General features: G+C 49.3%; 2 protein-coding genes across 3 annotated transcripts in view; both read right to left on the reverse strand.

Annotated features, from left to right (window-relative positions):
- Positions 1-40543: 40543 nt before the first annotated feature.
- LOC138303499 (zinc finger protein 75A-like) lies at positions 40544-97274 on the reverse strand. 2 transcript variants are annotated; one of them, XM_069242679.1, is made up of 7 exons: positions 97085-97274; positions 76821-76947; positions 75625-75717; positions 72466-72579; positions 70462-70563; positions 68631-68726; positions 40544-43674 (listed from the first exon to the last, which is right to left on the reverse strand). In XM_069242679.1, exons 1-7 carry the CDS (start codon positions 97106-97108, stop codon positions 42986-42988), a joined length of 1245 nt encoding a protein of 414 aa, XP_069098780.1. In that variant the 5' UTR covers positions 97109-97274; the 3' UTR covers positions 40544-42985. The 2 variants fall into 2 exon arrangements, with proteins under 2 accessions (XP_069098780.1, XP_069098779.1); XM_069242678.1 differs by having other exon boundaries at positions 40544-43677.
- Positions 97275-143818: 46544 nt separating this feature from the next.
- The window catches only part of LOC138303496 (zinc finger protein 84-like), a 21701-nt gene continuing 21340 nt past the window's right edge, over positions 143819-144179 (reverse strand). Inside the window, exon 2 of the mRNA XM_069242675.1 lies at positions 143819-144179. This exon is cut by the window's right edge and continues 5839 nt beyond it. The gene's annotated coding sequence lies outside the window, so the exon portion shown is untranslated.

Consider the following 144179-nt stretch of genomic DNA (forward strand, 5'->3'; position numbering starts at 1 on the left):
GCTTTTTGGTGCCTGCGGTTGCAGGGGGAAGATTCCGTCGACCCACGGGAGATTTCTTCGGAGCTTCTGGTGCAGAGAGGAGGCAGACTACCCCCACAGCATGCACAAACAGGAAAACAGTTGAGAAGGCGGCAGGATCAGCGTTACAGAGTTGCAGTAGTCGTCTTAGCTACTTTGTTGCAGTTTTGCAGGCTTCCAGCGCGGTCAGCAGTCGATTCCTTATCAGAAGGTGAAGAGAGAGATTCAGAGGAACTCGGATGAGCTCTTGCATTCGTTATCTAAAGTTTCCCCAGAGACAGAGACCCTAAATAGCCAGAAAAGAGGGTTTGGCTACCTAGGAGAGAGGATAGGCTACTAACACCTGAAGGAGCCTATCAGCAGGAGTCTCTGACGTCACCTGGTGGCACTGGCCATTCAGAGCAGTCCAGTGTGCCAGCAGCACCTCTGTTTCCAAGATGGCAGAGGTCTGGAGCACACTGGAGGAGCTCTGAACACCTCCCAGGGGAGGTGCAGGTCAGGGGAGTGGTCACTCCCCTTTCCTTTGTCCAGTTTCGCGCCAGAGCAAGGGCTAAGGGGTCCCTGAACCGGTGTAGACTGGCTTATGCAGAATTGGGCACATCTGTGCCCAAGAAAGCATTTCCAGAGGCTGGGGGAGGCTACTCCTCCCCTGCCTTCACACCATTTTCCAAAGGGAGAGGGTGTAACACCCTCTCTCAGAGGAAGTCCTTTGTTCTGCCATCCTGGGACAAGCCTGGCTTGACCCCAGGGGGGAAGAAACCTGTCTGAGGGGTTGGCAGCAGCAGCAGCTGCAGTGAAACCCCAGGAAAGGCAGTTTGGCAGTACCAAGGTCTGTGCTACAGACCACTGGGATCATCGAATTGTGCCAACAATGCCAGGATGGCATAGAGGGGGCAATTCCATGATCTTAGACATGTTACATGGCCATATTCGGAGTTACCATTGTGAAGCTACATATAGGTATTGACCTATATGTAGTGCACGCGTGTAATGGTGTCCCCGCACTCACAAAGTTCAGGGAATTGGCTCTGAACAATGTGGGGGCACCTTGGCTAGTGCCAGGGTGCCCTCACACTAAGTAACTTTGCACCTAACCTTTACCAGGTAAAGGTTAGACATATAGGTGACTTATAAGTTACTTAAGTGCAGTGTAAAATGGCTGTGAAATAACGTGGACGTTATTTCACTCAGGCTGCAGTGGCAGGCCTGTGTAAGAATTGTCAGAGCTCCCTATGGGTGGCAAAAGAAATGCTGCAGCCCATAGGGATCTCCTGGAACCCCAATACCCTGGGTACCTCAGTACCATATACTAGGGAATTATAAGGGTGTTCCAGTAAGCCAATGTAAATTGGTAAAATTGGTCACTAGCCTGTTAGTGACAATTTAGAAAGAAATGAGAGAGCATAACCACTGAGGTTCTGATTAGCAGAGCCTCAGTGAGACAGTTAGTCACTACACAGGTAACACATTCAGGCACACTTATGAGCACTGGGGCACTGGTGAACAGGGTCCCAAGTGACACATACAACTAAAACAACATATATACAGTGAAAAATGGGGGTAACATGCCAGGCAAGATGGTACTTTCCTACACAACCCCCCCCCAAACGAAGGACAATAAGACTAGCCATGACCTGATGAGTCTTCATTGTCTAAGTGGAAATATCTGGAGAGTCCATCTGCATTGGAGTGGCTACTCCCAGGTCTATGATCCACTGTATAGTCCATTCCCTGTAGGGATATGGACCACCTCAACAATTTAGGATTTTCACCTTTCATTTGTTTTAGCCAAAGTAGAGGTTTGTGGTCTGTCTGAACAATGAAGTGAGTGCCAAACAGGTATGGCCTTAACTTCTTCAGAGCCCAGACCACAGCAAAGGCCTCCCTCTCTATGGCAGACCAACGCTTTTCTCTAGGGGTCAACCTCCTACTAATAAAAGCAACAGGTTGATCCTGGCCCTCAGAATTAAGTTGTGATAGGACTGCTCCTACTCCTAATTCAGATGCATCAGTTTGGACATAGAATTTTTTAGAGTAACAAGGGCTTTTCAGGACAGGTGCAGAGCACATGGCCTGCTTCAGCTCCTCAAAAGCTTTCTGACAGTTTGCTGTCCATAATACCTTTTTAGGCATCTTCTTGGAAGTGAGGTCATTAAGAGGGGCTGCAATGGAGCCATAGTTCTTAATGAACCTCCTGTAATACCCAGTGAGGCCTAGGAAGGCTCTTACCTGGGTCTGTGTAGTAGGGGGAACCCAATCAATAATTGTCTGGATTTTCCCCTGTAGTGGTGCAATCTGTTCTCCACCAACAAGGTGTCCCAGATAAACCACCTTACCCTGCCCTATCTGGCACTTTGAAGCCTTGATAGTGAGGCCTGCCTTTTGCAGGGCCTCTAAAACTTTCCATAGGTGGACCAGGTGATCATCCCAGCTGGAGCTAAAGACAGCTATATCGTCCAAATATGCTGCACTGAAAGCCTCCAGCCCTTGCAGGACTGTGTTCACCAACCTCTGAAAAGTGGCAGGTGCATTTTTCAAACCAAAAGGCATTACAGTAAACTGGTAATGTCCTCCAATGGTTGAAAATGCAGTCTTAGGTTTAGCATCTTCTGACAATTTGATCTGCCAATACCCTGCAGTCAAGTCAAAAGTGCTTAGATACTTGGCAGATGCCAGTGTATCTATGAGCTCATCTGCCCTGGGTAAAGGGTGTGCATCAGTTTTGGTTACCAAGTTGAGACCTCTATAGTCTACACAAAACCACATTTCCTTCTTTCCATCTTTGGAATGGGGTTTTGGTACAAGTACCACAGGAGAAGCCCATGGACTTTCAGAGTGCTCAACCACTCCTAGTTCCAACATTTTCTGGACCTCTTGCTTTATGCAGTCCCTGACATGGTCAGGCTGCCTATAGATCTTACTCTTGACAGGCAAGCTGTCTCCAGTATCTATAGTGTGCTCACACCAAGAAGTGGTACCTGGCACAGTAGAGAAGAGTTCAGAGAATTGATTTAGGAGATTTATGCAATTATCTTTCTGCTCAGCAGTAAGATCAATCAGCCAAAACTACACCTTCCACAAGAGCATCTTGTTCTGTGGAAGAGAAGAGATCAGGTAGAGGATCACTGTCTTCTTCCTGTCCCTCATCAGTTGCCATGAGCAGGGTGAGATCAGCCCTGTCATAGTAGGGTTTCAGGCGGTTTACATGCAGCACCCTAAGGGGACTCCTTGCAGTGCCTAAGTCAACCAAATAGGTGACTTCACCCTTTTTCTCAACAATTGTGTGGGGACCACTCCATTTATCTTGGAGTGCTCTTGGGGCCACATGCTCCAAGACCCACACTTTCTGCCCTGGTTGGTACTGAACCAAAACAGCCTTCTGATCATGCCATTGCTTCTGGAGCTCTTGGCTGGCCTGAAGGTTTTTACTGGCCTTTTTCATGTACTCAGCCATCCTTGATCTGAGGCCAAGTACATAATCCACAATATCCTGCTTAGGAGCTTTTAAAGGTTGTTCCCAACCCTCCTTTACAAGTGTGAGTGGACCCCTAACAGGGTGTCCAAAAAGAAGTTCAAAGGGGCTGAAGCCCACTCCTTTCTGGGGTACCTCCCTGTAGGCAAAAAGGAGGCATGGTAGAAGGATATCCCATCTCCTGCGGAGTTTTTCAGGGAGACCCATAATCATGCCTTTGAGAGTTTTGTTAAATCTCTCTACCAGTCCATCTGTTTGTGGATGATAGGGTGTAGTGAATTTATAAGTTACACCACACTCCTTCCACATGGCCTTTAAGTATGCAGACATGAAATTGCTTCCCCTGTCTGATACTACTTCCTTTGGGAAGCCCACCCTGGAAAATATTCCCAGGAGGGCCTTTGCCACTGCAGGAGCTGTAGTGGTCCTTAAAGGAATAGCTTCAGGATACCTTGTGGCATGGTCCACTACCACCAAGATAAATCTATTGCCTGAAGCAGTAGGAGGGTCAAGGGGGCCAACTATGTCAACCCCTACCCTTTCAAAGGGAACCCCAACCACGGGCAGTGGAATAAGGGGTGCCTTCTGTCTTGCCACTGGCTTGACAGGTTTCACAGGACTTACAAAACTCTTTTGTGTCCTCAGACATCCTAGGCCAATGAAACAAGGGAACAAGCCTGTCCCAAGTTTTCATTTGTCCCAGGTGCCCAGCTAGGGGAATGTCGTGTGCCAGAGTTAAGAGGAACTTTCTGTACTCCTGAGGAATCACTAATCTCCTGGCAGCTCCAGGTTTAGGATCCCTATGCTCAGTGTACAAGAGGTTGTCCTCCCAGTAAACTCTGTGAGAGTCACTGACATCCCCATTAGCCTGTTTGACAGCTTGCTGTCTTAGACCCTCTAATGTGGGACAGGTTTGCTGTGCCACACTCAGCTCCTCTCTGGCAGGCCCCCCTTCACCAAAAAGCTCAGCAGTATCTGCTTCAAGCTCCTCTGGTGTAGGTTCTGCACAGGGAGGGAATTCTTCTTCCTCTGAAGTTGAATCCACTGTAGAGGGAGGGATAGTAGGAAGTGGTTTGCTTCTACTAGCCCTAGCTTTAGGGAGCACTTGGTCCATTGTTCCAGGATCCAAGCTTCCCTGTCCTTTTTGCTTTTTGGCCTGAGCCCTGGTTAAAGCAAAAATATGCCCTGGGATGCCCAGCATTGCTGCATGGGCCTCCAACTCCACATCTGACCAAGCTGATGTCTCCAAATCATTTCCTAGTAGACAGTCTACAGGTAAATCTGTGGCTACCACAACTTTCTTTGGACCAGTAACCCCCCCCCCCCCAGTTGAGATTAACAACAGCCATGGGGTGGCTAAGTGTGTTGTTGTGAGCATCGGTTACTTGGTACTGGTGACCAAGTAGGTGTTGTTCAGGGTGGACCAGTTTCTCTATGACCATAGTCACACTGGCTCCAGTGTCCCTGTAGGCCTGAACCTCAACACCATTTATTAGGGGTAGCTGTTTGTACTTATCCATATTAAGGGGACAAGCAACTAAGGTGGCTAAATCAATAGCCCCCTCAGAGACTAACACAGCCTCTGTGGCCTCCCTAACAAGGCCAACCCCAACTAAGTTACCAATAGTGAGCCCAGCTACTCCCTTGGATTGGCTATTAGTAGGTTTGCTCCCACCACCACTGCTATTAGTAGGGACACTAGGGGTAGCAGTAGGGGTTGTAGTGGTAGGAGGCTTGGTGCTTTTCTTTGGACAACTGGGATCTGTTGTCCAATGGCCTTTTATCTTACATAAATAGCACCATGGTTTCTTTTCCTTGTTCCGATTAAAAGAGGATTTGGGCCCACCAGAGTGTTTTTGTGGGCCTGATGAAGACTCATTTTTAGATTTGTCCCCACCCTTGTCAGAAGACTTACCATCCTTCTTTTTGTTGCCATCTTTGTCACCCCCTGTATGAACTTTTCTGTTCACCCTTGTTCTGACCCATTTGTCTGCCTTCTTTCCCAATTCTTGGGGAGAGGTCAGATCAGAGTCCACCAGGTACTGGTGCAACAAATCAGACACACAATTATTAAGAATATGCTCTCTCAGGATTAAGTTATACAGGCTGTCATAATCAGTAACTTTACTGCCATGTAACCACCCCTCCAAGGCCTTCACTGAATGGTCAATGAAATCAACCCAGTCTTGTGAAGACTCCTTTTTGGTCTCTCTGAACTTTATCCTGTATTGTTCAGTGGTTAAGCCATAACCATCCAGGAGTGCATTCTTAAGAACTTGGAAATTATTGGCATCATTTTCTTTCACAGTAAGGAGCCTATCCCTACCTTTTCCACTAAATGATAGCCATAGGATAGCAGCCCACTGCCTTTGAGGGACATCCTGTACAACACAGGACCTCTCAAGTGTAGCAAACCACTTGTTAGTGTCATCCCCCTCCTTATAAGGGGGAACTATCTTATGCAGATTCCTGGAATCATGCTCTTTTACAGGATGACTATGGGGAATACTGCTGCTGCCACCATGGGTTTCAAAACCCAACTTCTGTCTTTCCTTCTCTAGTTCAAAAGACTGTCTATCCAAATCCAGCTGTTGCTTTTTAAGCTTCAGTCTGGTTTGTTCCACCCTCAACTTATTGAGTTCCCTCTCTAACATTCTGTCATCAGGGTTGGTGGGAGGGACATTCCTAGATACAGAGGTATGATGGGAATGAACAGAAGGAGACCTGTCCCTTACAGAAGCCACCCTAACAGCTTGGCTAACAGAAACATCACTACCAGTATGGTGAGAATACATGCTTTTGCTATGATGTGAGACAACACTATTTGTATGGTGTGGCTCATCATCATTACCAACTATGCTAGACTGTCTAGTAATGGGCAGGCTAGGGAGTTTCTTCCCTGCATCTTTTCCTGGGGTAGTCCCTGGATCAGATTGGGAACCATTTGCTACTTTTTCAACAGATGTGGCCCCTATGGCCTTATCTTGTTCTCTAAGCATGTTAAGCAATAATTCCAAGGAAGGATTCTTCCCTACACTCAAACCTCTCTCTATGCAGAGACTCCTTGCTCCTTTCCAGCTAAGGTGATCATATGCAAGTTTGGACAGATCAACATTTTGGCCTGTGCCAGACATTTTTAGAGAGAGTTAAAGTGATAGAAAAAGAGAAAAAAGATTTCAGAACTTTTTGGAAAGACAGAAAAAAAAACTTTTTAAACTTTTAAGAACTTTTTGAAAGTTTAGAAGTACTTTTCAGCACTTAGAAAACAGTGAAAAGAGGAAATGCAAAACTTTTTAGCTATGTGTACACACACTGAACTTGTTTTGTATATTTTTCTCTTATGAAAAGTACAATGACAAGAGTGGTAAGTAGTCTCAAAGCACTTATCCCACCGCTGCACAACCAATGTAGGAGGCTGGACTGGCTTGTAGTGAGTACCAAGGGGTACTTACACCTTGCACCAGGCCCAGTTATCCCTTATTAGTGTATAGGGTGTCTAGCAGCTTAGGCTGATAGATAATGGTAGCTTAGCAGAGCAGCTTAGGCTGAACTAGGAGACGTGTGAAGCTACTACAGTACCACAAGTGTCACTTGCACAATATCATAAGAAAACACAATACACAGTTATACTAAAAATAAAGGTACTTTATTTTTATGACAATATGCCAAAGTATCTTAGAGTGTACCCTCAGTGAGAGGATAGGAAATATACACAAGATATATGTACACAGTACTAAAAATATGCAGTATAGTCTTAGAAAACAGTGCAAACAATGTATAGTTATAATAGGATGCAATGGGGACACATAGGGATAGGGGCAACACAAACCATATACTCCAAAAGTGGAATGCGAACCACGAATGGACCCCAAACCTATGTGACCTTGTAGAGGGTCGCTGGGACTATTAGAAAATAGTGAGAGTTAGAAAATTAGCCCTCCCCAAGACCCTGAAAAGTGAGTGCAAAGTGCACTGAAGTTCCCCCAAAGACAACGAAGTTGTGATAGAGGAATAATGCAGGAAAGACACAAACCAACAATGCAACAACTGTGGATTTCCAATCTAGGGTACCTGTGGAACAAGGGGACCAAGTCCAAAAGTCACAAGCAAGTCGGAGATGGGCATATGCCCAGGAAATGCCAGCTGTGGGTGCAAAGAAGCTTCTACTGGACAGAAGAAGCTGATGTTTCTGCAGGAACAAAAAGGGCTAGAGACTTCCCCTTTGGTGGACGGATCCCTCTCGCCGTGGAGAGTCGTGCAGAAGTGTTTTCCTGCCGAAAGAACGCCAACAAGCCTTGCTAGCTGCAAATCGTGTGGTTAGCGTTTTTGGACGCTGCTGTGGCCCAGGAGGGACCAGGAGGTCGCAAATTGGACCAGGAGAGAGAGGGGACGTCGAGCAAGACAAGGAGCCCTCTCAGGAGCAGGTAGCACCCGGAGAAGTGCCAGAAACAGGCACTACGAGGATGCGTGAAACGGTGCTCACCCGAAGTTACACAAAGGAGTCCCACGTCGCCGGAGACCAACTTAGAAAGTCGTGCAATGCAGGTTAGAGTGCCGTGGACCCAGGCTTGGCTGTGCAAAAAGGATTTCCGCCGGAAGTGCACAGAGGCCGGAGTAGCTGAAAAAGTCGCGGTTCCCAGCAATGCAGCCCAGCGAGGTGAGGCAAGGACTTACCTCCACCAAACTTGGACTGAAGAGTCACTGGACTGTGGGGGTCACTTGGACAGAGTTGCTGGATTCGAGGGACCTCGCTCGTCGTGCTGAGAGGAGACCCAAGGGACCGGTAATGCAGCTTTTTGGTGCCTGCGGTTGCAGGGGGAAGATTCCGTCGACCCACGGGAGATTTCTTCGGAGCTTCTGGTGCAGAGAGGAGGCAGACTACCCCCACAGCATGCACAAACAGGAAAACAGTCGAGAAGGCGGCAGGATCAGCGTTACAGAGTTGCAGTAGTCGTCTTAGCTACTTTGTTGCAGTTTTGCAGGCTTCCAGCGCGGTCAGCAGTCGATTCCTTATCAGAAGGTGAAGAGAGAGATGCAGAGGAACTCGGATGAGCTCTTGCATTCGTTATCTAAAGTTTCCCCAGAGACAGAGACCCTAAATAGCCAGAAAAGAGGGTTTGGCCACCTAGGAGAGAGGATAGGCTACTAACACCTGAAGGAGCCTATCAGCAGGAGTCTCTGACGTCACCTGGTGGCACTGGCCATTCAGAGCAGTCCAGTGTGCCAGCAGCACCTCTGTTTCCAAGATGGCAGAGGTCTGGAGCACACTGGAGGAGCTCTGAACACCTCCCAGGGGAGGTGCAGGTCAGGGGAGTGGTCACTCCCCTTTCCTTTGTCCAGTTTCGCGCCAGAGCAGGGGCTAAGGGGTCCCTGAACCGGTGTAGACTGGCTTATGCAGAATTGGGCACATCTGTGCCCAAGAAAGCATTTCCAGAGGCTGGGGGAGGCTACTCCTCCCCTGCCTTCACACCATTTTCCAAAGGGAGAGGGTGTAACACCCTCTCTCAGAGGAAGTCCTTTCTTCTGCCATCCTGGGAAAAGCCTGGCTTGACCCCAGGGGGGCAGAAACCTGTCTGAGGGGTTGGCAGCAGCAGCAGCTGCAGTGAAACCCCAGGAAAGGCAGTTTGGCAGTACCAAGGTCTGTGCTACAGACCACTGGGATCATCGAATTGTGCCAACAATGCCAGGATGGCATAGAGGGGGCAATTCCATGATCTTAGACATGTTACATGGCCATATTCGGAGTTACCATTGTGAAGCTACATATAGGTATTGACCTATATGTAGTGCACGCGTGTAATGGTGTCCCCGCACTCACAAAGTTCAGGGAATTGGCTCTGAACAATGTAGGGGCACCTTGGCTAGTGCCAGGGTGCCCTCACACTAAGTAACTTTGCACCTAACCTTTACCAGGTAAAGGTTAGACATATAGGTGACTTATAAGTTACTTAAGTGCAGTGTAAAATGGCTGTGAAATAACGTGGACGTTATTTCACTCAGGCTGCAGTGGCAGGCCTGTGTAAGAATTGTCAGAGCTCCCTATGGGTGGCAAAAGAAATGCTGCAGCCCATAGGGATCTCCTGGAACCCCAATACCCTGGGTACCCCAGTACCATATACTAGGGAATTATAAGGGTGTTCCAGTAAGCCAATGTAAATTGGTAAAATTGGTCACTAGCCTGTTAGTGACAATTTAGAAAGAAATGAGAGAGCATAACCACTGAGGTTCTGATTAGCAGAGCCTCAGTGAGACAGTTAGTCACTACACAGGTAACACATTCAGGCACACTTATGAGCACTGGGGCCCTGGTGAACAGGGTCCCAGTGACACATACAACTAAAACAACATATATACAGTGCAAAATGGGGGTAACATGCCAAGCAAGATGGTACTTTCCTACACCAGCCAAATAGAAATATTCTCACATCGAGAGAGAAGCCTCAGCCACCTGGTGTGAACATTTCATCTGTACTGGAATAGGTAAAACTTAAGGTTGTTCAGATCACAAGTCACCGATACATCTGTTTGAAGAGTCAACACACCTGACATCGCCCACACAACAAAACCGTGAATCATCAGTTGTAGAGTTACCGCTTCAAGGTGTCCAGTCAACCAGGGTGTGATCACCCAGCCAACTTCCTGGACCGTCACAGAGGAATATGGAAGGAATCACTAACAGTACTATAAGACTGGTGTCGCACACAAGCCTGATCCCAGACAACATTGTTCCAAGAAATGACTGAAGGCACTGATAGCTACCCTGCTTTCTGTCGGCCACCCAAGCAGCCAGCAAACACAAATAACCCTCTGTCCACCTCACCTTCATCACAGTCATTACAAAGTGATGTAATGTCATCTTGTGACAGTAACAAAAACAGGTTGATCCTCAACTGCTAGCCCCCCCCGCCCACACCCCACCTGGGTGCCATAAAGGGGACTGGCACCCCTGACTCCTCCTGTAAATCTCCAAGCCCTCGTCAAAGGAATGAAAGAAGGGTGGGTGGTATGTAATGAGTGTGACGTGGATGAGATGGGCTAAGGGTAATGAAGGTTACCGGTAAGTAACCAGGACATTACCCCTCCATCCCTAGTCCTCGTCATTACAAAGTGATGTATAATATAGCTCAAGTCCTGTCCTTTGACAAACGTAAACCCAAAGTTAACAAAGAACTTCATTAGAAAACAATAACCTATGCTCTAATGCATTTCAAAGTGCACAGATCACCAAAATATACTGCAGAGTTCCTTCCACACACCTGTCCCCAAACACAAATGCATATTATTCAGATGGTGATGCTTATCACAAGTATGCTGGTTGGCCAAGTGGCCGCCCTTCTTATCTCCTGAACTGAAGGAGCCTGTGACAGGCTGAACGGTATAAACCAGACGGAGATTGGGTAGTATGGTAAGTAAGGGTTTTTATTATATTCTTTCTTTGCCCAGGTGTTTCAAAAGAGTTCAGTTTGTTATGGCGTAACCCGATTAATTTCTCTTCTTCTAACTCTGTCATTCTTCTGCTTCTTGTCTCCTAGGTCAGTGGATTCTGAGAACTCGAGTGGCTCCAGGGAGGTACCGGCAAAAGAAACAGAAGAACACCACGGTAAGTATAAAGATATTTCTGGGGTTTTCTCTTTAGATAGGAAGCAGGGAAAGGGTAAGTAGGGGATAGAAAGAGAGTGCATTTACCCGTGCGCTGTATCCAAACAAAAATGCCTGTGATGCGGTTCGGTGACCCACGGTGCTCCCAGGTAGGTTAGGATAGACAGTCACTCTTCTCTTTAAAGAGTCTGTGCCCTTCCTTTACCCCTTTTCCCCTCTCACCCCTCCCCAGTTCCCTTCCTCGGTGGGTTTTTAAAGTTTCTTTCCCTTGTCCCTAGGAGGGACCGTACCTTTGTGAGCCACGACCCTCTGGGGTCGTGGCTGGGCTCTTTGGTCCTTGCCTCCGGCGCTCCTTCTTCTCTGGCCTCGTTCTCCACGTCTCCGCTGCTGTCTGCTCCTGGCTCCGTCGTCTCCTGCTGCCCTGCTCCGTCTCCTCGGTCCGTCTTCCTTTCGCCGTTCACTCCTCCTCTTCCTCCCTCAACGCGTCCCGAGTCTTTTTGACCTCCTGCGGTCCGGAAAGTCTCGAGCGTTTCACTGCAAACAGGGAAACGCGGTAGTGACGCTGCGAGCATTCCCATGGTAACATGGGAACGCGGATCTGCTGTGTCGGGTAAACCCGACACGGAGTCGACTGCCGCAGCCAGTGAAGTGATCGGGGTTGCCCGATCACATACCCCATCCCAAGAACGGTCCTGCTCGAGGACCAGAGTAGAGCAAGGAAACCTGGACAGGTAATCCGCAGGACCCTGTTGCGACCCAGGGACATGGCAGACCTGGAAGGAAAAAGGCTGTAGTTCAAGAAACCAGCGCAAAATCCTAGAGTTGGAATCCTTATGTGAGGCAAGCCAGGTAAGAGGAGCATGATCTGTATACAGTAGAAAAGGTCTACCCAGGAGATAATACTGCATTTAATGGCCAAACACTCTTTCTCAATGGTGGGGTAATGACATTCCCGGGGAAGAAGTTTCCTGCTGATAAACACAATTGGGTGATCCTTACCGTCCGGGTCAGGTTGCGCGAGCACCGCCCCAAGACCCACATTAGAAGCATCTGTGTACAGATGAAAAGGTCTAGAAAAATCAGGACATTGCAAAACCGGCTCCGAGGTAAGAGAGGATCTTAAACGTTCAAAACTAGTCCTTTGACTTTCTGAAAAAGGGGCCAACTTGTTTGGGTGATGTTTGGATAACAGATCAGTAAGGGGGGCCGCAATAGTGGAATAACCCGGTATAAATCTACGGTAGTAACCCACTAACCCAAGGAAAGAACGCAAATCTTTTTTTGTTTTTGGGAGTGGTGCGTTTTGAATTGCTTCAATCTTAGTCATTTGTGGTTGTAGTGTACCACTGCCTATCTCATAGCCGAGATATGATATGTCAGTCTTCCCTAACATGCGCTTCTTAGGATTAGCCGTCAACCCGGCCCCTGTCAGTGTGTTCAAAATTTGATTGAGATGGTGTAGATGGTCTAGCCAAGTGTTACTAAAAATGACGACATCATCGAGATAGGCTGCAGAGAATGAGTGGAAGGGTTTTAATAACCTATCCATTAACCTCTGAAAGGTTGCCGGGGCTCCGTGGAGACCAAAGGGCAGCACTGTGAATTGATAAAGACCGGATTGAGTAGAGAAGGCTGTTTTCTCTTTATCTTCGGGGAAAAGGGGAATCTGCCAATATCCTTTAGTGAGGTCCAATGTAGACATATATTTAGCTCTTCCTAGCTTCTCTAGGACGTCATCCACACGGGGAATAGGATAAGAGTCAAACATAGAGATTGCATTGAGTTGGTGGAAGTCAATACAAAAGCGAACTGTTCCGTCAGGTTTTGGGACCAGAACTACTGGAGAGCACCAGGGACTGACAGAGGGCTCAATTACTCCTAAGTGTATCATCTTTTCTATTTCTTCTTCTATGATATGTTTCCTAGCCTCGGGAATACGATAAGGCCGTAGTCGAATAGTTTGCCCTGGTGGTGTTCTTATTCGGTGATAGATCAGGGAAGTTCTGCCAGGTATGTCTGAAAAAACCCGTGGGTATTGGGTTAACAGGGAGTACAACTGATCCTTCTTTGACATTGTCAGAGAAGTGTTGATACAGGGCATAATTTCCTTTTGTTGATCCCCAAAGGGAAACATTTCTATCTCTACCTCCTTAATGGGAGATACAAGACGGCCCATTGCTACCGTCTCGCTAACCTCATCCTCTGCTTCCCATTTCTTGAGGAGATTCACATGGTAAATTTGTTTTTTTTGGGGGTTGACACTTAGTTCTATGAGATAGGTGACAGGGGAGATTGCTCTAATAACCCTATATGGCCCTTGCCATCTGGCTAACAATTTTTGTTCAGACGTGGGTCGCATGATCAAGACTTGATCATTAGGAAGAAATGTACGCAATTTACTTCCCCTATCATAATATTGTTTTTGAGTCTCTTGGGCCTTTTCCAGATGTTGTCGTACATTCTCCCATAATTCTTGTAAATGTGATTTAAGCTTTTGGACGTATTCTAACAATGGTCGTCCTTCCTCTTCCTCTTCTTCCTCCCAGGTCTCGACGGCCATATCTAAAAGGGAACGGGGTTGCCTTCCGAACACCAGTTCGAACGGGCTATGTCCTGTTGAGGACTGCTCGTGGGTTCGAATGGCATAGAGAACTAAGGGCAGTTTTTGGTCCCAATCCCTCCCCGTTTCGTCAACTATTTTCTTTAATAGTGTTTTAATAGTCCGGTTGTATCGTTCAACGAGCCCGTCTGTCTGTGGATGATACACTGAAGTTTTGATTTGGGTAATGCCGAGTACCCTGCATATCTGTTTCATGAGGTTGGACATGAAGGGCGTACCCTGGTCAGTGAGTATCTCTCGGGGAAACCCTGTCCGAGTGAATACTGTTATCAGTGCTTGTGCTACCGTTTTAGTCGTCATGCTGGCAAGGGGAATGGCTTCGGGGTACCTGGTTGCATAGTCTACGATAACCAGTATATAAGTGTGTCCCTTTGATGAGGGAAGTAAGGGTCCAATTAAATCCATTCCCACCCTACTAAACGGGATATCGATGATGGGAAGAGGTAGGAGGGGTGCTTTCCGGGGTCGGCCTGGTTCGGTGAGTTGACATCTAGGGCATTGCGAGCAATATTTCCTAATGTGGGCAAAAACCCCTGGCCAGTAGAACCTCCGGAGGAGATATTCCTCGTTTTTTTCTCTGCCGAAATGGCCTGCCGAAATGGCCCCCTCCCGGTTGATTGTGGGCTAGGAGGAGTACTTGGTCTCTATAGGTTTCTGGGACTACTAATTGGTGTTTGCGTTCCCCTGACCGGGTAGTGGTTACCCTATACAGAAGGTTTCGTTGTACAAAAAAATAGGGACCCACCTCGTCGGTTTCTTCAGTTTTTGCTGTTCTCCAGGCATGAGTGAGGGTAGGGTCCTCTCTCTGATGTTGGCGGAAACTGATGGGTGCTCTATAATTCTCTGCTATCACTCTTATGGGTTGACTGGTCTCTTTAACCTCTCGAAACTTCGCCTATCCGTCTCTTTTTTCCCAACGGGAAAGTTTCCTACGATATGGGGGACACTCAATGGGGCTATAAGAAAAAGGAGCCTCGGTCCACCATTCGAGGCTCTCCTTCTGAGTTTGGGTAACATTTAAGAGTTGTTGAAAATGCACGTAGTCTGTGCCAACAATACATTCTTCAATTAGTTGATCCATAACTCCCATGGGAAGCAAGTCTCTATATTCCCCCCACTCTAACTCTACTGTGGTAAGGGGGTATTGCTCCTTATCTCCATGTATACAGCAAATGGTAACTCTTTGGCTGGTGTTCTCATCCACTGGGTTTATTAGATCTTGTCGGATGACGGATTGACTACATCCAGAGTCTATGAGGGCAGAGAGGAGGTGACCATTGATTTTTAAAGTCTGTTTAAATTTGGTGTCCCCTTTCCCAGTACATAGGAACCTGCGTCGTGTGACTCCTATCTCCATTGGTTCCACCCCCTCTGTTTTCCTGGGGCACATGAGAGCTATATGTCCCCATTCTCCACAGTTAAAACATTGGGGTCCTGGTATTGGATGACCCTCCCCTGGTTTACGTGGAAATGGGTCTTCTACAGGATATCTCGGTGTGGGCTTTGCTGGAGGTGTGAGGGGTTTGAGGTTGGGCCGGGTTTGTAGTGATCTCACGTTAGTGGACCTGTGGTACGCACAGGCCAAGTCTATAGCCATGTCTGTATCTACATTTGGATGTTGTCTTATCCAATTTTTTGTACCGGTTGGTAAGGAATCCAAGTATTGTTCGAGGATGATTGTTTTGATAACATCGTCTCGGTTAGTTCCTATAGGTCCCAACCATTTGAGCGCCAAGTCCTTAACCCTAAAGTAGAAGGCTCGGGGTCCTCATTCTGTCCCCACTTGACTTTACGGAACTTTACTCTATAGTACTCGGTATCGTGGCCCACCCGTTCCAAAATGCTCTTTTTTATGTCCTCGTAGGACGTGGTACCGTCTGGATTGGCCGCTTGATAAGCTGCCTGTATAAGACCAGTGAGTAAAGTAGCAATGTATTGTCCCCATCTTTCTTCGGGCCATTGAGCTGAAGAAGCGACCCGTTCAAAGTTAGTAAAGAAAGAGTCCGGATCTTCCCCTTCCTGATATCGTTGTAGAACCGAACTGGGGACATTAGGGTGAACTTTACTGGCAGCTATGGTCTCAGATAATTTTTTCATTGCCGTTTCATGGACAAGCTGGTTGTTCGCCAAGATGGTGGCTTGGCTTTTTAGGGAGGACTGTAAGGCTTCCCTATCTTCTTTGGCCTCTCACTGGTGAGCTTCCCAGACCAGCTGTAAATGGCGCTGGCCTTCTGCCAGCTGTTTAATCATGTCCTCTAAGCTAGGACTTTCACTCATTGTTTATACCGTTCCTCAGCCGTTGCGGTTAAATCTCACTTCTGACACCACTGTGACAGGCTGAACGGTATAAACCAGACGGAGATTGGGTAGTATGGTAAGTAAGGGTTTTTATTATATTCTTTCTTTGCCCAGGTGTTTCAAAAGAGTTCAGTTTGTTATGGCGTAACCCGATTAATCTCTCTTCTTCTAACTCTGTCGTTCTTCTGCTTCTTGTCTCCTAGGTCAGTGGATTCTGAGGACTCGGGGTGGCTCCAGGGAGGTACCGGCAAAAGAAACAGAAGAACGCCACGGTAAGTATAAAGATATTTCTGGGGTTTTCTCTTTAGATAGGAAGCAGGAAAAGGGTAAGTAGGGGATAGAAAGAGAGTGCATTCACCCGTGCGCTGTATCCAAACAGAAATGCCTGTGATGTGGTTCGGTGACCCACGGTGCTCCCGGGTAGGTTAGGATAGACAGTCACTCTTCTCTTTAAAGAGTCTGTGCCCTTCCTTTACCCCTTTTCCCCTCTCACCCCTCCCCAGTTCCCTTCCCCGGTGGGTTTTTAAAGTTTCTTTCCCTTGTCCCTAGGAGGGACCGTACCTTTGTGAGCCACGACCCTCTGGGGTCGTGGCTGGGCTCTTTGGTCCTTGCCTCCGGCGCTCCTTCTTCTCTGGCCTCGTTCTCCACGTCTCCGCTGCTGTCTGCTCCTGGCTCCGTCGTCTCCTGCTGCCCTGCTCCGTCTCCTCAGTCCGTCTTCCTTTCGCCGTTCACTCCTCCTCTTCCTCCCTCGACGCGTCCCGAGTCTTTTTGACCTCCTGCGGTCCGGAAGGTCTCGAGCGTTTCCCTGGAAACAGGGAAACGCGGTAGTGACGCCGCGAGCGTTCCCATGGTAACATGGGAACGCGGATCTGCCGTGTCGGGTAAACCCGACACAGAGTCGACTGCCGCTGCCAGTGAAGTGATCGGGGTTGCCCGATCACAGAGCCATTCCCTGTGTGGATCTCCCTTAAACTGGAAGATCCCCAGGAGTCACTTGTAAGGCAGATTACCTGCGGAAGCCGTTAGCGTAAATCAGAAGAGCGTTAACATCCAGGTGCCATATTACGACTGCAACGCACTTTCCTTGTTTGCGCCACGTCCCAGCTTTCAAAAGGTGCGCCCTGCGCGAACAAGGAAAGTGCGCTGTTAGACCAGGCCCCACAGGGTCATCACCAAACTATTTGCCTTCCTCCTCCTATCTTTTCTGACCTATTGTTGGCTCTAGGACTCTGAGCACTTTATCACTGCTGATCAGTGCTAAAGTGCAGGTGCTCTCCCTTCTAAAGGTGGTATGATTTAATTTACCTGTAAGTTACCTTTGTACAGTGGTATCTCTATACCCAGAGCCTGTAAATTAAATGCTACTAGTGGGCCTGCAGCGCTGCTTGTGCCACCCACGGAAGTAGTCTTTCAAACCTGTCTCAGGCCTGCTAGTGCAGAGCATGCGTGTGCAGTTTTCTGCCACAGGGACCTGGCATCTAAATTTACTTGCCAGACCTGGAACTCGCCTTTTACTACATATAAGTCACCCTTAAGGTAGGCCCTAGCTAGCCCTATGGGCAGGGTGTTGTGTATGTAGAAGGCAGGACATGTGCCAGGTAGCGTGGCCTGTCCTGGTAGTGACAAACAGCCTAACTTGGTGTCTCACTGCTGTGAGTGCTGCCTTCTCATAAGACTGCATTGGAAATGCCCTGCCTTATGTCTGGGTGGTATTGTCTGATCTATGAGGGGTAGTGCAGGCATATTTGGTATGGTTGTAATGGAGGTGAGAAATGCTGCTTACAGGTGTAGGTGGATTTTTTATTACCATTATAGAAATTTCATTTTTAGAAAGTGGGCATTTCTCTGTGCTTATGACTCGGGACTTGCCAGGAACCACCTTTGGACTGCTGCTGTTGTGCTGATCTGTGACGTGCTGCGTAAGAGGAACCACCACTGCCTGCAACCCCTTGTGCTTCCCTGTTCCCCATTTTTGCTGTCTCCAGGGGCTGGGTGATGTGCCCTCAGTTCCCCTGTAACTCTTCTGTTCTCTCAGCGCTGGAGTGCGCTGCATTGAACTAATTATTTTTGCGCAATATGAGCGCTCTGCCATTCTGCTTTTCCCAGCATGAGGGACGTGCTTGAAGTATACCTGAGGAGCGCTTTACCTTGTGTGGTGAGCTCTGTGTGTGTGCCTGCCCTGGGCGCAGGGGGAGTGCCCTCCATGTCGCCGTGACCCAGACGGGCCTTGAGGAGGTGCCGGCCGAGGCAAAGGTGCCCCCGGGGCACCAGCAGGACCTGCTTCCTGGAAACATGAACTCCGCGGTCCGGGCCAGCATATTGCTTGCGCACCTTGTTGGGTGCAGTGGAGAAAGCCCCATAAATCTCCAAGCGTGGTGAAGCTCCTTGTGGGGACAAGAGGGCTGAGAGCAGAGCCAGGTAGGGCCTCGATCCAGGAGGCCCGGCCCACAGAGACCCCTGGCCTTAGTGTGTGATGCGTGGTCTCCCGAGACGCCAGGGAGCCGTGCGCCTTGTCGTACCTCGCCAGAAGGGAGGGAAGCCTCATTGGAGGCCCCCGCCCGGCTGAGAGTTAAGGAAACAAGGTGGCCCCCGAGTGAGGTCACCCGTCCCGTGTACTGCCTTCCACCTTATAGGAGAGTCGGAGCTCCTTGGTCAAACTGGGTGCTCATCGAATAGGTGCTGCTGAAGACCCCCCTCCAACACTACCATAAGGGTGGTGTGAGGAGCGCAGGAGCTCCCATGGTAAACAGGGAGAACTGCACTCCCCACGTGAACCCCCCGCTTGTTGGGGGGAGTATGACAACTATTAAATCTGGCTCCCCCAGCGACCCATGTCCACCTCATATTCTACAGCTTGTCCCTGATCTAGTTTCTACAGCTCTCGCTCACATATTTCAGGAGGTCCTGGCTACGGGTGTCTTTCCTTCCTTATGGAAGGAAGCGACGGTGATTCCCTTGAAAAAGAAATTAGATGGTAAATCTAATGATTTTAAGAATCTGCAGCCTATTGCTTTGCTGCTTTTCCAATCTAAGATCTTCGGAAACATATTAATGAAGAATTGGCCAAGTGTCTTCAAGTCTCGGGTAGTCTAGATCCTACTCAACATGGTTTCAGAAAGAACCAAAGTACGGCATCCGCCTTTATTACTACTTTGGATACTATCCAGAAACTAGTTTATGAAGGAGTTGGTACCATTCTAGTGCTTTTAGACTGGTCAGCAGCTGTTAACACCATCTATCCCCAAATTATGACGCACGCCTGCATCAGGCAGGCGCCCGAGGCACAGCTCTATGCATATTGAAGCCTTTTTTAGAAGACAGATCTACCATAGTAACTTGTGGGGATTTTAAGGCACCCGCATATCAGTTACCATGCGGGGTACCCCAGGGTTCCTCGCTTAGTCCCACCCTTTTTAATTTGTACATAGCTCCATTGGCCAGACTTATTAGTTCTTTTGGCTTCTTGGCCACCTCTTATGCAGATGATACTCAATTCATTATCCCTGTACATAAGAATTGGGAAGAAACCGCTGACCGTTTCCATCAATGTATGCGTGAGGTTAATGGATGGGCCTGAATTGGCTCAAAATGAACGGCGATAAAACTGAATTTCTTCTCTTTGGTTCTAGTAGGAATTTATGGAGCTCTTGATGGAGGCCATCTGTGTGTTGAGACTTACCTGTCCCTATTAGCTCTACTAAGAATTTGGGGCTCATTTTTTACACTGCTCTATCTTTTAATCCACAAGTTAATTCTAGTATTAAAACTTGTTTCTGGATATTAAAAACACTGAAAACAATATTTCCCTACTTACAAGAGAAGCTTAGAATTATGGTGTCTCTTGCCTTCGTAATCTCCAAAATAGATTACTGTAACGCCTTATTGCTTAATCTCGATAAGATTTCACATAGTAAACCTCAATTTATCCAGAATATTGCTGCTCGTCTAATACTTAATCTTCGTCGTACAGCTTCGGCCAGTGCTAGTTTGAGGCAACTACACTGGTTATCTGTGAAGAAACATATTGCCTATAAGACAATATGTTTAACACATAAAGCTTCATATATGAGTAGCCCTGAACATCTGACATCGGGGCTTCACTGGTACACCCCATGCCGCCAGCTTAGATCTGCAGGCTCCAATTTGGTTCACTTGCCACGGACCCGTAGGGCTAGATGGGGTGACAAGGCATTTACAGTGGCCGCGGCTAAACATTGGAATATGCTTCCTCTCATGACGAGGAAAGAACACAATTTTTTGGCCTTGGTCCTCTCACTCCTTTTACTTAGTGCTTCGATGCCTTGGCTGGAATGCGCTTTATAAATATGAAATACATACATACATACATGCATACATACATTGATCTTGTGTTTCCTCTGCATTGGGGTGGGTGATAACGAGGACATATACCATTAGGGGAATGTGGTTCATCATGGGGTCGTGACCCCCATGCTCATGTGTTTAAGCTGCCATGCACATTCTGTAGTGATGTCCCATCTTATGTGCAGCCAGGATGGTGTTTTGGCAGTTGTGATTAGGTGTTTACTAGGACGAGTGCATTTTTGGTAACATGTTTAGTATGACATGTGCATTGTTGGTGATAATGATGACAACCTGACTACTGCTTGTGTTGCAGGATAACCAGTAACCTACGTGTTTTATGTGACTACTGCTGGCTTCTGCAGAGTACTAGTAACTGCGTGATGTTCTGACAGCTGCTTGGGTAGCAGGGTATTACTGACATGTTGTGTTTGGTCCAATGATGTTTTATGCAATACAGTTTATTTTTATATAACTTGGTGTTGTGTTTCCTTTGTGGTGTATTTATTGCGTCACATGTGTTGTGCAATCGCTCTACACATTGCCTCTGGGATAGGCCTGACTGCTCGTGCCAAGCTACCAAGGGGATGAGCAGGGGTTATCTTGGGTGTGTAACTCCCTTGCCATATCTGACATGCATCATATTAGAATGAATGTGCTGCACCCAGGGCAGCCGCAAACTTGTGCTGCATTATAGAAGGGGATGCATAAGCATCTGCAGCCCCTTCTGTAAAACAATTGTGGCCAGGAGGCGCTCAGAGCATGTGCACATGCTTGTTGCGGCCCCAGGGCACAATGTGTTCTACTGGCCACAGTCTGTTCAGCAATTGTTCTTCTGTGTTAGAAGGAGACTGATAGAATGACGGAAGAATGACTTCTTGAGATCAATAACAATAAAATCAGGTTTTAAAACAACCCCAACATCCATAAATCCAATAAATGGAGGATTAAACCTTAAAACTCCCAATTCACCAGTCCTCCAAGCTGAGGTGATAGCTATCTGAATAAAGACCTTAAAAAACAAACCTTCAAATCAACATCATCCAAATGTTCAACTGGGTGAGACTGTAAGGCCCTTAGAACTGACGGAAGATCCCATGCTGGAGCTCAGATTTCTAACAGGCCTCACCCCAGAATATTTTAAACAGTCTAGAAATTAAAGAACCCACCAACATAGAAGGTTCTGAAAATCTACTACTGAAAGCCTTAATAATGAACCATTGAGACCTTAAGAGTCGAGAGAGAGAGGTTCAAGTGAAAGCCATTCAAAAGGAAGTGCAGAACATCAGAAAATTCACAAACAGGTTGTGAAAGACCATAAGAAGAACACAAAGTGTCAAAAAAACACCAGTGTTTTGAGTAAATTTCAAATTAGAAGGTCGTGTAGGGTTCTCAATTATCTCCACCAAAGGAGAGGATAGACCCTTTGTTAGGAGATTTGAGTTTTCATCCCTTTATGTGAAAGAGTGAGTTGAAGTCAGAGGGACAAAAGAGAAAGTCTGACTGGTGATGGAGACTTTAATTCCACCCAATATTGAAGAAAAGCCAGGGACTTAGGCAGAGGAAACCTCTATGGCCAGTAGGGGACCACAAGCATTAGATCTCCCTTCTCCTCTTGGAACTTGAAGAGAATCCTCTGTATCAACAGGAAGGGAGGAAAAGCATAGAGAAGGCAATCTGGTCATTTCAACACCAATACTTCCAACTCCTCAGGCTCTCTTCTCCGGAAACCTGGAGCAGAATTTGCAAAGCTGAATATTGTTCTTTGTTGCAAACAGATCCAGATAAGGTCTCCACGTTTGCATATCCTTTGAAATGTCATTCTGGATAACATTAGTTCTTGGGAAGATGGAAACTTCCTGCTGAGGTTGTCGGCTATCACATAGTCCATTCACCTGATGTGGACAGTCGACAGGTTTGACAAGTTCTGTTCCACCAAAGTGCCTAACTGGACTGCAATTTGATTGAGAGACTTGGAACGAATGCTCCCCTGATGATGTACATAGGAGACTGCCACAGTGCTGTCCGTCTTGACTCACACATTCTTACCCAGTGGAAGATGTTGAAAACATTTCAAGGCTTGGAAGATTGCCATTAGCTCCCTACCATTTGTTCTGATATGCCTTGTCCAACAGTGTTGTACCTCAACCCAGACTGCTTGCACTTCTGGGGGATCCATGGGCCATGGGCATCGTCATTGCTTTCGAAATATTTTTATAATCTAATCACCAAAGAAGACTGTGCCTGACCTCTGGGGAGAGAGGAACGATCTTGTCTAATGAATCCGTCAAAGTAAACCAAAGACTGTTGCGATGCCATAGAAGAGCACACAGATGAAGTCTTTCCTACTAAACTGTATGGACAGTCACTGTCATGTAACCCTGCACTCCCAACCACAGCCTTAAAAGGGCCTCATCTCTACATAGAAGATCGAGAACCATTGATTGAAGATGCAAGATCCTCTTTTCTGGAGGAAAAATACTCCCCAGGTCCATTCAAAACTAAGCACCAATGAAGGCCAGATGCCTGGAAGTAGAAAGCCGACACTTGGGAATGTTCAGTAAGAGGCAAACAGGAAGGATCATTGCTTTTGCCTGTTCCCATAACCACTGGATCTGTTCCAGGTCCGGTGCCTTAGTAACCAGCTGTTAACATAGGGAAAGACAGGAATCCCAAGGAGAGGAAGGTGTGCCACCACTGGAGACATCATTTTCGTGCCGATCCTTGAGGCTGACTTCAGATCAAAGGGGAGAACTTTAAACTGCAAGACTTTTCTCTATCGCAAACCTTAGGTACCTGTGATCGCTCTTTTAGAACATGTATGTAAGTGTCCATGAGAACCAGGGTTATGGGAAAATGACTTGCTTGAATCAGAGGAATAGTTCTCTGCAGTGTTTCCATTTTGAACTTTACGTTCTGGATGAAATGTTTGAGGTTCTTTAAATTGATGAATAGACTATGATCCTGTAACTCCTTTGGGACATGAAATACTACTGAGTATAATCTTTGTCTGACTTCCTCCTTTGGGAACAATGTCCCCTTTTCTTTGAAGAGCCAAGACTCCCTCCAACAAAGGCTTCTTTTTTACTGCATCTGGAGGCAGAGGAGTGTGCACGGCCCCAGCACAAATTGGATTTGAGAGGAACACCATCTGATACCCTAGCTCAACGACTTGAAGAACCCAATGATCGGTTGTTCTCAGCTTCCACTGAGAAAAGAATTGCCGAAGCTATCCTCCAACCATTGATAAAGAGTTGTGTAATCTGATTCTTTTTCTTATAGGATTTAAAATAAAATGAACTGCCTTGAGTCTTTGCAGAATGAATCCTTTTCCATGATGGCAGAGGGCAACTCAGTAATGGGGAGGTGTAAGGGAAGCAGCTTATCAAAAGGGAAATACTTAATATGTGGAGAAGAAAAACATAAATGTTTGCAAGTGCATTTGTGCTCTCTCTTTGTATATTTATGCACAAGAAAATGGAAATCCCCAAACTTTTGTAGGTCTAAATCTGAAAACCCGTGACTGGCTTAGATTCCACGTGTACTTCTGAAAAGATCTCTGATTTCCCAGAAGCAGTCAATTGAACACCTGGGAGATCTTAGACTTTATCAGGGCTATTCACAAAAGTAACTTATATTTGGGAGTAATTTACATGAGTAAATTAACACTTTTGAGTAATGTTACTAGTTTTCGATGTTCACAAGAAGTGTAAAATTACTCAAAGTGTAGACTTCCACAACCCCTCTCCTCCCCCCGAAAAAAAGGGGGTGGAATCAAATTTGTGAGTGGTAGTTACTAATGCTAAATAACGAAAGTAAGTCGAGCACATCACATGGCCAAAAACACTGCAACACCATCCCACAGAAAATAATGGAGGTTGGAATGAAAATAAATCCCCTCAGGAAATAATGTTAAATTAAATACATTATTTAAATAGTTAAAAATATAAATATCACTTAAGGTTTAAGAAAAAGATCTCAAAATAGTACATACTCAATATTACGTTCGAAATTATTGTAATAATATTTGCGAAGTAATATAAATCAACATAACTTGTTTTTTACTAAAGATTAATTAGATCACTTAAATGCCTGACGCAGGCATTATGAGGCACAATGGGTCTCAAAGTGGTGCAATGCATGCATTGCGCCACTTTGTAAATATGGCACAACGAAAATTGCCTCCTTGAGCCAAATTAGTGTAAAAAAAATAATAATTAGGCTAATGTGCTGCAAGGAGGCTCTAGGGCTTTGTAAATCTGGCCCAAACACTGTACACGGTCTTTCAAACATCCTTCTTGAGATCACTGGTCCGTACCCGCTTTAGGTTTCTATTCCCTCCACGCACAAGGAGTCAATATGGCTGGTTGAGCTCATGGTATAAATGTGTCTACATCACAGCACAGAACCTTCTGCTGACGTGAGCTGACTCCCTGACAAACAGATGCAGGCTTTTTCCAGTGAGAAGTGTGGATGCGTTATACATCAATGTAATGGTTCTTCTGGGGACACCTAGATGCTAAATAGTGTATTAAGCTAAGTTTCAGATCATTCTTAAGCATGCTGGACTGGTCCATCTCCTCCCAAAGAACAGGACAATATAAAAATGGCGTGCTATACATCGCACAGTATAGTCCTAGCTCGCAATGCTGGATGTTGCAACAATTTACATCAAATTCAATGGCTCATAAATCATGTGCTATCATGAAGACTGATTCTACAACTATGTTTATTCTTCACACAGTTAGTTCATAATCCGTTTACGGATTACATTGTTTGTCTGCATGGTTCAATGTTCCCCAAATCCATGAGGAATTATTCTCCAGTTGAGCACAAAAGCCCCAATCCATCTGAGACCTGTACCGTCCTTCATCTGGGGGACCTATTACTCATGCTGAATGCACGCATCGTTCCCTTTCATTTCAACAGAACCGGCTGGGTAGCAGGCACTATTTGTTGTTTTTGTTTGTGTGATAGTCAACACACACTTTGCTGTTCAAGGACTGTAGACTCCTCCTCATCAAAAGGGGAATCTTCTGGAGATGGAGGGTGTGACAGACGAGGAACAATGGATACCAAAAGGTATAATAGCCTGTTGTACGTGGTCCTTTATTTTTATGTCTTCATGCTTTCTTTCTCTATATTGTCTATGTTAGTCTCTGTTTCTCAGGTCTCCTTCTTTCCCCTGTTTCTTTGGCCGGTGCAGTTAGTATAGAGTTACTTTTCCTTTCACGTTAATCGGATCTACTTTTACCTTATCTAATGCCTTAATACTGTCCTTATATTTTATTATTATATTTGTTTCGTCCCTTTCTTTTGTTAGTAAAGTGCTGACCCTTTTCACCATGTGACTTCCTTGATGTTATTCTTTAGGATAGTGTGCCCTTTTATTGTGTTCTTTGAACCTTCACCCCGACCCCCCTTTTATTCATCAAGTGCTTTCATGCTTGGTAAGGGATCTTTCCCGTTACCTCCCCATCCCCAGTACACACCCTGTACCTGATCTGGCCACGTTTTTCGTAGAACGTGGCTGGTTCCAGCACGTCCTCTCCCTCCCACGTCTCCCGTCGTTTCTGAATCTCCATCTTCTGGCTGTGATTCCTTTCGGAACTGCCGCTTCTGACTGTTGTCGAGTTGTGACTCTCCCCCTTGAGCCAGCGGCTCACCGTCTTCTGGCTGCACCTCTTCTCCTTGACTCCGCGTTCCTACGTCTCCTGGCTGTGATTGCGTCTCTCCGATGCTGGTTCTTACCCTCCTCTTGTCACCATCTTCCTCCTTTTTACCGACGCTGTTTTCGGCTTCCCGGCATGGAGTGTTTTGAAAGTGCCCCGGCCCTTTCCTGCACGGACTCTGCAAGCTGTAAAGTACTTCCGGAGTACTTCCCCCTCGGTGTGAGAAAGTAGCCTCTTTCTAGCCTTGTTACCCCCACTTTTGGCCTGTTTGCACAGAGTGATAGTGGGCAACGGTTTGCCCTTTCTACCCATAGTTTTTGAGAGTACTTGGTCCATTGTCCCAAGATCCAAGTTTCCCTGTCCTCTCTGCTTCTTGGCCTGAGTCATGGTAAGAGCAAAGATATGCCCTGGAATGCCCAGCATTGCTGCATGGGGCTCCAACTCCACTTCAGCCCAAGCTGAAGTCTCCAAATCATTTCCTAAGAGACACTCTACAGGTAGGTCATTGGAAACCACAACTTTCTTTGGACCAGTATACCCCCCCCCCCCCCCCCCCCCCCCCCCCCAGTTAAGATTCACAACCGCCATGAGGTGGCTAGCAGTGTTGTTATGGGCGTTAGTCACTTGGTGCTGATCACCAATTAGGTGTTGCTCAGGGGCTACCAGTTTATCCATCACCATAGTGACACTGGCATCTGTGTCCCTGTAGGCCTCAACTTGAACACCATTTAATAGGGGTAGTTGCTTGTACGTATCCATATTAAGGGGACAAGAAACCAGGGATGCAAGGTCAATGCTACCATCAGAGACTAAAACAGCCTCAGTGGTCTCCTAACTAAACCAACCCCAACTACATTACCAAAAGTGAGCCCAGCTACACCCTTAGATTGGCTATTGGTACTGTTTTTCCCACGACCACTGCTATTACTAGGGGCACTAGTGGAAGCAGTGGGGGCTGTGGTGGTGGGAGCTTTGGTGTTTTTCTTTTGACAAGCACTGTCACTTGCCAAATGGCCTTTACTTTTACACAAGTAACACCAAGGCAGAGGGTTTGTGCACACCCCCAGAGGATTTTTGTGAGCCTGATGAAGACTCTAACTTTGTATCCTTGTCCCTACCCTTATCATGTGACTTACCATCCTTCTTCTTGTCCTTGTCACCCCGCATTAACTTTTCTGCTCACCCTTGTTCTGATCCATTTGTCTGCCTTCTTTATCAATTCTTGGGGAGAGGTCAGATCTGAGTCCACAAGATACTGGTGTAACAAATCAGACACACAATTGTTAAGCATATGGTCTCTCAGAATTAGATTATATAAGGCCCTCATAATCAGACACTTTGCTGCCACGTAACCAACCTTCTAACAAACCATATACTAAAATAGTGGATTGCGAAAGTCAGTTTCCCACCTAGGCAAGTATGGTGTGTAGAGGGGTGCTGGAAGTGTAAGAAAACATCAAAGGTAAGTAAAATACCCCAACCCAGAGCCAAGGAAAGCAGGAGTAAAACACAGCAAGTTTCCTGAAACACACTAGAAGTCGTGATAGAAGACAGCAACAATGGATTCCTGGACCTGAAGACCTGTGGAAGAAGGGGACCAAGTCCAAGAGGCACTGAAGGGTCCAGGGAGAACAGGAGCCCCTGCTAACCCAGATGAAGGTGCAAAAGAAGAACCACTGGTGAGAAGACAAAGTCAATATTGCACCAAAGAAAATAGATGCAGGTTCCTGGTTGGTGCAGAAGATGTGCCACGCCGGATGGATGAATGAATGCAGTCTGGTTTGCATCGCTGGATTCCGCCAACATGGATGGAGTGCTGGGGGGGAGAGGTGCGGGGGGCTAAGATGTGCTGTGCATGAAGAATTTCTTGAAACGTTGCATACAAGCCTTGACAACAGCAAGTCACGCTGTGCAAAGGGGTACTGTCTTGCATGGGGATGCAAGCTCTTACCTCCACCAAATTTGGACAGCTGGACGTTGGGACCGTCGGAGTCACTTTAGTCCACCACCCATGTCGCTGGATCCAGGTCTGTCATCTAGAGAGGGGACCCAAGCCACTGGTCGTCCCTGCAGAGAGGTGCCTGCTGAAGCAGGGAACTGACTCAGTCACTCCATGGGAGATTGTATTGTATTGAGTATTTATAAAGCGCGTTCCGGCCCAAAGGCATCGAAGCGCTAACTGGATGAGGCGGAGGAGCTTGGTCGTGGGACTCCCGAACTTATTGAGGAAACAGCCAGGTCTTGGCCAGTTTCCTAAATGTTAAATAATTATGTTCTTGCCTTATATTCAATGGAAGGGAGTTCCAGATTTTAGCAGCTGCAATAGTAAATGCTCTGTCTCCCCATTTTACTTTCTTCGTGCAGGATGTTTGAATTCGATAGGCACCCGCCGAACGCAACAGCCGATTGGGCCTATGCCATTGCAACTTGGTGGTTAGTATTGCAGGCCCAATCCCATGAACCGCCTTGTGAGTAATACAGAGAGCCTTAAAAGAAAGCCGATGGATAACCGGAAGCCAGTGTAGATCTTTAAGGCACTTCTTAACAGAGGCCCCACAAGGCAATTTTAATAACAGCCTGGCGTTGTTCTACAAGTCTGAGGAATAAAAGGGAATATTTTCTTTAGTTTCTTCATGGTCCACAGACAAGACTTGATAATCAGATTGACCTGAGGTTTGAATGATAGTTGCTCATCAAATATTACTCCCAAATTTCTTGAGGTCGAACGTGGAACAGGAAGCGTCCCACACTCTTCAGGCCACCAGCTAGTGGACCAGTGTACCCTTCCAATTCCAAAGCACAAAATCTCAGTTTTTTCACAGTTGAGTTTCAACCAGTTGGACTTCATCCAGTGATTGACTGCTGTCATACAGGCGTTGAAGCGGATAGCCATTTCTTCAAGATCTTTATCAATAGGGATAATGATTTGAGTATCATCAGCATATAAAGTGGGAAAAAAGCCAAAAGAGCGAACCAGCTCTGCCAGCGGTGCTACGTACACATTAAATAGCGTCGGGCTTAAAGAGGAGCCCTGAGGGACCCCACACGGCAAAAGGTAAGAAAAAGATCTAAAATCACCACTGCTAACTGTGGCCCACCTATCAGACAGAAAAGATTCAATCAATTTGAGAGCCTGGTCCCTGATACCTGCCTGATATAGGCGGTCAAGCAGGATATGGGGAGCAATGGTGTCAAAAGCTGCCGACAGGTCCAATAACACCAAAAAGACCCCCTGTCCACCAATCTGCGTATGGTGTCTGATGATGCAATGAGAGCTGATTCCGTACTGTGGGATTTCCGAAAACCATGTTGCGAGCTGTCCAAGCCTTTAGACACAGACAAGAAGTCGACCACTTCCTTATTATGATGTTTTTCTAGGATTTTGGCTGCATAGGGGAGAAGGGCTATAGGCCGTAAGTTCGTCAAGTCATCGGGTTTACCAGCTGCCTTCTTTTTTAGTGGAATAATAGTGGATTCTTTCCAGGCCCTAGGGTAAGAACCCGATGCTAGCACTTCCTTAAAAATAGGGGCCAGCATAGAAGCCACTAGCTCTGGTACTAATTGCAGAATAGCCGGGGGGCAAGGATCCATAGGAGAACCGGATTTGCCTTCCAAGAGCAGTTTACACAGAGCCTCAGAAGAGGGCATCTTAAAATTTGAAAGTAGAAGTGGCTTGTCTAACAACCCGTTGGTAGTCACCTCAGGGTGCGGATGAACAGTCCGCCGGGGGGACAGACTAGCTAGTGTCTTATCCAATCTAAAGCTGGAGTAGATGTCAAGCACCTTACCTTCAAAAAAATTAGCAACTTTATTACAGAAATCTTGCGAATTTTCTACATTGGGGGAGCCTAACGGAGTAGTGAGAATGTTAACAGTTCTAAATAGTTCTCTAGAAGAGTTAGCTGCTTCATTGATTTTACCTGTAAAATAGTCAGATTTGGCTGCCTGACAGGCTTTTTTATAAGTGTTAAGTGCGAGCTTAAGTTCAACCCTCTCGGCTTCGCCGAGGCTGAGTTTCCAGCAGCGCTCTTTCTGCCGGTATTTCCTCTGTAGGATTTTAAGGGCTTCGGTTCTTCTGGTGCAGGCTGAAGACAGGCAGTTCTCGGAGGACGCACAACCTGGAAAATGTTGCAGTTGCTGGCAGGAACTGAAGATACAGTGTTGCAGAAGTTGTCTTGCTTCTTTGTTGCAGTTTTGTAGAGTTCCTGGAGCAGTCAGCGGTTGATCTGTCGGTAGAAGATGAAGTAAAGGTGCAGAGGATCCCTGCTGGAGTCTTGCAATCCGAATCTGAAGGAACACCCAGAGGAGAGACCCTAAATAGCCCTGCGATGGGGATTGGTCACCTAACCCAGTAAGCACCTATCAGGAGGGGTTTCTGATGTCACCTGCTGGCAATGGCCACTCAGATGCCCCCAGACCCTGACCATTCTGAAAACAAGATGGCAGAACCCAGGGACTCTCTGGAGGAGCTCTGGGCACTACCCCTGGGGTGGTGATGGACAGGGGAGTAGTCACTCCCCTTTCCTTTGTCCAGTTTTGCTGGGGGTCCCTGAAACGGTGTCAACTGGTTTATGTAAGGAGGGCACCATCTGTGCCCTTAAAAGTACTTCCAGAGGCTCTGGGAGGAAACCCCTCCCATGCTTGTAACACCTAGTCCAAAGGGAGAGGGTGTAACACCCCTCTTCTAAAGGAAATGCATTGTTCTGCCCTCCTGGGATTGAGCTGCTCAAGCCCCAGGAGGGCAGAAGACTGTCTGTGAGGTGGTAGAAGCTGGGGTTGCAGTGAAAACCTCAGAAGGCTGGTATGGCAGTACTGTGGGTTCCACTGTGGAGCCCCCAGAGTGCCTGGGATTGTGCAACCAATACTGGAATCAGTATTGGGGAAATTCCCAGTTATTAAACTCCTTACTTGGCCTTATTTGGAGTTACCATTGTGAAGCTGTACATAGGTATTGACCAATGTGCAGTGCACACTTAAAATGGCGTCCCCACACTCACGAAGTCCGGGAAAATGGGCCTGGACGTCTTGGGGGCACCTGTTAGTGCAGGGGTGCACTCACACACAGGTACTTTGCACCCAGCCTTCAGGGTTGGAAGGCCTGAAATATAGGTGACGTATAGGTGACCTGGTGAAGTGTAATTGCCAGTGAAAGGGTGCTTGCACTATTTCACACAGGCTACAATGGCAGTCCCGTAGAAGCCTTTGTATGGGCTCCTTATGGGTGGCAAAAGAAATGCTGCCGCCCATAGGGATCCCTTGGAACCCCAATGTCCTGGGTACCTGAGTACCATGTACTAGGGACATATAAGGGGGCACCAGTATGCCAATTTGGAGTGAAATACTGGGTTACCAGTATGTAGTGATGAATTTGGAACCAGAGAGAGCATACGTACTGGTGTTCTGATTAGCAAGACTCTAGTGACCATTTAGAAAACAGTGAAACACACTGACAAGCAAGTCTTAAACCATAAGCACTGGGGTCCCGCCTAACAGGATCCCATCGACACAGTAAAAAACACACTGACATCAGGCAGAAATTGGGGGGTAACATGCAAAAAGAGGGTACTTTCCTACAAGAACCGCTTCCTCAGGGTGATGGATTCTCTTGTAATATTTATTATCTTCTAACCCACCATCCTGGCATTTACTTTTATTCTTCATAATACTCCATGTTAGAACAGGATGTGTATAGCAGTAGGTTACTGGTATTGTGGGTGGATGCAGCATAGGGCTATTAGCAGTAAGCCCCGATGTTAGACATATGGCCCTTTTCATCTACTTTCGGACACAACAGGTTTCCCTTTCCATTTATCTGTAACAAAGTATATCTCATCAAGAGATCCAGATGTAGATGGTAAATGCTGCTGGGCAGTCATACCTCAAACTCGAAGGTATTCTAGATTCTCTTACGGGTGATCTCCTTCTTATTACATTTCGGTAAGTAGCAAAGGTTGTAGGCTTCATTATTTTTAGTGGAGACGTTAGTATGCCCAGATGTGGGTCCCGTGCACACTGTGTCACTGGAAGCAAGCTATACGTGGTTGGTGATCCCTAAGTAGGGCAAAAGCTGCCTGGGTTGCTTGTGTTCCGGTTCAGAGCGACTTGGCTCAGCAGTTCGGGCAGGGCTGTTCTTATGAGGAGCAGGGTCCAGAATGGTTTACATGTTGCTGGGTCCAAACTGTGGTGGCGTGAAGGGCAAAATATTGATGAATTGTGATGCAGGCAGAGTAATTAGCAGTGGCTGAGATTAATTCAAGACTCTGTACATCAATTTTTTGTATATTTCACTGTGACGTCCTAAGTGGGATGGATATGCCCAGACGTGGCTGCGGGCTCATTCCACCAGAGCCAAAGCCGCTAACACAGCATTGGACATCTGCCGGGTGGCTTTGTGGGCATCGCTCCATGCACTCATGAAGCACTATTGTCTGGACAGCCAGTTTCACAGAGAGGGGCATTCTGTCTACTCAGTCCGACATGACTTTTTTTGGTTTGAGCCCATTCACAACCTCACCTCCAAATATGTTCTACTTTTTGACCTATTCAAAAGATGAGGAACCTGGTAAAAGAGTCTATCAGAAGAAGGCGTTACAGACCTTTGTTAATGCGTCTTCTGGCAGCAGCTTTACCTTACCGCAGATTCTCTCACTGACATGCCATCCCTTCAGTTCTATGAGCTGGACCCCATCCATTAATAAGACCCCACATCTAGGAAACCGCACACTGGTCACAACCAATACATTACAGGGACGGTGCGCCTGGGGGTGCGGGCAAACTGGAAAGCAACTGATGTCAGCGCGTTGGAGCGGTGCCTACACAGGCTCCTCACATCATTTCCGGAGTGAAAAGGCATCAGAGCAGAGCTGCTCTGCACCCCCTACCGGCGTGAAGATACTACTGAAGAGGTTTCCGGATCCAGTCCGATTCCTTCAGAATATTCAAAAGGTGAGGAATCCATGCTTAGAGTCTCTACCAGAAAGAGCATTACCAAAGGTAAAGTAACTTGTACTTTCCATGCAAACACTTGCCAACAGCATCTCACTGTCCAAAATAGGGGGCCTAAAAATTCAGGAAATGAGTGAAAAAGAGCGTTTGTTCTTTCATCTTCCTCACCCACTTCCGCACAGTTCTGTTTTTGTAAAGTCATAAGGAAAAATACCCATTTGTGAGAGAGACATGAACCCCCTACAGAGGCTCAGCTTCAGTACCAGTGCAGGGATTTTTAGCAGAAGACAGACAAGTGGGGCAAAGTAGTCTCCAGGGAATCAACAATTTTATAGCAAAATGGGGAACACCGAGGTGGTGGCAGGGCTGCGGCAAACTGAGTCAGGCATACGTCACATGTGAGGTTAATCCACTTGGAAGGCTGGCTGAGAAAGAAGATAAGCCAAGAGTTTGGGGAACAAAAAGGGTTCTTTTTAGACTGAGATTAGATCTCAGTGTGGTGTCAATGAAAAGATAAATAGTCTGAGGTTATATCATTCATGAACACTTAATTCACTAGTAAGACAACTTTAATTTTCCCAAAAATTATTTAAAATATAATGCACCATATTTATTCCGATTCCGTAGATGTCGCAACACTTTGAGATGGCAGGTGTATCACAGGCGGGTGCTTTTACTTAATATTGCCAGGAGAACAACTCACAATTAATTCTGAAAAAACAAATACCCTGATGTTTGGGAAGAAATGTAAGCAGTTTGGAAATTAGGAGTTCTCATCCTAAAAATATCAAGGGGTATTAGTTAATAACAAATCACAGTGGATGATGCATCTCGAAGCTCTGAAAACCTGGGCGTTAGTTAAAATAGGAGGGCTGAAAAAATGTAAAAGATTTTTGGAGAACCCTCATTCAAACCTGTTATCACAGCTTATAAAGCAGTGGAGCCCCCTCAGTGGCTTTCTGGAGCAGATTATTGGCCTTGGTTCTTGGCACAATAGGAAGTAACTGGAAGATGCAGGTCTTAGACTCCCAGGTCTCCCCTTGTGCTCTATGATACAGGCAATAAGTTTGGAAATGAAGATGGGTAAGAGATCAGCTGGTAACACTGGCTGGTTTGTTTAAACCTGCTTCACCTATCGAAAAGGAATTTAAGAGGTAGGAGCGTTTTGGAATCCCAGGCATGGGGTAGGAATATCTAATTACTAGCAGATTCACTTTTTATTTAAGAGACTCCTGGGCTCTCTCATCACCCTTTCTCTACCTTTCTAAATTACACAACCCAGTAAAGCATTTGAGTTCTAAGATTTTGAGTGGGATTAAATCCAGTTTATTCAGGGTGTGTGGGAGAGATGGAGGAACGGATCTGTAATTGTGGGTTAGGAATGCACCATTCTCCAGTTCACATTTTAATGGATTGTTTACACTGTCTATCTTTAAGACATGTTTTTTAAAACCTATTTTTATGAAATATGAAATTTTGATAAGGGCCAAGACACTAAGGCGGTCATTCTGACCGCGGCGGGCCACCGCCCGCCATGCGGTTACCATCATTTGGCCGCTCCGCGGTCAAAAGACCACGGAGGCCATTCTGGCTTTTCCGCTGGGCCGGCAGGCGCCCGCCCAGGGAGCACCCGCCCGCCCAGCGGGAAAGGAGGCCCTGCAACACAGAAGCCGGCTCCGAATGGAGCCGGCGGTGTTGCAGGGGTGCGACGGGTGCAGTTGCACCCGTCGAGATTTTCACTGTCTGCTATGCAGACAGTGAAAATCATGCTGGGGCCCTGTTAGGGGACCCCTGCACTGCCCATGCCAGTGGCATGAGCAGTGCAGGGGCCCCCACGACACCCGTTCCCACCATCCTGTTCCTGGCGGTAAAAACCACCAGGAACAGGCTTGCGGGAACGGGATCGGAATCCCCATGGCGGCGCTGCTTGCAGCGCCGCCATGGAGGTTCAGCCCAGCCAGGGGAAATCCGGCGGGAAACCGCCGGATCCCCTTTTCTGACCGCGGCTTTACCGCTGCGGTCAGAATGGACAGGAAAGCACCGGCAGCCTGTTGGCGGTGCTTTCTGTCGGTCACGGCCCTGGCGGTTTTTACCGCCAGGGTCGGAATGACCCCCTAAGACTTGTATAAGACATGACATTTCTGGGCGTAACCTGTGCGGTGGGTAGGTTTTTACTGGCCCTGAGGAGGAGTGAGGACTTTTAAATAAACATGTATACAATTATGCACTGTACGTAAAGCATAGTTTATTAAACCATTTGTTTAAATAGACGTAATTCTGCTACTTGAGGTGACAACTCAATATTTTATTTCTTTTGCTACTATGAGAAACCTCAACTTGGCCTAAAAGAACCATTTATGGCTTCTTCACTCTTTGCTGTGAGGAAAACAAACATTAGCTTTTGGGCTCTTGCTAGCTCCAACTTAGGCCCCGATTACGAGTACCGCGGTCCTGGGAATGCCGTACCCGCGGGGGTGGCCAGAAGACCGCTGCAAACGCAAGGATCTTTGATCCCATGGCGGCGGCAGTGGGAAAAGCTGTGGTCAGTTGTGGTGGGGCTGATGACTGCGCCCTGTGCTCACAACCTGCCTTTCCGCCAAGCTTTTGAAGGTGGGACCCCGGCCATAGAAAGCTCTATGGAAAGGCAGGGAATTGGCCGCACACAGGGCCCAGGACGATTCTGCCCATTGGGCTGAGCAGCTGAGGGCACATGTTGTGCCCCCTATGCCTGCACTGCCGGTGCAGACTGCTGCCACTCGCAACACTGTGCACGCAACAGTGCACCCGAGGCGCATCTGGAGCTGCACTGCGGCAGCATGTGCTCCAGGCATGCAGCTGCGGTGACACCGCCGCAGACACTACCGCCAGCCCAGCAGTAGTGTTGTGAAACAGCAGTGGGAAGGCCGCCGGCATCCTTCCGACCATGGCAGCGGTCCGACCACGAAAATCATAATCAGGCCCCTAGCCTCCAGTGGAGAGGAATCCACTGCCTCACTCGGATACTGTAATGTAGCTCTACCTCCAGTATCACTAAATTAGGAGTCAAAGGTTATCACTAGTGCCTCTCAGGGGGGTCCCCTTTTACCCTCTGTTGATGGTCATTGGACACGCTCATATAGGAATGAGGTCATGAGCGGCACATACATCTTGTAGTATAATGAGTCTGAAACTGCTCAACCAGAAAAGGCACTGCTGTGACGTCACATTACAAGTAAGTTTAGTACGGTTCGAGGACTGTAAGCTGTGGTGGTAGCCTGCTTTGGCACCTCAGGTGGGACAGTCTTTGGAAGTTATTGTACAGCAAATAATCCTGTTTCTGAAATGTGAGACTATGGATCTCATCTCTATAAAAATCACTCCCATCCTCTGGCAGCTCAGCTCCAAAATATTCAAACATCCTACCTGCCTTGGAGATAACAACCACTACAGGACACATAACATGGGGCCATTTCACCATGGATCATGTTTAGGATTCTGGAACCCGGATTTCCCAGAACCACTATTAGCTTCTTTAGAATCCCTTTACCTTCATCGCCAGTTTCTTTCTTCCTAGTGACCTTTGACCTGTCAGCATGAGCGCTGCGATAGGTACAGGGAGAAAGCTGCAGCCCAAAATGCTAATCCTCAACAGTATGGACCCACTCAGTGGTTTGTATGTTCCAATACATCAATCCTTGCTAGTTATGTCGATTATTCCTTGGAAGAGCCCTAAACGCAACCACGTACACATCACGTAAGGACTGAACTGTAGCTGTGGGATGAGATTTTGTAGATCCAGACTCCATGATGTGCTTTTGTGGCTGGTCCCTTCTGGGGTCGAGTAAAAGAGAGAGTTGATGGTTTTGACTCAATTTCAATCTTCTCTCTTAGCTTAGGTTTGGAAGTTTGAATAATCTCTGAGGCTATTTTCCAACTGCAAGTTTATTTAAGCCACAAATCCTCCTAGAGCCCCCAGGGAGCGCTTCTTAGCTGTCCTGCAAGGGAAAGGGAAGTGCCATTTTTGCCAACCTGCACAGGCAGAGTTTTGGTGTGCTTAATTGCTTGTTTAACTCTCTTTTCTTATTATTCAATATATCTGCTTTCTTGACCTCAGACTCTCCTTTCTCATCCTTTGTAAGAACACTTATTCACCATTGTAGGTAAGTGGCCTCTTTCTGGCATGGTTACCCCCACTTTGTAGCCTGTTTGTCAGTGTGTTTGACTGTGTTATCTGGGATCTTGCTAACCAGGACATCAGTGATTATGCTCTTTCCTTTAAACATGGTTGCTAGAACCTTTTTCTTCCCACAATTGGCATACTAGCCCCCCCCATGTAAGTCCCTAGTACATGGTTCCAAGGTACCCAGGGCATTGGGGTACCAGAGGATCCCTTTGGGTTGCAGCAGTTATTCTGCCACCCATTGGGAGCCCATGCAAAGGGTTCTGCAGGCCTGCCATTGCAGTCTGTGTGAAACTGGTGCATAAATCCATTTTCACTACAGGTCACTGCACCAGATGACTGTAAGTCACCCCTATATAGGCCCTCTCAGCCCAGACGGCAGGGTGCAGGTACCTGTGTGTGAGGGCACCCCCGCAAACCCCAGACCCATTTTCCTGGATTTTCTGAGTGCAGGGATGCCATTTTATGCGTGTATTGGACATAGGTCACGACCTATGTCCATCTACATAATGGTAACTCCGAACCTGGGCATGTTTGGTATATCAAACATGTCAGAATCATACCCCAATACTGTTGCAAGTATTGGAAGTATGATTCTATGCACTCTGGGGGCTCCTTAGAGGACCCCAGCATTGCTACCACCAGTCTTACAAGGTTTTCCAGGCATCCCAAGTTGCTGCCACCCATCAGACAGGTTTCTGCCCTCCTACTGCTTGATCTGATCAAGCCCGGGAAGGCCGAACAAAGGATTGTCTTTGTGAGAGGAAGGTAACACCCTCTGCCTTTGGAAATAGGTGTGACTGGCTTGGGAGGGGTAGCCTCCTTAAGCCACTGGTGTAATTTGAAGGGCACTTTTGGTGCCCTCTGTGTATAAACCAGTCCACACCGGTTCAGGGACCCCCAGTCCCTGCTCTGGCACGAAACTGGACAATAGAAAGGGGACTGACCACTCCTCTGTCCATCACCACCCCAGGGGTGGTGCTCAGAGCTCCTCCACAGGGTCCCTGGGTTCTGCCATCTTGTTTCCAAGGTTGCAGGGAACTCTGGGAGCATCTGAGTGGCCAAGCCATGCAGGTGATGTCAGAGCCCCTTCCTGATAGGTGCTTACCTGGTAAGGTGACCAGATCCCCTTTCAGGGCTATATAGGGTCTTCCTCTGGGGTGGGTCCTCAGATTCGGCTTGCAAGTTTCCACAGCCCCTGCCAGCTTTGCAAAACGTCCCCGGCCATGCATCCTCAAAGACAACAACTCTTCAGCCTACAAAAGAAGAAAGAAGGAATCTCCCTTGGAGTCACTCCCCTGCATCTGCAGGCACTTACTGCAACGACGACCCGCTGAGTGGATCCCCTCTCCTGCTGAGCTATGTGGATCCTGCATCATGGGTGGTGGTCTGGAGGGGGCCCCTTGGTCCTCTCTACCAGCTGTCCAACTTTGGTGGAGGTAAGCCTTTGTCCTCCCATGCAAGACAGTACCCCCGTGCACCGCGTCTCTTGCAGCTGCCAAGGCCTGTTGGCATCCCCTCCAAGGGATCTTACGGCTACGGGCAACTCCCACCCCCCAGCACTCTTTACTGGGAAGCACAGCCTTCTGCGTGGTTCTCCTGTGGCGTGGGATCCCCTTTTTTAGTGCTGTGTGGGCTTCTTCTGCGCGCTCCTGTGGGACTCCTGTGGGTGCTGCCTCTGGTTCGGTGGGCCTTCTGCGATGCTGAGGGCCCCCTGTGACTCAGCCTCCTGGGTTGAGTCCTCCTGGGCCTTGCAGGTCCCCGGCAGCACCCTTTTTCCACTAACCGCGAGTTTGCCTGTGCCAAGGCTTGTTGGTGGAATTCCTGCACCGACACACGTCTGCAATCTTCCTTCCAGCGTGTGACGACTTCTGCACCCAACAGGAACTCTTCTCTAGCTCCAGGGCTGCAGTGCTGGCCTGTTCTTCCTCACCGTCGACCAGACTGTGGTTTTCTGGTACCCCCAGCTCCCCTCTACACATTCTACTTACCTAGGTTGGGCCCCTGAGTTCGCATTAAATTTTTTTGGTATATGGTTTGAGTTCCCCCATGGTCACTATTGTTTATCTACATTTGCACTGTTTTCTATACTTTTCTATGCCTATTTCTGATTACTAGTGTATATACTTAGCGTGTTTACTTACCTCCTAAAAGAGTATTGCCTTTTTAGTAATTTTGGTATTGTGTCCCTAAAATAAAGTACCTTTATTTTATAACACTGTGTGCTTCCTTTTATGTGTGTAAGTGCTGTGTGACTACAGTGGTATTGCATGAGCTTTGCATGTCTCCTAGATAAGCCTCGGCTGCTCATCCACAGCTACCTCTAGAGAGCCCTGGCTTCTAGACACTGCCTATACTTCAATGAGAGGGGATACCTGGACCTGGTGTAAGTACCGTGGGAACCCACCACACACCAGGCCAGCCTCCTACAACCATGCCTTCACTCCTTTGTTTATACTGTCGAGCTGTTTGTACATCCTACCTCTTACATAATTTCTTCTAAAGAATATTCAACTTTTTTTATTTTATTTTTTTAAACTAACGGACTGTAGATTTATTGGTTTCACACTGTCTGTACAACCTGTATAACTGGATTCACGCTCATGCCAATGTACCATATGTCATACTAAGCTTTATGTTTGACTGGAAACAAATCAAAATAAAGTTAAAACAAAAAATCTCTTTACCCTGATCTTGATGGGTAGCACGCTGCGTGTGAACCGGCTGATCAATGTGCTTTATGTAATGTATCTGTACAAGTTAAACCTAGCTGGAAAGCAACTGAGAGATAAACGCTAAGCTCATGATGTCAAGAGAGCTTTCAACAGCCCCAGATGCAGCTAACTGCGAAGACACATGATGTGTCCTGGGCTTTCATTTGGAGATCTATGGAAATCAACAGGTCACTTACTCCAAACTACAGCCTTCCAGCCCATTCATTGCTACACCATCTGCCATACCCAGCCGCTCAGGCACTGTATTTGGAGGGATGTACTCGCCGTAAGCGTCACTCGATGTTACCAGGCACCAAAGCACAGAGTTCAAGGCATACAGAGTGACTGAATGATGCTAAACTTAGACCATGAAATCCATGCCATACCACACACATTACCAGCCACCAAGAACACCCCCGTGATCGGATGAGCACCCCAAGACCCCGCACTGCACAGGAGGCGTCCACTGCAGCAATCACGTGAAGTGTGAACCTCACAGGACACCAGCTTTCTGAAACCTCACACACGAGGAGTCAGTCTGTTGCCAAAGAGGAACGGCATTAGGATATTATTGATCAGGTAAATAGAAGAAAATTGCAGTTATGTAAAGGATTCTTGTGTTTTCATTGAGGGATTGTCTGTCAGACATAAAGCTACAAGGAAGTCTCACTTCCACATGACACCTTCTGAATGGCCATGTGAGTAAAGGGCTTCTGTCTGAACACGTTTTGATAAATAAAACATTAATATATTCTTATTAAAGCAATGTTTACATTACGTACGGGATCAGATCCCCCTTCTCCAGGTTTGTGCCAGAAAACACTTTACACAAGTCATAACATTAAAGAATCCAAGCAGAGTCAAGACACAGGATAAAGATACCCATGACAGATTTTCAAATTCACTTCAAGTTCGTGTGGGAGTCCTACTTTCAGGATTTTGTGGGTCAGCTAACATGATTACTTCCTGAAATCTTTCTTAAGGCAGTGACATGTGACTATTCTACTTCTGTTCACCTTTGTAAGGAATAGTTTTCTATTTAAAATAAAAAAAATAAAAAAACTTTTCACATGAATGTAATTTATATTGTAAGCTACTGGATTAATTTCTCAAGATGTAATCCCTGCAGTAATAGACACTTGAGGATGGCCTCTCTCATCTCCACAAGGAAAACACCTTGATGCAGGCTTCTTTTGCATCGTCACAGGGATGGTGCTCTGAGGCTGCGTCCTTCAGGCTGCGTCTGTCTCGTCTTCCCAGGGATGGTGCCTTCAGTCTAGCATCTTTATCATCTTCACAGGGATGGTCTCTTCAGGCTGGCTTTGTTCTCGTCTTCACAGGGATTGTGCCTTTATGCTGGCATCTTTCTCATCTTCACAGGGATGGTGCCTTGGAGCCGGCGTCTTTCTCGTCTTCACAGGGATGGTGCCTTGGAGCCGGCGTCTTTCTCGTCTTCACAGGGATGGTGCCTTGAAGCTGGCGTCTTTCCCGTCTTCACAGGGATGGTGCCTTGAAGCTGGCGTCTTTCTCGTCTTCACAGGGATGGTGCCTTGAAGCTGGCGTCTTTCTCGTCTTCACAGGGATGGTGCCTTGAAGCTGGCGTCTGTCTCGTCTTCCCAGGGATGGTGCCTTCAGTCTGGCGTCTTTATCATCTTCACAGGGATGGTCTCTTCAGGCTGGCTTTGTTCTCGTCTTCACAGGGATTGTGCCTTTATGCTGGCATCTTTCTCATCTTCACAGGGATGGTGCCTTGGAGACGGCGTCTTTCTCGTCTTCACAGGGATGGTGCCTTGGAGCCGGCGTCTTTCTCGTCTTCACAGGGATGGTGCCTTGAAGCTGGCGTCTTTCTCGTCTTCACAGGGATGGTGCCTTGAAGCTGGCGTCTTTCTCGTCTTCACAGGGATGGTGCCTTGAAGCTGGCGTCTTTCTCGTCTTCACAGGGATGGTGCCTTGAAGCTGGCGTCTTTCTCGTCTTCACAGGGATGGTGCCTTGAAGCTGGCGTCTTTCTCGTCTTCACAGGGATGGTGCCTTGAAGCTGGCGTCTTTCTCGTCTTCACAGGGATGGTGCCTTGAAGCTGGCGTCTTTCTTGTCTTCACAGGGATGGTGCCTTGAAGCTGGCGTCTTTCTCGTCTTCACAGGGATGGTGCCTTGAAGCTGGCATCTTTCTCGTCTTCACAAGGATGGTGCCTTGAAGCTGGCGTCTTTCTCGTCTTCACAGGGATGGTGCCTTGAAGCTGGCATCTTTCTTGTCTTCACAGGGATGGTGCCTTCAGGCTGGTATCTTTCTCGTCTTCACAGGGATGGTGCCTTCAGGCTAGCGTCTTTCTCGTCTTCACAGGGATGGGGCCTTCAAGGCTGGCGTGTTTCTTGTCTTCACAGGGATGGTGCTTTCGGGCTGGCATCTTTCTGGTCTTCACAGGGATGGTGCCTTGAAGCTGGCATCTTTCTCGTCTTCACAGGGATAGTGTCTTGAAGCTGGCATCTTTCTTGTCTTCACAGATGGTGGTGCCTTGAAGCTGGCAACTTTCTTGTCTTCACAGGGATGGTGACTTCAGGCTAGCATGTTTCTTATCTTCACAGGGTTGGTGCCTTCAAGGCTGGCGTGTTTCTCATCTTCACAGGGATGGTGCCTTCAAGGCTGGTGTGTTTCTCGTCTTCACAGGGATTATGCCTTGAAGCTGGCATCTTTCTAGTCTTCACAGGGATGGTGATTTCAGGCTAGCGTCTTTGTCGTCTCCACAAGGATGGTGCCTTCAAGGCTGGCGTCTTTCTGGTCTCCACAGGGATGGTGCCTTCAGGCTGGCGTCGTTCTCGTCTTCACAGGGATGGTGCCTTGAGGGTGGCATTTTTCTTGTCTTCACAGGGATGGTGGCTTCAGGCTGGCGTCTCATCTTCACAGGGATGGTGCCTTCAGGCTGGCATTTTTCTCGTCTTCACAGGGATGGTGCCTTCAAGGCTGGCGTCTTTCTGGTCTTCACAGGGATGGTGCCTTCAGGCTGGCATTTTTCTCGTCTTCACAGGGATGGTGCCTTCAAGGCTGGCGTCTTTCTGGTCTTCACACGGATGGTGCCTTGAGGGTGGCATTTTTCTCGTCTTCACAGGGATGGTAGCTTCAGGCTTCTCATCTTCACAGGAATGGTGCCTTCAGGCTGCGTCTTTCTCATCTTCAGAGAGGCGGTGCATTGAGGCAGGTTTCTTTGGTCTCTTCTGGGGAGTGGCATCTTAAGGTAGGCTTCTTTGGCATCTTTACATAGATCGAGCCTTGAGGTTGATGTTTTTGGTACGCCACCATGTGCATTATCCGGTGCCTATTGAGGTTTCCTTTCATACTGAACCGTTTCTTGCAATCAGTACACTGATATGGTCTCTCTCCTGTGTGAGTTCTTTGGTGTTGTGTAAGATGGTGCCGCCGGCTGAAGCTGTTGCCACAAACTGTACAAATGAAAGGCCTCTCTAACAAAGCTGCCCTCTCATGCCTGGTAAGTTTCCACTTTGTTTTGAAAGATGACTCTGGTTCAGGGAATACGTGTGGCACAACACTAATCTGTGCGTTTGGTTGCACTGCAAGGTTTGTGTTCCACAGACTGCATTCAAAATCTTTGTTTTGACCAGAGCTCTGAATGGTGGAAGTCCCGGGTTCGATTTTGCAATGTTCTGGAAGCAGGTAAATGTTGTCACACTGAGTCACCGTGTCCGCTCTCGGTTCTTCGTTACCTTCTGACCACACATAACCTCTGGAGGGAGCTCCTTTCTCTGCCTTCTTCACATCCTTTACTCTGGCTCTTCTGTATGCTGTTCTCTCAGTGTCTCCGGCAGAGGAGTTGGCTTTCATTTTCACGCTCCTTCTTTCTTCAGCTGCTGGACAGAAAAGAAGATGACAGCATTTAGGTTTCACAGCCTGGCAGAGTCCACATAAGGAAGACATGACTTTCACATTGTGATATGAAGCTTGTGAAAGAAAACTAAGTTCAAGTCAGAAGGTGGAACACAGCATGTTCTTAGGTAAGTTTACATAGATTTCTACCTGTGATATTCAGGCTCTTTGTACATGTTTTCTGTATACTGGTGAATTTTATAGTTTTATTTAATTGGGATTTTCTTGCTACTGTGAATATGACACCTGTCTCCTTTTTACTACCTCACTATGAAGTGTTCTAGAAGAAAGGAAGTGATGTATGAACTGAAATGATGAACAAATACATGGCCATCCTGCTCTAGCACTGCGAGAAGGCTTCTCATTCAAGGCACGACACAAGGAGAAGTCGGGTAAGAAGGATGTTAGTAGGCAGTGCTAAGGAATATTTAATTCTAGGATTGTGGTAACAATTAACTGATCAATCCTCCTCGGACATGTTTATGTTTGAAGTTACCTGGCAATTTAGCAGCTTCAGAGATTAGTTCATAAATACTTTGGGAAGCCTGCAGCAGTCTCGTGCATTTAGGAATGATCACCTCACATTAGATGTAGCCTTCCCTCTCCAATACTAAATCCACTTATGTAGTTTCCACTACAATGTGACCACCGTGGCGACTTTGGGCCCGATTTAGAACTCGGCAGACCCTCCATCTCGGATTATACGATGAAAGCAAAACAGTTTAAAAACGCACAGACCTTGGTATCATATTGCACTAATTTTAGAATTGATTTTCAGCCCGCGTCATCAGCGGGTGTTATATTCTGCCATAATTATTAGTATATCTCGATCTAGTTTACATATTGGTGTTGCTTAAAGTGTGTAACCCAACTGCAGAAAGCCTGATCAGTGGACTTTCAATATATTCCAGCCGCTCCCAAGTAATATAATTTGCGCACATCTCACAACTACAATAATTCTATGTAATGAAGTATAGAGCTACGTTTACACTAATAAAGCCGTTCTCACAATAGCCCTTTTTTTGTAACCTGTGAAAATTTTACTTACACATTTGCGTAGATTAAATTAATTTCATCTGTGCGGAGAATTGGATTTTACAAGTTAAAAATATAGAAAGTGTTTTCTTGCGATTGAGAGGATGGAGAACAGTCTCCAGGGAACGTGGAGATCATACAACCAGGAAGAGATCTTGTCTCAATCTGTGGTGAGTCTCTTAACCCCTCAGCTCCCTAGGTGCTTAGAGCCAACAAAGCTTCCATCGATACAGAAGAGGTGTTGGCTTCCACCACGCCTTGCATTACTGCCACCTGCACAGATGGTCATCCCTGACCTTACATTCAGGAATAATGGATTAACACGTCATCAACACACGTTCTTCGCGCTGTGGAACTAAGCAGATATAAGATATAACCTACAAGGGTTATTTTTATTTTCGGACATACATGCCCAGATTATGAGCAGGGTGGTTACATTCCCATCACTATGCATAAAGCTGTCCCCACAATATTGCCAGTGGACACCCAAGCAGATCAAAGCATCTGGAGGTTTACTGGGGGAAGTGTGTGTCAGATTCATATGCATTCAGAGTTCAGTGCAGAAGGCAACAATTCTACTTGTAAAGTAATCATTATTTGAGGTAGAACTCAGAGTATGGCATCTTTACCACACTGTTTAAATGCGAAACTGCGTGTAGCAATAGTTACTAGCTGTGGTAAGTACCTTACTCTAAACTGCCACTCCTGTAATGAGGGTAGTGGCTTGAATGGATCAACAAAGTGAAGTATGTCAATGGCCACCATGTTGACATGAGTACTTGAGTAATTTGTTGTCTGGGAATAATAACAGATTGAAAATGTAAATCACATAGGTTTTTAAACCTCATTCTTTGAGAATATACATCCTGGTGGCACAATAACAAGCAGAGAAAAACAAATCAAGTGGGTCTATTCTACTTGACTCCACCTGGGGCAGATGCTGTAAGTGGACGGTGGTCACCGGAGGGAATGCACATGTTGGCGTACATGGGCCCTGCAGGAAAGATAATTTCATGATAGGAGGAATCACAGTTAGATTAGGAGGTAAGGTCCACCAAACGTAGATCCCACGTCCTGCCTCTATCGCCACACTAGCGTCTTAGTCCGCTTTTCTGGCCAATACAGACCAGCTTCTTGACCAGCTCAAGCAAAGGAAGGCAGAACAAAGGATTTCTTTGGGAGAGGGAGGCAACACCTCCTATTGGAGTATTGCCTATTTGGTATTTTAGTATGTGTGTTAGTATAATAAAGTACTTTTATTTTTGTAACACTGAGTGTATTCTTTCATGTGTGTAGGTGCCGTGTGACTACAGTGGTATTGCAAGAGCTTTGCATGTCTCCTGGATAAGTCTTGGCTGCTCATCCACAGCTACCTCTAGAGAGCCCTGGCTTCCTAGACACTGACTACACTTCACCAATAGGGGATACCTGGTACAAGGTGATAACACCATAGGTGCTCACCACACACAAGGCCAGCTTCCTACAAACAGGACCAGAAAAGCTAAAATAAATATATATATATATATATATTTTAATTTTTACTTAAGAAAACAAAGGTTAAAGGGATGTTATAGTTAGGCTCACATTTTAAACGTACAAAAACTAGCGGCCCGCCTTGCACAGTTTTTTTCAACAAAAATGTTACTGCAAATATTAAATTGATATTATCAATGATGTTATGAAAGATGGCATGATTTCCGTAATTTGTGGGTAATTAGCAGTGACTGGCGAGGGTGCGAGTTATAGTTATCGCAAGTAACTATAACTCGTGCCCTAAGGTAACTATAACTTACGCCCTCGCCATGCACTGCTAATTACCGCACAAATTACAGCGCTCATGACATCTTTGATAACATCATTGATAATGTCACTGTATCGTCTGCAGTAAAATTATTGATCAGGGACTGTACATGGCAGGGGCGCAAGTTATAATCACCTTAAGGATGAGTTATAGTTATATATATATATATATATATATATATATATGTATGTATTATACACATACATACAGAACCCTCAGAAAAACATTAATTTTGATTTTGTTAATCAGTCCTATTCAAGAATCAAATCAACATTTTGATTGTGTTAATCTGTCTCATTCAAGAATCAAATGAATCAATCAGTTTTTTTGAAGCGCGGCTACTCACCCGTAAGGCGTTGGTGGTGGGTCTGGGCCTCATTCGAAGAGCCATGTTTTGAGGTTCTTCCTGTACATGGTGAGTAATGGGCTTTGTCTCAGTTGCGTGGGCAGGTTGTTCCAGCTCTTAGCTGCGAGGTATGGGAAAGATCTTCTGCCGGCAGTGGTTTTCCGCATGCGTGAGATGGTCGCTAGCGCCTGCTGGGTGGAGCGGAGGGGTCTGGTGGGTTTATGGAAAGAGATGTGATGGTTCAGGTAGGCTGGTCTGATGTTGTGAAGAGCCTTGTAGGTGTGGGTGAGTAGTTTGAATTTGATTCGCTTCTCTACTTGGGAGCCAATCGAGGTTCCTCAGGTTTTGGGAGATGTGTTCTTCGTGGGGAGGTTCAGGACGAGTCTGGTGGCAGCGTTTTAGAAGAGTTGTAGTTTTCTGATGTTCTTTGCTGTGGTGCTTGCTTGTGACTAATGAGTGGTTGATTATTTTGCAGCAGTAGAAAGTGATCCATTTGAAGATTTTGCGGAGTTGGAGGAGCGTGTGTCAGCAGGAAGAGGTGACTGCGTTCACTTGTCGGGTCATTGATAGGGAAGAGTCGAGGATGATTCCTAGGTTGTGGGCATGGTCAGTCCGAGTAGCTGCTGCTCAGAGCAATGTGGGCCACCAGGAGTTGTCCCAGACAGAGTTGGAGTTTCCAAATATGATGAGCTCGGTCTTGTCTGAGTTGAGCCTGAGGCAGCTCTCCCTCATCCAGGCGTCGACGGCTTTCATCCTGGTGCGAAAGTTCCTCTGAGCTTTGTCCGGGTCTTCAGTGAGGGATATGAGTTGTATCATCAGCGTGTGACAGGATGTTCATTTTGTGGCCTCGATGGCTGCAAGCGGGGCCATGTATACACTGAAGAGCGTTGGGCTCTGGGGGGATCCCTGAGGGACTCCGCAGCTGACTTCTGTTGGTTTGGATATGGAGGGTGGGAGGCTGACTCTGTGTTCTTCCGGTGAGGAGGGAGTGGACCCATTGCAGGGCTTTTCCACTGATTCCTGCGTCGTGGAGTCTGGCGCACAAGGTATGAGTATGAGTGCTGCGGTGTGTCTGTGGTCGAGAAGTTTGCGGATGTCGTCCGTGGCTGCAAGAAGAGCTGTCTGCGTGCTCTGGTTGTTGCGGAATCCAGACAGATTCGTACTGAGACTTGTTGTCCTCGAGGAATTGTCACAGTGGTGAGTTCATGGATTTTTCCAGGACTTTGCCTGAGTAGGGTAGCAGCGAGATGGGTCAGAAATTCTTGAGCTCTGATGGGTCGGCTGTGGGTTTATCAGGAGGTGGAGGACTTCGGCGTGTTCCCAATCTTCGGGAAGGTGGCTGTTTTGATGGAGCAGTTCAGCGTTTTGCAAAGTTCTGGTGCGATGGATGCACTGGCTCTGTTGTTGATGTGGTGAGGACAGGGGTCTGCTGGAGCTCCAGAGTGAATGGTGTTCATGATGATTTTGGTCTCCTCTGTAGTGAGAGTGGACCAGCTGTGGACGGTTTGGGTGGGTTCTGGGGGGCTGGGCCGGTCGTAGCTTCCGACGCTGGGAAGGTTCTGCAGGAGAAAGCGGTCACAGATGTCCTTAATCTTGCTGTGGAAGAAAGTGGCCAGTTTGTCGCAGAGGTCTTGCAACAGGGGGATGTTGGTGGTTTCCGAGGAAGGATTGGTGAATTTGCTGATTACCATGAAGAGTTCTTTCATGTGGTAGGGGGAGGCGTTGATGCGTTCACGGAGTGTGGCTTTTTTGCATGATTGATTCGTTGGTGGTGAGTGGCAATGGGGCTCTGAAGGAGGTGAGGTCTTTGCTGGTTTTGCTGCTCCTCCATTTCTTCCCTAGGCGCCTGCAGGTGCGTTTGGATTCTTGGAGTTCAGTGGTGAACCTGCTGGCTTTTTTGGGGTGCGCTTGACTGAAGTTTATCGGAGGGGGGGGGGGCTAAGGAGTTGCCGCATTCGGTGATCCAGAAGTTGAGGATGCATGCTGCGGCGCTGGTTTCATCGGAGGTGGGCGGGGGTGATTTGGCGAGGGTCGTGGTGAGCTGCTTGTCGGTGAATCCGTTCCATTTCCTGTGGGGTGCCCTGGGGACACGGAGGCGGCCGTTGGGTGCAGTGATGGCGAAGTGTATGCAGTTATGGTCGGTCCAGTCCGGGGTGGAGGTATACTTGATGGTGATCCGGTTGATTGAGGTAAATATGGGGTCTAGTGTGTGTCCTGCGGCGTGCCTGGGCGTGGTGATCTGTTGCCTGAGACCAAGGGTGGCGAGATTGTCAAGTAGGGAAGTGGTGTTTCGGTCATTGCGGTCCTAGAGGTGGCAATTCAAGTCACACAGGAGGAGGTATTCGGTGGACGTCATGGCGTGGGGGCTGGCGATGTCTACCATGGCTTCAATGAAGGCTGGGCAGGGCCAGGCGGTCTGTAGACGGGTGCCTCGGAGGGAGGAGTTGTGAGTGGCGTGGATCAGGAAGTGTAGGTGTTCCATTGTGGTGCAGTGTTCCTCCGTGTTGACCGTGATGCGGAATGAGGACTTGTGTACAATGGCCAGTCCCCCGCCCGGACGGAGTGTTGATACTTCCTTAGGAAGTTGTGGCCGTTCAGGATTGCGATGGCGATGTCCCGTCCAGAGGTAGGGTTGGTCCAGGTCTCGGTTAGGAAGGCGATGTCTGGATAGGCAGAGTCGATCAGGTCTCAGAGTTCAGTGGAGTGCTTATGGAAGGAATGTATATTCAGAACGAGGCAGTTGATGAATGTAGGAAAATGCCACTGTTGGCATGGATACCCCCCATTTATTGCCTAGTGTTGATGCCAGCTTTGATGGAAAGTGTGCTGGGACCCTGCTAACCAGGCCCCAGCGCTAGTGTTCTTTCCCTAAAACTGTACCTTTGTTTCCACAATTGGCACAGCCCTGGCACGCAGTGAAGTCCCTTGTAAAAGGTACTCCTGCTACCAAGGGCCCTGTGGCCAGGGAAGGTCCCTAAGGGCTGCAGCATGTATTATGCCACCAGAGGACCTCTCACTCAACACATGCACACTGCCTCACAGCTTGTGTGTACTATTGGGGGGAAAAGACAAAGTTGACATGGCACTCCCCTCAGAGTTCCATGCCCACAAACCACTTCCTGTGTCATAGGTAAGTCACTCCTCAAGCAGGCCTTACAGCCCTAAGGCAGGGTGCACTATACCACAGGCGAGGGCATAGCTGCACGAGCACTATGCCCCTACAGTGTCTAAGTCAACTTAGACATTGTAAGTGTAGTGTAGCCATACTGAGTATATGATCTAGGAGTCTGGCATTACAAACTCCACAGCACCATAATGGCTACACTAAATAGTGGAAAGTTTGGTATTAAACTTCTCAGCACAATAAACCCACACTGATGCCAGTGTGGGATTTATTGAAAAATGCACACAGAGGGCATCTTAGAGATGCCCCCTGTACGTTAGCCCAACTGCTAGTGCAAGGCTGACCGGTCTGTGCCAGCCTGCCACATCCAGACGAGTTTCTGACCACATGTGGAAGAGTGCCTTTGTGCACTCTGTGGTCAGAAACAATGCCTGTCCTGGGTGGAGGTGCTTCACACCTCTCCCTGCAGGAACTGTAACACCTGGCGGTGAGCCTCAAAGGCTCAAGCCTGGTGTTACAGTACCCCAGGGCACTCCAACTAGTGGAGATGCCCGCCCCACTCCCCCTTCCCCCCCCCCCCAGATGAACCCCCACTTTTGGCGGCAAGTCCAGAGGGATAATGAGAAACATAAGGAGGAGTCACCCCCTCAGCCAGGACCACCCCTATGGTGTCCAGAGCTGAAGTGACACCATCCTTGAGAAATCCTCCATCTTGCTTTAGAGGATTAGGACCAACAAGGATAGGGATGTGCCCCCTCCCCAGGGGGAGTGGGCATGAGGAGGGTGTAGCCACCCTCAGGGAGAGTAGCCATTGGCTACTGCCCTCTAACCTCTAACACACCCCTAAATTTAGTATTTAAGGGCGACCCTGAACCCAGCTCTTCAGATTCCAGGTGACCTCAAGAAAAAAGAAGGACTGCTGAGCTGAAAAACCCCCAGAGAAGAGGAGACAACAACTGACTCGGACCTAGCCCTACCAGCCAGTCTCCTGCTTTGGAAATCTGCAAGAAAAGAAGAAACGCGCCCTGCAGGACCAGCGACCCCTGAAAAGCCTCCAGGGAACTGCCTGCAGCACTGATGACCAAGAAACTCCTGTGGACAGCGGACCTGTCCAAAAAGAAGACCAAGAAACCAACTTTAAAGGGATTCTCACCTCACTCCAGAAGCGCGAGTCCAACTACTCTGCACCCGATGCCCCCAGCCCATGTCCAGAGAAACCAAATAGCCAGGGATGACCCCAGGTGACTCCACCGACGTGTCCACTCTGGGCTGACCTCTCTGCACCCCCACGATGACATCTGCAGAGGGAATCCCAAGGACCCCCCTGACCGCGACTGCCCGGGACGAAGATATCCGACGCCTGGAGAGGCACTGCACCCGCAGCCCCCAGGCTCAAGAGAAGAGAATCCGACCACTGGTGCAGCAACAACCAGCAGGCGGCCCTCACTCTTGCCCAGTCGGTGGCTTGCCCGAGAGACCCCCTGTGCCCTGCCTGCAGCACCTAAGTGACCCCCTGGGTCTCACCATAGGGTTCTATTGAGAACCCGACGCCCTGTTGGCACTCTGCACCCAGCCGCCCCTGTGCCGCTAAGGGTGTGGTTTTTGTGCCTACTTGGGGCCCCTCCAGTACTCCTCCAAAACCCCCTGGTCTGCCCGCTGACATCACGGGTACTTACCTGCAAGCAGACCGAAGTACCCCCTGTCTCCATAGGCGCCCACGTTATTTTGGCTCCTGTTTGAACTCTGCACGTGACCGGCCCTGAGCTGCTGGTGCTGGGTGTAGGAAGTTGGCTCTGTATGTACTATTTCAAAGTAAGAAATAGTGTGCACAGAGTCCAAGGGTTCCCCTTAGAGGTAAGATAGTGGCAAAATTAGATAATTCTAATGCTCTATTTTGTGGTAGTGTGGTCGAGCAGTAGGCTTATCAGAGGGTAGTGTTAAGAATTTGTTGTACACACACAGGCAATAAATGAGCAACACACACCCAAAGACTTACTTCAGGCCAATAGGTTTTTATATTGAAAAATATATTTTCTTAGATTATTTTAAGAACCACAGGTTCAAGATTTACAGTTAATACTTTAAATGTAAGGCACTTCACTTAGATACTTTAGGAACTTTGAAGGGAAATACCATGTACAGACTTTGAAAATAGCTTATTGACATTTTTACAAAGTGGACACAGTGCAAAAATCAACAGTTTTGGAGGTAAGTAAAGGTTAGATTAGGAGGTAAGTAAAACACTTACAAGTCTCAGTTCTGGGGCACAGGCAGCCCACTGTTGGGGGTTCAAGGTAACCCCATAGTTACCACACCAGCAGCACAGGGCCGGTCAGGTGCAGATCAAAGAGGTGCCCAAAAAACATAGGGGCCTATGGAGAACAGGGGTGCTCCGGCTCCAGTCTGCCAGCAGGTAAGTAACCGCGTCCTTGGGGGCAGACCAGGGGGTTTTTTGTAGAGCACTGGGGGGGGGGGGGAAAAGACACAAGTAGGCACACAAAACACACGCTCAGCGGCACAGGGGCGGCCGGGTGCAGTGTGCAAAGCAGGCATCAGGTTTTGTATAGGTTTCAATGGAGGGACCCTGGGGTCACTGTAGAGGTGCAGGCAGGGACGGGGGGGGGGGGTGGGGGGGGGGCTTCTCGGGACAGCCACCACCTGAGCAAGGCAGAGGGTCGTCTGGGGGTCACTCCTGGTAAGGGGGAGCCTCTGGATTCTCTCTGCAGGTGTCACTGTGGGGGCTTAGGGGGGTCGTCTCTGGTTACTCACAGCCTTGCAGTCGGGGGGAGTCCTCCCGGAGGTGCTGGTTTTCTGCCGGTTGAGCCGGGGGCGTCGGGTGCAGAGTGTAGAGTCTCACGCTTCTGAGGGGGAAACGTGAAGTCCTTGGAAGTTGCTTCTTTGTTGCAAAGAAGTAGGTGGTTTTGAACAGGGCTGCTGTTCACGGGCGTTTCTTGGTCCTGTAGTCCAGGGCAGTCCTCTGAGGCTTCAGAGGTCGCTGGTCCCTGCTGGATGCGTCGCTGGAGCAGGTTTTCGAAGTTGGAGACAGGCCGGTAGGGCTGGGGCCAAATCAGTTGTCGTCTTCCTCCTTCTCTGCAGGCTTGTAGGTCAGCAGTCCTTCTTCTTTCTTCAGGTTGCAGGAATCTGATTTCCTGGGATCTGGGGAGCCCCTAAATACTGAATTTAGGGGTATGTTTAGGTCTGGGAGGGCAGTAGCCAATGGCTACTGTCCTTGAGGATGGCTACACCCTCTTTGTGCCTCCTCCCTGTGGGGAGGGGGCCACATCCCTAATCCTATTGGGGGAATCCTCCAAACTCAAGATGGAGGATTTCTCAAGGCAGAGGTCAGCTCAGCTCAGGACACCTTAGGGGCTGTCCTGACTGGCCAGTTTCTCCTCCGTGGGGGCAGTGGCCAGAGGGGCAGGCATCTCCACTAGCTGGGATGCCCTGGGGCGCTGTAACAAAAGGGGTGAGCCTTTGAGGCTCACCGCCCGGTGTTACATTTCCTGCAGGGAAGGGGAGAAGCACCTCCACCCAGTACAGGGTTTGTTCCTGGCCACAGAAAGACAACGGCACTCTCTCCATGGGGCCAGCAACATGTCTGGTGTGTGGCAGGCTGGCAGAAACTGGTCAGCCTACACTAGAAGTCAGGTAGGTATTCAGGGGGCATCTCTAAGATGCCCTCTGGGTGTATGCTACAATAAATTGCATACTGGCATCAGTGTGCATTTATCGTGCTGAGAAGTTTGATACCAAACTTCCCAGTTTTCAGTGTAGCCATTATGGAACTGTGGAGTTCGTGTTTTACAAACTCCCAGACCATATACTCCTATGGCTACCCTGCACTTACAAGGTCTAAGGTTTTGCTTAGACACTGTAGGGGCATAGTGCTCATGCACATATGCCCTCACCTGTGGTATAGTGCACCCTGCCTTAGGGCTTTAAGGCCTGCTAGAGGGGTGACTTACCTATGCCACAGGCAGTGTGAGGCTGGCATGACACTCTGAGGGAGTGCCATGTCGACTTAGTCATTTTCTCCCCACCAGCACACACAAGCTGTGAGGCAGTGTGCATGTGCTGAGTGAGGGGTCCCTAGGGTGGCATAAGACATGCTGCAGCCCTTAGAGACCTTCCCTGGCATCAGGGCCCTTGGTACCAGGGGTACCAGTTACAAGGGACTTAACTGAGTGCCAGGGTTGTGCCAATTGTGGAGACAAAGGTACAGTTTAGGGAAAGAACACTGGTGCTGGGGCCTGGTTAGCAGGCCTCACCACACTTTCAAATCCTAACTTAGCATCAGCAAAGGCAAAAAGTTAGGGAGTAACCTGCCAAGGAGGCATTTCCTTACACTGGGTGTTTGGGGTTACCTTGAACCCCCAATGGTGAACTACCTATGCTCCAGAGATGGAACTCCTAAGTGTGGTACTTACCTGAGAAACTGTACTTTACCTATCTCCCCCAGGAACTGTTGAAAATTGCAGTGTCCACTTTTAAAATAGCTTTTTGCCATTTTAAAGACAACTGTGTACAATATTGATTCTATTCAAAGTCCTAAGTACTACTATGCAAAGTACCTTTCATTTGATGTAGTTAACTGCCAAATGAATCTTGTGGTTCTAAGAATAAATTAAGAAAATAATATTTTCCTACATAAAAACCTATTGGCCTGGAGTTAAGCCATTGAGTGTGTGTTCTCATTTATTGCCTGTGTGTGTGCAACACATGCTTAACACCACCCTCTGATAAGCCTATCTGCTCGACCACACTACCACAAAATAGAGCATTAGAATTATCTATTATTGCCTCTGTCAAGCCTGTTGGGGAAGCCCTGGACTCTGTTCACACTATATCTCATTTTGATATAGTATATACAGAGCCAGCTTCCTACAATGAGGTTGTGGTGGGCATCAGTGGTTTCAGGTTTGGGGTGTTCCGGTTGTCTGCTGTGACTGAAACTGAGGTTGCAGTTCCGGTAGGAAAAAGGTCCGTGGGTGACCTTAGGAGATGCGGTGCAGCAGGCGCTGAGACGTCCTGTGTTAAGGCGGTGGAGGGTCTTGGCGTTGTAATGGAAGGTGGCCAGGGAATGGCTGGTTGGAGATTCAGGGTTTCTGGCGCTAGGCGAAGAAGGGCTTGCCTTTGGCGCACCCACTGAGGATGCCATTAAGAGGGGGAGGGAGGCATGAGGTACAGTCACCTGGGAAGTGGGAAAAGCACTTTGCGGAAGGGGGTGTGCAGGGGCTCAGGACGGAGAGGGGAGCTAAGGACAGAAAGAAAAGGGAAAAGAGACAGAACAAGGAAAATACAGGTAAAGGCAGAAGTATAAGGCAGGAGTAAGGAGAGACAGATCGACAGAAGATACTTACTGTTGCATGGCCACTAGGGCACCAGGGATGAGGTGCGGAGGAAGGCCTCGAACGTTAGAGTCAGGCAGACTCTCAGTTCATTCACAGAGGCAGAGGCAGCAGCAGGAGGAGCTGAGGAGGGCAACAGATGCTGGCCAGGAGGTCAGTGGAGTCGCCCTCTCACAGCGCTGCAGCCGCCATTAAGAAGGGGAGGGAGGCCAGGGGTCCAGTCAGCTGGGAGGTGGGAAAAGTGCTTCATGGGGGAGGGGGTGGAGGGGGGCTGCAGGGGCAGCACAGAAAGGAGAGGGGAGATGAGGCCACCAGGGATGAGGCAAAGGCATCCCTGAGGGAACAGACTGAGAGAGAAAGGCAAAATGGAGTCCACCTACGATTGTCAGTTTGCAACCAGGACAGTGGGTGTGGGAGATTAGCTTTATACAGAACTTTCGAGGTAGGTATGATGTGTATTCCGAGATATTTTGGATATTTGGTTGCCCATTTAAATGGGGCCTAAGACTTCAGGACGTGCACCTCCTCTTGTGTCAGTGTGAGATTTGGTATTTCAGATGTGTGGGTGCTTATTTTAAATCAGAAAACAGCCTCAAATTCTTTTGTTGTTTCAGATGTGCCAAAGGAGTGGCCGGGGCTGTTAAGGAAACCAAAGTAATCCTATGTTCAGATGTTCCAAAAGGGATGCCCCTCTATCTCTCCATCCAATCACATTCTTTCCTCTAATGGTTTGATGCTAAGGACAAAGAGATGGGAGATACAGGGCATCCTGGCCGTGTTCCTCCAAGGGGCAGGACACTCTCCCATTTACACTGATTCTGGATATTGGTGATTGACAACTGAAATGAAAGTGAGACCAGGAACGAATTGCAGAGGAGCGTTTACAAGGAAGCGACTGTCCACACGGTCAAAAGCTTCTCTGCATCAAGGGATGGTAACAAGGCTGCAATCAAATTTTATTTTGTTTTTTCAACCAGGCGGACAATCCCCCCTAACATTATCATGAGTCTGATGGTTAAGAACAAACACCAACCGGTCAGGCCGAATGAGTGATGGTAAGGTTGGCTCCAGCCTGGTACCTTTTACTTTAGAACCTATTTTAACATCCATATTCAGAAGCGCTATTGGTCTATCGCTGTACACTGCGTAGCTGCCTTCCCTGGTGCTAAGTGTAGGATTATCTGGCTTTCTTTACCCATTGATGGAGTGACTTTCAGTCATGAAGGTTTGAATTTAAAAGTTTGGCTGATGTGGAGATAGGAGCTAAACAAATGTTTTACGGAACCTTGCGGTGAAGCCATTGGCCCGGGTGCTCCTGGTAGTTTGAAGGTTTTTACATCCGCTTTTACTTCCTCTTCCAATACTGGGGAGTCCAGGGTTTCTCTCCGGGTGAAAGTCATTTGTGGAAAGTCAGCATTTTGTAGCTGGGCTATTGTGTCTCTTCCAAGATGGGCCTTGTTTCCATACACATCATTATAATCTTGGGAGGCGTATTTTAGAGTATGAAATATGAACAAGAGAGAAGGTGTGATCTACCCGCTTCAGGTGGCACTCCCACCAGGGAAGTCTCTTATCCATGTCCTGAAGGGATTGATTCAATTGTGTGGGGAAAACTCCTGAGGGAAGCGATATAGATCCCGATCTATCCAGACTTGAATCCCATACAGAGTCAAAATCTCCTGCAAGCATGAATGCCCCTCAGCGAAGCTGCTCAACGTGTTGAGGAAAGAGAGAAAGGAACGATGGCCAGAGTTCAGAGCAGATACTGCGCCGAAAGTGACCAATATAAGGTTTAAAAGACACTTGACCTAACAAATCTACCTTACATACTTTTATACATTTTTAGATACTAAGATCACCAGAATCCGGTGAGTACTTTTTTTGAGTTATGAATTTTTAGAGTTTGCAAAGGTTGACTGTATTTTATCGGCAATGTTATCCTTTGGAGGAAGAACAAGCCCTGCATACAGGTATAGTACAGTGGTTTACGGGACCAGTCTCCTGGACTTAGGCTAAGTATGGGGCAAGGTCCAAGGCCACACCAAAAGGTCACCTCAGGCGCCACAGGGGCAGCCGGGTGCAGTTTAACATCGGGTGCCCGTGTAAGTCTATGGGGATCGGGTCGGTCACAATCTTGCTGCAGGGATGGGCTGAGAGTCCAGTCCGGGTGACCAACTGAGGGGGTTCAAGTCTTGCGATGGTCAAGGACATGGTCTTGTTCTCCTCAGTCCAGGGCGCTCGGGTGCAGAGATGGTTTGGACCATCAGGTTTAAAGTCACCAGGGGCTGTTGTGGTAGAGGAGGCCCACAGAAACAAGCTGCAGGTATAGACTGGGGGTCTAGTCTGACCGAATCAATGAGAGGGCTCAGGTTTCACGAGTGCCAGGGACGTAGGGACACCTTGGTCCTCTTCTCCTCTGTCCAGGGCGTCCGGGTACAGAAGAATAAGTTACTTATCTTCGGTAACGCTTTTTCTGGTGGATACAGTAACTACCTGTGGATTCCTCACCTAAAGAATTCTCCCCTCGCGCCAGCCCTCGACGGAAATTTCTTCTAGCTCTGCACGTCGACGATAACGTCACAATCGCCAGACTCCACGCGACGCCACATGACGTCATCCAGGCAATAAGAAGCCCTCATCGACGTGCAGACGTCAGTTATCACCATTTGTTACGTGCCATAGAGGCGAACAGGTTATTTACAGAATGAATGAAAATAGAACATTTATTATAAAACTCATTATAAATAACAGCTATGAATGCTCAATTCGAGAGAGAAATATATATATATATGTATGTATAATCCACGTCCAAAATGTCCTCTTCAACTATCTTAACTTGCAAAGGAAAAGTATATACAGTCATCACAACTATATACATGAAACAGCTATATACATATAAATACAAGATCAAGGATGGGCACCCAAAGAGATCTTGGCTTGACCAGTCAGGCAACGGGGAGGCGGGTGGGACCGTGAGGAATCCACATGTAGTTACTGTATCCACCAGAAAAAGCGTTACCGAAGGTAACTAACTTATTCTTCTGATGGATACACCTACCTGTGGATTCCTCACCTAAAGAATAGAGTCCCCAAGCATTATAACCTCCGGTGGTGGGTGCCCGAATGGTCAAACCAAGAAATCTTGCAGCACTGAGCGAGCAAAATGGCCATCCCTCCTAACCTCAGAGTCCAAACAGTAATGCTTGGCAAAAGTATGGAGGGATGCCCAGGTCGCTGCCCTGCAGATGTCAGCCTCAGGAACACCTCTAGCCAAAGCCGATGAAGTCGCTTTGGCTCTGGTGGAATGGGCACGAAGCCCCACAGGTGGATCTCTCTTCGCCAAAGAATAGCAGATCTTAATACATAGAATGACCCACCTGGATAGCGTTCTCTTGTGGACCGCTCTACCTTTCCTCTTCCCCACGTATCCAACAAAAAGCTGTTCATTCTGTCTGAACTCTTTCGTCCTGGCGACGTAGAAGCTCAGTGCTCTTCGCGGATCCAGCCGGTGGAGCCCCTCTTCCTCCCTGGATGGGTGAGGTGGAGGGTAAAAGGAAGAGAGAGTAGTCGACTGCCCCAGGTGAAAGGGTGTAACAACCTTCGGTAGGAAAGCTGCCTTGGTCCTTAACACCACTTTGTCCTTAAAGAAAGAAAGGTATGGGGGTTCCACAGTGAGAGCCTGAAGCTCGCTAACCCTTCTGGCAGATGTTATGGCCACCAGGAAAACAGTTTTGAATACTAGGAACCGTAAAGAACAAGAGTGCATAGGTTCAAACGGGCCCCCATAAGAAGAGTTAAGACTAAGTTAAGGTCCCACTGAGGCATAATGAATGGTGTGGGTGGATACTTATTAGTGAGTCCCTTTAGAAACTTTAAAACAATTGGTGATTTAAAGAAGGGTGGTTGATCAGGAAGGCTCAGAAAAGCAGATAGTGCAGACAGATAACCTTTAACAGTGGCAATTGCACAACCTCTCTGTGCCAGATGGAGTGCAAATGACAAAATGTCAGATAAACCAGCTTTTAAGGGATCTAAACTATTCTCTCCACACCAGCTTGTAAATTTAGCCCAGCGATTAGCATAGATTGACTTGGTGGAGTGTCGCCTGGCTGATAAAATAACTTCCACCACATCTGGAGGGAGAGAAAAGGAACTCAGATTGCCCCGTTCAATCTCCAGGCATGAAGATGCAGGCTCTGGAGGTGGGGGTGTAGAAGCTGCCCCTGCGACTGCGAGAGGAGGTCCACCCTGCAAGGGAGACGGAGCGGTGGGCACTGAGAGAGTTGGAGTAGGTCCGAATACCACAGCCTTCTCGGCCAATCCGGAGCTATTAAGATGACTTGAGCTCGGTCTTGGCGGATCTTCCTGAGAACTCGAGGAATCAAGGGTATGGGGGAAAACGCGTAAAGCAACTGACCCTTCCAGGACATCTGAAACGCGTCCCCCAAAGCTCCTTGCACCGGATACTGGAGGCTGCAAAATAGCGGACACTGCGCATTCTCTTGAGTTGCAAACAGATCTATTTGTAGATATCCCCACATCCGGAAGATACCCAGAACTAGATCTGGATGAAGACGCCACTCGTGATCGACGAGCTGCGTCGACTGAGAATGTCTGCACGCACGTTCAGGACTCCGGCCAAATGATATGCAATAAAGCAGATCTTGTGTTCCTGAAGCCAGGACCAGAGACGAAGAGCTTCTCTGCAGAGAAGATACGACCCCACTCCTCCCTGTTTGTTTATATACCACATCGCGGTCGTGTTGTCTGCCAGAACTTGGATTGACTGACCGCGAATGGAAGGGAGGAGGGCCTTGAGAGCCAGACGTACTGCCCGCAACTCTAACAGATTGATGTGTAACCTCTGTTCCCCTGGAGACCAAAGACCCTTGATCTCCAGGTCCCCCAGATGAGCTCCCCACCCTAGAGTGGAAGCATCCGTTACCACCGTGGCCACTCGAGGTGGCAGCGAGAACGGCTTTACTTGAGACAGGTTGTCGACCGCTGCCCACCATCGAAGATCCACTGCAGTGTCTCTGGAGATCTTTATCAAATCCTTGTGATCCCCTTTGTGCTGGAACCACTGCCTGCGGACGCACCACTGAAGAGCCCTCATGTGCCAGCGTGCATGAGTGACCAACAGTATGCAAGAAGCGAACAGACCGAGCAGACGAAGGATCTTGAGGACTGGAACTACTGCTCCATTTTGAATCATTGGAATCAACGCCTGAATATCCTGGACCCGCTGGGGTGGAGGAAAGGCCCGATTCAATGTTGTGTCCAACACTGCCCCTATGAACAGGAGGCTTTGAGAGGGCTCCAGGTGAGATTTGGGCACATTCACTGAGAATCCCAGGTCGTACAACAATTGAGTCGTCGACTGGAGATGGCACCGCACGAGCTCCGGAGTTTTGGCTTTGATCAACCAATCGTCCAGATAGGGACCCCTTCTTCTGAGATCTGCTGCTACCACCGCCATCACCTTTGTGAAGACTCGAGGTGCTGAAGTAAGACCAAAAGGGAGGACCGCAAACTGATAATGCTGCGATCCCACCACAAACCGGAGATACTTCCTGTGCGATTTGAGGATCGGAATATGAAAATACGCATCCTGCAAATCGACCAACACCATCCAGTCTCCTTCGTTCAACGCCAAAAGAACCTGTGAGAGGGTCAGCATTTTGAGTTTTTCCTGCTTGAGGAACCAATTCAAAAATCCTCAAGTCCAAAATCGGTCTCAGCCGACCATCCTTTTTGGGAATCAGGAAGTATCTTGAATAACAACCCTGACCCCGCTCTTGCTCGGGAACCAACTCTATCGCACCTTTTGCCAATAGGGATAATACCTCCTGCTGTAATAGGAGAAGATGGTCTTCCGAACAGAAGGATGGGCGGGGAGGGAAGGTAGGAGGGAATTCCCGAAAGGGAAGAGCGTACCCCTTCTTCACAATGCCGATGACCCAGGAGTCCGATGTTATAACCTCCCACATTGGAAGAAAATGGGCAAGTCTTCCCCCTACCGGAGACAAGTGGACAGGGAGTGGAGGAGGACTACGGCTGCTTTCCTTGCTGCACCCCTCCCGAGGAAGAGGAAGAGGCAGAGTGCTGCAAGGTGGCTCCTCTCGTACGGACTCTGCCCCTGCCCCTGAAGGATCTGTATGGCAGGGTAGAAGCAGATTGTTGTGGTCCTTGCAATCTTCCACGGAAGGAACCACGTCCAAATCCTTTAAACCTCCAAAAACCTCTAAAGGAGGATGAGGCTGACGCCTGGAGTCCCAAAGATCTTGCAGTCGACCTGCTTTCCTTAAAACGTTCCAGGGCAGAGTCAGCCTTTGTGCCGAAGAGCCTCTCCCCATCAAAAGGAAGATCAAGAAGTGTGGCCTGCATGTCTGACGAGAAGCTAGATGACCGACTGCCGTCTAGAAACTATGGTCGTGCCCATAGCCCTAGCCACCGAGTCCCAAGTATCCAATCCCGACTGGATCACCTGAGTCGCAGCCGCCTGAGCATAGACCAACAGCTGCAACATCTCCTGAGACAAACTAGGGTGGCCCTTCGCCTCTTCCATAAGGGCATGGATGTAACGCCCCAGTATGCAAGTTGCATTGGAAGATTTTAAGGCCATACTGCAAGATGAAAAGGTCTTTTTTGCAGTATGGTCCATCTTTTTTGACTCCCTGTCCGCAGGTGTCCCAGGAAACGAGCCAGGAGAGGATCTGGATGAACAAGAGGCTTGCACCACTAGACTCTCCGGAGTTGGCTGTCTGTAGAGAAACACAGGATCACCAGGCGCCGCCCTATAGCGACGAGCCACAGCTCTGTTGACCGCAGCAGTGGACACAGGTTTCAACCAGATGTCCTTAATGGGGTCCAGCAGAGCCTCATTGAAGGGCAAAAGAGGCTCAGCAGAAGCAGAAGCCAGGTGTAAAACCTCTGTCAATAAATTTCTTTTGACCTCCGCAGTAGGAAGGGGAAGGTCCAAAAAGTCTGCAGCCTTCCGAATGACTGCGTGGAATGAAGCAGCTTCCTCAGTGATCTCTCCAGGGGAAGCTAGATCCCATTCCGGGGTAGTGTCCAAGCCACTGGCTGTATCCAGTCCCTGGAAGTCACCAGAGGGCTCCAAAACTTCACCTTCCTCCAGGTGTTGTCTCGCGTACTCTTCTTCCTCCAAAAGTCGAAGAGCCAGACGTCTTGATTTAAGCCTTGACTCCAAGCCTGGAGTCGATAAGGCGTTGGCCGACGCGAAGATCTTCGTCGGCGCCGAACCTCGGATCCGTCCGAAGCCGGAAGCTCCGACTCCATAGTCCGAGGCGAATCCAACGGCGCCGTAGCAGGTGTTGTCAGCCTGGGCAACGTCATAGGCATCGGCGCCGCTTCAGGTGCAGTAGATAAAAATGGGGTGAAAGGCATTGATCTATAAGACGCCGGAATACCCAAATCATAGGCCAGAGGGCCAGACAGACCTGCATGACTTCCACCCGGCGTCATGGAAACAAAAATGTTAAACATTGCGTTTAAAAACGCTGCAGGATCCGTTCCCGGAGCCGGGAAAGCCGGGTATTGCTGCTGCTGCACCGGCGCCGGCATAGATGCTGAGGAAGGTCCAGGTAACTCCTGGCCAGGAGAACCGTCTGGCCTCTGGGGAGGCTCGCCCTCAAAGACCGACCCGGGTGACGTCGGGGTCGTAGGAGGCGGAGGGGTGACGGTCGGGCTTATCTCCCACGTCGGACGATGCCGAGCTGACAGAGAAGCCGATCTTGACCTGGACCGTCCCTTGCTCGATCGGCGCCAAGATCCGTGACGGCGCCGAGAGTCACTATGATGGTGATGAAACCTCGAGGATCTCGAAGAAGACTTCCTCCGATGACGCCTCTCCTTCTTCTTCTTGGACCGAGCCAAGAACAATTTCGCCTCCCTCTCTTTAAGTGCCTTAGGATTCATGCGCTGACATGAGCCGCATGACTCAACCTCATGGTCGGAACTAAGGCACCAGAGGCAATTTTCGTGGGGGTCGGTAACCGACATTCGACCCCCGCACTGGCTACAAGGTTTGAAGCCGGATTTTCTTGGCTGCGACATCGTAACCGTCGTTGGAAACAGTAGCTCCCTGTGAGCCTCGAAGAATTAACCGTTACGGGCACGGAAAAAAGGGAACTGACGTCTGCACGTCGACGAGGGCTTCTTATTGCCTGGATGACGTCATGTGGCGTCGTGTGGAGTCGGGCGATTGTGACGTCATCGTCGACGTGCAGAGCTAGAAGAAATTTCCGTCGAGGGCTGGCGCGAGGGGAGAATTCTTTAGGTGAGGAATCCACAGGTAGGTGTATCCATCAGAAGTGCAGTGTTACCGGGGGTGGTCACGGTAGGGGTGGGAGAGCAGAAATAGTCTGCACACGCTGTCGGGAAGTCCACAGTGGGTGAACTCAAGGTAAGCTTTGTCCCTGGAGGGCCCGGGAACCACATGGACACTGCTGGTCCACTTCAGCTGAGGCTGGATAGCTCGGGTGCAGTGGTGCTGTCTGAAGTGTTTGAGCAGCACCCAGGCCACTCTAAATTTGTCTCCAATGTACCCACAAGACCCACGCATCTCAATGGATCAACTGAAGAAAACTTTAAAGGAGCAAGGCAAGAGGGTATCAAGAGAATTAGATATTGAGACTATCCGGAAAATCAGAGGAGCAGAAGGCCTTGCAACGTCAAATGAGGCCACTCATGCCAACCATACTTAAAAGCTGCATTGGAAGCCATGTGTTTAGGAGTATATTGCCGATTGAGCTTTTAACTATCCCCATTTAGGAATAAAAGGTCACACTGGAGAACCTCGGTCAGTGGTCAAAGACAATGCAGGCTGTGTCAATATCACACAGAATCACCCACCCATATCGTATGTTGTTGTCTGGGTGTGTTAAAACAGAGATGGATGTATTTAGGACCTATATTTCTCCAGTATGGGCTAAGAACATGCAAGGAGGAGCTGACATATCTGCATACAGCAGCAGTCCCAACGGAACTAGCACGGTTTGGCACGTTTTCTTTGGAAGCAGCCAGGTGCCTGTGTGACACCGACGGACCTGAATCGGATGCTCCTTGAGATCCTCAAGTCTGGGACACGGCACCTAGCAGGGGGCCGTAGGGATGTGACAGAACCAAAAGTGTACACCAAAGGACAGTCTCGTCTCCCATAACCTGTGCAGCTAGACTGTGGCTGAAGGATGCACGTTCCTGGGTAAGTTGTACACTAATATAACGAGTACCCTCATGGTATGTCCAGGGTATCAGCACTCGACATTTCAGAATATTGCTTGTCTAAGACCATACACCAAAGCCTACCCCATTTAGATTGTCCACATAGAATGCAGTCTCTTGTTAGTACGTTTCGATTCACTTTCAAGGTTAAAATATATACAGAATGCACTTTAGATCTTAGCACAATTCTGCGCCTTAGATGTTTGGCATATTAAGTGAGTAATCAGCTCTTGCACTTTCTGGACAGCTGTGTAGACTATTCCTTGAACCTCACTGTGTTTTACTCACGGGTTTTCAATGCCCATTTGTCATGACCTTTTCTTTACTCAGCTGCACTTTGTGGTCGCTTTTTTATTCTGTTAATGTTATGTTGATTTTTTTTTTTTTGCTTGTAATGATTTTAAGTAATCACGCAATAAAGTAGTATTCATTTATTCATTCCTTCAGTGGTGCTGTCTGGCATTGGGTTTTTGGTGGTCCAGGACTTCACTGTTCTTTCTTTGGGTGCCTGCAGATGCAGGGAAGCAGCTCCTCGGCTTCCATGGAGGTCTTCTTGGTGATTTGTGAAGCACTGGCAGCTCTCCCGGTTTCTTGGATACTGCAGGGGAGGGCAGGTCAGATGCTCTTTAAGGGTCGGGTGCAGCAGGCAGGTGGGCCGGCAGAGTTGGAACTAAGTCCATCGTGCTCCTCAGTCTCTGGTCAGCAGGCTTCTTCTCCACTCCTCCTCTTGTTCCAGCAAAGATCTGAGGTCCTGGTGTCAGAAGGTCCTCTAAATACTCAATTTAGGGGGTGGTAGTGAAGGGTAGTAGCTAATGGGCTCCTTACCCTTTGGGTCACTCCACCCCATAGATGATCACTTCCTTCGAGGAGTGGGCATCACCCTGTCTCAGAAATCCTAATTCCACCATACGCAAGATGGTGGAATTCCTAAGGCTGTGTGAATTTCAGGCTGGTCACCCTAGGAGTGTGTCCAGCCTGAAAATGCAACACGCCTCTTGCATATCTAATTTGTCCAGGTGCCAAATGGGCCCTGGGGGTCGGTATCTTCTCCTTTGTAGGGAAGCCAGATCTACATACCTAGGGAAGTGGGCTTGTTTGATGCCTCCAGCCTTGGAATGCAAATTTGAGGGTCATCCTGTTGGGAGGGGTGTGTTGACACCCCTGCCAGAGCAGGCTTTTATTTCTGACCTCCAGAAAACAAAGGGCCGCACCGTTGGGGGTCAGACAGTTGTCTGTTGGGGGCAGGTTGGCTGGCTAGAACTAGTCATTGAGCCCACCAGCAGTTGGTAGGTTTTCAGGGGGCACCTCTAAGGTGCGCTCTGGGTGCATGTATTAATAAATCTATCAGTGGAATCAGTAAGGGTTTATTAATACGAGATGTTTGATACCAAACATCCCTATTGTCAGTGAAGCAAACATGTAGCTGGTACCACGTAGTGACTAGTGTCCAGCACGTGTACTCAAAATGGCTTCCCTGTTCACTTATTGTTTCTAAGAATAGACAAACACACTATATTCCGCCTGCGCACTCCTCTCTCACAATGTGAGCAGTTCTATGCATGTGTGGCGTCAGGCTGTGTGCAGTGTCTCAGACTGCACTTCTTCAATGGACCAACTCTGCATGCCAGTGGTGGGAATCACTCACCAGCTGCCTGTGGCACTTAAACTTGGACCCACGGGTTCATTCCGCACTTCTTGGGAAACAAATGTACTAAGATTGTTTATTGTTCCAATCAATAATATATAGCATTTAGCTTCAATGCTTTATCACCCAATCAATATCATCAATAATGTATCCCATATGTTACAAATGTTGGTTTCTTCATGACGCAGGCATTCAAAAGACCCAATGAATTTCAGGTTGCATGACTCTTCATCAGGGGTGTCTGCAAATAAACATGCTCGATATCACTTAGGTAACTACAATACAGAACCCCCACAAAATAAAAATATATAAAAAATAAAATAAAATATAATATAACATAACTGAACAGATGTGCAAGCCGCCTTCATGAAATCAAACCAAAATCAAGTACTATTTATGTGCTTAAACCCCAACCTTGTCACCCCATGTATAGGTGAATCTCATGCAGAACGTATAGCTACCAACAGTGGCCCACGTAACAGCCATTTGAAAAATGAATCATCCGTATGGACGCCAAAACCAATCGTATGATTCAAAACACCCTAGAGCTGCCAAAATGTCACGTGGTTTCAGTGTACTCTACCAGTATGTGATCATGCTTGTAAGGTGATTTCCACAGGTCATGCACCACCAATACGTCCGTGCTAGAATACCTGCTATAAGCGGTGCCACGCAGCGCAAGTGCTCAGGTTCGTGATACGTGCTACTACTCGTGCTGAAATAATGTGCTCCAGCAGTGATCTTGGACACAAGCCGTGGTGGGTGTTTCTAAGAGCATTTCACTCTAAATATTTAGGATGTGCCTCCGAAGTCACTAACATTAAGAAGATCCAGCACATGAGAATGATGGAGTGGGATGGGACAAGGGTGATCTCCAGCAGCTGAGATTAATTCCAGCATTCCATCCATCAACTTTCTATTCTTCACTGTGATCTCCTAAGTGCAACACGTATGCCCAGAAGTGGGTCCTTTCCTCACTGTGCCACTGGAACCAAGCTGCACCAGACTGAAGAGACCCAAATCGGCCAAAACGGTGTTGAGTTGCTTCTGCTCCCATTCGGAGAAGACCTTGTTTCTAGCACTACCGGCTGGACTGTTTCTACTGGAGTGCGACCAGGGCTGACTTGCATATGGCTGGGTACAATCACAAACACGATCGACTGGGACCAGTGGCTGAGGTTAATATGAATATTCTATCCATCACTCTTTTGTTTTAGGTAATGACCAAAAGCCATGGCATGTGGCCATGCTGTCGGGTTGCCGTGTACAGACCAAAGCCAGATGGAATGTTCTCTGCACAGTTTCCATGTAACCATGCCCCACGGGTACTGGGTACAAGATATGGCCTTTGACCATGTTCTATGTACAATATCCATGGCTGCAACCATGACTTGAGGATTCAGGGTACTCTACAGCCTGGCAGCATTACTCTGCTGATACTGGTTGCATGACACAGCAACAGGCCACCGCCTGTACGACCAAAGCTGCTAAATGAATGAAAGCAAACCATCTCAAACTCAACACCAACATGACTGAAGTAGCGATCTAGGCAAGATCACCTCACCGTGGGACTCCAACTGGTGGCCGGCCGAACGCAGACCCCCATCCAGATTCCACATCAGAAACCTTAGAATAGTCATCAACAGCAAACTGGCACGATCGCACAAGTCAATGCCGTCACTGCTCCTGCTTCCACACCCTGGAGATGGTGCCCAGGCAACATTACACAAAATGTCAGTCATGCTCTAATCACTGGCAAGTTGGACAATGGGAAAACCCTGAAGGCCAAGATCATCAAGCAATCCACTAGAAGACCACAAACCATCCAGAACGCATCAGCTAGACTCATCCTTAACCTCACACACACAGCTCACATCACAACACACTTCAGGGAACTCCACGGGCTCCTGATACACTAACAATCTCAATTCATACTCTCGTGGGTAACAGTGCCTGGGACTGCTTCTCCATTTGCTTCTAACAGAAGATTTGGTCCTTGCCTCCCCACTGCTCACTCTCCTTCGTTCTCTGTTGCCTGAAATTCAAGGATTGGTGACGGCCTTTCTGGAAGGTTGTGAACGAAGATCACCCGTTCAGGACTCGATGTATCATTTCTAGCACAGTGCAGTGCTGTGTCAGCCAGAGGTCACCAAGATAAGGGACACTTCACTGGCGCTGGTAATAAACATTTCAAATCCTCCATAGCAGATCTACAAGTCTGCATCTGAGACACCACAAAAAGATCTGGCTGATAATGTCCTACAGGAAGTTGACTTTTAGCAAACATCCCATTTTTCACGCATCAGTCTGTAGAATGAAGCCGGTGCTTTGTGCTCCTGATGCCTGGCCAATTACTCACTTATCTTTACCCCAGGTATACGTTGTGACTCACCTGAGACTCTCCTCTCGTGCTTGGTGCTCTCTTGTAGACACATTCCTTCCTCTGATTTTATTTTTTGTGAAAACAGAGATGAAATAATTGGATGCCCTGCAATGAGAGCACAGAGTCATTGAGTGTCATAATGCAGAAGCACACAGTGCCTAAGCAAAGAAGAATATTTATGCTCCCTAAAGAAGAATGAGCTAACGCCTGCTTGTTACAGCTGGGTGAAGGGACAAAAGTAAACGTAATTCATAATAAAATAAAACACAAACGTCTATCGCATCTTGCATGAAACAAACCCAGACAACAGTGAAAACGAAGCTGGGTATATATGTTTATTCTTGGATAAAAAGAAAGTACACTCTCTTACCATCCTAGGATTTGACAGATTACATTACGTCTGATATTTCTTGATTGCTCACCACGTCGGAACGGTAGATACATCTAACCTTGCCTTGCAACAAATAATATGCAAAATTCACTTCCTCACCACTTACATCCAGGGGCCTTCTGGGAACAAGTAGGGGCATCCTTCCTGCTTGCATATTATTTAAGAAGACAATCAGAGCAAGGTGCAGCAAAACAATGCACGATCACGTGAGTTTTAGCAAGTGCAGCCACTTGTATAAAAACATCGGAATTTGTGTCCGTTTGGTCTGCAGTATTCGGTGGTAACACACCGCGCTAAGGTCAAAAGAGATCCCTGTCGGTCTCTGGAAGATAATGTTGCTGCTCTTGAGCCTGAGAAGGGTTATAAAGCTATTTCCAAAACTCTGAAGTTCACAGTAAGAAAGATTATTTACAACTGGAGAAACCTTAACACACTTGCGGATTTATGCAGGAGTGGCAAGCCTAGAAAGCTCACCCAAGATCTGAGTTTATGATGCTCCCAGAGATACTAAAGAACCCCAAAGCTACAAACAGAGAGTGAAGGACTTCTGTGATCACAGTAAACGCTAGAATTCATAACTCTACTATTGCATAAAGACTGGACAATTATGGCTTTTATGGACAGATACCCAGAAGAAAAGCCAGAAGGACCCTGCTGCAGAGCTTAGGTTTGCAAAACAACATCCTAATGAAATACAATAGTTTTGGAACAATGCCCTACTGGGAGACGGGCCCAAAGTCGAGCTGTTTGATTCTAACGCACAGGAACATGTTTCAGTGAAGCATCTCTTACTGTAGGAGGTGGAAGACACTCAGTTGAATACCTAAACACCCATCTAGTAGCAATACCTAAACAGAGCAGGCTGGGCCTGCCCGGGGTGGCGAGGCAAGGCCCAGCTCTACATAAGGCTGTGTGCGTCTTCAGCCGGCTACAGTTTAGGAACAATACTAGAGCAAACATTTATATAACAGGGACTTTGAAAGACTTTGAAGATGATGCTGAACTCTCTTTAATGTTTACCCATCATTCTATGGTTTCGTTTTCCTGGGTAGGTATTGAACAGAAGCCCACATTCCTTGTGCTTCACTATGTTTATCACTCCTTCATTGAACCTAGAATATAAATCACTTTGAATAGGTTTGTTTTTAAAATAAAAAGCTGGGTTCGAAATTGATCTGATTGGTACCTGCTACCCTACTGGAGGATGTGCATGCTGGAGTTCTACAGAAATGCGCATCCTCCAATAGGGCAGCAGGTACCACTCAGATCAGTTAGTGCTTGATTGTTTCACTTTTGCTTTGCACATTCATGCGTACTGTTAAAGCTGTGAATGATATTAGTGCTATTAAGAAAAGCCTCTGTAACACTGCTTTGAACATAAATAATAAAATGTGTTCACTGAACAAAAATCCTCTTCTGATGCCAAGAAGTGAAGCAAAGTTCGCTCACCCGCCTGGCTGTTGGCACTCACAACCTCCTTATTATTGTGGTGATCCGAGCAGTCAAAGTCTTCCTCTTCTTCCTTAATGTGCACTGAAGTGATCTCAAGTCCTAGAGCACAAAACAGGAGAAAACCGAAGCATGAATGTTTATTGTCTCAGAGGGTTCACTATGAACGAAGAAAGCAGTAGTACGAAGACAGCTGGTGCAAGCCTTTTTATGTCTATAAAACCACCTTCTGAAGAGGTCCCTAGAAACAGTCCAAGCTCTGGGGGACCAAAGGCACCGAGAGGCCGATGACTGTGTCCATATTGAAGGGTCACGTCGGGAGCTTCAAGGTCCCTACAGACTCAAGCACTTTGTATCTACAGGTCCATGAAAGAATCACACGAGAAGAGCTGGGCCTAGCAAAGAGCTGTGTTGAGTTGTGTCAAGGGGGGGGGAGAGGGGTTAAAGGTTCCTATAGAGTCCATCAACATCTACATGTTATTAGAGGGTTATGTTAGGAGATTAAAGGGTCCAAGAGAGTTTATCACCTCGGCCATGGGTCTCAGAGTCCAGGAGCGAAAAAGTACCAGGGGTTTCAATAACATTGTACATGCCTCTTACGCAATACTGTCAGGAATTCCAAGGTACGGGGGAAATCAATTGCCTTGTACATGCCTCTCGCATGGTCCTTCCTGTCAGGAGCTTCAACGTACAAGGGAATTAATAACCTTGTACATGCCTCTCGCATGGTCCTGTCAGAAGCTTCAAGGTACGGGGGAAATCAATACCCTTGTACATGCCTCTCGCATGGTCCTGTAAGGAACTTCAAGGTACAAGGGAATCAATACCCTTGTACATGCCTCTCACATGGTCCTGTAAGAAGCTTCAAGGTACGGGGGAAATCAATAACCTTATACATGCCTCTCTCACAGTCCTGTCAGGAGCTTCAAGGTACAGGGGAATCAATTACCTTGTACATGCCTCTCGCATGGTCCTGTAAGGAGCTTCAAGGTACATGGAAATCAATAACCTTATACATGGCTCTCACACAGTCCTGTCAGGAGCTTCAAGGTACAGGGGAATCAATTACCTTGTACATGCGTCTCGCATATTCCTGTCAAGAGCTTCAAGGTACCGGGGAATCAATTACCTTGTGCATGCCTCTTGCATGGTTCTGTCAGGAGCTACAAGGTACATGGAAATCAATAACCTTATACATGGCTCTCACACAGTCCTGTCAGGAGCTTCAAGGTACAGGGGAATCAATTACCTTGTACATGCGTCTCGCATATTCCTGTCAAGAGCTTCAAGGTACCGGGGAATCAATTACCTTGTACATGCCTCTCGCATGGTCCTGTAAGGAGCTTCAAGGTACATGGAAATCAATAACCTTATACATGCCTCTCACACAGTCCTGTCAGGAGCTTCAAGGTACAGGGGAATCAATTACCTTGTACATGCGTCTCGCATATTCCTGTCAAGAGCTTCAAGGTACCGGGGAATCAATTACCTTGTACATACCTCTCGCATGGTCCTGTAAGGAGCTTCAAGGTACGGGGAATGACTCACCTTGTACATGTAGAATAAAAGTCCTTTTAGAGACCAGCGAGGCGTGGGAGTAGGTACAATCACACACTAAGCATGCAGTAACACATCAAGAAGGGATATTTGTCCTGCTGTGCTTGCCATAAGTAGGCAACTGTAAGCAATGGATCACTTACTCATGCAGCTCAAGAACAGCATTACTTAGACCTACCTTGTTGTAGTAGAAAGGGGTTGTTAAATGGTGACTAATGCCAGACCCACACCAATGTATTAGCAAAAATAACTTGTTGAAAAGGGGTCAGACGGTGACTAATGCCAGTGCAATATCATCAGAGATGCAGAGATAACTTGTCGAAAAGGGGTAACAGGGTAGATAATTCTAGTACTATTTAACTGTGGGAGAAATAACCTTCTTCAAGGGGCATCCGAACCCCAATTCAAGCATTGTAAAATGTTGGCAGCATCTGAAAATAAACTCACCGGAACTGGGGTCAGTGATCCTTCTTTCAACTTCCATGCAATGACGATCAAGGAACACTGAAATCGGCTCTTCGTCTTTCTCTGGACATGTGTCGTTATTGAGTGAAAGATTTGCTGGAAAACAAGGTAACAACTCTTGAGTGTTACACGAATATGGGTCACTTGGACTACATCAATTAGACTAATTCAAACCAAAGTATAATTAGGCTGACATTACAAGGACAGATGCCATTGAGGTTGAGCCAACCGAAGTATAACTCATAATCTCGAGTTTTCGCTCAGTGCATTAACTCGTAGGCCTGAGCCTAAGCGACTCCTAACCGTCTGAGCTGGAATCCAAGCCTCCTCTAAGTGAGAGCCTAAGCGACTCCTAACCGCCTGAGCTTGAATCCAAGCCTCCTCTAGGTGACAGCCTAATCCAAGCCTCCTCTAGGTGAGAGCCTAGGCGACTCCTAACCGCCTGAGCTGGAATCCAAGCCTCCTCTAGGTGAGAGCCTAGGCGACTCCTAACCGCCTGAGCTTGAATCCAAGCCTCCTCTAGGTGAGAGCCTAGGCGACTCCTAACCGCCTGAGCTTGAATCCAAGCCTCCTCTAGGTGAGAGCCTAGGCGACTCCTAACCGCCTGAGCTTGAATCCAAGCCTCCTCTAGGTGAGAGCCTAAGCGACTCCTAACCGCCTGAGCTTGAATCCAAGCCTCCTCTAGGTGAGAGCCTAAGCGACTCCTAACCGCCTGAGCTTGAATCCAAGCCTCCTCTAGGTGAGAGCCTAAGCGACTCCTAACCGCCTGAGCTTGAATCCAAGCCTCCTCTAGGTGAGAGCCTAAGCGACTCCTAACCGTCTGAGCTTGAATCCAAGCCTCCTCTAGGTGAGAGCCTAAGCGACTCCTAACCGCCTGAGCTTGAATCCAAGCCTCCTCTAGGTGAGAGCCTAAGCGACTCCTAACCGTCTGAGCTTGAATCCAAGCCTCCTCTAGGTGAGAGCCTAAGCGACTCCTAACCGCCTGAGCTTGAATCCAAGCCTCCTCTAGGTGAGAGCCTAAGTCCAACACTAAGCTAGCACCAACCCCTTGGGATAAAATGAATAATAACCTACAAGAACAGACGTAAAGCCAGCCACTGGGCCTAAACATAAACATGTGTAAAGCACCTAGAGGGCCTCTTCATAGCTTTTTTTAATGTAACAACAAAGCCTTTGCATTTCATTGAACACAGGACACGCTGCGTGGTTCCAGGACAACAGGGAATACGTGTGACAAGGATTGCCCGTTGCACCCACATTCCCTAGGCCCAACAGAACTAGCCTAAAAGTTATCTTGCTTTGTTTTCTCCAATTGCCTTTAAAACTATTTTGGTTAACAAACCAAAGATTATATTAAAATGAAATGGACAACATAGCTCGCATATATCAGCATCTGTAACACTCCTCCAATAACTATGAACCCCCTAAGTACAGAGGCAGTTGGGTTGATTACTTTGCTGATGATACGTGCGGTTTCTACAGTAAAAGGAGTGAACACTTTTTTTTGCCAATGATTAAAGTTCTTCAATTCGGTCAGGAGAGAAATATGAAATAATCTTAATAAAGAATGCAACAACATTTTGGAAAGGTCTCCTCTGCACCTTCCAAAGTGGGAGCAAACAGTGTCCTACGACTGAAGATTCTCTTGAGGGAAGCTGGTGTATCTCCACATTCACATACGCAAACGCCAAAGAGAAAACAAAGATCAATAAGGGAAATCCAGGCATTGACTGCTGGAGCACGCTTGCGGTCTTGTAATAACGAGACACAGAGCCTGGCACTGGAACCACGTTACGTGTGCTTTCTGACATAAGCTGTTACTGGGACATCTTTTGCACCCAGGGTGTATTTTTCTCTCTGCTTTGCTCCTTCTCCCCGGATGTCTCACATCTTCTTTTTCTCACATTGGTGTAACTGCTTCTTTCAACTCTAACGGCGCACTTGTTTCTCCCCGGGCGGTTCTGTTTCTACACTGATACTGCTCTGCGTGTCTTTCACTGGGTGTTCTCTTCATATGAATATATACGTATCATCCACTCACAGTCTCTTTCTCTCCGTTTCTTTGAGGTCACCCTTGTGATTTAGTTACTGCTTCTTTCCTGGATGACTTCCTCTTTCCACAATGCTAGATTCAATATATCTTCCTGTTACACCTAACCTCCTTGGTGTGATACATTTCCCCAAACTTTATGCCTGCATCCATGTTTTGCTGAATTACTGTGTGTTGGCTTTAGAACTGTGTGCACTCTACCTCTGCTAACCAATGCTAGAGCGCCTGGGGACTACACCCAATTGGCACAATTAATTTACTTAGAAGTTCCTAGTAAATGGTACTACATGTACTCAGACCTGTAAATTACATTAGCTGGTAGTTTCCTTCACATCTGTCTTCTTGCTTAAGCAGGGCACACCTTGCCTCGTAGTGGTATTCCTATCAGCGGTAACACTAATCGCATCATTTGAGGTGTCGGGGTGCTGCACTATCACTGTCCCCCAAACCCATGATCTCTAGACTAGGGCTGGCTCCTCGTTTCTGAGTCCCCCAGGTCTTTTTCGTTTTATACGTTTTAATTTTGTTTGCTTCTTACCTCATAGCAATATATTCACTCATGGCTACCTTGGCTCTTTCCAAGACTTATGTCTGTATCTAATTCTTTGGCGGCCCAACCACGCACTAGTGCTTGAATTTCACTCCATTTCTTTAAAAAGGTACAGTATTCTCTCTTCACTTCCTCACTGCTCGGTTACCTATCCCACTAAGTGGCCTTTCTGTGACATTCTTATTGTTATGAAGTCGTTTCTTTTCATTTTCAGAGTTTACTTCAAGATAAAAGGACGTTTTTTGTATGCAGGAATAAAAGGCAGGCATTGTGGGTCATAAAGATTGATTCAGGGGTCAATCTAATTGCAGTTTCTTCCTCTGCGGTGTCTCATGTCCACCCACCGCAGGCCAAAGACAGAGTTCTGCTGTACCAACCAAAGCCAAGTGTGTCTGTGATGTACATGCACTTCTGTGTATCTTCTGTTTCTATCTCACAAACTGCATTTATCTAGACTTGCAACCTTGGGACACTGGAAGTCATATCTAAGTCTGCAGCCAGCTAGCAGCTAACAGACTCGCCACTTAAGAGAAATGCATACCATGGCTTCTCTCGGGTTCCGGGTGGCCTCTGGAAGGTAGCTCTTGCTTTTCTTTGGCTGTTAGTGAAGAGACTGTGGTGGCAATCAGAGGCCCTGTCAATAAAAAGAAAAAAAGTCATTAATGGAGATTGAGGCGCTATGTAAGGGGAGCAAGGCTCAAAACAAAAGGGGTTCACGTCTAACAAAGGATCCTAACAAAACCCTCTCGTTGTTAAACTTGTGATGCTCTGGTGATAACAAGAATTAAGGTTTTAGTTTTGGTCCTAGGCTGTCGCCACAGCATTGAGTGTAGGTGTGAGATGCAGTGGACACTAAGGAACAGTAGAAAGTTATCTCTCTAGCCGCACTAGGATCTCACACTCGGAAGAGAGAATTCTTCCATCGCCAGCGCCTAGAAAGCACAAATCAGACTCGGGAGTTCACCTGTAACTGGGCGAAGACCTTATGATGAAACATGGCGCTGTAAGTCGCTGATGGTTTGACAACCTTTCACTGAGTAAGCAAAACAATACAGAATAAGTACATGTAACTACAGAGTGTAGTGCAGAGAGATGTGCAGAGAGATGCATACAATTCAAACAGTCGTGCGAGAAAAAGGGTGACTTAGAATGCAGACAGTGGCGCAGAGAGAGAGACAGAGAAAGAGAGAGACACACAGAGAGAGACACACAGAGAGAGACAGAGAGAGACACACAGAGAGAGACAGAGAGAGAGAGACACACACACAGAGAGTGAGAGTGAGAGAGAGAGAGAGAGAGAGAGAGAGAGAGAGAAAAAGACAAACACAAGAAAGAGGATAGATTGATCTTGACAGACAGAGTGAACTTCACACTGATGACACTCACAGGAAGTGAAGCACTTGGAGATCCTTCCTCCTAGGGACCCAATAAAACCCTCCTTGAACGTTATCCTTCTGATACAACCCCCAAACCCATCCCACTTGTGATATCTAGCATCTGCTCCTACATAGGCACAGGAAAATGTGGCGCAAACCCCACCGATTACAGACTTGTTTCTAGCTCAGTGTGAAGTTCCTATGAGTATTGCGTCCACTAGCCTACTTTAATTTAAAGTAGCACATGACGCCAGGGTCCCCTCAAGGCAAGAAGGGCACTTCTTTCTCTAACCCAGTTACAAATCTGAAAAATCAAGCAACTCCGATCACAGACTCTAAAAGACTGACTGCGTAACATTACCCAGGGCAATCAAGGCTTGGTGGATTTCCTTCATCACGTTTCGGTACAATTCTTTCTGCCATTCCTGTAAAAGTTTCCACTCCTCTTTAGAGAAACAGGCAAAGGTGTCTTGGATGGTGACCTGTACCTGCAACAGACAATTACAATTTCACATTATGCTGAGCCGCTCAACACCGAGACGTACAGCACAAAATTAGCACACACTCATTCAAGTAAACACTGCTTCCATTGTAACCAGCCGCTCACCTACTCCGCTTCGGTTTCCTATAAACAGGAATCAGTAATGGTTTGTTATCAATAAGATTTGGTACGGACGCAAAACTGGAAGGAAGCACTCTCAAATACTGTCTGTGTAACTGTCCTGCTCGTCTCAGCTGCCGACTACTACAGCTCTGAGAGCCAGGAGGCAAGCGGAAGTCGTCTGCGCATTTGCACTTGAAGGATTTTTTTTTCCTTTTTTTACGTTCAAGTAAATGTAGAAAGTGCCACTTTCTGACATGGTCATCCCCATTTCTTGCCTGGTATTGGATGTAATTTTGACAGAAAGTGCCTGGGTTCCTGCTAACAAGGTCCCCAGTGCCACATCTCTTTCCCTAAAACTATGCAATTGTTCCCCAACTGGCAATACCTTTAGCAGTGCCTAGTAAGTGGTGCCTCTGGTACCTAGGGCATGGAGTACTGACGAGGGTTCCTAAGGCTCCAGCATGAATTGAGCCACCCTACGGGCCCCTTCACCATACCCATGCAAGCTGTCATTGCAAGCTGTGTGCCGTGCCTGCAGACACTGCATGAAGTATGTGTAAGTCACCCTACAGCAGGCCTTACCGCCCTCAGGCAGGGTGATTACACTACACGTGAGGACATATCTGCACAAGCAGATATGCCCCTGTGATGTCAAAATCAATTCTTAGATATTACAAGTGAATAGGGAAGCCATCTTAAAGTATGTACTGGGCACTGGTCGGAATTAGTTTTCCAGCTATGCAATGGCTTCACTGAAACCTATGGTATTTGGTACAAACCCCTCATTTTAATAAATCCATCCAGTGATGGATTTATTAATACATGCACCCAGAGCATAACTTAAGAGGTCCCCCCTGAAGCCTACTAGAGTGTGCTGGTTGACTGGTACAGTCCACCCTGCCACCACAGATGCATTTCTGATCCCCTGGAGGTGAGAGCCCTTGCTCTCGGATGGCAGAAGCAATGCCTACTCTGACAAGAGGTGTAATCACCTGCACTAACAGGATGTCTAGTGAATCTGCATACCAAGACCAAGGAATTCAAAGTCCCTGCCGCCTTTGATATGTAACCCCAACATACCCCCAGACCTTCTGGATGTCACCCCCTGCCCTGAGGCCCATTTAGGCACCAGGCCACGTGGGAAATTAGCTAAGCTAGGAGGCATGGGGAGTACACCCAGGCACACCCATAAGGTGAGCTACCTGATGTGCCCAGTCCAGGAAAATTCCACCACCCTGGTGATGTCAGATTTAGGAACTCTGGGACAGGGGTATGCCCACTTCCCACAAGCAGTGGTCAAACATGGGGTGCAGTGACCCCAAGGGTAAGTAGTCTATTAGCTACTACCCTTCTCTCGCCAAAATGCCCCTAAATCTAGCATTTAGGGAAGCCCATGACACCAGGAACTTAGATTCTACTGGCCTGAGAAGGAGGACAGCTAAGAGCCACAAAAAGCAAGAACTGAGGAGCAGCAACTTAGTCCCAAGCCTGCCGTCCTTGACAATTGTGACAAAGTTGTGTCGTTCTGCAGCTGCTCTGCCTCCAAAAGCGTGGGAAGACTGCCCACACTTGGAGAACAACCAGCATCTCCTGTGGGGCTGTAGAGCTACTCCCCTGCACCCCGCAGACTCCAAAGAACAACTGCGAGAGCCCCAGACCGTGAAAACCTGATACCTAAAAGCACCACTGCACCTAAGCCCCCGTGCCCAAGTCAAAGTGGGTCAATGGTGCCACAGAGACCCTCCAGAGCTGAAGTTCACCCTGGGTTTGACCACACTGGTCCCCCAGCTACCGCCTGCAACCTCTTCTGTGCAGGAACCAACAACCACAAGGAGTCGTCACAATGCTACTCCTCTTGACACAGATCCACAGCCTGAATTGCTGTTGACTGACAGTGTGCTCACGTGCCCAAAACCCTCAAGGCTTAGGGGCCAGAACATTGGAGTCCAGCAGTGGACCACAGTTAGCCAACAAAGTCACCCTATTTTCCACAAAAAGAGAAGCTGTGCTGATGAAAATATTGCTGGACCTGGTGAGAGTTGTGATGCAGAGCAAGAACTGGGAGAAGATGAGAGAATCTGGATGCCATGGAGGGAATAGGGACTTGAGGTTGGAGATTTGGCGCTTAGATGCCCGTTTGTGGTGATCGAAACTGAGGAGTTCCCAAGGAAACCATCACTTCCCTGACAGATGTTGCTCCTTCTTGAGTGGCCTCATCTGGGTTCTCAACGCGGGCCCTGTGATTAATGACCATTGATAAATGTAAGCGCATGGCTCAGGCAAAGCCTGCACAACCACTGCAACTATCCTTACAGTCTGTGGCCCAAATAGTGTGGTACTCCCTTTAAATCAAATGCAGGCTTTCAAAACATCTAGCTATAGCAGGTTAGTTATATCAAACTGTATTATACACAGGGCCAAGTGAATTGGTTCCTCGCTTTCAGGCAAGTGACAAGGCCAGTGCACTTTATCCATCTGATTTTATAGGATATGTCGTTGAGTGAGAAAATAAATTATTTTACTAATCATTCAAGGGACACTTCCAAGCACAAGCATCACTGGTACGAGGAAAGAGAATGCCTCATTGGCCAAGGAAGTTAACGTCTTAATTTCTTTACAGAACAAAAAGCTATCAAGTGACCTGAAGGGAGAAGATGGGAGACGAATGGATTCTGCTACACACTCGTGGTCGGGGGAGAGAGAGCGTAAATTATGTGCCCCAGGCAGGCTCACTGAGAGTCCTGGAAGGGGGCATACCAAAACCCACTCCAGTGACAATCATGCAGTGTCTTAAAAATGTAGAACTTTATATGTGCCTGCCTCGTCCCTGGTCAAACGCTTCTAGGAGTTTGGCCTAGTTGTCCGCCTGGTAGTCCATCTGCAGTGCAGCCTGCCATTTAACACAGAGATTATTGAGGAGAGGAAGCAACAAAAGTTGACGATTCAAAAGACTGTAGAAACTTGACATTACCCCGAGGAAACGGCCCTACGTTCTTAGATAGGAGAATACAGGTGAGGATGGGAGGGCCCAGGATCGCGCACCTAAGCAATGGCTAAGACAGTGTTGTAATTGGAAGTACCGACACGATGAATGTGGCGGTAGGCCACACTCCTCACAGAGTGCTGCAAAGTATTTGAGGGTACCCCGGCGAATGACCTGTCGGAGGCTGTTGATGCCTGCCGACCGCCTTGGTTCCCAGTCCAAGACCTCACCCTCAATGCGCAGGCTGGCATTACCCCAGATTGGCACATGCTCATGGAGAAGGGGGCCCAGTCCAAAGAGGCGATGGGCTTGCCGCCAGGATTTCATCATGGCCTGCTGGATCAGACTGGCAGGAGGTGGTGGAAGCACTTCATCCCAGTAAAGTGGGAGCAGTCCCTCTGGGCAGCCCAGTAGTATGCACCCACATTTAGCAACAGTAGCAGGTCCTGCATCCCGGGAGCATGTCAGCAAGCTGAGAGAGGTGGAGAGACAGAGCATAGTGCTCAAGTGAAGGAGGCCCAAGCCGCAACACCATCGTTGAGGCAGAAGTTTGGCAATGGCTAAGCGGGGGCAGGATGCCCCTCAAACAAAAGATCATAGGTCTTTATCCATGCATAGACAAAGGGACCAACAAGGGCGGCATGCCAAGTACATAGGTGAACGGTGCCAACGTCACCATTCTCACTGCGTGTACTCTCCCCCACAAGGATAGTCTGAGGTGGGACAATTTTTTCAAAATTCAGCTTCATGTAGACCATCAGGAAATTAAGGTTATTTTCCAGCTTTCAGTCCAGACCCCTGTTAACACAGACCCCCAGGTACTTGAGGCATGATGATTGTCAGTGGAAAGGGTAGTTAGATATCGCCACGCTTGTAGTCCTGTTTGAACGGAGCAACGGCTCACTCTTGTCCCAGTTCACTCAGTAGCCTGAAAGCGCCGAAAAGTCATTGATGATGTCCAACAGGGACGGGAGAAAGCAAGGAAGGTCTCTGAGGGTGGGCAGTAGATCATCCGCCTAGAGATATACTGTGGACGTTCCACCTCGAATAGAGACACCAGAGAGGAGCAGGGACTGGCAAAGAGATGCAGTGAGGGGTTCTATGGTGAGGAGGAACAGCAGGGGTAACAACGGGTAGCCCTGCAGAGTCCCCCTCTGGATTGGGAACAAGTCTGACAGGAAGCCTCCACAGTTCACCTGATCAGTATGGGAGCCACAGAGCCAGCGGACTTTGGTTATAAATCTCTCCCCTAGACCGAACCGTTGCAGGATTGCGAAGTGGTACCCTCACTCAATCATATCAAACACCTTCTCAGCGTCTAGGGAGAGGGCAAGGTCTTCGTACTGTAGGTCTTTAGTGGACCACAGTGTATGAGCGAGGGTGCGGAGGTGGTTCCTGAGGAGCATCTCAGGACAAACCCCACCTGTGTGAGGTGGATCAATGACGGAATCTCCTGGCGCAGATGGGCCGCCAGCACACTACCAAGGATTCTGATGTCCCCCTTGAGTAGGGAGGTGGGCCCATAGCTCCCACAAAGAAGAGGGTCTTTCCCCTGCTTCGAGAAGACTGCTATCTCCGCTCTAATAGAGACGGAGCTAAGTGATCCCGTTTAGTCAGCTTCACAGAGGGAGTCATTTTCTCCCGCCCACTTGTAGAACTCCGCAGAGAAGCCATGCTCCCCAGGAGCCTTGTGATTGCAGACTCTGGAGATGGCCTCCACTTTCTCGGTCTTGCTAATTTCCCCATCGAGCAAGTCCCTACCGGACTTATTGAGGCTAGGAAGGCCTTCAATTAGGCAGGGTCAGCCATTATCACCGGGGTATAAAAGGCCTAACAGAAATCCGCAAATTCGTTGGCGCTATCTTGTGGGCGGCACCATCCGCTGACTGGATAGAAGGGACAGGGAGCACTGCCTCCTGTTGTTGCAGTTGGACCGCTAGTAGGCATCCCACCTTCTTGCCCTGTTAGTAAATGCAACCCTTAAGCTTCTGGAGTGCGAACTCGGTCTTGGAATTGAATAGGGAGTTAAGGTCCACATGGGTCTTCTCAAAGCACAGGTGGGGGAGGAGGGCTGTGTGGTATAGAGACGTGAGAGTCACAATCTTACTCTCTAGATCTTTTTGTTGGGTCACTGTTGGAAATGGCCCTTTTTGCAGGGTTATCTCCAAACTTTTCGCCTTCTTCCTCCTATTTTTTTCTGATCTGTTTTTGCTGGTTTATTGACCCTGCGCACTTTACCACTGCTGATCAGTGCTAAACACAATTGCTCCCTATAGAAATTATATTGGTGATTGGTTTATCCATGACTGGCATATTTGTTTCAGGCTTCGAAAATCATAAAAATGTTACTAGACCCGCAAATTGGGTAGCTTGAATAATCTACTCAACCTAACTGTAATGTACTTGAAAATTTAAATTGTGTGATCCTAGGCAAATATTGTATTTTACAGTCTCCTTTTTTCTTCATTCTCACGAGTGCATCTTCAAATATGTGATTTCAGCATTTCTAGTGTAAATTTTTTTTGGATTAAATACACTAAGGGCCTGATTCTAACTTTGGAGGACGGTGTTAAACCGTCCCAAAAGTGGCGGATATACCACCTACCGTATTACGAGTTCCATAGGATATAATGGACTCGTAATACGGTCGGTGGTATATCCGCCACTTTTGGGATGGTTTAACACCGTCCTCCAAAGTTAGAATCAGGCCCTAAATGTTTGCTCCATGTATAATCTAGCCCACATATAGGGCACACATGATCCGTACAGGACTTGCCTCTTAGTTTACTAACAGCTTTGCCATCAGGGCAGGAGGGTTTCTCAGTTTATGTTTAAACACTCATTTTTAATAAGTATATTACTAAAGCATGATGTGGTAGGGCACTATCATTTACAGACAGTACATTTCCAAGAAATGTCTAAAAACCTTCCCACTAACTTGCAGCTTTACTGGTAAAACTATATAATGTATTAACAATAATCTGCGAAAATTGGGTTTCAGAAAACATTTATCATTTGCACATCACCAAGTATTCTGACCTTTTTCATCACATAGAAGCAGAAAACATGGTCTTTCATAGCTACTGAAATATATTTTGAAATGTTTGTAAATTTGACTTAGTTATATAAATGTTGTGTGTTAGGAAAAACCTGATACCAAAAGCCTTTCATTTCACTCAGGTCAGACAGTTTACCTTACAAAATCCTGGAACTCTGCAGTCACAAGAAAAAGTATTTGCACTGCAAGAAGACAAACTGACTTTTGACCGGTCTCTGAACACAGAGCAAATGTGACAAGAATAATATTTAAAGGCACCTTAATTACTAATTCAGTTTCTGACTGAAAAGAACACCTGTTCTTTTTCCATGAGTGGAATCTAAAAATAGCTCGCCCTCATAAATAAAACTCGCCAGACCCGTGGTCGAGTAGCTTTTTTCAAGCCCTGTGATTTACTGGTAAGTCCCTAGTAAGGTGCACTAGAGGTGCCCAGGGCTGTAAATCAAATGCTACTAGTGGGCCTGCAGCACTGGTTGTGCCACCCACATTAGTAGCCCTGTAAACATGGCTCAGACCTGCTACTGTAATGACTGTGTGTGCAGTTTTAAACTACCATTCGACCTGGCAAGGGTACCCACTTGCCAGGCCCAAACCTTGCCTTTTACTACGTGTGAGGCACCCCTAAGGTAGGCCCTAGGTAGCCCCAAGGGCAGGGTGCAGTGTATTTAGAATGTAGGACATGTGCTGGTGTGTTTTACATGTCCTAACAGAGAAATACTGCCAAATTCGGTTTTCCCTGTTGCAAGGCCTATTTCTCTCATAGGTTAACATGGGGGCTGCCTTTAAATAACTTTTAAGTGCAGTTTCCCTTTGGGAGCAGACGAAGATATGGAGTTTGCGGTCTCTGAACTCACAATTTAAAAACACATCTTTTTGTGAAGTTGGGTTTTAAATTGTCTGTTTGAAAATTGCCACTGTTAGAAAGTGGGCATTTTCTTCCTTAAACCAATCTGTGCCTCTGCCTGCTTGTGTATTCCATATCTGGGTCAGACGGACAGTGGGCTGTTGTGAATTCCCTCTAGACAGTGACACAAAGGGAGCTGTGGTGTATCCTGCGTATCCTGATGGGCCATCTGGGCTAGAGTGGAGGGAGGAGTGGTCACTTACACCTGAAAGGGCTGTGCCTGCCCTCACACAATGCAGTCTCCAACCCCCTGGTGCGTGTCTGGGGCCAGGCGTGGGCAAGGCAGAACCTTGTCAACAACAGAGAATTTCTTTTGAAGTTTGCCTACTTCATAGGCAGAACTGGGTATAAATAGTGAACCCTTTTGGATCAAGAGGAACCTCTGCCAAGGAGAAGAGCTGGAGGAGGAGTACTGCCCCTTTGCTGTGTGAGCTTTGCTGGGTTGGCCTGCAGTTGCTGCTTCTGCCCTAAAGTGAGCAAAGACTGGACTTTGTTGTGTATCCTGCTTGTGAGGTTTCTCCAAGGGCTTGGAGTAGAGCTTGCCTCCTGGTGGAAGGCTCAGGGATATCAAAGACTTCAGCTTCATCTACCTACATAACTGGGAACTGTGTGTTTTTTGCTTAAACAGAAGAAAACCCACTGTGACGCCCTCAACGATGCCATGGACTGCACCGTGACCTTACGACGCCACACAGACCTATGACACACGCCGCACCGCAATCCTGGTCTTACCGATGATGCCACCTGACACTGTCATCAGGCAGCTGCTTGCACTGTGGCCGGTGGGCCCCACACTTCGCATCGCCCTGCTCACACTGCAGCCTTGGTATCCCTGACGGCAATGCTCTACGCTGCCACCAATTCTGCTGCCTGTACCGTGGCCTGAAGACACTGCTTGTGAAGTACACAAAGCACTGTTTTGCACCGCAGCCCCAGACCACCAACACCAGTGCCATTGACTCGGGTTTTGTCAACAGACACCCCTGCCTGCACCACGACCCATGGGCACCACAAGGAGCCCACCCCGTACCGCTCCATTGGGTCTACTGACGACAGTGATTCAGCAATGACGATGCTGTTACCTGCAACATGACCTGGAGATCCCGCATGTTGCACCACCCCGCTTCACAACGTAGCCCTGGCATCACCAAAGCTACAGGATGCAGTCACTGAGCTGCTGCCTGCACCGTGACCTGTGGGCACTGCATGTCGCATCGTCCCGCTGTGCACCACAGTCCCTACACCATCCACATCAGCGCTCCCTCATCATCAACCTGGAGTTCAATCTGCAACATGTGTGACTTCAAGGGCCCGACAACCCCCACACTGACCTCCAGAACCGACGCAGCACTCTGGATCTCATCACAAGGATCATGATGCCCTGCATTTCTAAGGTACTGTTTGCGGGTATTTTTGACACCGTATCTGGCCACCAACTCCACGGCCGGCCTGAATTGTTGGATTTGTTGTTCTCAACGCTGTAATAGTCCCAGACGAAGCTATCGACTTCAAGGAAAAGTATTTGTAAGTTCATTCTTGCAAAAGTCATATCTTTATTTCTGTATGTTGGATTTTTCTAGTTTTGGTCTTGTTTTACCCAGATAAATATCAGCTATTTTCTAAAACCGGTGTGGTGTCCTTTTGTAGTGTTTTCACTGTATTACTGTATGTTATGTTTAAATGCTTTACACATTGTTTCTGAGATAAGCCTGACTGCTCGTGCCAAGCTACCAAGGGGGTGAGAGCAGGGGTTATCCAAGCAGGGTATCTCCCTTATCCTGACTACAGGTAGGGTCCCTACATGGACATGGTGCAAACCGACTGCCAAATAGAGACCCCATTTCTAAAAGTCACTCTCTGTGCATTGGCTAGGGCTCCATCCCTCATGCGCTGACCACGGACTGCCACCTTCTCCGCTGCCCACAGAACCCTGTGAGAGAAAACAACGCCTTTGTTGTATTCCAAGTATGTGGGAACGGAGCTGGGTTTTACCCTGAGGAGTGTGTATCGCGGTATATTCAAGCTCCCTGGTTTACAACCCAAGGAGGCAAAAACGAGGTCCAGAGAAAGCAAGACTTGGCAGTAGTTGGAGAGAGCAGTCTCCATGATCCGGGATTCCAGGTGATGGCAACCACCTGGTGGGAAACCAGGAATTATTGCAATCTGGACTGGGTGATGTACACTGGTGATAAAAAGGTGTACTCCAAACTTCCGGGCACAGGAGACAAATATGCTTCTCCAAGCCATGACCAGATAGCACATCCCTTAGGAGGGACATGTCTGCATTATTTCTGATGATCCAGCATTATGTCCATGCCTAAATTCCACCCCCACCCCCCCCCAATTACATAATGTGAGGCCCTAATTTCAGTAAGGAGGCGGTTGAGCTGGAGGAGGAAGAGACACTTGGGGCCTGTGGGAGAGTATACCAAGCCAACGCAAAGTGTCTGCTCCCTGAGTATTAATTTAACAAAAACAAAGGGGCCATCTGGCTAGGACCAGGTCTTGACAATGACGACGTGCAGGGATATGGTCCGGGGCCCAGTGCTGTCCATGCTGGGCAGCTACTATGGACCACACGTCCCACCCAATCCCCATGCAGTTTTTCGGACGCTGGAAGGCCACATCGACCTGTTTTGATTGCAGGTAGGACAGCACCTTCTTGCCCTTTATATATTGTGTCAGGCCCTTAACATTCCAGGAGATGGCACGGTGGAGGAGAAGGTTATGACGGCAGGAGCAGCCATCAGGGTAGGATTGGGGCTGGTCAATTACATTGGGAAGCAGAGGCCTCTATGAGTAGGACGGAAAGGGGTAGGGAAAAGCGTGGCAGAGTGAGTAGATGGTGGGGGAGAGTAGATGGGAAAAGGGAAGGAAGGAGGAGAGGAGAGAGGAAGAAAGGAAAAGGAGTTAGAGGGGGTGGTATGGGGACCCCTCGGGCACTGTGGAGGATGAAATGCCTCTTGTAGGAACGACCTGGCTTGGCAGTTCGGGCTGGACTGTTCATATGGGAAACAGGGTCAAGACTGATTTCCATATGGCAGGGTCTAAACTGGGGTTGTGTGGTGAGCAAAAAAACGATGGATTAAACCCAGATCTTTGTGACTGGGGGTGAATATTAGCAATCAGAAATTAGCATAGAAAAAAACAAGCATTGGTAAGAGTTTTAGAAAAATAGTTAGGGCCCTGGAGGGGGACCAAACCATATATTAAAATAGTGGAATGCAAAGTGAAGTCTTCCACCCAAGGATATGAAGTAGTTAGAGGGGAGCAGGAGGAACCCGGGATCCCAAGAGTTGAGTGACCAGGAGAGCAGAGGTAAATTCCTGGTTTTCGCAAGGGTGCTTAGAAAAGGGATTGTGCAAGTATAGGACCAGACCAGAGGAACCCAAAGGTGGATTCTGGAAGAAGAGGACCTGCAAAAGAAGGGGACAGAGTCCAGTCAACGATGGAGTGTCCAGTCGGGGCAGGAGTCACTACCCACCCTTCTGTGGATGAAGATCCGGGTCGACGGGGGTAGAAGAAGACCAGCTGTGGGGTCCAGGAGCTGCAGAGGAGTCCTTGGAGCGATGTAGATGGTGTCCCGTGCCGGTCGGCAGGTAGAAGATGATCAGTGGTTAAGGGAACCACCAAGAAGCCTTGGCAAATGCAAGAGGAGACAAAAGAAGAGTTGCAAGGCTGAAGAAGACCGGGAAGATTCAGAGGGCTCGACCCTTGGAGGGGAGCCTGGGCTGACTCTCAGCAGTTGGGAGAGCCAGCAGAAGCAGTCGCAGCCCCCACTGCCAGCAGGCACACTAAATTGCAGTGAGGCTCAATCAGCATACCTGGAGAGGAGTCCCACGTCACTGGAGCAGCAGAGAGACTGTCCTTGCAAGGATGAAGTGCTGGGAGCTGGGGCTATTAGGAGCCTGAAGATCCTTTGGCGTAAGCAACAGCAAGCCTTGGTTGCTGCAATAATCATGGTGCACAAGGGTAATGTCATGCATGGATAGGCAAGGGCTCATTGTCTCCCAAGCTGGAAAGCGGGCAGAAAGGACCAAGGGGACGACTCCAGACCACCACATGTGATGCAAGATCCACACAGCCGGACTTCGTAGATATAGGTGCCTGCAAAATGTAAGGTAGTGACTCCTTCACTCCAAGGGAAATTTATTTTTGCTTCTTGGAGTAGCTGAAGTCTTGCCGACCCCAAACCCGGGGAAATGTTGCAGTTGCTGGAAGGAGCCAGGGAAACAATGTTGCAAGGCGAGGTCGTCTCTGGAGTTGCAGTCTTGTCAGTTCTTGAAGTGCCTCGTTGCAGCTCCAGTGGGTAGGAGCAGAAGTAAACAATGCAGAGGAGACCTGGTGGAGTCTTGCACGTCGATTCTGGGGACCCACCCGCAAAGAAGTCCCTAAATAGCCCTGAAAGGGGGTTTGGTCACCTTGCACTTTAACCACCTATCAGGAGGGGCCTCTGACGTCACCTGCCTGACCTGGCCACTCAGATGCATCCAGGGGCCTCTGCCCATCTTGGTTTCAAGATGACAGAATTGAGTGGCCACCTGGAGGAGCTATGGGCGCCACCCCTGGGGCGGTGATGAACAGGGGAGTGGTCACTCCCCTTTCCTTTGTCCAGGTTCGCGCCAGAGCTGGTGCAAACCAGTTTATGCAAGGAGGGTACCAAAAGTGCCCCTTCAAAGCAAACCAGTGGCTTGGAGAGGCTACCCCTCCCAAGCCTTGTAACATCTATTTCCAAGGGAGAGGGTGTTGCCTCTCTCTCTCCTATAGGAAATCCTTTGTTCTGCATTCCCATGCCTGTGCTGGTCAAGCAGCAGGAGGGCAGAAACCTGTCTGAAGTGCTGCAGCAGTGTGGGCTGCCTGAAAAGCCCTTGAACACTGGTAGGGGCAATAAGGATCCCCCAGAGTGCATAGAATCATGCCACCAACACTGGCATTAGTAGTGGGGTATGATACTGACATGTTGGATACCAACATGCCCAGGTTCGGAGTTACCATTATGTAGCTGGACACAGGTAGTGTGTCCAGTACACGGGTAAAATGGCTTCCCGCACATACGAAGTCCAGCACAATGGAACTGGAGTTCATAGGGGTACCTCTGCTCTGCCCTCACACACAGGGACCTGCACCCTGCCCTTTGGGCTGGAAGGATCTACCATGGGGGTGACTTACAGTGACCTGGTGTAGTGACTTGTGGTAAAAGGGGGCATGCACCTTTTCACGAGGCTGCAATGGCAGTCCTGCAGACACATTTTGCATTGGCTCCCATGGCTGGCATAATGCATGCTGGAGCCCATGGGGGACCCCTGGTGTACCAATGCCCTGGGTACCAAAGTACCATATACTAAGGACTTATAAGAGGACACCAGTATGCCAATTGTGGAGTGCACAAGGTCCAAGGTAACCAAATTTGGAGGGAAAGAGCATAATCACTGGGGTCCTGGTTAGCAGAATCCCAGTGAAAACAGTCTAAGCACACTGCTAGTAGACACAAAGTGGAGGTAACCAATGCTTAAAGAGGGTACTTTCCTACACCTGTTACAAAAGGGGGACAAAGGGGAGGAGGAGAAGGGAAATGAGTATTATGGTGCTGAGCCGAGCGCGGGCCTCAGAGAGGGTTGGAGACTATGAACCGCAGGTCTAGGCTTGCAGGTCAGGCACGCTGTAGGTCCTTAGGGGAAGAAAACAAACAATCAGTGGGAACACTGGGGTGGTAGAAGGGGGGAGGCAGGTCTCTGTGGGACGTGGGAGCAGTCAGTGAGTCCAGTGGGGCAAGTTCCATAGCATGGTCAGATATACCTTCCAGGATGAGACGTAGGAAACCCAGGTCAAAGAAGTATTTGGACCTGTCGTCCTTCATGATCCACATACAGGTTCAAACAGTCTGAACTTAATGTCCAGTTTTTGAAGCTGGGGCTGGAAAGCCAGGAACACCTTCCTCCTGTTGTTGGTCTCCTGCAAGAAATTGACAGCAATGCGTATCTACTGCCCCTCAAATGTGTACGGGCGTGGAATTGAACAGCAGTTAGGAGCTGGTGCATCTGCTCATGACAAAGGAAGCATTCTATAATGAGATGAAGTGCAGCCTTGGGGCGTTGCTGGGAGATGGCGTTCGAGAAGGGCAGCTGGCAGGAGATTTTGCCAGAGGGCATCTCCAGGTCAAGGAAAAGGTTAATGCCCCGGGGAGGGGGAAGCGCTCCCCATGGCACAGAGGACGGACGGGCAGCTCCCTGTGCTGGTGATAAGGTGAATTTGGCTTCCAAAATGTAGAGAACAGTTGGTTGACCCAGCGTACCCAGGAAGAGCCTTCCAGGGGTGCAGATGGACGGCCCTTATTCAGGGATCATACCGTCAGCACGGACAAGTGAGGAGGGTAGAGCTGCATGTCGCGGAAGACAACCCCAGGCTCCAGGAGTTGAGTAACACAGGTTAGGGGACCGGCAGTTGATCAATGGCTCCTCCCTTCCAAGGGGCAGCATGAGCGACATGGTTGTAAATCTGGGGAAGCACCCCATCTGCCATATGGGGTCCAACGCCCACAGGTTTAGAGACTAGATCAGGGGCATGTCGCTGTGTCGCTGATGGAGAAGTACTGCCGTCCTCTGCCATTCAGACTGGGTCAGGGTAAATGGCACCAGGTTCAAGATCGGACTGCAGGGCCCCAGATGGACAGTGATGCGGGCGGGCCAGGCCAGTCAACTGGCCACCACAAGTCTGTGTGTTTCCAGAGCAGGCCCCCTAAGGCTGTGGGCACCCAGTCTGTTGGGGGTGGGGGGGTGGAAAGGTTCTGCACAGTGCAAGCATACCTACAGATCCCTCACGTTAATGAGAGGAGCTGCTCTGGAAACCTCAGGGTGCTGCTCTGCTAGGTTTGAAATGTCCGCTCCCTGCTGGAACTCTGTAAGTTGCCTTAAGAACCTACCCTACTGCAGTATTGGAGGACCTGTAGCGATGCCAAACAGCTGTCATGGGGATGCAGTGATTGACAGGACAGGAGAATCTTCATTGCAGGCAGCTGCGGAGAGGGTCACAAGTGATAGTTAAGACATGACATCATCAACCCTGTACACTACACCATCTTAAAATCTGCAGCAGTGAGAAAAAGAGCAAGACCAGCACAACAGAGATGCAAACAGAACACTGGTGAAGTCAGAGGCTGATTGCACTGACGGGAGCAGAGGACAAACTTGAAGCACGCTGATACATCAGCTGTAACCAGGAGGGGGGGGGGTAGGAGAGAAGGAAAAGCCAGCCTCATTGAAGTGCTTCCTAAGGTGTGCGAGAGCCATGGACGAATTATTTTGGTCCCCACTGAGCCACCGTACTGTGTGGTCACACAACCAGCTGAAAGTCCCATAGAGTGTGAACCCACATTCTCATAGTACAGACCTTACAGTCATGGCTTCCAAGGCATGTCCACCATATAGTTCTAAAAAGTTGTACTGTGACACTTTGTGAGACCATTTCAACTTCTGGAAAACAGATGCCACATAAAGGCTGTGTACCTACTGACTTTTAACAGACATGGGGCACTAGGGGTCCCATTCACAAAGGTAAAGTTAGACCTGAGGTCTAGACTCTACTGCCAAACCCTTTTCTGCAGAGACTACTCCCTAATAGACTGGGCCTCCTTGTGTACAGGTCATGACAGGAAACTGCCATACTGGCACTTAAATGATCATAGTCCAAAATTCTTAGGAACTGGTACTGGTCCCTCACAAATTAAAGGGATGTAAATGGCTTACTCATGCCAAATGATGGAAACTTACCTCTAATACATGTAATATATATCATATTGTATAGGACTTCTTGATCACCAGTCTGGATAGCATTACAATATATCAGTCACCCTGCTTTACAGCCAACTGTACCTATGGCTATTTTACAAAATGTGGGAGAAATAGTAGGGCTGATGGTTCAAGGTCTGTCAGAACCCCATTCAGAGGGCTACGGACAAGCAGGGGTTACTGGGCCCAACCAGGGTGAGTGAAGTCTTTTACTCTCGATGTCCCCGAGACCGCCCTACTATGGATCCCGCTCAATTGTGCCAAGCACCCCCATCTGCACCTGACTTTCAGTTGGGTAGTGTAGGACGAGCAGTCAAGGCTTCTTCGGGGGGAAGCACAGATACATATCAGTGAATACGACTCAGAACTCAACGTTTGAGAAGCGAGAACAATAAATCAATGTGCAGTCCAATACTTGTTTTTATATAAAAAGAAGTATTTTGATTCTAACTTCTCACATGCAAAGGTAAATGATATTCAGAAGCAATAACACAATGCCCCTTGACATTGGGGCTAAAGTAGTTATCGGGCCACTGCTTGTTCGCCGACCAAGAGGGCAACGGTTTTATGTTATTCCCCATTCACCAATGACTGCATTCAGGGAATGTAAACTATTGTACTCAAGAGTACTCCCCTTTGACTCTTTTCGTAAGTTCAGTCACTATAGTCTATGGGGTTGCAGCACCACTGGTAATATGTCCCACAGGTTCCCAAAAGCCCAGTTGTTGCCTTACCTGCTCTGATGGTATGGAGCCCTTCTGCGATGTAGCAAAGTCCTACTCTGGATGTGCAAAGTCACGCTGTCTGCGGTCCTATGCAGCAGTACACAGCAGGCGCAGGCTCTCACCTTCGAGCCACGTTACTGTCCGGTTCCGGTGGACAGGACTCCTCCCACTTTGGCGATCACATGATAAGTCGTTATTCCCTCCATCTGGGTGGTGGTGGTAGGGGGTCGGTTTCCTTGCCCGACAAGGTTCTGGCTACATCCTTCTGATCCTCTGGCCTCCTTTGGGGGTAGATTACAGCTTATGGGCTAGTCCAGCCTTAGTCACATCAGCAGTTTTTCGGGCGACGGCCTGCACCCTTGGCCTCAGTGCCTTTGTCTGCAGTCATGGCATATGGGGTCATCCCCACAGCACTCTCAAGTCAGGTCAAGCTGATCTGGCATCGGCTATCATGGTGGCCATATCTCTGGCATACTAGGCCACCCACAACGCTGTGCAGGCTTGGCGTCCAGCACACTTCTCAGCTCAGTTCACAGAGGCCCCTCCAGGTATATGGGGTCAACAAAACAATCCAGCACATGGGCTACAGCCCAATCGGTACAGGAGCTGACTCCTCACACCTTGTTCCTTGGCTCAGTCCATGGCGGCCCCTCCTGGCATACAGGGTCGCCGAAACAATCTGGCACACAGGCTACAGCCTGATTGGTGCGATAGTGGATTCACACCTCACACAGGGCTCCCCTCTTGACCTCACTCGTTCTGACGCTCTACTCTCCTTCACAGTGTACACTGGTCTTGGCGTACAGGCAGGCGGTGGTGTTCCAGGGCAGGTGGTCTTGGTTTCCCTGGGTGATGACTCCTTACCCGGCAGGGATACTAGTAGGCTTGCGCCCCTAGCCCTGGCCAGAGGCAGAAGTCTTGCAGAGCCTCCCCTCGTCACACAGCCCACCTGGCTGCTCAGCATATGACAACGTTTAGGGTCTCATGCTCCCCTACTTATAGTCCTTTTCCAGACACAAAAAATAATTTAGTATCTGAGTCTTTGAGGTTTTATGTTGGGATTCTGCTTCTTTGAAATGGACATAGTCCCCCTTTCTTCTTCCTCCTGAAGGATGTCTGGCACAGCAGGAGCGACTCTGAAGTTGATTAACCCACAAGATTCAGGAGAATACCAGAGCTCACAATTGCATGTCAGCCACAGTGATATGTGCATCAAAAGTTTAATCCCGGGCCCTTTGCCCTACTTTTTATGATTCCCTTATCAGGCCCAGCACACTCGTTCTGAGATGTATCCCGGCCCCTTCCTCGTGATCAATCATTGAACCAAAGAGCCCTTCAAAATGTGCAAAGAGAGCCTGGCTCACGCATCCTCCAGTGTGTGTCCACCCAGCTTACCGGAATGCAACAAAACACAAATCTGTCTGGGGGATTCCTCGACGCCTCAGGTTTCACCAAACAGGTCTGGGCTTCCCAAAATGGAACCTGAGGCCTCCCACGTAACGTACCAGCGCAGGCACACTTGCACTCAGTGTCCACAGCACACTTACTGCACAGAACTGTTATCCTTGTGTATTATGTCACCATAAGCATAACCGCATGAAGCCAACATATTTAGTCTGTACACACGGTTCAGTACAGCAGCCTTTCTGGACTGTACCAGAGTGTGTACTTTAAAAACACATATTTACCATGCGCGCACTGTACCACACTTCACCCTTTCGTAGTGTGTTTCTTGAGAGCATACATGCACCCAGCATGTTTCCATCACACATGCACTTCCACATCAACCTGATATAGGCTAGGGGTGAGTTAGGCAAACTGCGTGGAACTTCCAAAAAGGGGAGCGAGTCTGTAGGCCTCATTGCAGTGATACAGGGAAAAAAGGATCTGTTCACTACTACACAATATGTTGCCACCACTGCGCTTGTGCTGCTTAACTCCTGGTGAATGCAGCAACGGACAGAGGTCAGGCGGAGTTTATTTCTGTTAAATCCCTCTGCACTCATGCCTGTCACTTCTTTTGTTTCTCCCTTCTATGTGTAAATCGTATTACTAACTTTCTTAATTGTAGCCTCATTCCCTCTTTTATGGTTTGAAACTCTGATTACTGCAGGACACAGGTGAATGTACGGATTATCAGTTGACCACCACATATGGACATTAGCCTTCACAAGTCACACTACCAATATTCACAGCTTGCACGTGTTGTTTTATCAATATTCACAGCACACACTTGTGCTATCAATATTCAAATCTCACACTTGTGGTGTTATATTCACAAATCACACTTGTTTTCTTTATATTCACAGATCACAGTTGTTGGTTGATAATACAACTCAAGCGTGTTGTGCTGTCAATATTCACAGCTCACACTTGTGTTTTTATATTCACAGTTAACACTTGTTAATACAACTCAAGCTTGTTATGTTATCAATATTCATAGCTCACACTTGTAGTGTTGTTATATTTACAAATCACACTTGTTTTCTTTATATTCACATATCAGTTGTTGGTTGTTAATACAACATAAGCTTGTTGTGCTGTCAATATTCACTGGGCTCACTGTGCCACTGGATTGAAGCTAGCCTGGCTGATGATACCCTGAAACCGGTCCCAGGATGCTTGTTTCCGGTCCAGGGAGGACCTGGCCCGACAGTTTGGGCTGGACTCTTCCCATGGGGAACAAGGTCAAGACTGATTTGCATATGGCTGGGTCTAAACTGGGGAGGCTGGTGAGCAAAACAATTGATGGATTAAACCAAGATCTGCGACTGGGGGGTAAATATTTGATTGGTTCCGCATTCTGTCCATCATTTGTGTTTGTTTGCTTTTGTCGCCCTAGGTGCGCCGGATATACCTAGCCATGGGTCCCAAGCTCACTATGCCAATGGATTAAGCTAGCCGGGCTGATGAAGGATGTTATCTTGAAACTGGTCCCAGGATGCTTGTTCGGGCCCGGGGGGCACCTGGAGTGGCAGTTTGGGCTGGACTTTTCCCCTGGGGAACAGGATCAAGACTGCTTTTCATATGGCTGGGTCTAAACTGGGGTGGCGCGGCGAGCAAAAGAATTGATGGATTAAACACAGATCTGTGACCGGGGTGAATGTTTGATTGGTTCACCCTTCTTTCCATCATTTGTGTTTGTTTAATTTTGTCACTCCAAGTGCGCCAGGTATGCCCAGCTGTGGGTCCCGGGCTCACTTTGCCAGTGGAGTCAAGCTAGTCTGGCTGATGAAGGGTGATACCCTGAAACCGGTACCAGGATGCTTGTTCACAGTCCAGGGAGGACCTGGCCTGGCAGTTTGGGTTGGACTGTTCCCATGGGAACAGGGTCAAGACTGATTTGCATATGGCTGGGTCCAAACTGGGGTGGTGTGCTGCGGCGGCTGCTGCCACAAATCACAAGGGGATGGGTGGGCAGACACTGAGGGGAGAAAATAAAAACAATAAACGGAACTACCTTCAGGGACGCCGCAGCCTCGTTCGTTGCTCCTCTTCTTGTCGACGTGGTGTCCCAGCGTATGCTGGGACACCAACACAGGCTCCCCAGCAATCCTGCTGCTGCTTACATGCTAAACATAGGATGTAAGTAGAGTCAGAGTTGGTCTGAGCGGCAGTCACTGGCGCTCAGACACAAACCTGGGGTCTGTGCTGTTTTTCCAGCTCGGATGTATATACAGCCAGGCTGGAGAAACCTAAGTGCACATGTGTATGGCCGGCTCAGACGGCCAACCAAACACACATCCGCACTTAGGTGCACTCTCCTCCTATCTCTCGTGGACCAGCCCCGCCTCTCTCTGCACTGCTGTGCCAGAAGCTGAAAAATAAAACAATAGAAAATTATTGTTTTATTTTTCTGCTTATGGCTCAGCAAGTGGGGCACCGCTCCTTCGCCATAGCAAAGGAGCCACCCCTGATGGCATGGTGAGCATAAGAATTGATGGATTAAACCCAGATCTGTGACTGGGGGTGAATGTTTGATTGGTTCCACATTCCATCCATCATTTGTATTTGTTTGCTTTTGTCAATATTCACAGCTCACACCTGTGTTGTTTATAGTCACAGCTCACACTTGAGTTAATATTCACAGCTTGCACTTGTGTTGTCAATATTCACAGCTCACACCTGTGTTAATATTCACAGCTCACACTTGTGTTGTTAATATTCACAGCTCACACCTGTGTTAATATTCACAGCTCACACCTGTGTTGTTGATATTCACAGCTCGCACTTGTGTTTGTTAATATTCACAGCTCACACCTGTGTTGTTGATATTCACAGCTCGCACTTGTGTTTGTTAATATTCACAGCTCACATTTGTTGTGTTGTTTATATTCACAGCTCACACTTGTGCTAATATTCACAGCTCGCACTTGTGTTGTCAATATTCACAGCTCACACCTGTGTTAATATTCACAGCTCACACCTGTGTTGTTGATATTCACAGCTCACACTTGTGCTGTCCCTGATGTCACAGGAGGGTGCGTGACGTCACTTCCTGTGACATCATCCCCGGCCTTGAGACCCGAGCAGAATGCGAACCCCCTCCCCAAAGGACCAAGCTCACCTGGTCGGGCTGCGGCGTCGGCATCGCTGGCTCGACCTCGGGGGCTTGGCTTCACTGGTCTCCGAGGCGCCGGTGTAGGGCCGGGTTTCGGCCGCACTGACCCTGAGAACCGCGGGACAAGGACCAGAGGATACACCGGCAAACACCCCTCTCGGTGCTAGACGCGCTGTCGGTCAACTGCGCATGCGCGTACCGCACCTTCTGGGCATGCTCATAACAAAGAGCACGACATACCCCTCATTATACTGCGCATGTACAGAAGACGCATGCTCAGAACTAGTACACTAGTGTCCCATCCTAGCCAGACTACCCTGTACTGCGCATGCTACAACCAAGTGTACTCTCTAGTGCGCATGTACAGAGGACGTCCGCTCCCTAACGCGCACTCTCAGAACAGGTATACTAGTCTCTAGGACTACGTTGTACTGCGCATGCCCAGAGCACGAGACTCTCCTTGCCGGAGCAGAGATGGCCGGAGGTGTCAGAGCTTTACAAGAGAGCCAAAGACATGAGAGTCACAGCACAGGCACCCGGGGGCAAGGCACAGTGGGCTGGACGCCCCCAGAGCAGAGCACTTAGAAATGTGTGTGGGAGCTGTTACCCTGTTTGTAGGAAAGTACCTTTATTGGCATATAACCCCCCCCACCCCAATTTCTGCCTATATGTCAGGGTGTTTGTCACTGTCTCACTGGGATCCTGATAGCCAGGGCTCAGTGCTCATAGTGAAAACCCCATGTTTTCAGTGTGTTTGTTATGTGTCACTGGGACCCTGCTAGTCAGGACCCCAGTGCTCATAAGGTTGTGGCCTATATGTATGTGTTCCCTGTGTGGTGTCTAACTGTCTCACTGAGGCTCTGCTAACCAGAACCTCAGTGGTTATGCTCTCTCTTTACAAATTGTCACTAACAGGCTAGTGACCAATTTCACCAATTCTCATTGGCATACTGGAACACCCTTATAATTCCCTAGTATATGGTACTGAGGTACCCAGGGTATTGGGGCTCCAGGAGATCCCTATGGGCTGCAGCATTTATTTTGCCACCCATAGGGAGCTCTGACAATTCTTACACAGGCCTGCCACTGCAGCCTGAGTGAAATAACGTCCACGTTATTTCACAGCCATTTACCACTGCACTTAACTAACTTATAAGTCACCTATATGTCTAACCTTTACCTGGTAAAGGTTGGGTGCTAGGTTACTTAGTGTGAGGGCACCCTGGCACTAGCCAAAGTGCTCCCACATTGTTCAGGGCAAATTCCCCGGACTGTGTGAGTGCGGGGACACCATTACATGTGTGCACTACATATAGGTCACTACCTATATGTAGCTTCACAATGGTAACTCCGAATATGGCCATGTAACATGTCTAAGATCATGGAATTGTCCCCATTCCAAATCTGGCATTGAAGGGAAAAATCCCATGCATCCTGGTGGCTCTACCATGGATCCCCAGCACTGCCAAACCAGCTTTCTGAGATTTCCATTGCAGCTCCAGCTGCTGCCACCTCACACACTGGTTTGTGCCCTCCCGGGGTCTGAGCAACTCAGTCCCAGGAAGGCAGAACAATGCATTTTCTTTGGGAGGAGGGTGTTACACCCTCTCCCTTTGGAAACAGATGTTACAGGCTTGGGAGGGGTAGCCTCCCCCAGCCTCTGGAAATGCTTTGAAGGGCACAGATGGTGCCCTCCTTGAGTAAGCCACTCTACACTAGTTCAGGGAGCCCGCACTCCCTGCTGTGGTGCAAAACTGGTCAAAGGAAAGGGGAGTGACCACTCCCCTGTCCATCACCACCCCAGGGGTGGTGCCCAGAGCTCATCCAGTGTGTCCCTGGCATTAGCCATCTTGGATTCCAAGGTGTAGGGACACTCTGGAGACCTCTGAGTGGCCAGTGCGAGCCGGGGACATCAGAGACCCCTCCTGATAGGTGCATACCTGGTTAGGTAGCCAATCTCCCTCTCAGGGATATTTAAGGTCTCTCTTCTGGGTGTTTCCTTAGATTCAGCTTGCAAAACTCCTCCAGGAATCCTCTGCTTCTGACTGTCAGGTCAACCGCAGACTGCTCCAGGAACTACCGTAACTACAACAAAGACCTGCAACTGCAGCTCCAGCCAGCATTTGCAACAGTTTCCAAGGTGTGCACGCTCTGAGGACTCCCTGTCTTCACCCTGCACCAGAAGAACTGAAGGAATCTCCCATGCAGTGACGGAGTCACTTCCCTGCTTCTGCAGGCACCCTTCTGCAACGACGACCAGTTCTCTGGGACTCCTCTCCTGACGATGAGCATGCTCCCTTGAACACAGGTGGTGGACCAACATGACCCAGACTGTCCTAAGGTCCAGCTGTCCAACTTTGTTGGAGGTAAGAGCTTGCCTTCCCGGTTTGCAACAGTACCCCTGTGCACCGCGTCTTCTCCAGCTCCTTGGGCTTATGTGCACTTCTTCCAAGAATCCTTCATGCACACTGTAGCCCAGGTCCCCAGCGCTCCATCCTATGACGCACAACTCACTGAGTTGTTCTCCGTAGTGGGACCTTCTTTTGTTGTGCAGCACCAACCGCACTTTGCATCTTCTTTGTCCCCGTGTCCTGGGACTCCCGTGGGTGCTGCCTGGTCTTTTGTGGACTCTCTCCCGTGTTGAGAGCCCCCTCTGCCTCCTCAATCTGAGTTGAGGCCCCCAGGTCCCTCTTGGGTCCAGGCAGCACCATTTTGACACAAGCCGCAGCCTTGCTTGGACCAAGGCTTGTTGGCCAAATCCAGCGACGCAAACATCCTGCATCCAAAATCTTGATGTGGGACATCTCTTGCACCATGCAGGAACCCACAGCCATCTTTTTTGGTGTTCTCCTGCAGACTTCTTCTAACCGGAGAATCCATTTTTGCACCATCTTCTAGGTTGGCAGGGGCTCCTGTCCTTGGAATCTTCTGCGACTTCTGGACTAGGTCTCCTCTCTTCACAGGTCTTCAGGTCCAGGAATCCACCATTTGTTGATTGCAGTCTTGCTTGGTTCTTGCAATACCTCTGATCACAACTTGTAGTGTACCCTGAGGAAACTTACAGTACTTTACTCCTACTTTCCTAGGCTCTGGGGTGGAGTATTTTACTTACCTTTGGTGTTTTCTTACACTCCCAGCACCCCTGTACACACTAGACTTACCTAGAGGAGAATTCGTGATTCGCATTCCACTTTCTTAGTATATGGTTCGTGGTGCCCTAAGGCCTATTGAATTCTATTTTATTTTCTACTGTTTGCACTATTCTATGACTATTTACTCACCTGCTTTTGGTCTCTAGAGTGTATATTGTGTATAATAATTACCTTCAGAAGGGGTATTGCCTCCAAGATATTTTTGGCCTTGTGTCACTAAAATAAAGGGCCGTATTTATACTTTTTTTAGCGCCGCATTTGCGCCGCTTTTTGACGCAAAACGGCGCAAACCTACAAAATACAATGGTATTTTGCAAGTTTGCGCCGTTTTTGCGTAAAAAAACTACGCAAATGCGGCGCAAAAAAAGTATAAATACGGGCCAAAGTACCTTTATTTTTGGTAACACTGAGTATTGTCTTTTATTGTGTATAAGTACTGTGTAACTATAGTGGTATTGCAGGAGCAGTGCGTGTCTCCTAGTTCAGCCTAAGCTGCTCTGCTACAGTTACCTCTAGACAGCCTAAGCTGCTAGAATACGGACTACAGTTCACTAATAAGGGATAACTGGACCTGGTATGAACCTTAGGTACCCACTACAAACTAGGCCAGCCTCCTTCACTGTTCAAGTGTCCAAACTGGAGCTGTCACCCCAAGTGTCCAAATGGGATGTGTCACCCTAAGTGTCCAAATGGGCGGTGTCACCCTAAGTGTTCAAATGGGCGGTGTCATCCTAAGTGTTCAAACGGGAGGTGTCACCCTAAGTGTCCAAACAGAAGGTGACACCCTAAGCCTTCACGTGTTCAAAAAGGGGATCTTTCACCCTAAGTGTCCAAACGCAAGGTGTCACCCTAAGTGTTCAGGTGTTCAAATGGGAGGTGTCACCCCAAGTGTTCAGGTGTTCAAATGTAAGGTGTCCCCCCAAGTGTTCAGGTGTTCAAACGTGAGGTGTCACCCTAACTATCCAAGCGGGAGGTGTCAACCGAAGTGTTCAAATGGGATCTGTCACCCTAATTGTTCAAACGGGATCTGTCACCCTAAGTGTTCAAATGGGATGTGTCACCCTAAGTGTCCAAATAGGAGATGACCCCCCCCCCACCAAGTGCCCAAACGCAATCTGTCACACTAAGTGTTCAAATGGGAGGTGTCACCCTAAGTGTTCAGGTGGTCAAACAGGATCTGTCACCCTAAGTGTCCAAATGAGATCTGTCACCCCAACTGTTCAAACAGGAGGTGTCATCCTAACTGACAGGAGGTGTCACCTTAACTGTCCAAATGGGAAGTGCCACCCTAAGTGTTCAAAAGGGAGGTGTCACCTTAACTGTCCAAATGGGAAGTGCCACCCTAAGTGTTCAAAAGGGAAGTGTCACTAACTGTCCAAACAAGAGGTGTCACCCTAACTGTTCAAACGGGAGATGTCACCCTAAGTGTCCAAACATCAGGTGTCACACTAAGGTGGTCATTCTGACCTCGGCGGTAAAAGGCGCCTACCGCCGGTCAGAAATCCTCCATAATCCCGCCGCGGTCGCGGAAACCCGCCACGGTCATTCTGACCCGCAGAAGGCAAACCTCCGAAAATCCGACAGCCACAACAGACCGCCAGACCAGCGGTCGGTGGAAAAGTGGAGGTGACAAAACCTCCACCGTCACGCCAACAGAAATACGCCCATGCCATTACGACCCACGAATCCACGCGGCGGTCTTTCAAACGCGGTATTCCATTGGCGGGACACACCGCCGCGGTCAGAATACACACAAACGAACAAAACTCAGCCACATTGGCCGATTTGAATACCACACACCTGATACACATACACACACCACTCCCACACACACAATACAATATAAAACACACACCCACATCACCCACAAACCCCTACGACCAAAAATTCTGAAAGAAGGCCAGAGCGAGACACCACCATCCACAAACTAGCAGCCACAGCCACTCAACACCATCACCCACACACTATCCACACACAAAACAACACACACCACCACACTCAACACACTTAACTACACATACTCCACCCCACACATCATACACACCACCCCATGGCACCCCAAAGACAGCCCGCTTCTCAGACGAAGAACTCAGGGTCATGGTGGAGGAAATCGTTCGGGTAGAGCCCCAGCTGTTCGGCACACAGGTCCAATACACCAGCATTGCCCGGAGGACGGAGCTATGGCAGAGGATTGTCGACAGGGTCAACGCTGTGGGACAGCACCCCAGAAATCGGGAAGACATCAGGAAGCGATGGAACGACCTACGGGGGAAGGTGCGTTCCATGGTATCCAGGCACAACATCGCCGTGCAGAAGACTGGCGGAGGACCCCCACCTCAACCCCCACAATTTACAACGTGGGAGGAGGAAGTCTTGAACATCCTGCATCCTGACGGCCTCGCAGGAGTCGGCGGAGGAATGGATACTGGTAAGTTGAAGCTTCACTACTGCTTCCCCCCCACCTGCATGCCAAATCATACCCCAACCCTCACCCCCATCCTCGAACCCCACCCTCACCCCCACCACCATCCTCACCCCCACCCTCACCCCCACCACCATCCTCACCCCCATCCCCAGCACACCTATTCCCTGCCAATGTCTCACCATCACAACCCACACATCCAAAAACCTAGGCCTGCATGTGTCCACTAAGCATGGACACCCATCACCAAAGCATGCCCAATGCATATACACATCCCCCCCACAAGCCACCCTCACCAAAGCCCCCACACACGAATGCCAGCACTTGGGGACACGGGAACCCACAGATACACCCATATGCCACACATTGAAACTATAACCATACCTCTATACCCCTGCAGGACCCGACCGTCAACACACCGCCGCGGAGGGCCCAGAATTCTCCACACCCCCCACCCAAGAGGCCGTCAGCGATGACAGCAGCTCTGTCGACCTGGACACCGATGACCAGCCCGGACCATCGGGGACCTCTGGACAGTCGGTTCCCCTCACACAGGCCCAGGCCACTACAGACCCAAACCCCTCTGGGAACACCAGCACAGCTCCCACCCAGCGGGCCCATGCCTCTGTCTCCAGGGCGCGTCAATCTGCGGTGTGTCTACCACTACAGGGCACCCAGGATAACCCACCACCCCAACAACAACAGGGACCTGGGGGCAGTGGTAGTGGGCACACCGGCCAGGGGGCAGAGGCCCAGGGAAACAGGGCAACTCGGAGGGCAGCTGTGCGACAGGGGGGGGACGGGCCCAGGGAACCCACTCTCCACGAGGCCCTCACCACCATCATGGGAGCATACAACCGCTCCCAGGAGACGATGGCGACGGTACTGGCCCGGTTCCAGGAGATCCAGGTACTGCAGGAGGAACACTATCGGGGGTACAGGGAGGACATCAGAGCCCTCACCTCCACCCTGGTTACCATGGTAGGGCTGCTGCAGGACCTCATCAACACCAGGACGGACACTCAACAACACCCAAGGGCCCCTGCCACTAGCCTGGACCAAGAACAGCCAACCACCTCCGCCGGCGCTAGTGGACAGGAGGCCCCCGCACAGCAGCAGCCCACCAGACCCCCACCTCCTGCAGGAGAAGAACCACCCCGCAAGAGGGCCCTGAGATCTCGCAAGAAGACAGAGTAGGATGTCAAGACCCCCGCCAGCAAAGGATACCACCTGATGTCATCCCACTGTCCCACATTGTCACCCTGTCCATCCTTGAACTGCCCATGCTCCATCTCTCCACAGGCCTCTGGACAATGCACCTGTGTGACTGTTACTCTGGACTCTGCCATGGACATTCCTTCACCATAGCCCCCACCCACTTGAAACCACCCATCCCATTTTGAGCACTTAAATAAACACCTATTTTGCACAAAACTATCTGGAGTCTGGCTGTGATTTCAAAATATTGTAATTGACATGACAGTGCAAATATGTCCTTGTACATAGTGAAGTCAACAAACAGCTGCCACAAAGCTGTAGTCCATGGGGAAACGAAGCACAGGACTCGTAGTGGGGACCCCAGATCTGAAATAGGGAGGGAAAAGCCACAACTCAGTCATCATACACTGGGGCAAATAGACAGGCAGCAGAGATGCAGGAGAGTAGTTCACATTTACTAAATTATCTTTGAATTGTTACCTGTGTCCTATTGGAAGTACTGTTCAATGATTCTGTCCCTGTTGTCTGTTTCAGCCCCGTCGTCTTCCTCCTCGTCACTCTCCTCAGGTTCCACCGCTGCCACAACACCACCGTCTCGACCATCCTCCTGCAGGAAAGGCACCTGGCGGCGCAAAGCCAGGTTGTGAAGCATGCAGCAGGCCACGATGATGTGACACACCTTCTTAGGTGAGTACATTAGGGATCCACCTGTCATATGCAGGCACCGAAACCTGGCCTTTAGGAGGCCAAAGGTGCGTTCGATCACCCTCCTAGTACGCCCATGGGCCTCATTGTACCGTTCCTCTGCCCTGGTCCGGGGATTCCTTACTGGGGTCAGTAGCCACGACAGGTTGGGGTACCCAGAGTCCCCCAATAGCCATACACGGTGTCTCTCTAGCTGTTCCATCACGTAAGGGATGCTGCTATTCCTCAGGATGTAGGCGTCATGCACTGACCCTGGGAATTTGGCATTTACATGCGAGATGTACTGGTCAGCCAAACACACCACCTGGATGTTCATTGAATGGTAACTTTTTCTGTTCCTGTACACCTGCTCCCTGTCTCTTGGGGGAACCAAAGCCACATGGGTCCCATCAATGGCACCAATGACGTTGGGAATATGTCCAAGGGTGTAGAAATCACCCTTCACTGCAGCCAATTCGCCCACCTCAGGGAAAATGATGTAGCTCCTCACGTATTTCATCAGGGCAGACAACACTCTGGATAACACCTTCGAAAACATGGGCTGAGACATCCCAGAAGCAATTCCCACTGTTGTCTGAAATGACCCACTTGCCAAGAAATGGAGTACTGACAGGACCTGCACCAGAGGGGGAATCCCTGTGGGTTGGCGGATGGGGGACATCAGGTCGGGCTCCAGCTGGGCACACAGTTCATGTATAGTGGCACGGTTAAGACGGTAGGTCAGGATAATGTGGCGTTCTTCCATTGTCGACAGGTCCACCAGCGGTCGGTACACGGGAGGATTCATCCGTCTCCTCGCCAAACCCAGCGGACGGTGCCTAGGAAGGACAACATGGAGCACACAGTCAAGCAACCCACAGGTACGTACTCACAGCTAGCACAGTAAACGATTCTCTATGCAGTGAATGGCGTGTCTGAGTGGCTATGCAAGGCCTAGGCCTGTGTGACGCAGTTGAAATTGAGCCATGTGGACCCTCGAAATGGCGGCTGCCTGACCTGTGAAGTGTGACAATGGGATGTGAGGTCAATGCGCTGGCGTGGCACACCGCGGCGGGCGGCGGGCGAAGACCGCGGCGCGAAGCTGCATTGGTTAACATTGAAGCCTATGGGTTTCAGGAGCCAATGGCGAAGGGTGCCGGCGGTGGCGGTACGCACCGCCGCGGTACGCACCGCCGCGGACGTGACCGCCATTTTCTATCTACTTATCCACTTGCGACTTGAACTTTCACAGGAGAGGACCTATACTGCAAGTGTTGCTGTGACCTCGGTCTGGAAGGGACAATGGCTGCTGCGCCTGGGGAAAGGGCCCCTGCCTTCACTGGAGAGGAGTTGGAGAAACTTGTGGATGGGGTCCTCCCCCAGTATGCGCTACTCTACGGTCCTCCAGACCAACAAGTGAGTTTAATTCAATCTGGATTTGGGGCCACTGGCTGGCTTGGGGGCCTGGCGGGGGGCCTGGCGGGGATGGGGGGGCATGTTGGGGCTGGCGGGGGGCCTGGCGAGGATGGGGGGGCATGTTGGGCCTGGTGGGGGGCATGGCGGGGGGCCTGGCGGGGATGGGGGGCGTTGGGCCTGGCTTGGGGGCCTGGCGGGGGGCCTGGCGGGGATGGGGGGGCATGTTGGGGCTGGCGGGGGGCCTGGCGGGGATGGGGGGGCATGTTGGGCCTGGTGGGGGGCATGGCGGGGGGCCTGGCGGGGATGGGGGGGCATGTTGGGGCTGGCGGGGGGCCTGGCGGGGATGGGGGGCATGTTGGGGCTGGCGGGGGGCCTGGCGGGGATGGGGGGGCATGTTGGGCCTGGTGGGGGGCATGGCGGGGGGCCTGGCGGGGATGGGGGGCATGTTGGGGCTGGCGGGGGGCCTGGCGGGGATGGGGGGGCATGTTGGGGCTGGCGGGGGGCCTGGCGGGGATGGGGGGGCATGTTGGGCCTGGTGGGGGGCATGGCGGGGGGCCTGGCGGGGATGGGGGGCGTTGGGCCTGGCTTGGGGGCCTGGCGGGGGGCCTGGCGGGGATGGGGGGGCATGTTGGGGCATGGCGGGGGGCCTGGCGGGGATGGGGGGCGTTGGGCCACTGGCAACGAAAATGCAGACAAACTTGAACGTGGTATTTCTCCCTCCCTGTACGTGTCACATAGGTCCGCGCCCATGAGAAGATCGGGATTTGGCGTGCCATCGCCAAGGAAGTCCGGACCCTGGGGGTCCACCATCGACGGGGCACCCACTGCCGCAAGAGGTGGGAGGACATCCGCCGCGGGACCAAGAAGACCGCCGAGTCTCTGCTGGGGATGGCCTCCCAACGTAGGCGGGGTGCCTGCCGTCAACTGACCCCCCTGATGTTCCGGATCCTGGCGGTGGCCTACCCTGATTTGGATGGGCGCGTGAGGGCAGCACAGCAGACACAAGGGGGTGAGTACAAGCATTATCTACTCTGTTGTCGCGCAGTGGAGGTGTCTGGGTGGGGGAGGAGGGCTGTGGGTCCCCCTAGGCCAGGGCGATATCTGTAGGCTGGGCACCCCCGTAAGCCCCTGTGTCCCCAGCCACCACCCTCAGTAGTTTGTCAGTACAGCCATCCCTGGGCCGTGTCATCCATGGGTGCAGTTGTCAACTCTAGGCGTGTAGGGCATGTTCCACGGAATGCGTAGCGGACCCCAAGTGCGCAACTTAGTGCAGGGGGCATCTGTGTCTGTCATGTCCGCTAACTGTACCGGAGATCCATGTACTCAATATCCCTTTATTTCTCTCTCCCCCCCCCCCTTTTTGTTTGTCTTTCTGTGCTTGTGTGCATCAGCATCATCAGGCGGAGGAGAAGTGGCATCGGGGCAGGAGGGAGCTGCATCTCACATGGCCCAGGAGGGCCATGCCACAGAGTCAGACTGGACCAGTGAGACGGAGGGCGAGGGGAGCTCCACAACGGGACGACTGGACCCTGCAGCGACACGGACACGTCCTCGGAAGGGAGCTCCCTTGCGGGGGTGGCACCATCCGTGCCCCCCGCCATTACAGGTACAGCCGCCACCCAGCGCACCATCTCCGCCCTCCCAGCAGCCCCTCAGCGTTCGCCCCGTGCCCGCTCTGCCAGGAAGCCGGGCATCTCCTTCGCCCCAGGCACCTCAGGCCCTGCCCCTGTTACCCCCGCTGCCCTCAGTGAGGAGGTCATTGACCTCCTCCGAACGCTCATTGTTGGGCAGACTACCCTTTTGAATGCCATCCAGGGGGTGGAGAGGGAGGTTCATCGCAGCAATGCGTACCTGGAGGGCATTCATTCGGGTCAGGCTGCCCATCAGCGATCGTTCCAGGCTCTGGCCTCAGCACTGACGGCAGCCATTGTCCCTGTCTCCTGCCTCCCTCTACTAACTCCCTCCTCCCAGTCTCCTGTTCCTCTGCCTGTCCCACCCACACCATCAGACCAGCCTGCACACACCTCAACACCCAAGAGAAGCTCATCCAAACATAAGCACCACAGATCACGCAGACATTCACACACGCAACATTCCGATGCAGACATGCCAACAGTCACTACCACCTCTGTGACCCCCACCTCCTCGTCTCCCTCCTCCCTCCCTGTGACGTCTACACTCACACCTCCATTCACCTCACCATCAGCCAGTGTTTCCATCACCAGCACACCCTCCACTCCAGTCCGCACACGTGCAGTCACCACCCCCACTGCCATTTACACGTCCCCTGTGTCCTCTCCCACTGTGTCTGTCACCCCCTCTTCCACACCACACAAACGCAGCCACCCACCCACCCAACAGCCATCCACCTCACGACAGCCTATCCCTCCTGCACCTGCACCCAAAGACAGCAAACGTGACTCACCTACAACCACATCCTCTCCCTCCACTCCCATTCCCACTGTACCTACCACTCTCCATTGTCCCAAGAAACTCTTCCTCGCCACTTCTAACTTCTTTCCTGACCCTGAGCCCCCCCTCCTTCTCGTCGGGGTAAGAAGAGCACCTCAGCCACCACCAGCCCTGCAGCCCCCTTGACAAGGGTGCAGGGGTATTGGAGCCCACCAGCCCGCATGTCTGGATCTTCGCCCAGCAGCAAGGGGACAGCCAGCCCACCCCCTGGGAAGAGGAGCAGAAGGCGGAAGGGGCGCCGCAGGAGCCCGGCTTCTACATCCCCCCCGGACACCACCCAGAGACAGTCACCAGCCACAGCTCCAAAGGGAGGAAAGGGCCACAGACTCCCGACTAAGGAGGGCAAGGGCAGCAAGTCGGAGAGGTCAGGCTGCAGGCCTGCTGCCCAGGAGGAGCCCACCACCCCCATAGCCGCTGCCCAGGGAGGACCCAGCCCAGCTGGCCAGGAGGGCCCCACCACCCACAGCCCAGGTGGGCATTGAAGGAGCACCATCCCCGCTGCCCAGGAGGGCACCACCAGGCAATGAGCAGTTGGCCATAGACCGGCCGCCGTCTCAAGCCCCGCTGAACTGGGCCCCGCCGTCTCAAGCACCGCTGAACTGGGCCCCGCCGTCTCAAGCACCGCTGAACTGGGCCCCGCCGTCTCAAGCACCGCTGAACTGGGCCCCGCCGTCTCAAGAACCGCTGAACTGGGCCCCGCCGTCTCAAGCACCGCTCCGCTGGGCCCCGCCGTCTCAAGCACCGCTGAACTGGGCCCCGCCGTCTCAAGAACCGCTGAACTGGGCCCCGCCGTCTCAAGCACCGCTCCGCTGGGCCCCGCCGTCTCAAGCACCGCTGAACTGGGCCCCGCCGTCTCAAGCACCGCTCCGCTGGGCCCCGCCGTCTCAAGCACCGCTGAACTGGGCCCCGCTGTCTCAAGAACCGCTGAACTGGGCCCCGCCGTCTCAAGCACCGCTCCGCTGGGCCCCGCCGTCTCAAGCACCGCTGAACTGGGCCCCGCCGTCTCAAGAACCGCTGAACTGGGCCCCGCCGTCTCAAGCACCGCTCCGCTGGGCCCCGCCGTCTCAAGCACCGCTGAACTGGGCCCCGCCGTCTCAAGAACCGCTGAACTGGGCCCCGCCGTCTCAAGCACCGCTCCGCTGGGCCCCGCCGTCTCAAGCACCGCTGAACTGGGCCCCGCCGTCTCAAGAACCGCTCCGCTGGGCCCCGCCGTCTCAAGCACCGCTCCGCTGGGCCCCGCCGTCTCAAGCACCGCTGAACTGGGCCCGCCGTCTCCAGCACTGCTCCGCTGGGCCCCGCCGTCTCAAGCACCGCTGAACTGGGCCCCGCCGTCTCAAGAACCGCTGAACTGGGCCCCGCCGTCTCAAGCACCGCTCCGCTGGGCCCCGCCGTCTCAAGCACCGCTGAACTGGGCCCGCCGTCTCAAGAACCGCTGAACTGGGCCCCGCCGTCTCAAGCACCGCTCCGCTGGGCCCCGCCGTCTCAGGCCACCCACTGTATGGACTGTATGGACTGTGGCTTTGCACTCCCCAGGATGGCCCAGTGGGCAGGCCACCCACTGTATGGTCTGTATGGACTGTGGCTTTGCACTCCCCAGGATGGCCCAGTGGGCAGGCCACCCACTGTATGGACTGTATGGACTGTGGCTTTGCACTCCCCAGGATGGCCCAGTGGGCAGGCCACCCACTGTATGGACTGTATGGACTGTGGCTTTGCACTCCCCAGGATGGCCCAGTGGGCAGGCCACCCACTGTATGGACTGTATGGACTGTGGCTTTGCACTCCCCAGGATGGGCCAGTGGTCATGGAGTCCCCTCGTGGATCTGGCGTCGTGTACTCAAGTGGCTGAGGTGCCCCCCCTTCCCTTCCCCCTGAGGTGCCTGTCCTATTTTCTTTCTGATGCCCCTGCAGTGTTCTCTCCGTGGAGTTCTTGTCGTGGGACTGGGCCTTGCCCCTTTGCACAGGACCCCTGTGGTCCACGGACAGTGGTTGGACTACATTTAGTAGCTGTATATATTTTGTACATAGTTTATTTATTTATTGGGATTACTGGTGTCCATATTTCAATATATCTGCCCGTTTATGATCTCTTCTTTTGGTCTTTGCATTATTTCGGAGGGGGGGGTTTGTGGGTTGTGACAGTGATCTGTGGGAATGCATTGATGTGTGTGTTGTAGTGGGTATGGGTGGGTGGGTGTGTGCCGGTAATCTTTTCCCTCCCCTGTGTCGTAGGTGCAGTACTCACCGATGTCTTCCGCGCCGCCGGGCGTGCTCCTGGTACAGGAGCAGGTATAGGAGTGCGGGGATGACCTGCAACTCGGGTTCCATACTGCCGGAATCTCGCGTGGAGTGCGTAGAGGTGAGCGTTTTCCCGTTCGTAGTCTGTTTCCGCCGTGTTTTTATCGGCGGTGCTCCCGCCCAGGAAAAGGTGGCGGATTGGTGGGTCGTGATAGGGTGGGCGGTACATTGTCTGCCGCCTGGCTGTTGGCGGGGACCGCCGCGCTGTTTGTTTGTGCCGCCATGGCGGTCGGAGTGTTAATGCGGCGGGTTGTGTTGGCGGTTCCCGCCAGGGTCAGAATTGCATATTTTGGACCGCCGGCCTGTTGGCGGCTTGGCCGCCGCATTATCACCGACCGCCAGGGTCAGAATGAGGGCCTAAGTGTCTTTGGAAAAGAAGAGCTTTAAAATCTTTTTTTTTTAAAGATAACATGATGTGATCAGGAGAGGGTCGTCGGGAGAGGGTTCTAAATTCTTGTAGCTCTTTCAGAGGATTGTTTCATCCAAAGCTTCCAATGAAATCAATCAATCAGTGTATTTGTAGAGCGCACTACCCACCCTTAAGGGTCTCAAGGCGCTGAGGGCAGGGGGGGTGCTGCTACTGCTCAAATAGCCAGGTTTTAAGGCGCTTCCTGAAAGTCAGCACGTCTTCGGTCTGTTGTAGGGGCAAAGGAAGGGTGTTCCAGGTCTTGGCGGCGAGGTGGGAGAAGGATCCGCCTCCGGTAGTCACTCTTCGATGCGGGGGACGGTGGCGAGAGCGAGGTCGGCTAAGCGGAGTTGGCGGGATGCGGTGTAGAAGGTGAGTCGTCTGTTGAGGTAGGCTGCACGGGTGTTGTGGAGCGCCTTGTGTGCATGGGTGAGGAGCTTGAAGGTTATCCTTTAGTTGACAGTGAGCCAGTGTAGGTCTCTCAGATGGGGAGTGATGTGGCTGTGGCGGGGAGCATCGAGGATCAGGCGTGAGGATGCGTTTTGTATGCGTTGCAGTCGTTTGAGGAGTTTGGCTGTGGCTCCTGCGTAGAGGGCGTTTCTGTAGTCAAGTTTGCTGCTGACGAGGGCTTGGGTGACTGTTCTTCTTGTATCCGTGGGGATCCATCTCTAGATCTTGTGGAGCATGCGGAGGGTGTTGAAGCAGGATGAGGAGACGGCGCTGGCTTGCTTGGTCATGGAGAGTGTTGAGTCGAGGATGACGCCCAGGTTGCTTGCGTGGTCGGTGGGTGTCGGGGCTGCTCCCAGAGCGGTCGGCCACCAGGAGTCGTCCCAGGCTGAGGGGTTGGTGCTGAGGATGAGGACCTCCGTCTTCTCCGAGTTCAACCTCAGTTTGCTGTTCCTCATCCATTCAGCAACGGCCTTCATTCCTTCGTGGAGGTTGGATTTGTCAGTGAGGGGGTCCTTGGTGAGGGAGAGGATCAGTTGGGTTTCGTCGGCATAGGAGATGATGTTGAGGTTGTATAGCCGGGCAACGTGGGCGAGTGGGGCCATGTAGACGTTGAATAGTGTAGGGCTGAGGGGTGATCCTTGGGGGACGCCGCAGATGATCTTGAAGGCTTTGGATCAGAAAGGGGGGAGGCGGACGCTCTGGGTTCTGCCGGAGAGGAAGGAGGTGGTCCACTCCAGAGCTTTGTCCCGGATCCCTGCGTTGTGGAGCCGTGTGCGTAGGATGCAGTGGCAGACGGTGTTGAAGGCAGCTGAGAGGTCCAGGAGGATGAGGGCCGCGGTTTCGCCGTTGTCAAGCAGGGCCCTGATGTCGTCAGTGGCGGCGATGAGGGCGGTTTCGGTACTGTGGTTTCTGCAGAACCCTGACTGGGATGGGTCCAGGATGTTGTTTTTTTCGAGGTAGTGGGTCAGTTGTCTGTTGACGATCTTCTTGATGACCTTGGCCGGGAATGGGAGCAGGGAGATGGGACAGAAATTCTTGAGGTATCTCGGGTCCGCCATGGGTTTCTTGAGTAGGGGTTTGATCTCAGCATGCTTCCAGCTCTCGGGGTAGGTCGCAGTCTCGAAGGAGATGTTGATGACTTTACGGAGGTGGGGTGCGATGGTGGCGCTTGCTTTGTTAAAGATGTGGTGTAGGCATGGGTCTGACGGAGATCCAGAGTGGATAGTGCTCATGGTTTTGATTGTGTCGTCTTCGTCCACGTTGGCCCAGACGAGCAGGGGGTCGTAGTTGAAGGTGGGTGGAGAGTCTGAGGAGTCGGTGTTTGGTGGGGTGGTCTGGCTGTTGAAGCTGTCATAGATGTCTGTGATCTTGTGGTGGAAGAAGGCGGCAAGGGAGTTGCATAGGTATGTGATGGTGGGATGTCGTTTGTGCTGGAGCTGGGGTTGGAGAGTTCCTTCACGATGTTGAAGAGCTCCTTGCTGTTGTGTGCGTTGCTGTCCAGGTGGTCTTTGAATGAGGTTTTCTTGGCAGATCTGATGAGGTGATGGTGATTGCAGATGGCTCTCTTGAAGGCAGCAGGGTTGTCCGGTGTCTGTTCGTGGAGCCACTTTCTTTCCAGTTTCCGGCAGGTTTGCTTGGAGACTCGAAGGTCCGAGGTGAACCAGCTGGCTCTCTTGTTGGTACCTCTATTGGAAGGTTTATTGAGGGGGCGAGAGTGTTGGCGCAAATGTCGATCCAGCATCAGATGTTGCAGGCTGCGAGGTCGGGATTGGTGGGTTCGGTGGGTGGTTTTCGGGCGAGGCTGGTGTTCAGCTGGTCTTGGCTGACTTTGCTCCAGTTGCGGCGCGGGATCTGTTGGGTGCGGTGGTGCGTGGTGGGTTTCTGGAAGGTGAAGTGGATGCAGCGGTGGTCGGTCCATGGGAGTTCGGTGGTGTGGCTGAGGGTGACGTGGGGGCTAGCGGAGAAGATGAGGTCCAGCGTGTGGCCAGCAGAGTGTGTTGGAGTAGTGATGAGTTGTCTGAGTCCGAGGGTGGCGAGGTTGTCGATTAGGGGGGTGGAGTTGGGGTCATTGTTATTCTTCAGGTGAAAGTTCAGGTCACCGAGGAGGATGTAGTCAGCAGAGGCTGGGGAGTGCCTGCTGATGAGGTCGGCGAGGGAGTTGCAGAACTGAGGCTGTGGTCCAGGGGGTCTGTAGAGGAGAGTTCCTCTGAGGTTGGTGTTGGGGTTGGAAGTGTAGGTGTTCGGCGGTGCTGAGGGTGTTGTCAATACAGGTCGTGACCCTGATGGGGTTCTTGTGGACGATGGTTATTCCGACTCCGCTTGTGCGATCCCTGCGGGTGATCTTATAGCCATCCGGGATGGCTATTGCTATGTCTGGGGCCGAGGAGGCGTTCATCCAGGTCTTCGTCAGGAAGGCGACGTCCGGGGTGGAGGTGTCGAGCAGGTCCCAGAGTTCGACGGCGTGTTTGTGTGCGGAGCGGGTGTTTAGTAGGATGCATCGGAGGTAGTTGTGGTCTGGCTCGACTGGAGGCTTGGCGATTTGGAGGCTGGTGAAGCTGCAGTTTCGGCAGGTGAAGGGTCCCTGGGTGTGCTTAGGGGAGGCCAGGAAGCAGGCGTGTGCTCATCTGGTGTTGAGTGCAAGGAGGGTGCTGGCGGTGTAGTGGCGTTGGTTGCCATGGCGGTCTTGGGGACCAGGGGTCCTGGCGCTGGGCGCAGTTCGGACGCGGACGGGCTTGCCTTTGGCGTGCCAGTGGTGGGGCCGGGCAGTGGCTGAAATATAAGGGGTGGGGGGAGGGAGGGGCAGCTGGGAGGTGGGAGCTGGGCAGCAAATCGGCAAGCAGGGGGCGGGGCCGCAGGGACGCAGCGGCAGGAAGAGGTAAACGAAGTAGAGGGAGGGGGTGGGGCCACAGGGACGCAGCAGCGGGTAAAACCAGGGCAAAGAGGGAGAAAGAAAAAAACCAAAACCTGGAGCAGCAGCAAAACCGGCACGCCGTGCAGGGGAGCGACCTGCCTGAAAGCAGGGTCAAGGGTCGCTTCCTTTACCGTGCAGCGGTTGCCATATAAGGGGAGGTGGGAGGGAGGAGCAGCTGGGAGGTGGGAGCGGGGCAGCGAATGGGCGAGCGGGGGAGGGGCCCCAGGGACGCAGCAGCGGGAAGAGGTAAACGAAGTAGAGGGAGGGGAGCTTAGACGCAGCGGCGGGAAGAGGTAAACGAAGTAGAGGGAGGGGTGGGCCGCAGGGACGCAGAGGCGGGGAAAACCACAGCAAAGAGGGAGAAAGAAAAAACAAAACCTGGAGCAGCGGCAAAACCGGTACGCGGTGCAGGGGAGCGACCTGCCTGAAAGCAGGGTCAAGGGTCGCTCCCTTGAAAGGTAGGAAAATGAAAGGTAGGGAAAGTTCAAGGTTGATGGAGCGCTTGGCCATTCTCCTCAAATAAGGTATCTGATGGACCGCTATAGGTTGAGGCGAGAGGTGTAGGGAGTTAGCATTAACCAAACAATTCCAAATTAACAGTGTAACACCTTTGGCTACACAACGAGGACCAGGAATCAAGAACAAAGTTAAGGAGTTTTATTACAAGTTAACAGTCAGGTTAATGTAAATCAGTCTCAAATACATGCTGTAGAGATACAAGATCACAACAGGATACCCAAACCTACTGAAGAAGTTTACACGCATAAGCATAAGACAAACCAGAGGTTCATTTGGAGCAATACAGAAGATTAGCAATAAAATGTGGTGCTCAGAAAATAGTCTTCAGCCCTCTCTCCTAAACATGAGTAATATCTAAGGTTATCTATCTTAGGCTCTCAATTAATCAAATCAAAAAAGGTCAGAGAAGTGCTGAAAAAGAGAGAAAAAAATGTGCATGCATATAAAAAGGGAAGGTGTCAGTGTTTCAGAACCTTGTTCAAGAGTCTTCTAGAGTTAGAAAAATAAGGGTTAGCCTTAGCCAAACAGAACAAAAGAATAGCATAGTGGTCTGTACCTCTCAAAGTCCAAAGGGAATCTTCCTAACATTAACTTGTTGAGAACACAAGTTGATACCACACAAATCTTCTAAGGAACAACCCTTCTTCACACCATCAGTGGTTCCATTGTCCTTTCCTTTCTCACATTATGAGCTGCAACATTTGTGGATTCTCCCAGAGCAGTCTGGACAACGACATCAAATCTTGAACTCCTGTTACATTACTGAATAGGCACTGCCACTTAAGCCTCTGTTTTTCCATGTTCCGCCGTCAAGGTCATTTTTTCAGGCGATCTCACCAGTACAGTGTAACCTATATTCTCAAGCTAACAATTCATGTGAATGTTCCTGCAAAAAAAAAAAAGACATGCACGCAAAAATGGAAAAGCACTATTTTATGGTGAAAGAAATTCATACCTATTCATGTCAAGTCTAAGTGCATAATTCAATAGTGCACATGTAACTACAAATAAATGTCAGTACTCCAAATGCAAATAAATTCATGTTACAGTTTTAAGCAAATGTAATGCAACTTTGAATACACAAATATAAATACAATTAAGAACTGCATTATAAATCCAAATATGAAGTCATTAATACACATGTTTACATGAATCGTCTCATTACTAAAGTAAATACATTTCAATAATGTGAGGATGATTTTATTCAATCCCTGAAGAATGCATTTCACTCAGTAAGGTTAAGGCACACAAAATATAAAAAATCTGTTTCTACAGTAAATGCACTTCAATATAGAGTTCAAGTGCAGCACTTTACATTAATAACATTAAATTACACAGAATATGCAGTGCTAGGTACACATATACATTGCATAGTTGTGGCGTGGAGGGGTAGTCAAATGTACGCTCCTCCAAGGGTCAAGGATTGAGTGTTCTTGAGCCCCACTTGGCACCCAAAAGTTTAAGTTCTCACTTACGTAAGAAAGTGAAGAGGAGTGAAGTGCTTTGTAAGTGCTGCCGGCAGTTTAGAATTGGGCTCTCTCCTCTATAGAAACCCACTGCAAGGAGTGGAGGATAGGAGGGGCCGGTGCCTAGGCCCAGACCTACTGCGACTGGTCCTCCATCCAATCAAGGCCTTTTCAGCCCTGGCTCCTCACCTAAGACTTCCACGGCTCTCTGCTGCTGTGCTCTCTCCTTTTACTCTCTTTCTGCCCTCCTCTTGGCTCTCCTCGCCCACTCTTGTGTCTCTTGTTTTGCCACATTTTGTGCCCCTTTCTCTCTGCACTCTCACTCTCCGTGCCTTTTTTCTCCCTTGTTTTCAGCCCTTCTGGGCTACCTTTCCACCTTTTCTCAGTATCTTTCTGCAGATTTCCTGCCGTGTTGCTCCTGCCGCCATGGTTTTTTCCTTCTCCGCGCCCTCCTCCCCTCATGCTCACCTGACGCTCCCGACACCCCCATCCTGCACCTCTTCCCGCTTACCCCACTCCTCATCTGCCCTCCTGCCAAATCTCTCTTCTTGCAGTGATAGCCCTGCTCCCCCACATTTCCCCCCTCCCAGGATCTACTCAATGGCAGCCGCAGCGGGACCCCATTGAGCAGGTGCATACACACAGCCCCAGACCTACCTGGACTAGTCCTTCGACCAGTCGATGCCCTTTTGCACCATCTCCTCGTCGAGGGGCTTCCACGCCTCCTGCTGCTATTCTCACCTCTCCTTCTCCTTTCTCACTGCCCTCCTCTTGTCTCTTCTCCCCCACTCTTGTGCTTCTCTCTCCCATTTTCCTTTTGTTTTTCCACTTTCTGTGCCACTTTCTCTCTCTCACTCTGTGACTTTTTTCTCCACTGTTTCAGCTGTTCTGGGCTTCTTTACCACCTCTTGTGCCTTTTCATCTCCATTTTTTGGACTCTTTGTGCTCCTCTCTCTTTTCTCTCTCATATTCCTCGTGCCTTTTTTTGTCCCCATTTTCAGCCTCTCTGTGCTACTTTACCACTTTTTTTTGTTGCATTTTCTCACGTTTTTTCTGCATCTTTCCTTTTTTGATGTTCCCGCCACTGTGCCAGTGTTTAGCTGCGTGCCCTTGTCCCCTCATTCTCAACTTGCGCTCCTTGCACCCCTGCCTCTTCTTACTTCCTCCCATTCCTTACCTGCTGTTCTACCATACCTCTCTTCCTGTGCTGGTAGCCCCGCCCACCACTGCCCATGCTCCTCTCTCCTCCCAGGACCTACTTACTGGCAGCACATTCGCACAGCAAAAGCACCACGATTGCGCAAAAGGCAAGCCAGTCTGTGCCCGTCTGTGCCTGGACAGCACCCTGCAACAAGGATCCAGGTCCAAGCAGCCCAGACTGCTACACTGCAGCGATTCTCCACTCACTTTGCTGCAGACATCACCAATGCTATCCCAACGGGCTACAAGATCGCCCAAAAGGCTGCCTTCACAATCAAGGTGAAGGACTCGCAATCCTCCACAAGGACACCATCAAACGCACCACATCCACAGACAGCAACACATGCACTTCAGAATACAAATGGACAACAGCTTCACCTTCAAAGGCACCCTCGTATATCAACCACCAGGACCACGAACTGACTAACAACCTCATCACAGACTTCATCAACTCCAAGGACTCAGTGTTACTCAGTGACCTCAACTTCCACCTCGTGGGCCCGATGGACCCCTCCTCCACAGCCCTCCTTGAAAGCCTGAACAACGTCGGACTCACCCAGCTCGTCACAGACCCTACACAGATCGCAAGACATACCCTGGATCCAATCTTCCCCACCAGCGACAGGATCACTTACAACTCCGCCTCACATCTCACATGGATTAACCACTGTATCAAACATTAAAATAACTGCAAGTCAACGCACCCACAAGCATCAACCTATGCAGAAAGAAGCAGACTGGCTTAAAACCTTAAAAACGGACGAACCCAGCACCACCAACAACTTGTACAAGGCCATCACCAGCTTCAACGAATGGATCATGAACTGCACAGACTCTTGCACCCAAAAAAAGCAACAAAGAACAAACAAATGAACCAGCTGGCATATATAGGACCTCTGCAAATTGAAACACTACTGCAAGCAGCTAGAAAGAAAATGGAGGACCAGCCACAGTGCTGACACCAGAACCCCAAACAGGACAGCACTCAGATGCTGCCACCTACTTCCAAGACACACCAAAAGAAGGGCACTAACCAAATGAGTACAGGAGAGCTCCAACAGCTGCAAGGAGTTCTTCACTATCATCACATAATTCACCACGCCAAGGCTACAGTCAGTATCTTCACCCTTTCACAGGAACTTCTTCAACAGCAAAATAGAAAAGATCCATGGCAATCGTACACCAAAGATCTCTGCACTAACCTGGCCACCACAAACCTAGACAAACACCTGACTGAAGGTCTGAAAAAGACACTTCAGCAATCATGAAAATGGTACACTGCGGGGCACCTACGGAACCATGTCCCTACAACATGAAAGGACCACCAATCAGCAGTGCCCTCACCCATATCATCAACACCTCCATCAAATCTAACACCTTCCCAGAAGACTGGAATCATGAAGTAGTAAACACCCACAAAAAAAAAACACAGCAGCTAACCCTAGCGAGCTGAACAACGACCGTCCCAGCTCTCTGCTCCTTTACCCAGTCAAAGTGATGGAGAAGGCCATCAAAAGACAACTCACCATCCACCTTCAACACTACAACCTACTGGACCATACCCAGTCAGGATTTTGAGGCAACCACAGCACAGAAACAGCACTCATCGTGGCCACAGAAAACGTCCATGCTATACTGTCCCAATGAGAAACCGCAGCCCTTATCCTATTCTACCTCTCCGCAGCCATTGATACACTCTCCCAGCACAAGCTCCTCAGAAGACCGCATCCAAGGACCAGCCCTCAACTGGATAGGAACACATCAAGTCAGACATCCACCAAATACATCAGAATCCAAGGAGCTGATCTGTGGAGTACCTCAGGGTTCATCACTCAGCCCCACCCTGTTCAATATCTACATGGCCAGCTCACCAACATCATCAGATCCAGAGGCATCAACACCACATGCTCTGCGGAAGACACCCATCTTACCCTTTTCTAGCAGGAAAAGTCTGCCACCATCAGAACCAACTCCTCCAACTGCATGATCAACATAGCAGACTGAATGGGATCCAACTTCTGGAAAACTCCAACAAGATGAAAGTGCTGCTATTCGGAAACAATAACTCTCCATGGGACTCCAGGTGGTGGTCTTCACAGCTTGGACCAACTCCCACACCGACCGACCATGCCAGAATCCTAGGAACCATCCTGGATGACAAGCTCAACATGATAGTGGAGGTCAACATGGTCAGCGCCTCCTGCTTCCATATTCTTAGGATGCTCCGCAAGATATTCAAATGGCTACCCATCAACTCCAGAGACACCATCACACAAGTCCTCATCACTAGCAGATTAGACTACAACAACTCTACGCCAGGATCTCCAACCACCTCCCGACCATCCAGAATGCCACAGCAAGACTCTTCCTTGACCTCCCACAGTGCACCCACATCTCAAAGAGCTCCACTAGCTCCCCATACACAGATGAAGCCAATACAAACTCGTCAAAACACACAAAGAACTGCACAACATCAGACCTGCATACTTTATCAACCTCCTGCACTTCCACCAGACACTTGCGTTCAGCCACACTCACTCACACAAGACCAGAATGGGAAGTCGAGCATTTTCCAGTATTTCACTGAACACATCACTTCTTGAATTCCACAAGAAACTGAATACCTGGCTCTTTAACTGATTCTGCATGGCCAGACACAACACCTAGTCCCATGCCTTCACACCTGCCCCAGCGCCTGGATACCCTCACAGGTGATTATCTGCACCATAGAATTTTACATAAAGTAACATAGCAGTGATCTGGGCAAATTTCTTGTGCTCGGTCACAAAGTGGGCTGCAGCATGTAGGACTGCTCTGAGTGGTCCTAGGTCAACTTTGGGGATGCCTGAGAGGATTGCAATTCCTTTGTCAAGTCTGGAAAGAAAAATAAATGCTTCAACAACTGACTTTGGGTCCTGTTTCTGGGATGAGGTGCCAAATTCCTCCAATCAGTCCTAACTGGAAACAGGCACGTTTAACCATAGCCAAGATATGATTCTGGAGGTTGAGACGTTTCTCGAGGGTGGTGCCAACTGACTCTGCATTCTCTACAATGGTAGGACAGCCAACCAGGACAGCGAGGAGTTGCATCCAGTTTTGTATTGATGGGTTAGCTTTCTTTGGATATAAAGGAATTAATTGTGTTTTCTCTGGGTTTAGTTTGAGGTGGTCATTTGTCATCCATAATTGAATTCTCGTCAGTGTGCTGGATAGGAGGGTGGAATCATCTGTGGATGAAACCTTTAGCTAGATTTGCTGATGGAGCTAGGAATGGCATTGCAGAGATGATTAGAGGGTTTCACCAGGGAGAACACTAGTAGTATACCTGCCTCTGAGATTGGGGAGACAGAGGACCAAGGGTGCAGTTGAGTTTCTCCTCTGCTTTGTTTCCAAGGGTGTCGGAAGGGAGATTTTTATGTCTAACATTTTTGTCAAAGAACTGCGCAACATTGTTGAAGTGTCTCTGAGGTCTTAAGTTTTGGGATGGGGGGGGGGTGAGGGGGAAGGTTGTTGGTTTGTTTGATTACTTCAAACAAACATTTTGGTCTGGTTTTGCCAGTGTCCCAATATGTGAAGCCTTGGTGTTAAAGAAGTGGTCTTTGTAGTCTGTCTTCGCAGATCGCAGCTTAGACTAACCCGTGACGCACTGGCCTCCATTCTTTTCAAGTTTCTGATACACTTCCTTTCTGCGTGTAGGGCTGTCGGGTACCGTAGTTAGGAATATATGAGTTTGCTGCATTTGCTCTTGTGGGATGCACATTTCTCTATCAAGGAATCCATGCAGGTGTTGAATTTGGCTCTTCCCTTGTTGATATCAAGTTGAGGAACTATTGTGGTGAAGTTTGGGAGGGCTGCGTTACCAAGGGCGATGTCAATGTTAATCCTGTCCCAGAACCTCATTTTTTCCTTCTTTTGTTTCCCTAAACATTGTTTGTGCACTTTTCTTTTGTTCCAAATATTTTATTAATTTTCATAACACAAAAGGAATAAAATAAAAAAAAGGCATAACATATGAAATATATGAAATGTGACCCAAGTAAATAAAACATACCACACATTATAAAAGAAAAAAAATATATACAAACGAATATAAATGTAAAGAGTTACAAAACTGTATCCTAGTGTTAAAAGTATCAGAGAAACACAGAAAATCAACAATATATTATAATTTTAGGTAAAATTAACAAAATATGTGAAACGCAATAAAAACACTAACACTATTTCTAAATCTAGAAATACTATAGGTTTGAACCAATAGAGCAAGAGTGAGATATATGAATAAAATGTACATGGGTATCAGAGGTATGTTCGATAAGGAGGCGAAAAGAGAGAATAACTTAAAAGAATGGGAAAGAGGACAAGAAGAAAGGGAGCCCCGTAGGGTTAAATTACATAGAATAAAAATAGATACTTCCTACAAAATAAAGCAAAATATTAGTAAGTGACTTATTATGTTGCAGCCATAAATGCATCTAATGCATTCCAAAGCGATTGTGAAGAGGGAGATGTCTTTTGGGAAATTGATAAACTTTTATGTACGCTTCACTGCTAAGGTAGGTAACACATGCCCACCACATATGAAATGAACAGTATTCACAGCTTTCTATTCTAAGAAGATAACTTTGACTGCTTTGAATATCCGGCAGATTCATATCGTTATCAGACATATTCAAATGAGGACTCAAGACATGTGAGCCTAACATGATAAGAGGAATAGATAAAGAGAAAGAGATTTTAAAAATGTTAGAAATTCAACCATAAACTTCCATCCAATAGTTAGAGAAGCGTTTGCATGTAAGAAACATATGATTGAGAGTACCTGCGGTATCCTTGCAGGACCAGCAGAGATCAGAATCAAGAAGACGTAATTGAAACATTTTGGATGGTGTCCAATAGAGAAAATGTACAGTGTAGAAACATGTCAGGGATAATGTAGAACTTAATTTGTTGTTAAGAAGTTTAGAAGAGATATTTGGCCAGTTCTAATAGGAATCAAAGAAAGGTTTGACTTTTGAAGATATATTGACCAACACTGTTGAATTGGTGAAGAAGAAGTCATCAGAGCATTCCTCAAAATTTTATATATTTTCAATACTATGTGGCCCCCTCTCTGCAACTGTTGAAAGAGAAGAAAAACATTTGAAGGTGGTAGTGTACCAAGTTTTGAAATGTGACATTTAATGTAAGAAATTGTAAAAAAAATCCACGTTAGAGAATAAATACATAGGCCCTCAGTACGAACATGGCGGTTCAGACCACCATGCCGGCAGTGGGGGAAAATATCGCCACCGGCATGGCGGTCTGAACCGCCATGAACAAGGGAGGGCTGCCACAGGCGGCCCTCCACTACTGCCAGGCTACTGCCGACAGGCAGCCTGACAATGGCGGAATACTTTATCCGACAGGGCAGCGCTGCCCTGCGGATAAAGAACCCATGTTCTTCCAGCCTTTGCCTGAAAGGCTAGCGGAAGGGGTGCTCCGGGGGCTTCCCTGGGGGACCCTGCACTGCCCATGCACTTGGCATTCGCGGTGCAGGGGCCCCCGTGCAGTGCCCCGTCGCGCAGGTCACTGCCCTATTTATGGGCAGTGATCTGTGCGACGGATGCTGCTACACCCGCTGCACAGCGGCATTGGTGATGACTCCATGTGGAGCTGTCGGCAATGTCCCAGCCCTGCATTCTGCTGGGCCGGCGGGCAGAAACACTGTCTATATATAGGCTTTGGGAGAATCAACGCAGCAGACAGAATGTCCAGCAATCCATCGCACTGAAAGTCTATTAAAGGCACGAGTAGAAAAATCAAGCTATCCAATAGGTTGGGGGGGGGCGAAGGAGCGGATATAGACGGTCAACACTTAAAAAGAGCACATCATAAAAGCATATATAAAACACAACAGGTGCATTATAAAACAGCTGAAGAGTAATAAACGATAAAAAAAGAACCCTTGTAAGGTCACCTACACATAGGTCTTTGATATAGAAAAGAAAAATGACGCCTATAAGTATCTGAAGGACCATTCTCTATTACAAAAGAATAAAATATACAACTACTAACCATCACTGGTGAAAGAAAGTAAGGGAGAAGAGGAAACAAAACCTCCCTCCTTCCCTCCTCCTCTCTACAGATAAGAGATGGAGGAATGTCATATCCTACAATAACTCAATAAACTGAATATGAAAGAGCGCATAATGATCTCAAGAAAAGACAGTTAATCTGTAACGTCTCTGTCCATAAAAAAGGGTTGAAGGCTATTGCATTTCAGGGGAGAAGAAACAGCAGCAAAAATAAGAGCAAATACAGACTTTTGCACAAGTTAAAAAAAAATGTTTAAAAAAAAGGGCAAAAAGAGAGAGAATCCTATAGAACTCACCATAACAAGGAAAAGAGAATGGAAAAACAGAGCACGAAAGGAAGGAAAAGTAGAGGAAGATTAATATCCCCCTCCAAATTAAAACATATATAACACAAAAAGCCAGCAAACTAAGGGCCTGATTACAACTTTGGAGGAAGGTGTTAATCCGTCCCAAACGTGACGGATATACCACCAGCCGTCTTACGAGTCCATTATATCCTATGGAACTCGTAATACGGCTGGTTGTATATCCGTCACATTTGGGACGGATTAACACCTCCTCCAAAGTTGTAATCAGGCCCTAAATGTTAAACTGCACATAGCATAACTTTTCACAGCAAACATAACCGATTTATAATATCCCCATAAATGACAAACTAAAGTCCATTACATGCCAGGGGAAAAGGTCCCCGTGAGAGTAAAAGCAATATCCCTTGCCTAAGTTCAGAGGATACATCAACAACACTCAAAAAACATCAAGGTGGAAGAATATGCAAGGAACTGGTGGCACCATCGTCAACGGTAGAAGAAAGGGCAGGACTTTGCATGCAGTAACACTGGGCCAAGTTTCAGTAAGGACCATTGTGTCTATGTTGATGGCTGTGATCAGATCTGAAGGCAGTTTCTAGCTGCAGAGTTGCAGTTGTATAGGATGCAACTGAGAGAAGAACGAGAGTTTATACAGCGGCTGCAAAGGAGGAACAGAAATGATTAGTACCAAACTGGAGCATAAATTGTGATTCTGGAGAGCTGTAATCTGAGTCCTTGGACTGCAGCTCGAGATTATGATGGGGATAGGTAGGCTGCTTTGTGGATGACTGGTAAACTGAATGTCAGAGGATTTGAAATATTCATAGCTGTCTAAGAGGTTCTGTAGATCAGCATCCTTGAGTGGAGAGTGTGCCAGTTTGAGTCTGGGACACAGCTGTCCCTGGGGATACTGGTTGGAAGTGGACCATTGTTCTGCAGTACATGTCGCGGGAAGCATCAATAGATGTAAGGGAGTTGCTAAACTGAGAGAAAACTTGCATAAGGATGTCTGTTTTGTGAGATGTGATAGAGGATAGGAATTCCTTGGAGGAGGGCCAGTGCTATACAGATGAGGGTAGGGGCTTGTGTTCTTCCTTCAGAGTTCAGAGGAGGGGAGGCTGATGGGAGTAGGTGTGAAGAGTTTAGGTAATTACGTTTCAGATGAGTCATTGGGGGAAGATGGGGAGGGCTGAGGGAAGGTGTGGGAAAATGGGAGAGGAGCTTTTGGGAAGGGGGTTGACAAGTGGGATGTGGTTGAGGTTGAAAGAACTGAGGGGGTGAAGCTGTTTTTTATGTAGCAGAGAGGTGGGCATGCAGTGTCATTGTGTAGACTCAGGAAGGAGAGGTGGTTGTCTGGAGAGTGCCAGGTTGTTCATCAAATGTGAGGATAAATCCATAAGGTTGTTGTGGGTATAGTAGTGGGGGAAGTGGAATTGTGGGGTGGAGGAGAGGGTGTGGAGTGGGGGGAATTAGGATTATAAGACATTTGGGGAGAAGTCGCTGTGGGAGGTGGTGTGGGCAGTCTCGTAGGAGTGTCTGGAAAATGGGAGAGGGAGTAGCGGTTGGGTAGGGGTGTGGGCTTGACTAAGTTCTTTGGGTGGGGTGCGGGTGGTCCTGGGGAGTGGTGTAGTCAGGGGTTAGCAGCACTGAGTGGATTGTGTGGCTGAGGAAGAGGAGCATACAAGGGAAAGACCCGATAAGGCAGATGGCAACTAAGCGGGGAGGGTTCTGAGTGAGGGAGATTATCACCCTAGGCCAGGATCTTGTACACTTGGTCCATGATTTTCCCCATCATGGAACATACAGACTTGAGGTTACCAGGAAGGCCAAGGGGTGAAGTGCATTTGAGTTTACAAAGGGCATGCTTGACAGTGAGGCGACTTGGAGATTGCTTTGTAGGGAGCTGGACCACAATCAGTGCTGAGTGAAGAGAAGGAGGCTGCTTTTAAGAGTTTCTTTCTATGAGCAGCAGTGTATGTCCATAAAGTGGGTACGTGGAAATTCTCTCAAGATTTTGTATTTCATGTTTTTCATCAAATATTTGGGGTGTAGGTGATCCAGAAAGCGTGGCTATCCTTTTTGGGGAAAGCAATTTGAAGGGATCCGTCGGCAGTTGAAATAACTGCTATAGTTAAGTGGAGTTTGGTTAGGGTAGATTACAATAAGGAAAAGGGTGGATTTCAATAAGGAGAGAGACAAGAAACCGCGTTCCCTAGCATTTCGCAGCAGTGTCAGGCAGGAGCCTGAGGTGTGAACGAGGTTGGACTTTAGGGGGCGGTTGAGCCTCCAATCGTTTGTAGACTAGACCTGCACTATTCAGATTCTGTCCGGGAATGTTTTCAGTCAGAGACTGATAGTCACACATTTAGTTATCACTGATGAAGAGTTGTAGGGTCCACATGCGAGGTCCCTAGAGTTGTAGGGACTGACTATTTTTAAGGGAAGCAGGCTTTGTTATAAAACGTTGTTATAAAGCACGGCACGCAAACCTTGGTAGATATCCTGGTTTCTGTGGGCACTCGGCTAACCAGGACACCATTAATTGTGCTCTCACACCAAATTTGCTTATCGTGGAGTTTTGTGCACTCCACAATTGGCATAATGGTGGATCCTTATAAGTCCATAGTATACGGTACTTAGGTACTCAGGGCATTGGGACACCAGTGTTCCCGCATGGGCTGCAGCATGTATTATGCCACCCATGGGAGCTCATTCAAAATGTGTCTGCAGGACTGCCATTGAAGCCTGCGTAAAATGGTGCATGCACCCTTTCACTACAGGTCACTACACCAGGTTACTGTGAGTCACCCCTATGGTAGGCCCTTCTGGCCCAAAGGGAAGGGTGCAAGAAGAAATCTCCCTTGGAGTGAAGGAGTCACTGCTCTGCACCTGCAGGCACCTATAGCAAAAACGTCCAGCGGTGTGGATCCGGCGTCACAGGTGGTCTGGCAGTGGTCGCCTTGGTCCTCTCTGCCAAACCTGGGAGATGGTGAGCCCTTGCCTCTCCTTACAGGACAGTACCCCCTGTGCACTGTAACTCTTGCAGCAATTAAGGCTTGTTATCTTCCGCTCCAAGGGATCTTCAGGCCCTGAGTAACCCCAGCCTCCAGCAGTTCATCCTTGCAAGGACAGTCTCTCCTCTGCTGCTCCAGTGACGTGGGACTCCTCTCCAGGTGTGCTGATTCGGCCTCACTGCAACTTACTGTGCCTGCTGCCAGTAGGTTGCCTGTGGGAGCTGCAACTGCTTCTGCTGACTTTCACAACTGCTGAGGGTCAGCCTGGACTCCCCTCCAAGGGTCGAGTCCCTTGGACCTTGTTTGTCCTCTTCAGCCTTGCATCTCTTCTTTTGCCTCCTCTTGCATTTGCCAGGGCTTGTTGGTGGTTCTCCTGACCACTGACCAGCTGCAACCTGGCGACCGACGTGGGACATAATCTGCACCACTCCAAGGACTCCTCTGCAGCTCCTGGGCTCCACAGAAGGTCTTCTTCCCTCATCAACCCGGATCTTCATCCACAGAAGGGTGGGCAGTGCTCCTACCCTGACTGGACACTCCATCGCGGACTGGACTCTGTCCCCCTTCTTTTGCAGGTCCTCCTCTTCCAGAATCCACCTTTACACTCCTCTGGTCTGGTCCTCTTCTTGCACAATCCATTTTCTAAGTCCTCCGGTTAGTCCTTGGGAAGACCAGGTACTTACCTCTGCTCTCCTGGTCGCTGGGGGTCACTAAGGTCCTCACCTCTTGGGGTCCCAAGTTCTCTTTTGCTCCCCTCTAACTACTCCATACCCTTGGGTGGGGGATTTCATCTTCGCAATCCACTATTTTAGTACATGCTCACCACACACCAGGCAGCTTCCTACATCCTGAACAATACTTTAGAAAGAGTGATCAGTATCTTTCAATAGTAGCATTCAATCCAGTGCACCACTATCGATGAAAGATACTGACCACATGTAATGCGAATAATGAAAGATTCTGACCGCTCTTTCACTTGCTAGGTCATCAACGGTACAGACTTCCCTCTACCAAGCTGCCAGGTTTTCCCCAAAGTGGAGAATTCATGAACGTTTTTCACTAACTCTTAAGCACAGCTAACCTAACCTTAAAAAATTTGTATGGCTGAACTTCAATCAATCAAACATTTGTAAAGCGCACTACTCACCCGCTAGGTGGCGAACTTAAGGGCAAACCCATTCTTTCTGCATTGCTCACCAATTGCAACTGCAATGGTAGTGTCTGCAGGAAGCTGGGCTTGTGTGTGGTGAGCACCTATAGTGTTGGCACCTTATACCAGGCCCAGGTGAAGTGTAGGCAGTGTCTAGAGGCCAGGGCTCTCTAGAGGTAGCTGTGGATGAGCAGCCAAGACCTAGGAGACATGCAAAGCTCATGCAATACCACTGTAGTCACACAGCACTTACACACATGAAAGAAAACACTCAGGTGGTCATTCCAACCTTGGCGGCCGGTGTTAAAGCAGCGGCTAACCCGCCAACAGGCTGGCGGTAAAAAAAATGGAATTCTGACCCTGGCGGGAACCGCCAACAGAGACCGCGACTTTAACACTCCGACCGTCACGGCGGGACAAACAAACAGCGCGGTGGTCACCGCCAACAGACACGCGGGAGTCAATGTACCGCCCACCCTATCACAACCCACCAATCCGACACCTTTTCCGGGGCGGTAGCCCAGCCGATAAAAACACGGCGGAAACAGATATTTCGAATGGAAAACGCTCACCTACATACACCCCACGAGGAATCTGGACAGCATGGAACCCAAACTACACATCCTCCCAGCTATTGTATTCCTGCTCCTCTACCAGGAGCATGAACGCCGGCGCAGAAGACAACGGTGAGTACTGCGCCTACGACACAGGGGAGGGGGGAGGCAAAAAATTACGGGGACACACATACGCGACACACCCACCCCCACCCTCACCCACTACAACACACATCAATGCATAGCACCAACTCAGAGTTACACCCCCAAACCCCCCGGAAGAATGAAAATACAAAAGGAAATGATTATGAAATTTGGATTATATTTTAAGGCTGAGTATAAAATATATCAAACATCTATAACTATATATATATATTTAAAATGTCCTGTCCGATATGTGTATCAGCCATTGTTCGTGGGCCACTGGGCCAAAACACATGGGCAAAGCCCACACAGGATACCTGACTCCAATGGAAAGAACACTGCAGGGGCATTCAGATAGGAAAACTACAGGCACCTCAGGGGGAAGGGAAGGGGGGGCACCTCAGCCAGATGAGTCCACGACGCCAGATCCACGAGGGGCCTCCATGGCCACTGTACAATCCTGGGGAGTGCAAAGCCACAGTCTCTCAAGTCTCTACAGTGGGTGGGCTGCCCACTGTGCCATCCTGGGGAGTGCAAAGCCACAGTCTCTCAAGTCTCTACAGTGGGTGGGTTGCCCACTGTGCCATCCTGGGGATTGCAAAGCCACAGTCTCTCAAGTCTCTACAGTGGGTGGGTTGCCCACTGTGCCATCCTGGGGATAGCAAAGCCACAGTCTCTCAAGTCTCTACAGTGGGTGGGTTGCCCACTGTGCCATCCTGGCGATTGCAAAGCCACAGTCTCTCAAGTCTCTACAGTGGCCCACTGTGCCATCCTGGGGAGTGCAAAGCCACAGTCTCACAAGTGGATGACAGACTCCACTGGTTCTGGAGGGTGACTAGTGCCCAGAGTGCTTCGTGCAGCCCTGCCCGACACAGATGCGGGCCTGCCCCTTCCGCCAATGGGCCAGCGGTTCATGAGATGCAGGGCCCAGCGGAGCGGTGCTTGAGACGGCGGTGCCCAGCGGAGCGGTGCTTGAGATGAAGGCCCCAGCGGAGCGGTGCTTGAGATGAAGGGCCCAGCGGAGCGGTGCTTGAGATGAAGGGCCCAGCGGAGCGGTGCTTGAGACGGCGGGGCCCAGCGGAGCGGTGCTTGAGACGGCGGGGCCCAGCGGAGCGGTGCTTGAGACAGCGGGGCCCAGCGGAGTGGTGCTTGAGACGGCGGGGCCCAGCGGAGCCGTGCCTGAGACGGCAGGGCCCAGCGGAGCGGTGCCTGAGATGAAGGCCCCAGCAGAGCGGTGCCTGATATGAAGGCCCCAGCGGAGCGGTGCCTGAGATGAAGGCCCCAGCGGAGCGGTGCATGAGATGAAGGCCCCAGCGGAGCGGTGCATGAGATGAAGGGCCCAGCGGAGCGGTGCATGAGACGGCGGTGCCCTGTTCAGCGGTTCTTGACTTGTAAGGCCCTGTTCAGCAGTTCTTGAGACGGCGGTGCCCTGTTCAGCGGTTCTTGACTTTTAGGGCCCTGTTCAGCGGTTCTTGAGACGGCGGTGCCCTGTTCAGCGGTGCTTGACTTGTAGGGCCCTGTTCAGCAGTTCATGAGACGGCGGTGCCCTGTTCAGCGGTTCTTGACTTGTAAGGCCCTGTTCAGCAGTTCTTGAGACGGCGGTGCCCTGTTCAGCGGTTCTTGACTTGTAGGGCCCTGTTCAGCGGTTCTTGAGACGGCGGTGCCCTGTTCAGCGGTGCTTGACTTGTAGGGCCCTGTTCAGCAGTTCATGAGACGGCGGTGCCCTGTTCAGCGGTGCTTGACTTGTAGGGCCCTGTTCAGCAGTTCATGAGACGGCGGTGCCCTGTTCAGCAGTGCTTGACTTGTAGGGCCCTGTTCAGCGGTTCTTGAGACGGCGGTGCCCTGTTCAGCGGTTCTTGAGACGGCGGTGCCCTGTTCAGCGGTTCTTGAGACGGCAGTGCCCTGTTCAGCGGTTCTTGACTTGTAGGGCCCTGTTCAGCGGTTCTTGAGACGGCGGTGCCCTGTTCAGCGGTTCTTGACTTGTAGGGCCCAGTTCAGCGGTTCTTGAGACGGTGGTGCCCTGTTCAGCGGTTCTTGACTTGTAAGGCCCTGTTCAGCAGTTCTTGAGACGGCGGTGCCCTGTTCAGCGGTTCTTGACTTGTAGGGCCCTGTTCAGCGGTTCTTGAGACGGCGGTGCCCTGTTCAGCGGTGCTTGACTTGTAGGGCCCTGTTCAGCAGTTCATGAGACGGCGGTGCCCTGTTCAGCGGTGCTTGACTTGTAGGGCCCTGTTCAGCGGTTCTTGAGACGGCGGTGCCCTGTTCAGCGGTTCTTGACTTGTAGGGCCCTGTTCAGCGGTTCTTGAGACGGCGGTGCCCTGTTCAGCGGTGCTTGACTTGAAGGGCCCTGTTCGGCGGTGCTTGAGATGAGTGTCCAGGTCAGCAGATCCGGCCATGGCATGGATGTCACTCGCCACCTGACATGTGGCTGGCGGGGCCTTCCTGCCCATCTGTCTTTTCGCTTGCGGGGCCCTCCTGTGCTGCAGTACCGGGCCTGTGGGTGTCCTCCTGCACACCTGGAATGGGGCTGGTGGGGCCCTCCTGGGCAGCTGGCCTGCTGCCGGACTTGTCGGGCATGCTGCTCTTGCCACCCTTCCCTGCTCCTCTGTGGCCCTTTCCTCCCTTTGGCGGTGTGCCAGGTGGCACCCCACTTCCTGACGGAGCCAGGGTAGGGATTTTGGAGCCTGCTGTCTTTGGCCTCTCGCGCCGGGCACTGGCAATCTTAGCTTGCTTTTCCGGGGGTGGGCTGCCCGTGTCTTGGCTCCTAGCCGAACTAGCTGGCATTGAGGGTGGGGGGACTCCAAAGTCCTTGGACAATTGTCTTTGTCGGTCCCGGTTTTGTGGTGGCTGAGGTGCTGATTGGAGTCTTATGAGATGGACGGGGTGGGGGAGTTGTTGAAAAGAGGTTAAGTTTGGAAAGGAAAAGCAATTTAGAAAGAGAGGGATGGGTAGGTGTAGTGGGTATGGGAGTGGAGGAAGAGGATGTGGTTGTAGGAGAGTGAAGTCTGGTGTGTTTGGGTGCTGGAGGCTGTCGTGAGGTGGATGGCTGTTGGGTGGGTGGCTGCCTGCGTTTGTGTGGTTTGGAAGAGGGGGTGACAGACACAGTGGGAGAGGACACGGGACGTGTAAATGGTAGTGGGGGTGGTGACTGCACGTGTGCGGAGTGTTCTGGTGGGTGTGCTGGTGATGGACGTAGTGGCTGAAGATGTTGTGCATGCAAGTGTGAGTGGAGACGTCACAGGGAGGGAGGAGGGAGACGAGGAGGAGGGGGACACAGAGGAGGCAGTGGCTGTTGGTATGTCTGCATGTGGATGTTGCTTGTGTGATGTGTGGTGCTTATGTCTGGCTGAGCTTCCCTTGGGTGTTGAGGTCTGTGCAGGCTGGTCTGATGGTGTGTCTGGGATAGGCAGAGGTACAGGGCTTTGGGTCTGGGTGGAGGAAGTTGGAGGGGGGAGGCTAGAGACAGGGACAATGGCTGCAGTCAGTGCTGAGGCCAGAGCGTTGAACGATCGCTGATGGGCAGCCTGACCAGAATGAATGCCCTCCAGGTATGCATTACTCCGGTGCACCTCCCTTTCTACACCCTGGATGGCATTCAAAAGGGTAGACTGCCCAACAATGAGCGTCCTCAGGAGGTCAATGACCTCTTCACTGAGGGCAGCAGGGGTGACAGGGGCAGGGCCTGAGGTGCCTGGGGCGAAAGAGATGCCCACCTTCCTGGGTGAGCGGGCACGGGGCGAACGCTGAGGGGCTGCTGGGAGGGCGGTGCTGGTGCGCTGGGTGGCGGCTGTACCTGTTGTTGCGGGGGGCACGGGTGTTGCCGCCACCACAAGGGAGCTCCCTTCAGAGGACGAGTCCGTGTCGCTGGTGTCAAAACGTGTCCCCGCTGTGGAGCTCCCCTCGCCCTCCGTCCCACTGGTGTACTCAGAGTCCGTTGCATGGCCCTACAGGGCCATGTGGGATGCAGCTCCCTCGTGCTCCGATGCCACTTCTCCTTCGTCTGATGATGCTAATGCACACATGAACAGGAAGACCACAAAAAAAGGGTGGGGGGGGAGAAATAAAGACAAGTTGAGTGCATGCATGGCCGACACCGTTGGCGGAGAGGACAGACACAGAAGCCCCCTGCACTACGCCGTGCACTTGGGGTACACTACTCAATCAGTGGGACATGGCCTACAAGCCTATGGACGACAACTGCACACATAGATGACACAGGGCCATGAATAGCTGTACTAGGCACCCTACAGAGGTGGGGGGCGGGGGCACAGGGCCATGCCTTACGGAGGGGCCTAGCCTACAGAAATCGCCCTGGCCTAGGGATACCCACAGCCCTCCTTCCCCACCCAGACACCTCCACTGCACGCAAAGATAGCAGAATGTGCTTGTACTCACCCCCTTGTGTCTGCTGTGATGTCCTCACGCGCCCATCCAAATCGGGGTAGGCCACCACCAGGATCCAGGACATCAGGGGGGTCAAAGTACGACTGGCACCCCTCCTACGTTGGGATGCCAGCCCCAGCTGAGCCTCCGCCGTCTTCCTGCTCCAGCCCCGGATGTCCTCCCACCTCTTGCGGCAGTGGGTGCCCCGTCTGTTGTGGACCCCCAGGGTCCAGACGTCCTTGGCGATGGCACGCCAAATAGCGACTTTCTGGTGGGCGCTGACCTATGTGACATGTACAGGGGGAGAAAAAAAATCATCACCTTCTGCATGCTCGATGTGAGTGGCCCCCCATCCCCACCCTTGCCATGTGGCACATGCTCTCATCTGTCGTTTGATGCATGCCTCAATCGCTCCCCTCCCCACCATCTTTCATTCACCCCACTCAACACAGGCACTGGCCACAAAGCATGCTCCCAGTGTACTTACCTGTTGGTCTGGAGGACCGTAGAGTAGTGCATACTGGGGGAGGACCCCATCCACGAGCTTCTCCAATTCTTCAGAAGTGAAGGCAGGGGCCCTTTCCCCCGTCGCAGCAGCCATTGTCCCTTCCAGACCGAGGTCACAGCAGCACTTGCAGTATAGGTCCTCTCCTGTGGAAGATCAGGTATCGAGTGATTAAGCAGATAGAAAATGGCGGTCACACCCGCGACGGTGCGTACCGCGGTGGTGCGTACCGCGACCGCCGGCGCACATCGTCATTGGCTCCTGAAACCCATAGGGTTCAATGTTAATCAATGCGGCTTTGCGCTGCGGTCTTCGACCGCCTACTGCCACGGTGTGCCACGCCAGCGCATTGACCTCACATCCCACTGTCGCACTTCACAGGTCAGGCAGCCGCCATTTCAAGGGCCCACATGGCTTAATTTCTACTGCGTCACACATACCTAGGCCTTGCATCAACACTCATACAAGCCATTCAATGCATTGAGAATCGTGTTATGTGCAAGCTGTGGGAACGTACCTGTGGGTTGATTGACTGTGCTCCATGTTGTCCTTCATAGGCACCATCCGCTGGGACATGCGAGGAGATGGAGGAATCTTCCCGTGTACAGACCGCTGGTGGACCGGTCAACAATGGAGGAACGACATGTCATGCTGACATACAGGCTTGACCGAGCCACTATACAGGAACTGTGTGCCCAGCTGGAGCCAGACCTGATGTCACCCATCTGCCAACCCACAAGGATCCCCCCTCTAGTGCAGGTGCTGTCAGTGCTCCATTTCCTAGCAAGTGGGTCATTTCAAACCACAGTGGCCATAGCATCAGGGATGTCCCAGCCCATGTTTTCAAAGGCGTTGTCCAGAGTGTTGTCTGCCCTGCTCAAACACATGCGGAGCTACATCGTTTTCCCTGAGGTGGGGGATTTGCCTACAGTGAAGGGTGATTTCTATGCCCTTGGACATATTCATCGGTGCCATTGATGGGACACATGTTGCTTTGGTCCCCCCCCAGCAGGAGTGAACAGGTGTACAGGAACAGGAAGAGTTATTATTCCATGAATATCCAGGTGGTATGTTTGGCAGACTAGTACATCTCCCATGTTAATGCCAAGTTCCCTGGGTCAGTGCATGACGCCTACATCCTGCGGAATAGCAGCATCCCGTATGTGATGGGTCAACTCCAGAGGCACCGGGTGTGGCTATTGGGGGACTCTGGTTACCCCAACCTTTCCTGGCTATTGACCCCAGTGAGGAATCCCAGGACCAGGGCAGAGGAACGGTACAATGAGGCCCATGGGAGAACTAGGAGGGTGATCGAGCGAACCTTTCGCCTCCTGAAGGCCAGGTTTAGGTGCCTACATATGACAGGTGGATCCCTAATGTACTCACCAAAGAAGGTGTGCCAGATCATCGTGGCCTGCTGTATGCTTCACAACCTGGCTTTGCAACGCCAGGTGCCTTTTCTGCAGGAGGATGGTCCAGATGGTGGTGTAGTAGCAGCTGTGGAGCCTGTGGAGAGTGAAGAGGAGGAAGGCGAAGAGGACGACATAGAGAACAGGAACACAGTAATAGAGCAGTATTTTCAATGACACACAGGTAAGAGTACACACCGGCATATTGCATTAACTTAAAGACTCCTACCTCTCTACTGTCTGACTTTTTCCCCCAGTGTATGGTAACTGTGTTGTGACTTTCCCTTCCGTTTTCAGAGACGTGGGCCCCTCTGCGTGACACCTGCTTTGTTTCCCCATGGTCTACAGCTGTGTGACAGCGGTTTGTTGGCATCACAATGTGAATGAACATTTTGGCATGGTCATGTATAATACATTTGTTCAAAATCACAGCCAGACTCCAGATTGTTTTGTGCAATAATTGTGTTTATTGAAGTGCTCTAATTTGGATGGGTGGTTGCAAATCGGTGAGGGGTGATGGTGGAGGATTGTCCATGGCAGAGTCCAGACTATCAGTATCACAGGTGCATTGTCCAAATGCCTGTGGGAAGTGGAGCAGGGGCAGTTTAAAGTTGGACAAGGTGACAATGTGGGACAGTGGGATGACAATCAGGGCGGTATCCTTTGCTGGCGGGGGTCTTGACATCTTACTCTGTCTTCTTCCTGGATCTCAGGGCCCGCTTGCGGGGTGGTTCTCCTTCTGCAGGGGGTGGGGTTCTGGTGGCCTGTTGGTCTTGTGTCGGGGCCTCCTGTCCACTAGCACCGGCGGAGGTGGTAGGCAGTTCTTGGTCCATGCTAGTGTCAGGGGCCCTTTGTGGTGCCACAGTGTCCCTCAATGTGGTGACTACCTGATCGAGGGCCACTACGATGGTGCCCATGGCGGAACTGATGTTTCTTAGTTCCTCCCTGAACCCCATATACTGTTGCTCCTGCAGAAGCTGGATCTCCTGAAACCTGGCCAGGACCGTCGCCATCGTCTCCTGGGAGTGGTGGTATGCTCCCATGATGGAGGAGAGGGCCTCGTGGAGAGTGGGTTCCTGGGCCTGTCCCCCCCCTGTCGCACAGCAGCCCTCCCAGTTCCCCTGTGCCTCTGTCCCCTGGACCGTGTGCCCACTACCACTGCCCCCAGGTCCCTGTTGCTGTTGGGGTGTTGGGTTAGCCTGGGTTCCCTGTAGTGGTGGACACACCGCTGATTGACATGTCCTGGGGACAGAGGTATGGGCCCGCTGGGTGGGTGCTGTGTTGGTGTTCCCAGGGGGGGGAAGGTCTGCTGTGGCCTGTGGCTGTCTGAGGGGAACCGACTGTCCCGAGGTCCCCGATGGACCGGGCTGGTCATCTAGATCCAGGGAGACAGAGCTGCTGACCTCACTGTGGGCCTCTTCTGGGGGTGGAGTGGACATTTATGGACCCTCCTGCGCGGTGACCTGGCGTTCGGGTCCTGCAGGGGTATAAAAGTATGGTTATTGCTTCTGTGTGTGCCATGGCGTGCAATGGGTGGGTGCCCGTGTATCCCAGGGCTGGCATTCCTTTGTGGGGGCTGTTGTGACGGTGGTTTTGGGGGGGGATGGGTATGTGCAGTGGGCATGCTTTGGTGATGGGTGTCCATGCTTTGTGGTCGCATGCAGGGCCAGGTTTTGGGATGGGTGGGTTGTGATGGTGAGACATTTGCAAGGAGTAGGTGTGATGGGGTTGGGGGTATGATTTGGCATGCTGGTGGGGTGGGGGGGGGGGGATGAAGTAGTGAAGATTTGACTTACCAGAGTCCATTCCTCCAGATACTCCTGCGAGGCCCTCAGGATGCAGGATGTTCAAGACCTGCTCCTCCCATGCTGTAAATTCTGGGGGAGTAGGTGGGGGTCCGCCCCCAGTCCGCTGCACCGCGATGTTGTGCCTGGAAACTATGGAACGCTCCTTCCCCCGTAGGTCGTTCCACCGCTTTTTGATGTCGTCCCTATTTCTTGGGTGCCGTCCCACAGCGTTTACCCTGTCGACTATTCTGCTCCATAGCTCCATCTTCCTGGCAATGGTGGTGTGCTGCACCTGTGTCCCGAAGAGCTGTGGCTCTACTCGTACAATTTCCTCCACCATGACCCTGAGTTCATCATGAGAACCTGGGGTGTCTTTGAGGTGCCATGGGGTGGTGTGGGTGATGTGTGGGGTGGTGTGTGTGGTGATAAGTGTGGTGACATGTAGTGGTGTGTGGTGTTTTGTGCGTGGAAGTTGTGTGGGTGATGGTGTTGTGTGCCTGTGGCTGCTAGTTTGCTGATGGTGGTGTCTCTCTCTCTGGCCTTCTCCCTGTATTTTTGGTCGTAGGGGTTTGTGGGTGATGTGGGTGTGTGTTTTATATTGTATTGGGTGTGTGGGAGTGGTGTGTGTATGTGTATCAGGTGTGTGTATTTGGAATTGTCCAATGTGACTGTGTTTTGTAAATGTGTGTGTATTTTGAGCGCGGCGGTGTGTACCGCCAATGGAATACCGCGGTTGAAAGACCGCCGCGTGGATTTGTGTGTCGTGATAGTGTGGGCGTATTTCTGTTGGCGTGACGGTGGTGGTTTGGTCATCGCCAGTTTATCGCTGCCCTTTGGTGTGGCGGACTTTTGTGGATGTCGGGATTTTGGCGGTTTGCCTGTTGTGGGTCAGAATGACCGTGGCGGTTTACCGCAACCGCGGCGGTGTTATGGCAGTCTTCTGTCTGGCGGTAAGCGCCTTTTACCACCAAGGTTGGAATGACCCCCTCAGTGTTACAAAAATATAAGTACTTTATTATGGTAACACAATTACTAAAATACTGTATAGGCAATACTCCAATAGGAGGTAAGTAACCACACTATTATGTACACATTAGAGGTCAGTAATTAGCATAGAAACCAATAAGAAATAGTGAAGGCCCTAGGGGGAGACCAAACCATATACTAAGTAGAATGTGAAAGGCAGTCCCCCACGCAAGGAAGTGGAACCCCAAAAGTGAAGTACCAGGGTGCCCCCCAGCGACCAGGAGAGAAGAGGTAAGTACCTAGTTTTTTCCCCAAACTCACAGGAGAACTTTGGAAAAGGACTGTGCAAGACCCAGACAAGACTGGAAGAAACCAAAAGTGGATCCGGACAGAAGAGGAGCTGCAAAGGAAGAGGACCAAGTCCAGTTCGAGTTGGAGAGTCCGGCTGTGGCAGGAGCAACTACCCACCCTTCTGTGGGTGCAGGACCAGGTTGACAGTAAATTAAGAAAGTCAGCAGTGCAGCACAGGGGCAGAAGAGGAGTTCTAGAAGTGATGCAAGTGATATCTGTGGTTGTGCTGCAGTTGGTCAGTGGTGCTGGAAATCCACCAACAGGCCTTGGCAAATGCAAGAGTCTGAGAAGAAGGTTTTGTAAGGCTGAAGAGGACCAGCAAGGTCCAGGGGACTTGACCCAAAGATGTGAGTCCGAGGTGACCCTCAGCAACTGGGAGAGTCACATGAAGAGGATCCAGCCACCACAGGCAGCAGGCAAAGGAGTCGCAGGGAGGCCCACTCAGCACATCTGAAGAGAAGTCCCACGCCGCTAGAGCAGCAGGCAGGAGACTGTGCTTTGCAGGGAGAGTGCTGGAGGCCAGGATTACACAAAGCCTGAAGATCCCTTGGATGAGGAACAAACAAGCCTTGGTAGCTGCAACAGTCGCAATGCACAGGGGTACTGTCCTGCAAGGAGAGGCAACGGCTGACCATCTATAAGAGCTGGATAGCTGTTAGAGAGGACCAAGAGGACCACTCCAGACCACCACCTTTGAAGCAGGATCCGAGGAGAGAGGATCCACGCAGCCTATCATCGTTGCAGTTGGTGCCTGCGGATTCATGGGGGTGATTCCTTCACTCCAAGGGAGATCCCTTCTTACTTCTTGTGCAGGCTGAAGACACGTCGCCCTCAGAGGATGCACAGCCACAGAAATGTTGCAGTTGCTGGAAGGAGCTGGAGAAACAACTTTGCAGAGCGGAGTCGTCCCTGGAATTGCAGATTGTCAGTTCCTGGATGGTCCAGTTGCAGTCCCGGTGGCCAGAAGATGAAGTAAATGATGCAGAGGAGTCCTGCTGGAATCTTACATGTCAAATCTGATGACCCACCCAAGAGGGAGACCCTAAATAGCCCAGGAAGTGGGACTGGTCACCTAGCACGGTGACCACCTATCAGGAGGAGGCTGTGACATCACCTGCCTGATCTGGCTACTGCTATGTTCGCAGGGGCTTCTGCCCACCTTGGATTCAAAATGGCAGAATCAAGTGGCCACCTGGAGGAGCTCTGGGCACCACCCCTGGGGTGATGAACAGCAGAGTGGTCACTCCCCTTTCCATTGTCCAGTTTCGTGCCAGGGAAGGGACTGGGAGGGTCCCTCGACTGGTGCAAACTGGTTTATACAAGGAGGGCACCAGATGTACCCTTCAAACCATACCGGTGGCTTGGGGAGTCTACCTCTCACAAGCCATGTCACACCTATTTCCAAGGGAGAGAATGTCACCTCCCTCTCCCACAGGAAATCCTTTGTTCTGCCTTCCCCTGCCTGAGCTGGTCAAGCAGCAGGAGGGCAGAAACATGTCTGAGGGGTGGCAGCGCGGGCTGCCTGGAAAACCCCCAGAAGACTAGTAGAAGCAATGCTGGGGTCCTCTAAGGAGCCCCCAGTGTACATGGAATCATACAACCAATATTGGCAACAGTATTGGGGTATGATTCCAACATGTTTGATACCGAACATGCCCACGTTCGGAGTTACCATTATGTAGCTGGACACAGGTAGAAACCTGTGTCCAGTAGTCTGGTAAAATGGCTTCCCCACACTTACAATGTCCAGTGTAATGGAGCCGGAGTTCGTAGGGCACCTCTTCTCATGCAGGAGCGCCCTCACACACAGATACCTGCACCCTGCCCTCTGGGCTAGTAGGGCATACCATAGGGGTGACTTACAGTGACCTGGTGCAATAACCTGTAGTTAAAGTGTGCATGCACCTTTTCACGCAGGCTGCAATGGCAGGCCTGCAGACACATTTTGCATGGGCTCCCATGGGTGGCACAATATATGCTGCAGCCCATGAGTAACCACTGGTGCCCTAACGCCCTGGGTACCTAAGTACCATATACTAGGGACCTATATGGGGCACCAGTATGCCAATTGTGGGGTGCGCTAAGTCATAAGTAAACAAATTTAGAGAAAGCGAGCAGAGTCAATGGGGTCCTAGTTAGCAGTATCCCAGTGAACACAGTCAAGACACACTGACAGCAGGCAAAAAGTGGGAGGAACCATGCCAAAAAGAGGGTACTTTCCTACAGTGTCTGTAACAGCTGCCTACACAGACTTGATTAATCAGTTCATACTCCCAGTTCTGCTGCTGTGTGGTAGTTGTCAATTTCTGGCTACAGCCCACCCTCATCGAGACAGAGCACAATGCTTGTATTTTCTGCTGATATGTTTTTTTCCTAAGCCCACATACATTGTGTAATATGTGAATTAAAATGTATAAAAGTCTTCAGTTAGGCAGCACTGAACTGGCTGAAATAAGACTAGGCATTGAGACAATATAATTGTTTCAACAAGATTGACTCTTCAGATGACTTTGAACAACTGCTTATTCCATGATCTAGAATGATTCCTTCTCTGTGTTAACATGGGGTATACTTTAGCACAACCATCCTCCCCCTGGCCCCAATAGTGTGATTGACATTAGAGATTTGTACCTGTTTAGGCAAGTTATTGGGATCAGCTTCAAAAGGGCATGGAAGGCCAATATCGCAGACTCCCTGATACTCAATGAAAAAAGATTGTTCAGGTAGAAGTTGAACATCAGTCAGAAGCAAAAAAACTCTAATGTTAAAAATAAGAGCAATTAAATAAATTTACAAGAAGAAATAAGGTGCACAAAATAAGGTGCAAAACACTGGCAGGTGTCTGGACATAACTGCAAGTAGCAATTGGCAAAAGACATTTGGAAATTCTGCTCAATCTTAGGCCTGCAGCAATGTAGACACAATATTGTACTCAAGTTGGAAAGCTTTCATCAGTAACTTATAAGGAGTGCTACTAAATACTTAAGAAATTACTCTATTAACTGGACCAACAAAAACATTGCGAAATGAGGGGGAATTACTAATAAAATAGTGTCAAGATTCACATGCAAGGGGCCCAAACAGCATTCCACTAACTATAATAAAATCAACCACTAAATATTGGAGCTAGATTTTATCCTCCCTGTTGAACTCGACTATCTTCTATGGGCAGGTCCTACCGTTGTGTAAAGGTTCTCTCATTCAAAAGCGGCACTGAAACAGAACTGGATAGTTATTGTCTCACTTCGGCAGCAAGATCTCCGCCAAAAATCTATTGTCATTTCTCGCAAAATGTGGTGAGGCAAGTGAAATAATCCCCTTTAACCATACCGGCTTCAGACTGAAATGTTCAATGGTGGACAACATGTTTGCCTTGATTACCCTTGCCACTCTCAGTGGAACACACAACTCGCAATCTAATCCTATGCTTGCTGAATAATCAACTGCTTTTGTTAAGGAGGATAGTAGCAAGCTAAGGGCAAACCTCCAGGCCCGCGGAACAGATTGTGCACTATCGCATCTATTCATGGAGCTCCACATGAACACTTGGGTCCACAACAAATTGACTAATGGGAATCTCCGACGTCAAGAATGGTTACTAACAGACTCAAACAAGGTTGTGTTCTGGCCCCTCTTAATTTTTCGCTCTATATTGCCAACCTCACTAACATTCCTAAACAGAATGGTGGCAATCCACCCAAATTTGGTTAGCAAGGAATCTCCCACCTCACCTTTGCAGATGATCTTGTTCTAATATCCAATGTCCAGCATGGTTTTACAAAAATAATTTAACCATCTACAAGAATACAGCAAAATAAATGGTTTACTGATACATTTCAGTAAGACAACAATATTGGCATTTGGAAAAACACTGACCAATGCCTGGTAGTCGGATAACAAAAATAATGGGCAAGTATCACACCTATCTCTGCCTAACTACTGACTCATAAAAAACTGGTTTCTACATAAAGAGCACTTAAGTGACAGATCAATTGCAAGTAAACACAGGAGGCAATTGGCCCTACACGAACAAAGCTGGTTCTTCTACACAAAGCAATAACTTTAAAATATATATATATTTTAGACTATCTCTCAACTGAAGATCTTCAACTCCCCATTGTCGGATTAGCCTAGAACTTTACCACCAAGAGGCCTCAACTTTAATAAACCTAGTAAATCACCTCTGGGATGGCCACAACACTCCAGCAAATAGCCTCAAAGGGATAACAAATGAAGATCTAAGTATAACTTCAAGGAAAAGAATTGTGGTAACAGGCTAAAAACGAAAGCATGTTCTAATAGACAGTAATCTTGCACCAGTGGAGCTTGCAAGGCAAACGAAGCATACAAGGACGCTCCTAATTAAGAAAATGATGATATCAGCTGTTCACGATTCCATAACGCAGCGCCTAGTCACATGTAAAAATACAAGTTATAATGAAAAGCTCAATCTATGCAGTGACGGCTACTTGGATTTCAATTTAGGTTCCTTGATTAAAAAAAGCTTTAAGATCCAGAGAACATAATATTACTGTATTACAATTTGAAGGATCATGGTCATACTATGCAAATACATATAGAAAATGTTGTTGCATCACAGGTACATGGAAACAGTTGAACATATCTTACGTCTATATCCAGTTTTGGCTAAAGTAGTAAGTACTTAAAACCAGTCTTTCTCCAGCAGTGGAGTAAGATGCTACGTTGTTATGCTTCTGGGATATGTCAAATCAAATTTTTGGTTGCACAATAAAATATACGACTTTGGCTACATCACGTCCAAGAAGATTACTAACAGACTGTGTGAAATTTGGTGACTAACAATTAACCTAGTAACACTTATAAATCCTACACATTGTTAAAACCTCACACTAATCAAATTGCATCAATGTTTTTAGATCAATGATTTTTTGTAATTATTGTAATGTGCTTTAATTAACTTGAACAATAAATCTACTTACAGTGTCACAGTACATCTAACTTCTGGGCCTTCTACCACATCATAAAGTTAACATTCACTGCTCCAGGTCACTACCCTTAATGGGTCAAGTGTGCAAAAGAAAGGACCTGGTTATGCATATGGAATAAAAAAGTATCTTATGTCCTGGATCAAAAACAGTAAAGAATATTTATTATAGGTTTCTGCCCAACAACCACCTACTGCTCCAAGGCTCAGACAAAATGACTGATAATTACCATATGTTTTATTCCCTCCTCTACAAGGATTTGGTGTGCTTAGAAATAGGCATACATCAGGTAGGAAGCACTACAAGAACAAGCATTCGCAAAGCCAACATATCTGCCTTCTTTGAATATCTGAACATGCCGTTTCCACACTCAGCCACACATTTGTTCATCCTTTGACTAGTTCTTGCATTTTCTTTCTCAATATACTGCACACTCAAAAGCATCCCCACTTTCATGGCTGTATATTTGTATACACAACACAGACAACAAACAGGTACCAACAAAAAGCAGACAACAGACAGGGCATACCTATTTACTTTCCAGTGTTTGTTGTACAAGAAACTGCAGTCAGCATGACCAATGAACTGATTTGCCCAGTTTTAATTATTAAATCAAAATTACCAAGTCAAAATATTTAATGCATAATTAAACAATTGTCTGCTTCCCAGTCTTCATTTACAATACTAATAGCAGACGAAAAATGACGTTGACAATACACACTTGTTTTTCTTAAATAAATATAATTACAAATCCTATTTCCAAACTTCTTTTCTGTAACCTGTCATATGTTATGTGTAATGAGTCAGCAGCATTTTTTTTTTTTTTTAACAGCGTATGTTATCTCAACACAACACACCAAATTATAGTGTTATCTTAC

This window comes from Pleurodeles waltl, chromosome 7, assembly GCF_031143425.1.
Source record: "Pleurodeles waltl isolate 20211129_DDA chromosome 7, aPleWal1.hap1.20221129, whole genome shotgun sequence".
NCBI classification, from domain to species: Eukaryota; Metazoa; Chordata; class Amphibia; order Caudata; family Salamandridae; genus Pleurodeles; species Pleurodeles waltl.

Coding starts and splice junctions, on each gene's coding strand:
- LOC138303499 (XM_069242678.1), bottom strand. CDS start 97,108: ATGCCGACGCCGCAGCCCGACCAG. Junction 75,718..76,820: donor CCAAGCCTTGATTGCCCTGG/GTAATGTTACGC, acceptor TTTTATTGACAG/GGCCTCTGATTGCCACCACA. Junction 70,564..72,465: donor GATCACTGACCCCAGTTCCG/GTGAGTTTATTT, acceptor TTTGTGCTCTAG/GACTTGAGATCACTTCAGTG.